Raw genomic sequence first — 144,179 nt, 5'->3', positions numbered from 1 at the left:
ACCTCCCCTGCTGGAAGTTACCATCTTCAGAACACAGTGAGGAGAGGGGAGAGTGGGCCTGCACCTCAGCTGCTCCCATTTATAATCCAATATGTTAAATCATGGAGTGTAGGATTCAATTACCATAGAAGGCATAACCAATCTGCCAGTAGTAAAAACAAACAAACAAACCTTCAGAAAACAAAACAAAACAAACAAAAACCACCCCCACACCCAAAAAGTATTCAAACTCAGCACTATGAAAGCAGCATTTTGCCAGATTTTATTAGAAACACATAGATTCCAGCCACCAGAAGTAGCAATAAGCCATTATATATTAGTTAAATTTTTCAAAATACTCCTAATTCTGTGTGTATACTGTGTGTATTTATAACCCAATTCCTCCCACAATGGTTAAAACACAGGTGGTTCTCTTCCTAAGTCATCCCACCTGGACTGTGAACTTACAAGGCTGCAGTCCTACAGCATTTATGTAGCAAATTTCCTAGGCAGTCCTCAGTGGGAGCAGGAACATTCACAGAGCTGTCAGAAGAGAAGCTGTGACCAGGAGGCTCTCAGGAAGGAGAGCCTTCTGAGAGCTCTCCTTTGGACAGTTTTGGCAAGTCTGAGGAGACCTTCAGCTCTGGTGGGTGTCATTCAGTAGTAAATAACTGGGTTCTGGCACACTAATACAATTTCTGTAAGGCAGGCAACAAAGCAGCATGGCCTGCTATGAGGAACCAAGGATTTCCCAGAGGTTATCAGGCTGAGATAATATTTAGCAGCAAATAGTTGGGACAAGTGTGTCCCAAAAGAGACTCTATTTTATACCAAAATATTTCTTTCTCTTTAATACCTTCCACAGAGAAGTAATGCAACAACAACTGTTTTGGTCCAGAATCATCTTTCATTAGAGAAAAGAAGCTTGCTACTGCATGTATGTGTAGAAGTCTTTCTAGAAGAGACTAAAGTTTATAATTTATTTTTACTGAAATACCACTAAAATAAAACACTAATAATGGGATTAAACTTGCAAAGACATTTTTCAGCTTACATATTGCCAATTCTCTCAGCATCCTAAGAATAAAATGCATGAAATCACTTGGAAACATAGAAACTTGGGACCTCAGATATGACTTCACAGGGGAAAAGAACAAACAAACAAACAAAAAAAAAGGAGTTGGGTTAAAAAAACTGGACTGTAGGCAGATTTAAAAATCAATATTGACAAATTTAATCCAAAGGTCAAACAAGGAAAGTCTGCCTCTTGCCATTAAAGACAACTAAACAGAAAAAGGAAGAGCTTTAGGCTGGTAGCTGATGTTTCAATAGTGCTGCAGTCATGTATAATTTAGTACTCTATGACTGGCTAATAATACTCTTCTTTGTGTTCCTATCACAAGTTTTGCAAGAATGGTCAAGATTTGTGGTTTCCAGCAGTCAGCCTGCAATATTGCGTTCCTGCTCGAGGCCTAACAGAGTAGTCCTAATTTTCCACTGGGATGTGCTATATAATTGCATCAGTCTGCTTTCTGAAACTACTGCAAGGGTGTGAATGGAAAAAAAAATAGGCAAGACAGAGGCTTTGTTTGGGAGCAGAATGCAGAACAGAAATAAAAATAACTAATTAATTTAATCCCATAGCTAACTTCACAAGATGGAAGAAAAAGCAACAGGTACTGGAGGGTAAGCACATGTCTGTATGAGGGAATAAAAAAGCAATTAATTCTTGTTCAGATATAATGACAATTTTAACTTACAGAAATAGCAAGCTGTGTGTTTTCTAGATTTACATGTTATAAGCACCTTTATTTTTAAATAAAATCCCATATACTGATAGATGTAAAAGTTGGAGAAGTTCTGTGGCACAACTACAGCTGGTGTTCCAAATAGTAGAGCTCTTTAGGTTGACTAGACTTAAAAAGAAACTCTGATGTCACAGAGTCCCAGACGATACTTCTTTGAGGTGGCTGCACTGAAGTGAAGCAAACAGACCCACTCACCTGCATGATTTTACTAATAAACCTTGGAAATGGCACCCAGAAAGAAAACAGAATGAACAATATCTGCAAATTGCTCGTGTCTCCTCAGATTCCAGGCCTCATCCTCAGCCAGAATAAAGTACAGTTATCAGACAAGAATCTGATTTCCCAATTCTAAAACCTTTTTCCAGAGTTTTTGGTATACATTGCAGACAGTTCTAGATGGTTTATTACATTCCTTGAGAAGCACAGAATCAAACTACATTTTAACTATATCTGGTAGCAGATATTAATACCAAGTCCTCTGACACCCAGATAATGTAGGCTGATGAAATACACGTTAAATGCATATGATAAAACTACAACAATGTTATGGCTGCAAACATTAAAAATGTACTAGTTTTTAGATTACATTTCAGTGAGTGACAGGTTTCTGGGGAAACTGCACAAAAAATATTTTTCTGTCATTTTTCCAAAAGCAAATTACGAACACCTAAAATCTGAATTGTGTTTCCACCTATACAAAGTAACTTGTTTAAAAGTTAAATGTTAATACATTCTTCTGAATTAGATAGTTGTCCTTATGTTAGAATTCTCTTGCATAATCCATCTGCTTACATTATCATCCTCTTATTAACACACAGAAAATTATTAATAATATGGCCAATGAATTCCAACCATGTTTGTCCTGAAGGCAGAAATGTAATCAGGTTATATATTGCCATAAATTATTCCATCATTCAGCACTTTCAAATCGTGCTTATTGCTCGTGACCTACAATATTTGGTAAACAAGCATGTATAGCCACTTCCCTGGTAAATATGACAGCATTACAGGCATTACAGGGCCTTTTTAAAACTAACAACACAATTTTCCATGGAATACATCAGCTCGTACACTTGAGGTCTCTGAATGTACAAATGAGTTACTACCAGCTGCAGTTTCCTCACCTTTGGCTATATTCTCTTAGCAGTTTCAATATATTTCTCTTAATTAAGAGATTTAATCAGCCATAATGAGTAGATTGGTTCTTGACATTTTCTGTAGCTTTATTCTACTTGCCCAGCATCTCCATTGGTATTGGTCAGTACAACCATTTTAAAGGTAAGGAGAAAGAATTTTAAGATTCTTGACAGAAACAATTATAATCCTTATGATATGGGTTCAAAGGATAACCCCTCATATTTTAGGGCTTTATATTTTGTATTTAGCAATACCTATTTCTAACTAAATACAAAATTTCTATGTCAGTGAAAAAAAAAAGAAAACTTGTAAGGAATTCATTATAAAGACTTGATTTTTAAAAAACAGATATGCCTTAATTCCAAGTTCCTAGTTCCTGCTGCAAATGCAAACATTAGCACATGTGGTAGTACCCTCTGGAATTTTACATTTATTTTGACAGCTTTTGAAAGGCATAACCTTATTCACATATGTTTCACTCTATATATAAAGAACTGTCCATATGTCTTTATATCACAGTAATCTAAAAATCTCAAGTAATTTTTATAAAAAGTATAATCTGTTTTTCAGCAGCAACAGACCAGAAAATAATTATATAAAAAAAATCAATTCAATGCATTTTGAAGCATCTGACTTGCAAGGGAGTGTGATACTTCAAAGTGAAGAACAATTTACAAACAGATAAAGCATACCATGTTATCAAAAAGCATGATCCCAGCAGCTTAGAGCATAGCATGGAGAGTAAGTACAGGGAAAGGATCATCTATGTAGCCTGCTTTGTTGTTGGTTTTTTTTTTTTTTTTATTCTGTCTGTGACAGATGTTGGCAAACTAGCTGTTAGGGTAGCCACAGTGTGTACCAGATAAACAGTTATAACCATGTTTGGCATAAATCACCGTCTGTAGAATGTGTGCAAATTCAATTTAGGAGAGGGAAAAGAAGGGAAAAAGAGAAGCGAGAGGTGCTGCTGCTCAGCAGTCAGAGGCAATGAGGGCCACACAAACGCAGTGCCAGATGTGGCGCTCGCGATTGGCTGAGCGCTGCCCATGTGCTGGAGCCGTGCGGAAATGGAAACCCCGCCCAGAGCCAGATCTGCATTGCAGTCCGGGGAAGAACAAGATTTATTTCCCTTGCTCACATACGGACACGAGCAGGAAATCTACCTGCAGTTTTCTCGCCTTAATAAAATGTACCAAATAATACTAAATGTTCAGTTAGTTGTACAATTACTTCTAAATACTGTTTTGCAAATCGTAGTAACAAAGAATGAACACTCAAGATCAAACATTAGTATATATTATTTTTTACAATTTTGATTTCAAGAATAGGAGATCTAACCTGCTACATCCTCCATTTTTCTTCTTTCGTCTGCATCTCAAGGGGTTTCTTCATTCCTGTGTAGACAAGCGAATCCCAATTAAAATCATTCTAAAAATCTTGCCATTTTTTCCCACCTTTTCCCCCGCTGTGATGATTTTATTGCACAAATTTTAGAACAGCTGACTCTTCGTGTCCTGGCATCTCAAATATAGCATATTAAACTCCATTTTACCTGGAGTTTTCAACTGTAAATCACATTCTTTTTTCCGCTAGCAATACATAAACTCCTTCCTACTTAATCTACATTTAAAGAAAATGTATGTTTGCTAACAAAAAAAATTCTAGCATAAAGAAAGAATATTGCTTTTAAGAAAGCCCTAAATTTACCCTAGAGCCTTTTGTAAATCAAGCAGCCCAGGCTGTTGGGCATATGATTCCTTATTTCAAGTAAGCTCCTTTAATACAATGGCATTTCAACATGTCACCTTACACTTTGTCCACGGCATAATTTTGCCAGTAACAGAATTCCTCCTATCCTAAGACCTGGACAATAAATGTGGAATTCTTGGGAACAAGTTACAGAGCCAGCTCTGTTATAATGGCATCTCAGCAAGCTATTTTCTCCTCACTGCTAGTGGTTTTATTGTTTGGTTGGTCCGAGTATCACCACTAATGCACACTTCTTTCTTTAATTTTTGTCAGAAGGGTTCAAGAAAATAAAATTTTGAAAATTCAGATAAAACACAGACATAGCAGGTTATGGAATAAAATAGAATGTAATAGGTTAAGATTTAATTAACATACAAAGAAGAGCAGAACAAAAAGAGAAAAGATGTGTGTAGGAAACTATTCCTATTTATAGCAATCCAAAATGCAGGATTATTTTCCATATTACATATCTGGTACAAATATAACACATTGTAAAAAATAAACATTTTAAATAGAGATACAATTTGTAGAAAGAAGCAATTGTGTCACCCTGAATGAACCCGAAATATACAAAGGGAAATATACAAAGTTTTCTAGTATTTCTAATTGAGCTAGCTGCTAAAAATGGTTTGATCTCTCTCATTTCCTGCATTGCAGCTCTCAGACATAGTTCCTGAGGAACAGCAGTCACGGAAAATTGATCTAAGTTTTCTGACAGATGGAGTGGAATGACACAGTCACAAGAGGTTGGTGCTATTTCCAAAATATTTGCTGGGGATTACTAAACCTGTGCCAGGCTGGTATAAACGTATGTATCTTTTAATTTCAAACTCACTTATGGACACACTGGTGTATTACTTCAAGCACTCCTTATCAATTATTAAAATACAGGAGAGCACATATTGAAGCAGCTGATGTGTCTGCATGCATTCTGTAACCTCCATGGGAAGGGGCAGACAGAAAGCTTTCTCAAACCCCTGCAACTGAGTCCTGCAGGGACTGCCAGAGTTCTGGGGCACAGGACACTTGGCTGGCAGAGCCTGAAGTGGAAAAGGATTTTCTGGAGTGTGTGTGTGTATACAAGTATACAGATGTATATGTCTGTGTATATCTATTAAGTATTATAACAATTACTGAAATAAAGCAAATGCCGTAGCATAATCATACTAAAAGTAATCAGTGTATTGGCTCTATGCATTTTTCAATTAATTAAGTAAAGTGTTTTCATGCACCCTGCACTGCATGCAAGAATTGCCAAAATGTTACCAGACCTTAGTATATTATCCTGTCTCTGTTCAGCAAAGCTCAGCAATTTAAATCAAATTCAGAGGTGAAAACAATTGCTTCCAAATGAAGAAGACAGCAGAAGCTGCAGTTGCTTGCACAACTGGCAAGTGTCTCCAGTAACACTTGTCCATGTTTAAATATATCCCATTTCTACCCTGAAGTTGACATGAATTATTTGCTGTGTAGCACTCTGGACTTCTTATCAAAATTGCAGTCTGCATCCTTTTTAAAGTATGGAATGCAAATATGGCCAAGACAACTCCATGTTCAAAACTAGGACAGTACTAACACATAATTAATAATGAGTCCATTTGTTTGTGCAATCTCAGAGTTTTATAGCAAATGTATTTAGTTCAGTGAATTGACTCCATTAACATTACTATTCTGGAGACTAGAGTTCAAGATCAATTTCATATTCACATCTTAAACTTTGTGTAATACTAAAAAATACTTTGGACAGTTTTACCAACAATATTTACCTACTTTAGGATTCACTTCACAAACAAATGCTGTATAAGAGTCAAACAATAAAACCTCCAACAAACCCACAACAACAACAACAAAAAAAGACAATGAAGTGAAACTGACATTTCAACCACATAAATATATAAAAGCTAAAAGCCTTTCCCACTGTTATTGTTTGTTTGTTTTTTTAAATAGGCACATACTGTTGTTCACTTGGCTTACAAAGAGGAGAGCACATGTTTGCAACATTGCTAGCAAAAAGAAAAGCATGTTAGCCATCTGCAGAGATGACCAATGCTGCATCTGCTGCATAATGTGAAAGTTCATCTGATGATGAAACTACATGAGCCAGGACAGATATGAGTGTTTCAAATGTTTTCACCTAAGGAAATGGGTGACCCAAACCAGGGAGCAATATTTTACTAGACAACCTGAAAGCACTTCACTACCAGAAAACTGTTTGCCTGAAATCAAAATTACAATTTCATCTAAGCCCTCAAACTTGTGTATCATTTTCATCTGCAACAGTGAATCTTTGTAAAATGTGCGTCTCCCTCATTTACTGGTTTGTCTTTTATTTCAGTGCAGTAAGCACAGTATTATAAGATTATTACGTTCTGTACAGTTGATTACACATAGGGGAGGCTGATCATGAACTGGAACTGTTGAATTCAAATGTGATCTGCCTGTGGCTGTGCAACCAAATGAACTGCAAGACAATCAGCCCCCATGAGTAACAGTTAGATGTGAAATGAATGACTATTAAACTAATAAAGGAATTCTTCAAATGCGGTGGGGCAGCTCCTGTGTAAACTACAAAACCTTTGAAACTAAGAGACATATTTAGCTAGTGCCATTGAGAGTCTCCCAGTACTGTCACTTGAGAGTAACAGAGGCATGAGGACAAATTACAGGAAGAATTTTATTTTAAATATAAAGTTAAATTGTGTGGTTTACTTTGTTGAGAAAAGGAAGATGAGAAATTCCTGGCTTTGGCCTCAGTGCAAAGAATAGCTGACGTTCTATGGGATTTTCAGGTTTTTTTCTGTGTAGACATCTACCTTCTCAAAGATACAGAAATGATGTAAAAACTTGTTTCAATCCTTGTACATGATAGCAGTGAGCATTTCTAAATCTGTTGGGAATTTCTCTATGCAGTAGGGAAATTAGTTAATCAAACAGGTTTTGAAACTTTTGTGTGGATGGTTATATATTTTTATTTAGAAACATCAGGCTAAAATAAAGAAATTAAAGTAACAGCTAATACTAAATTTCCAGTGATTTGGTAAAACCTCATCAACTATCTTACTCCTTTACATAGGATGAAGATATCTTTAAAGGAGTAAGTGCCAACTCCTGTTAAGGTTAGGTCATCATACTAAAATAGGTACTGGTACTTATGAGAGGATAACCAAGACTGAAGAAACTTTGATGTGGTGGGTTACTTTAATAGCAAATTTTTATAACACTGCTTTTTCTGATACCATTATTCCGGTAAGGAGACATTTTAAATATTTGTGCTTAACTATGCTGCGTCCTGTACGAAATTCTCGCAGAATTCCCTTTTCTCCTGATCTGTCTTTGCTAGTTTATAATGACAAGCGCCATTCAAAGCTACAGGCAATGCCTCTGAATGGGGAAGTGTGTGAAACTTACTGCTTGGATTTGTTTTGGCATTTATCCGGAAACTGACTAATCTACGCTCAGTTCTGAGGGTGAGCGCTGAACGAGCTCTGGAGAGCCGATCTTCAGCTGCGTCCTTGCAGCATCTCCAGCGTAAAACGATACACAGAGACAAATAACTTCTCTTAGAAGGTGCTGTGCACCTCAGGCACACCCTGATACTGCCGCAGCTGTGCCCTGTAGGCAGAGCATTTCCTCCGTTCCCTCTCTCTCTCCTGCCAAGCGCCTGATGCCGCCCTGGGCAGCCCGGCGCACAGCGCTCCCTCACAGGGCCCCTCGCGCTCGGGGGCGGGGCGGGGGCGTCCCCACTGAGGGGAGGCGGGGCCACCCCGCGCGCCCTCCGCGGCTGCGCCGGCGCTGCCACCCCCACAGCGGGCGGCGGTTTGTGCGCGGGGCCGGCGGTCGGCGTGGGACCGACGAGGGCGGGAAGGCGCTGTCGCTGAACGCCGGCACGGTGATATTTTCTCTTTCCTCCCCTCCCTACCCTTCCCCGCACATTCCCTCTCCCCACCTTCCCTCGCTCCCGACCCTTTTCTGTCCTTCTGGCGGGGAAGGCGCCGCGCGGACGAGGGGGAGAGGAGAAGGAGGGGGGGATGGGCGGCGGGCCCTGAGAAGAAAAGCGGTAACGGCCGCAGCGCGCGCGCCTCCCCGAGCCCGCCTTGCCGCCACGTGACCCCCCCGCGCCCCCCCCTCCTCTCCCGCCCGGCTCCATATTGGCGCTGGCCGAGCCCAGGCACAAAATGGAGGTAACTGCGCGCGGGGCGCGGGGCTCGCCGCCATCGGCCGAGGAGGCGGCTCCTGCCGCGCGGAGCTGGAACGGCTTTAATTCCGCCCGAGCCCGCTGGCGGGAAAGCGCGGCGGGAAGGGGGTGGTTGGCGGCAATATGTGATGGAGCCCCTTGCAGTTCCCGCAGCCGCCGCCTCGTCGTGGCGTTCCCGCCGCGGTCCAGACCCGCTTTCGCCTGCGACACGCCGCGTTTGTCCGCAATGGCGGCGCGGGCAGGAAGAGACAGGGAGCGGGAGAGGCGGCGCTTCCGCCGCGCGGCCCCGCGGGCTGCGGCCGCCATTTCGTAGCGCTCCGACGCGCGGGTGAGGGCTCGGCCCTCGGTCCGGGGCAGGGCTGGGGACGGCAGAGCCCTTCGCAGCAATCCAGGGGACACCGAAACACAGGCGCGCGTGTCCGGGCTGCAGTGGGGCGAGGCGAGCCCTACAAGTGCGTGCGTTATTGTTCTGCCCTCCCTGTGTTCCTTTCCCTCTTCCCTCCCCGGCCCACCCCCCTCCAGCGTAGGGTACTCGGAGTAGTGCGGCAGGGGTATTCTTTAACACACTTTCTACACATTCAGTTTTCTCTAAGCAGATTTTAGAGGCATTAAAATAGTTTGCTGCAGTACGCTGCATTTCGCAGAGGACTGCTGCAACACTTTGTAGCACCTCCCTAGTGTCTCGTACTCCTGCCCAGAGGGAGTTAAAACCTGCCAGGAACCTTTGCTGCCCGGGGAGGTGGGGGAACGAAAACTACAGAGTTCTCTTCCTTTTCTCCACTCCCCCAACTACACGTGCAGAAGACCCAGGACATTTCGGTGGCATTCTGCCATGATCCTGGTGGGCAGCATGAAGCAGTCTGCACAAACCTAGTGAAATCATCCTCGCCCTACTTTGAGGGAAATCGTAATGATATTCTGCCCTTGCTTTTCTTTCTTCAACTAAGGTTCTTTGCTCAAGTGTTTGAGAGTATGGCAAGCAAAAATAGTGGGGTTTTTTTTGTGTGTGTGGTAGTTTTTTTAATCTTTGCTCCTTTCACTGAACGCTGGAACCTTAGAAATTAAGATCTGAGAAACCAACAGCTCACACTAGTTTCTGTTCCTGTATTAAAAACAGAAGAAAGTGGATCCCTTAACCAAAGCAGCTAAAAACACCTTTTCATGTAAGCAATTGTTTTAGTTGCTTCGGGCTTTAATAACTGAGAGGGCTGATGTGTTCAAAGCATTGAAGTGGTTCACTAAAGCTTGGGAACCTATCACATCAGGTATAGAGGGTTCCTATTGGTGTTGGGGGTACACTACCAACACACTTAAAAATGGGAAACAGTTTTTCCTGCTTTAACTTTTAGGGTTGGTAAAACAGCCTTCTGTATGCACTTTAAATCCACCCTCAGCTGCTTGTAGAAAAGACCAGTGCATTTCCTAAGTATTCCCTGATTGGATGGTGAACTTCCATCTTCATAATGTCTGGTTTGTCTCTGTTAGCTTCTTGTCTGCTGTAAGAGACAGAGCAGCGTTGTGAATAATGAGACAAGTCCTGGTGACTTCTTTATCCTTATAATTTAAAGCTTTCTTCGGAGACTACTTTAAATTCTCTAGTTAAATTGCAGTATATGATTGTTCAATCCTAGTTTATTAACTAGCGTTTAATGGTAAAGGTATTCTGAGTAGTCAGAGTTGAATAGAGTATTTTGTTGGTGATAAGAGTTTAAAATTTGGTGCTGTCAGCCTTAACGTTCAGGACACCACCGTGAGAGCAGGGCTGTGTTCCACATGAGCTGATGGTGTGCATTTCAAGAACACAGCTCCTTTTTAACCCTTAAGGCCTTCAGAGGCCATTGGGGCAGAGACCATGCCCAGGAGCTTTATGCTGGCCAGTGTGGAGCCTCGCTGGGGATAGCAGCTTCAGAAAGGGATTCATACTTTCCATTACTTTGAAAAAGTATTTGAATAAGCTTATTCCTTTACTTCCTAATAATTCCTAAAGCTTTATTTTGCTGTATAGCTAGTTTGTGGAAATCCCTTAAAGTGTTAATGTTCTGTTTCATACCTCCCCAACATGACTTTAAAAACTGACGGCTCAGCTGAAGTACTTAATATCCTAATACCTCTTAAGTCAAACTGATGTTTGATTTAAAGGATTTCAAGAGCAGCCTTAACATTGTGAAGCAGGAACTGAAGATAATACAAACACTTTGACATTACTTAATGAAACTATTTAAATTGTTAATGCATTAAATTGTGATACTCCTGATTTCACAGTGGAGTTTAATTTGAAGCTGAATTTTAACATGAAGTTATGTTTAAGAATTTGCACTTAGAATAACAGCGTGTATTGCTCATTGGTAGAGACCTGCCTGCCTTTCCACATGCAGGAGCAAAATTTGCAGGAAGAAAACATTCAAAAAACCCCACAACCCAAACAAACCCATCACAGAAGTACACCTAATCTTGTAAATATCTATGCTTTTAAATGCAGCACATTTGTAATGTACTTAACATTATTGCATTTTGGCCACTGTAATAAAGCTTCAAGAAACATCCAAAGTAGTAATGAATATTGGCCAGAGATAAATGAATACATTAATACTAGAACCAACTGAAAGATCCTAGAAAGTTTTCTAGAAAAAAAGCCAAAGGTGCATGATTTTTTTGTTTAAATGTGTAGTGATGCGTTCATTCACTGAGCTTACAGTGTAAAAGATTTCTTATTTGTAATGGGACATAGATTACATAGTACAGGGCAGTAATCAAATATGTAATAGGGAAGGAAAAGTAATGCAGATAGTGAAGAGACTCCTGAGGAGAGCAGTTCTTGATGTTGCAAGTTAGCATCAGCAAGGGCTTCTTGCACTACTAGTTAAAAGTAGTTTTTAATACAGGAACTATATAAGACATCCTCTAGTGTTGCACACTGCTGGATAGCTGACTACAAGAGGTAGTCATCAGAAAGTTCTAATAAGCAGTGTTTACAAAATGTTACATGTTTTGGGGGGTTAAAACTCCAGAGAAGCAGAATTTACATAGTGGATTTGGATATTGAAGTGGAATTTGATTGCTGTATCAGTTGTACTCAAAATAGTTTAGTCAGACAGTAATAGACAAAGGTTTGCTACAGATTTTAGCATTAGTTTGTGTAGTGAGCTTGACTGGGATAGCAGATGTTTCTTTTATGTCTCTCTTCATTTGTTAGCTGAGTAGCCTGAGGCTTTTTATCCCACCCTTTTAAATACTTCAAGGATTTTTTTTCTACTTCAACCCATTTCTTCCTGCAAAGCTGCACCTGTGCACTGCAGCAGAGAGGGCCCTGTGTCACAGGAGCTGGGGTAAGTACTGACTTATCCAACCTGTTTTCTAGGTTTCCTAGATCTAAAAGAAAGGCCGAGTTAGAGAGTACCCTTCCAAAATGGCTGCTATTAAGGAAGAGAGAGAAGTGGAAGACTACAAGAGGAAAGGAAGACGATCCTCACAGGTGAGAGGATGAGTTTTTTTATTCAAAATAAAGTAGTTTTAAGGGGAAAAAATAAAAAAAACCCAAGTTAACTGTTTCTATCTTTTTTTTTTCTACCTTCTTCATCCCCGTATTAGTGGAGTAACTTTAAATTGCAGTTTATTACATACACTTCTAAGGGGTGGGGTGTTAAGCCTAATGGGGAAATTTTGCTTGCCTAGCTTTCTGTTGTAACAGACTTGATTAAATGTATGTTTCTGATTAAAGCAAGGTGGAATTATTTATGTATCCTCCAAGTATCAGCAGGAACTTGATTACTTCTACCTTCAAAAGTCCTGTTTTTAGTGGGAATGAAGACAGGTTCCTATTTGCTTTTTTTTTTTTCCTTTTTTTTTTTTTTAATGGTTGCCTGATAGTCACTGCAAATGAAAGCGAGCTGTACTAAGTAAAAATAACTGTTTTCTTTTGCTTCTAGCAGAAATACCGTAGACTGAATAAGGTGCGTAGTATAGAGAAGATGTTGGGGCTGTTTTTGGGAGGATGGGAGCTAGTTACTTTTGGGGCAGGGTGTGGAAGTGGGAGGGGGGAAGTTCTTAATACCCTTCAGAAAATAATTTTAAGGTCAGCAAAAAGGGTATTAAAAGTGCTTATATAGCATATAACGGCGGCATTTTATCTTCATTTATTTGGATTTGTTTGCTTTCTAACATTATTTTTTCAGGTTGCCTGAATATTTTAGCTAGTTCAAACCAGCTATTTTCTGGAATGATACACTACTGCAATGTGGGAGGGCCTGTACACTTGAATTCTGAACAAACCTTGTCCCAGTTGCATGTGTCTGGTAGTGTATGGTTATTTTGTATTGAAATACAGTGTTTAAAGTCCTTTTGGGAGGAATGTTGAAACTCTCGCCCTCATTTGGACTTTGAATTGAGTGTAACGGGGTCGGTCAGCTGCATACTAAATAACCTCTTGTAGTTCACAAAAGTAGCTTGCCCTGCAACGATCTTAAAAACTTGAGTTTCTAGAGAACAAGTTTCTCAGGGCACGTTGCTGAGGCCCCAGTGGCCTGTAAGCTTTCCCGTTTCAGAAGGCAGGCTGGGATTGTGCTGCCTGGGGACAGGCTGGTCTCGGTTCAGCCACAGCTGAGGGTGGCCTTGGTGACCGGCATTTTGTGGGCATTTGCTGCTGCTCACAGGCAGAATGCATGGGAAAGCTCCAGCCGAAATGTGCCTTCAGAGAGAAATACTGCAATCCAAAAGGTTGATCATCCAAAACCCCTGCCATAGGAAATTCCACTTGCTGGCAACCTCAGCATAGAAAGCAGTATGTACGTGCAGTAGCTTTGTCTCAAAAGGTGTCAGGATTTCCGCAAAGAGGAGGATTTTTGCAGGAATCCCAGGGGGTTCTAGCTGCCGTCTTTCCCCCCCGCCTTCGGCGAGAGGTACAGTTACAGTGCGCGGGGTGTCGGGGTTCCGGTAGGGCCTGGAGGCGCGGTGCGGTTCGGCGGGCGGCGAGCGGAGGGGCCCGCGGCCCCCGCAGCGCCGGCCCCGCCCTGGGCCCCGCAGGCCGGGCCCCGCCCATGGCGCCACTGCGGCGCCGGCCGCGCGCCCCGCCCTCGCCTCCATATTGGCGCGGCGGCCGCGGCTGAGCACAAAATGGAGGCGGCCGGGCCCGCGCTGCGCTTGGGCTTTGGGGGCGGGAAGGCCGCAGTCGGGGCAGACGGAAAGTTTTCCGCCTCCGCAGAGCGGTGTAATGTGTCTGGAAGCCCCTCTGACAGCTATGGGGGAGAAACAGTGTCTTGCTGACTAAAGGCAGGCTGGACCGTCTTGCAGCTGCTCTCCCCACTCCTGCCAGAGGAGTGCTGCGAAATGGCGTGCTCTCCTGGCGTGTCAGCTGAGCAGGAGGCAGCCTGGTTCTGATAGAGCAGGGTGGAGAGATGTGCTTTGCAGGATTTTCTGTGCAGGAAAGACTGCTGTTAGAAATAACTTTAAACAGAACAACTGAGAGAGTCTTGTCTGAAAACCCCAGTGACAACAAACTGCCTAAAAAACCGATTCCCTCATTCTTTAAAGAAAATACTGCCTTCTATTTTTTGCACATAATTCCTGTTACATGTATGTGTCCTAAGGATAATTTTTATCAAGTAGAACAGAGAAGTTGTAACAACAGGTGTTCTTCCTCTGTGTGAGAGCAGCAGTTCTCATGCACGTAATAATAATAAGTAAGAAAGAGCTTCACTACTCCTTACCTGAACAATTCTGTGGTTATTCTTTTAAGGTAAAAGCACTCTGAATTATTAGCTGGAAACTCTCATAGCCTTGAATAATATCAGAGAACTGTAAATAATCTGACAGTTTTTCCTTACATATGTTTCTGATTTTGAAGGAGTCTAATCTTCACAGCTTCACATAATAAATGTCTTTCAGTACCTGTTCAAGAGTTTTGAAATGCTTAGTGTCCCCAGCTTTAACATAACCCAACTAAAAATTGTCAGTAGATTTTAAAAACTGGAATTAGCAAGAGATGACACTTGACCTAAAGCAGTTTCTATATGCGGTAGGTGTGTAATCGTATAAAATTTAAAGTTTCAATGTAGTGAGAAGGGAGGTTTTTTTTTTTGATGCCTTTGTAGTCTGGACTACTTGGAAGGCACTAGAAGCTTTACTTTGTAGTTATGGGACCATTGACTGTTACTGATTTATATGGTGATCATGAGGTAACAAAGCTTTAAAGAGTAAGCTGTAATCAAAAATGCTGGGTTTCTGTCTAACAAAATTCAGCAGGTGTAAGGACAGAGATTTAACTCCCAGACAGCTTTTCATAATCTTAGTTACTGTTTGCTGTAGTACAACCTAAGTATTATAAGCCAGTGGTTTGCTGAAGCACTGTATAATACAAAAACACTCTCTAAGGGGTTTAAGCTTTCCTGGCCAGCCCCAGCGCTGTGACAGAGGTTAAAGCACTTCAGATTTGAAGCAGAATGTCTACAGATAGAAGTCTGTGGCTGTTTTTATGTAGTTCACATCAGGAGAATGCTGCATCTACTCTGGTTTAATGGACTGCAGCAGTGAAGTCTGTTAACTGATGCTGCAGAACTGAAGTCATACACAGCATAGCTGGCCAGCCCCTTGTGGAGTGTCTTACATGCACAGATAGTACCCACTTGCTAAATGAGATTTTAATCTGGTTGCTTTTAAACAGAGAAGTCCGGTAAGACTTCTCTGCCAATGGCAGTTGTGAAACAATTTTTTGTGAACTCCTCGTCAAATGTATGGGGGAATTCCCTGTCTAATAAAAAAGTGCAGCACTGAAACAGAGCAGAAACACAATTGTACTCTCAAACCCATTTCAGTCATTTAACAGAAGACTGGGATCTGCAAATTTGCACCTTTTAAAATATGGCTGGTTGTATATAGGCAGTGTTACCAGGAGCTGTTAAACTTGCTTGTTCTGTGATGCTTGCCAGGTTACCAGTCTTATCCTGGTACTTGTACCCACTGCTGATCATTAATGAGTTGTTAGGGCATTTTCTTGTCTGTAAGACATAGGTTGTCTCACATTTGAGAGGTATTTCCCATAACACTAAAATCCACATACATATTTACACTATCTTGCCTGCATGTGCTCCAGTAGTAGAATTATCAAAGTACAGAATTTATATTTAAAGGAACTGAGTATTGATATGTTCCATAAAAATGTATAAAGATAACCTTTCAAAATGGACATCCTCAAAGAGTAGACACTCAGCCCGAGCCTTTTTTCCTTGTGTACTGCATCCTTAAATTTTTTTTAGATCTGCATGTTTATGCTTCATAAAGTGTTAGAACTTGCCTTTATCCAGCAGTGCTTCATCCCCAGTCCCTGCAGTGTGAATTGCAGCTCAAAGATAGCCACAGAATGAATGCATTTTTGGGTGGTGGGGAGCAATTAAATTACCTAATATGTTGAAATTCCTTTACTGTTTGCATTTTAGTGCTCTTTAAGTTGTTAGTGTTTTAATTAAAATCACACCTCATTAAGTGTTTACTATTCTGCTGTCTAAACCCATTAGAAGTCATTGTTTTTATGTAAATGTATTTCACCTATTTGTAGTTATAATGTGCACAAATAATTTCTAGTAATTCGCTGAAATTTTAATTCTGTAATTTGTATTCAATATATGTTTTTTATTTTTTTTCATTTTGTAGGGCCATGAGCCAAAGGAGCCAGAGCAGTTGAGAAAGCTGTTCATTGGAGGTCTGAGCTTTGAAACAACAGATGATAGCTTGAGAGAGCACTTCGAGAAATGGGGCACACTCACCGACTGTGTGGTAAAGGCTCTGTTATTAGTTTGTGCCTTTGAAAGGGTTGGGTAGCTAAAGTGGCACAGAAATACAGAGTGCCTCCTTGTGTGTTTGCAGGTGATGAGAGACCCCCAAACAAAACGTTCCAGAGGCTTTGGCTTTGTGACTTACTCCTGTGTGGAGGAGGTGGATGCTGCCATGAGCGCTCGACCACATAAGGTTGATGGACGCGTGGTTGAACCAAAGAGAGCAGTTTCCAGGGAGGTGAGCTAGTGTTCCAGTTAACCACATGTTCTGATCTTTGCCTACTACTTTAAGCACTGAATTTCATTTTTGGCATTGCAGGATTCTGTAAAGCCTGGGGCACACCTCACCGTAAAGAAAATATTTGTTGGTGGAATTAAAGAAGATACAGAAGAATATAATTTGAGGGAGTACTTTGAAAAATATGGAAAGATTGAAACCATAGAGGTCATGGAAGACAGGCAGAGTGGAAAGAAGAGAGGCTTCGCTTTTGTTACTTTTGATGATCATGATACAGTTGATAAAATTGTTGGTATGTAAGCTCTTCAGTGACAAATGACTTGGCAGATAGTGTTAAGATTTCAGAAAAGCACTGTGTGGAATGAAATGGTTGCATAATCAGCTGCTTTACTATTGTGAAGGATGGGGTTGACTTTATGTTACTTTTCAGTGTGCATATGCCTTATAGTAACTTTCTGTGAGAGTTTTACAGCATATTGCAATGATGTGATTTCTAACTTTCATTTTTCGCTATTTTCTGTAGTTCAGAAATACCATACTATAAATGGACACAACTGTGAAGTGAAAAAAGCGCTCTCAAAACAGGAGATGCAGACTGCTAGCTCTCAGAGAGGTGAGTTGTAGTTGTGCATAGCTATTTTGTGTAACAGGTTTTCAATTAATGTAATTCAAGTGAAATATTTTGTAGGTCGTGGGGGTGGCTCAGGCAACTTCATGGGCCGTGGAAACTTCGGAGGCGGTGGAGGGAATTTTGGCCGAGGAGGAAACTTTGGTGGGAGAGGTAAATGGCTGGAATAGTATTATAAAATTACTTACATTTTGGTTTTGGTTTTATTTTCTCTGTCAGTTGGCTTAAACAGTTAACATGTTCAGGAAAACATTCTCATCTGTTTGTGTTCTAGGAGGCTATGGGGGTGGTGGTGGCGGTGGTGGGAGCAGAGGAAGCTTTGGGGGTGGTGACGGATACAATGGATTTGGTGATGGTAAGTGTATTGTTCACTTCTTTTCCCCCAATGTTAGAACCAGCTGTAAGTCTTGCCTTCACCTTGGAAGCAAAGTTTGTTTTGGTGATAATGTGATAATACCAGTAATGAAAATGAAATGTCTGCATTGTAGAGCTGTAAAGAGTTCATTTTCTTTTCTTCTCCCCACAAAATGATGGGTGGAAAAAATACTAGTCTGTATTTGCCCTTTAAAAATATATCATAAGGTTGTGAGCGAGCTGCTTATTATTGAGAGTTCAGTGAAGATTCTTAGTTGAGATGACTAAAACTGAATAAAGCAGTAAATAACTGTTTTCAGTAAGCTCTTAAGACTTCTTGTGGTTCAGTGGTATGTTTTTTGTGATGCAGTTAGGATGGGTATCCAAAATGCATCTGAAGAGAAATTCTGCAATTACCAAAAGGCTAAAAAATGCAATTATCAGAATGCAAAAAGGGATGAGGGAAGTAGCATGAAATGAATTACTTAGGTCCTGATTTTATAAGCATGGGTTTTTTCTCAATTAAGTAGTTTAGATAAATCATGCAGCCACAATGAATATAATAAAGGAAAAGTGCTGTGGGACATCTTCATTGTACAAGTGTGTTGGTTTGGGGTTTTTTTGTTAAATGCATCTTTCCTTACCAGTATTTAGCTTTGGTGTGCTAAGTTTGACATTTCTTTTATCCAAAGGTGGCAACTATGGCGGTGGTCCTGGCTATGGCAGCAGAGGAGGTTATGGTGGTGGTGGAGGACCAGGATATGGAAACCCAGGTGGTGGATACGGAGGAGGAGGAGGAGGATATGATGGCTACAATGAAGGAGGAAATTTTGGTGGTGGTAAGATTCCAGCTTTAATTTGACATCAGTTGTTCTTAGGTTTCGTTTCACAATGCCTGAAATACAGTAATTTACAAAATGAGTTGTATGTCTGGGTTTTAATGTAGAAGGCCATATTGCTTAAGGGAAGTTCTTTTCCATGGGGATCAGCTTTGATAAACTACAACATTGTTTTGCCAGGGATGTATTTTTCAAAAGGCTTTGGCTATAAATCTGTGTGTGGAGGCAGAATATAGGAACTTCAGTGGTTTTGAGCATTTCAAGTATGTTGTCCTTGGATACCAGTTCACAACACGTAGATCACATCCTCCTTTGTGAGAACTACAAACAGATTTTAAGCTTTTTTATTTTTTGCCCCAAATTTGAGGAGTTAAGCTGCAAAAACTGCTGTATATCTTACTGTACTTTCTGATTTTCTGTGCAGCATGTCCATTACAATTCTGTCTTTTTTTTGTGTGTGAACAAATTGTAATTTTCATTATTGTCATCCATCCCTGCAGAGTTGTACAGTAGAAGAACAATGGTGAAACTCACGGTTTTCTGATTTTGGGGGCCTTAATTTGGCCTATCAGATTCACATCAAATTGCCTACTCAAACCTGCTTATAATGGGATGTGTTTCATCTCCAATAAAATACCAATTTCTAATGGTAAAAATACTAAGGGTCTTCTGTTACCTGTGCATTTGCATAGAGGTAGCATCAAAATACATGAATTTAATTTTAAGTTGTTCTAAACTACTACAATTTATTTTTACATTGGGTATTGGAATTTGGTGAGTTTTGTGTCCTAGGTGTTAAACAAACAAGGCTTTATAAATTACTTATTTTAGGTAATTATGGTGGAAGTGGAAACTACAATGATTTTGGCAATTACAGTGGACAACAGCAGTCTAACTATGGTCCCATGAAAGGTGGTGGCAGCTTTGGTGGCAGAAGTTCAGGCAGTCCCTATGGTGGTAAGTATGATTTTGTACAGAAAATATTTTTGAGTTAAAATCCATTCTTGATCATGTACTTAAATATACACATTGGTTTTTTAGGTGGTTATGGATCTGGAAGTGGAAGTGGGGGCTATGGTGGTAGAAGATTCTAAAAATGCTACTAGAAAAAGGGTAGGTGTACTGTATATTTATAATGATGATTAATAATGTACAACTGTTCACTGAGAGTAATAATTTTCTTATCCTGTATTCAACAGGCTACAGTTCTTAGCAGGAGAGAGAGCGAGGAGTTGTCAGGAAAGCTGCAGGTTACTTTGAGACAGTCGTCCCAAATGAATTAGAGGAACTGTAAAATCTGCCACAGAAGGAACGATGATCCATAGTCAGAAAAGTTACTGCAGCTTAAACAGGAAACCCTTCTTGATCAGGACTGTCATAGCCACAGTTTGCAAAAAGTGCAGCTATTGATTCATGCAATGTAGTGTCGATTAGATGTACATTCCTGAGGTCTTTCTCTGTTGTAGCTTTGTCTTTCTTTTTTCTTTTTATTTTCCCATTACATCAGGTATATTGCCCTGTAAATTGTGGTAGTGGTACCAGGAATAAACAAATCAATGAATTTTTAACTTTTCAATATTTGTGTAGTTCAGTTTTTCCACATTTAGTACAGAGAACTCTATAACAGAACTGAAATGTAGTTTAGGGTGTTTCCTTGTTAGTTAATAGAGAAGATAAATGCATTTCTCAATTACTATTTTGTATTAATTTAAAGTTAACAATAGAAACACCTATTGATTTGCAGTCTTAAGGGTCTAGTCTCAGTGTATATACGTAACTGTCATTGACATGAGTTACATAGGCATACAGAGGGAAAACATCTGTATGTTGCATTATAGTTTGTTTAGATGTATAACTAGGATTTGAGTTACTCAAATTAGTGTTTGTGAATCATAGAACTAAGCTTTATCTTAATGAAAACTTCAAATTACTTTTTGGTTTGTGCATATTTTTTTAATTTGTAGTTCTGTATTAGTACTAGCGCTTCAAGAAAATAAGGCATGATAAATATTTTAACAAGACCAACTTTAGACACACGAAAGCTGTCTCCCGTCTCATTTGAGATGCATAAGGGATAACTGAAGTTGTTTAAGTCTTGGGTGGAGAGAAAAAAATTTGCTTTTTACCTTTATATTTATTGTAATTCCCGAGAAGTTAAGGTGGGGGGAATCAAGTGCCTGTTTCCTTGGGATATACAATGATTCTGTTTCAATAAAACTATACTTTGGGGAGGGTGGCTTGGAATTTTCATCCCCTTTGTCCCCATTTCCTTCTCCCTTGCACCAGACTGCACTGTTTCAATTAAATGAGGTATCATAGTGAGAGTAATAGGTATGTTCCTCAATAATTTAATGGCTATATACATTCTTGCATGCACCCAAGGCAATTTTCTGGACACATGCTTCTGACTGGGAGCCAAGGGTAGCACAGGTGTAATCACTGACAGTCCCAGGTAATGTGCTCCAAAAGCCCATTCCCCATGGGCTCTTTAATAGTAGAGTCCTTGACCTGTTTGCCAGCAGACATGTGTGCTCAGCTGAGAGCTCAAAGATGAAACACGATCTAGTTGTATTTTACCGACTAGAAGCACTCCCAGAACGTAGAGGGCTACAGTCCCCAGTTCCCACAGGTAGAATGGTAGTGTGCTACAACTGGATTTGGTGCAGTGGAGTAGAAAATCAGACCAGTACATGTGGCTAGAAATTGTACTTCATTCTCACTTCTGACCTCCAAATTAAGGCACTGCAGTCTGTGCTATCCTCATCTGATGTGAATTCTCTTGACTATTGCCAGGCCAGTGCTTGCTGTCAATTCAGACTCAGAAGAGTAGGGACCCAGTCAATAAAAGAAATACTCAGACACTTGGCAATATGTATTGGAATTACTCACACCTGTTTCACTTCTGGGTCAATGTGCAGTATAAGGTAAATGCAATTCCAGTGTAGGAATGAATCTGCAAAGATGTATGAAATGGCTTAAGGCATAATCAGTCATATTAATGAATTATAATTTTAAGAAGTGGTAGAAAAATAAGTGTGTTGTTTGAAAAAAATTAAACATGTTATTTAAACGCTGTTATTGGAGTGTATTTAGACTGCAGTACGCTAAAACAAGGAACCAGTGTCAAGATGGTAGCCTCAAAAATGGATTTCAAAGTCTGCTTATTCTTGTCTGTGGAGTTCTGAAAGATCTCAAAGCAAGAATTGGTGGTTTAGTGAATGCTTCTGTTGTTGTACCTGTTCATTTGGGCTTGGGGTGGGGGGGAGGCTGTACTTCAATAAAGGCATTTTTTAAACAACCCCTTTGGAGTTTGAAAACATGGGAAACTAAACCAAACCTCACTAGGGAGTGAGACACCTGACCTCTGACTTGCTTTGTACATCACTATGCTAGAAGATGCGTAGACTTGCACCTGGGGGCCTGCATCTGATTGCAGGGACAACTGGAGGATGGGGTTGATGTCCCTTCTGACAATTGATCTGGTATTTCTAAATTTTTTAGAATGTATTGACAGTGTTCTTTTTAACAGGGCCTCTTGTAGCTGTACTGTGACTACAATGTTAACTTTGAAAAATAGTGTCATAATAAACTTTATGAACAAGATCTGTATGCAACCTTTTAAGAGATGGATGTAAGTGACCGCTTTGTAGGTGGGTGGGGTAGCTTAGCTGTTGTTTGTGACGTGGAAAAGTGTAAGCCATGAGGACAGTGATCCGCCAGCTTTACAGAACCTAGGATGTACTTCTTTGATCCATACATTGCTAAGGAGACTCGTAAGACAGGACTTCAGCAGCCTATTGAGTATGGAGAAGTCAGCCTAATTAAAGAATGACAAGGCAGCAGGAGCAACAGCTTCAACTTCCAGAAAAGTGAAGGAATAAGATACTGTGCTGATAGTGAGCAGCTTTCCCAAGGCTAGTTAAATCTGCTTATCACAGCTGAAATATCGAAGAAAGTCTAGCAAGAGTTCTTCACCTTTTGGAGCCTCCTTGAGTGATAGCTACTTGAGTTGACTCAAAATCAATAGGTCTAGCATTTAGACCTGAAAGGAAGGGCAATGAGCATAGGTAAGGTTTGCCTTTAAAATTTTTCATGAATTATAAAGAGTGGTGGGAGGTTTTTTAACAAGGTAAGAGTAATTTCTTTAATTTTCAGGTTGAATGAGAAGCTGCTGCTTGACAAAATGGGGAATGTCTTGCACATGCTCTTCAAATGAAGGTTTCTGACTGGGTAAGATTTGTAGTGTATAGTAAAATGTCTTTAACCCCTATTTCCTTCTAGGCTTTCCTTTTGACAGTCTGTTAATATCAAGGGAAGCCATAAGTACTAAGCAGCAAATATTCCAGCACATGTCATCCAGTGTTTTCTGTTCTGGATGAATGCTGCTTGCTGGCACACTTCCTGTTCAAGAATCTTCTGTTCCTGGCAGATAAAAAATCTTCGTGTCTGAGGTCAACAAGACAAGTTGATGTTTTGAAATAATGTGTTATGGTTACTGGGGAGTGTGCTGGGGTGGGGGAAATTTGTCCGTGCCTTGTCATGGAAAGGGGTGCTGCAGAGAAGCCCAGGAAGGCAGTGACACTGAAGTGGTTCTACGGTTCTCAGCAGCTGTGACCTGCTGCTGCTTGCCACCTGTTCTGGGAGAGAGCTTGGTATTGGTGCAAGCTGGGATTTCCCTCCTAGCTAGTGGATCCTGGCTTACCAGGTGATGTTGTATTTACCTGTACAAATCCAAGAGCTCCCTTTCAGATTCTGGGGGCTTTCAGGCAGGGTAATTGAGGCTAATACTGTCATGATACCCAGCTGAAATCACAATGGCATTTGTACAGGCAAATGGAATGGCAATAAAAACTTCTCATGCTGTCCTGATTTTACACAGACTGGAACGTGTATTAAGTCTTGGAAATGTATTATTTCCTTTTCTGCATCTTTGATTGTTACAGGTTCTTTTATAAAGTGCTTCAGCATCTGTTTAAACTTCCCAATATATTTCTGAGCCTGTGCATTCTTAGGAAGACAATTTCTATTTTAGTGTTGGTTATACTTCAGTTGCTCTGAAAGTAGTCAAATGGAACCTGCCTTATCAGAGGCAGAGGCATGTTCACAAACTGCTTCAAGTACTTAGGCTTTCTACCTGCTGCCTGTACACTCCCAGAAAGTAATTCCTGACTGTAATACAGAGTTAACTAATTTGGAAGTAACATACAGAGACTTCAATAAAATCAGAAGCTACTTAATTGAAAATCTCACGATAACTGCATGTACTTGTAAAAAAACATAGAGACAAGTTTGTGCTTAGCTAAGCTTGAGCCTAAGTCTGAAACTGCTGTACAATCACGTTGCCTTAGTGTAATGTGCCAGCTTGTTGCTGAGGTGATGAACTTCCTTTCTTAAGCCTAAAAGTGGGAAAGGTGTGCTCTGCTTGGCAGAGCTCCCTCAGGCACCTGTGCAGCAACGTAATGGGGAACAGCACTGCCCCTCAGGTACAAATGCTCTTGCACCTGCAGTGCTCTTTGGATTTTTTTACTCCAAAGAGCACTGCAGGTGCCAAGAGTGTTTTGCAAATGTAACAAAATTAATTTTTAACAAAAACTTTGTAGTTTGCCTTGGTACTAGGCCTGTGTACAGAATAAAGCTCTACTTTTCTTTAATATGAGAGGATTTCGCATTGCTGCAGACTTGTGTGCTCTGGGTGGGTCTTTTTGCACCATGCACAGAAACAGATAATCACTGTTAGAATTGTTTAGTTTGATTTATAACACTCTTGTTAAGATAATTTGCTTAAATTCGGTTATTTATAGAAATCTGTTCAGAAATAACTTTTACCAAAATAAACACTCTCTTAAGGGAGTACTAGGTCAATTGTATCTCTGTCCAAGAGGCACTTTTAAGAGTTAAGAACTTTATTTCATGGCCATCTGGCTTCTGTTGAAAGTAGCACCTTTAAATGGAGATGGGGATGTAAAGATGCAAAACTAACAAAGCATTGGTCCCTTAGCTATAGTTGTACAGAAGTTTACTTGATAACATAAATGATATTTCCAGGTAGAGAAGGGAGTTCCCCCAAAACCCAGATTGATGGAGGTAACTATGCTATTACAAAACACCAAAATTAAACATGGCATCGTAATTTTTATATCTTTTCAATACTTAAGGTTCCTACTCTTTTCAAGCATGATTTGTGTGATGTTCTGATGTGCTGTCTTTATTTCCTTGTTTAAGACATTAACGTGGTTTTCGTGTATTGTCCACACTGAGGTGGAATATTCATAAATCAGTCTGTGGTCTCTGACAAGTGTGTGTATCTTAAAATTGTGTGGAGCATGTAAAATCTTGAGTATCACTGAAATTCACATATCTGACGGATGATTCTTTTTCTGCTGTGGGTGCTACAGGTTGACATCTCTCTCTATTAGCTTTTCCTGAACTAAAGTAATCCAAGTATCTCCACAGAAGAAAAAAATGGCCTTCATGTAGAAGATAATACGGCAAGATTGGAAACAGAATAAAATGGTATAACTGGCAAAGACTGCGAGAGCAATGGTGCTAGTGTGCTGACATCTTGAAACTTGTGGTTAAACAAGTTAAAATAGCATGGAAATTTAAAATTTCAGTATAGTCCATAATGGATTAAAATTTGTTAAAATAATTCAATTTTGTATCAGAATAAAGTGTGTATTGTCAAATGACTTACAATCTGAAATGCGTTGGCATCACCTTTTTTTAGTGCTGTGAAGAACACTTAAGTGGTCTAGAATTATTGCAACACATTTTCTTACAGGATCATCTTTCCAACTTGGGACTGCAAGCCAAAAACCCTTGGTTCAGGCCAGCTTTTCAGCTTTATTCCTAATAGTTTTAAAATGGGATGTTTTGATCAAGAAACAAATGGCCTCCATGTGGCAGCTTGTCAGTGTATGAGGTCAGCAGCGTGAGGCTTTTGACTTGGCAATGTCACTAGTCACTTAGATTTCGGAGCATGCTCTGTACCTCAGTAATAACAGTAACAAAATGAAGGTTATAATTTGCAATCTGATGTTTTCCTATGTATGAGTAATGCGTAATTTTTTTTTCCTCAGTGATAGTGGGGGGTTCAATGGGAGAGCAGCATGCACTGTGGTGATGATGTGAAGAACACTGGTTTAAACTGAATGCAAGTTGTCACAGACCCAAGTTACTTTAGACTGATTCTTCACCTGATGAAATTCAAACAAGGCTGCTGCATTAACTGCAGGTTTTTTGCTGTTGCACTTTTGTTTTGGTAATGGAAGAAATATCTTTGTATTGTTTTAGACAAACGGATGGTACAAACACAGCAGTGCCTGCAAAGGCTGTAAGGAATGCTGTTTGCCTTTGGCTTTCACATTAGTGAAATTAAGGAACAAATGGGAGTGCAGGGCAGAAGTTTACTGAAATGTCTGTTTTATAGCCAATTTGTAATTAAAGGTATTTATAGTGCAGCTGTGGAGAGAATTTTCTCTGACAGACATTTGATAGCGTAGTTAATGGCAAAGGGAACCCAGGAGTGTTTTAGGTGCTCTGTGCTTTGCCATCAGCCCCTGCCTGTGTTTAAGAGTTGCTGTGTATCCGTGTTGACTGTCTGTGGCCATGGCTGGGTGTGATTCCTGATGCCTATGCTCCAAAACTGCCATCTTCAAATAGAGATTAGTCCTCTTGCTTTAAGTGGCAGCAGCGTCTTGCATTCCCACAGTGCCCACCCATCAATGGCAAGAAAAAAATCAAGCATGCCTTTTAGAACTTGCACAAGGGATGAAGATAGTTTTTAATGTTCAGATCAACATGTCTTACAAATTATACATTTTATGTATTGAAAAAATCCAAAACAATCAAGTGCAATGAGTTTTTTTTGAATAGTAAACAAAACCATGCTATTTATTTGCCCATTTTTGACTCTTTTATAAATCATTATTTGAACTCCACAAAGCATTTCAATTCACTGAGCAGAGATTTCAAACAGGGCAGGTGGATGGCTGCTAGTATGCAGTTTTCCATAAGCACCAAAGTACCAGCAGGGAGAGGTGATGCTCATTGACTGAAGTCAGAGGCACAGTAGTGTATTTCTAGGATAATTGCTCAAAAGCCTGCAGAAATTTTAGCTCAAAAAAGGCATAATGATGGCAATGTTCTAACAGATTTGAAACACCTTTGGAAAAAAGATCTCATGAATTTACATAATGTTCAAGGAGGAAAACAAAACCTGTGAGCTTAGCATAGACTTGAAACTTTGTGTTACATGGTCTTTCCAAAGGTTATTAAAAAAAAGCTGAATGAAGCATTGGTAAATGCTGACACTGGTGTGTGATTGATAATTATGCTACAGGAAGACTTAGCCTTGGAAAACTAGCAAGGATTTCTCTCCTTTAAGGAAATAAATGTGTATGAGCTGATAAGGCAAAATCAAACACAGTGTCAACTTTTATACTAAATTAATATATTAAATATAAAGCAAATATAAATGTGTAAGAAAAATGGGGAACACTACTGCATATTTATAAAAAATATAAGAAGCCATCCTGGTTGTCTTGCAAGAAATTATATTCAGAAGGCTAAAATCATTTTTTAATATATATCAAATCTATGAATATAACAATAGATAGGAACAGTATATAAATATGGTATATTTAAATATTTACATATATATGGAAACTAGTCAAAAGTGGTGCTATAAGAAGGAAATGTCTGTTATTAAGTCATTAAAAATTTTGTATACGCCCATCTGCATTATCTGATTAATTTTCAACTTGCATTTTCCATAAACTAATCAACAACTTTAAAATTATCATTGCATAGACTTACTTAACAAATAGTACTTAATTCTGCATTCTACCTCACAGTAAAAACTACCATGATAATGATACAAAACTAGTAACTCAGAGAACAGGAACCAGCTGTACTGCCCTTCAAAGTTTAGTCCCTGACTGCCTGCTCTTAGGAACAAGAAAGACATTGCCATCTCTAGTTTGCTGCAGTGAATATTCACTGGGAGAGTAAGGCTTTCCGTCTTCATCACGTAGCATGCTGAAGACCTCGAGGTACAAGGTGGTGAATTGCTTTTTCATTTGATGAAGGCTCCTGTCATGCTCTCCTTTTTCCTTAAGCAATTTTTCTTTCTCATCTTTTAGGTTACTCAAATCATGCTCCAGTTCTACTATATTTTCCAGTTTTCTTTTACGGCAATTTTGAGCAGCCACTTTGTTCTTGCCTCTCCTGCGTATATCTCGAATAAGCGTAAGCTGGGCTTCGCTGAACTGCTCCTTAGACATCATTTCACTGAAGTCCGCAACAGGGAGATTGATGATTTTTTCAACAGGAAAAGGGATCTGCAGAGCTCTGGCTCTTTGCTCATCTCTTGTGAGATGAGCATCAAGGCGGCCTGGAGGTTTATCTTTTGTGAAGGGAACTCTGGGTTGGCCAGGAGCAGGAGGGGGTTCTTTCTTTGGTGTGGCTGTATGTGGCAAACTTGATGTTTGAGTGCTTGGCCCTAAGGAAGAAAACACCTGATCCTGGAGGTGCAAAGAGTACAGACCAGCACTGCTCTGCAGCATACTTCCAGAAGCACCATCTGTTTCTTCCATTTCAGAATCGCTGCAACCCAAAGTCTTATCTGCATAGGCAGATGATTCCACAGAGTCCTCTGGCGACGCCACGCTGGAGCTTGCATTCAGTGAAATACCAGAGTCAGAATCGTTACATTCTGCTCTGGTCCCTGAGTGGTTGCCATTAAAAGCTTTACACAGTGCAAAGTCAGAAAGATCAATAGGTTCACTTAGAATCTCTGCCAGGGACTGACTGATAGTGTTCGTTGCTGCTGCATCACCGTTCACCTTTGTATCAATAAACGTGGTGTAGAAATCCTCACAGAAATCAGAGTTTGAAGGGGATGTGTCATTTAAAGAGTTCACACTCAGCTGGCTGGTGTCTTCTGCTGGTAAAATGCCTGAGAAGGGGCCCTCCATACCATCCAGGAAATCTGGACTGCAGTTAGCATCCTTCTTCAGCATGGGTAATGAGCTGCAGTAACTGTAGCTGTTGTGCATCTCTGCTGGCTTGGTCTCAGGGCTTGTCACTGTGCTCACCTCAGCCAGGTTATCATTTTCAATGTTCAGGCACTGGATGAGTAATGCAAGGGAGAAGTTGAGAAACACGTCTGCAATTGATAAAATCCTTTTCTATAACCCAAAAGCATTAAATAGCAATCAACATGGACATAAGGGGTTTTTTAACACCATTGTTGTCTAGATGCAGCACCCTTGTGCTATGAAGAGGCAATCAAAGAAGATGACAGATACCAAAGCAAGAGCACAAACAACTTGTTCTGGACAAAGCATTTTAGAGTAAGAGAGCAGAGCCTCTCAGGCTCAGAGCAAGATGCTGAAGACACCCATTCCAATGTGATTTAGAAACTGCAATTGCTAGTTGCTGCCAGGTCTGAACTTCTCACAAGCACCACTGCTAGGAATGTATGAGTACAGAAATGTAAAATTCCTGAATGAAACTTAATGAGCATGTACAGTAAACAATGACTTCTAGAACTATTAGTTCACAATTCCTCAAAACCAAGATTCTTCTAGGATTTACTGAATGAAGGAGCTTTCAGCACAGAGCAATGTAATTCTTGGTGAAGTAAGAAGAGTGCTAACATGGAGCCAGGCAAACACATTAGTTCAGCTGGCTAACACCAGTGTGAGTGTCAGACTGCTCCACTGATGGGCTTTCACTGGCTACAAGAACAACGTTATAATGAGCTGGCAGTTGCCTAACTGAAGCTGAAATAAACAGGCCTGCTATCCCCCAGGAATTACTTAACTAGAGGTTGTTCAATGCTTAAGCTAAGAATTTCAATGTGAGAGCTCTATTTTTCCATTTCTCTAAACATAATTTGTACAAGGCAGTGCCCTTATTTTAATTATCTTTTTTTTCAAGAAAATTATTCAATTACTATTCAGAATTACTGCAATATATTACTTTGGTTTGTTTTCTTAATGTTTGGTTTCTTATTTTCACCATCACTGCTGCCTCTTCACAGCCAATTGCCCTTGTTACTTATGTGGGCTCTTTAAGTCTAACACAGTAATCAGGTTAGAAAACTAGAAGAACATAAAAAATATAAAAAGATGAATAGAGGAGGGAGAGTGGCAGGAAAAAGCTAAATCAGCTTTGCAAATTTTCGTTTTAGTTTTTTGAAATATATCTGAATATAATTCAGATTTATGGGCACTCCACCAAGCAATCACCTCTTGTATTAATAGCATAAAGTAGAGCAGCAGCATGCTGGAAAGCATGATGACATTCTACAGTAATATATTTGAAAATAAATTTATTCAATTTTATAATCAAATATAAGGAAAACAGAAATATAAAACATAGGCTAAAAATTCCTACATACTCTCTGTATTAGCGAAGTGACTCTTTTGTTCCTTTGAGATATCCAGTTCACATACATTACACAAGTTGTTCTTACTGAGTATGTATGAACAGCATTCATATAAATATACTTGACTCTTCTGTGTACCTAAATATATATTCTATTATCAGCTTTAAAAAACCTTTTCCTTAGACAAAACTTGAATGCAAAAGCGATCATATTCACACAACTGGACAGTTCCAAAAAGCCCCCAACATTTACAGTAACACTTGTGAAAACAATTCCTGTTGCAGATCCGTGACTCAGAACTGTCCATTTCTGAGCAGCTGCATTTTATTGATGGTCACGCTGTATCACACAGAGGCAAACAGTGACTTGCCAAACATGAGGAAGTTCTGACTGACAAGTGTTTTGTTAAGGTTTATCCATAAACAACTCATTTCATGCTTTCTACATGTTTTTCAATATATTCTTTTTGAAAAAAAATTAAAGCTTATATTGACGTATAAACATCCTACAGGTGTAGAAACCAAGTCACAGCCAGCATCTCTTCAGATGCTATTGTACTGCCTTCTCCAAAGTACTATAGTCCTCCAAAAAGAACATGCTTTGTTTTTCGGGTACTTGTTATACTAACCTGTAACTCTGAAAGGGACAGTAATTCTTCCCAAACTTGCTCTATGTTCTGCATATTCTCTGCATCAGTGGGTTGTACTAGATCAGGGGATTCAGGTGGCTGAGTTTGATCAGAAGAAACAAAGGCTGGGTTGCTATTGACCTGAGCAGGAACCAGTGACTGAAATGCAGCTGAAGAAGCCTGAAGGGTTTAAACAAATAATTAAAAACCTGAACAAAACAATGTTAACTAAAAAACACACTCAAAAAACCAGATGTACATTTTCCAAAGCAAAAACCGAGTTTTTGGAGTTCTGCATCATTTCTGCAGAACAAACAGGTGTTTCTTAAGGAAAGCATTTTTTTAATACAATGGAGTATTATAAAAATAGGCTCAAGCCTACTCAGTGCTTTATGTCAGCTGAAGCCAGCTTGAGGAGAAAACTCAGATCACAAATTAGTCTTATGATGAAGACAAATCTTAGTCAGAGAAGACATGAGACTGACCCTGTGGAAAAGCACCCATGAAACCACTGAACTGTGCATTTTTACCTCATGCTCATCTATAAACGGGAATGCTTCTGCCAAGAGCTGCATGCAGTCATCAAAGGACAAGGCCTCTGCTTCTGGTTTTGAAGGCTCTGTGGTCTAAATAGGAAAGTTATGAAAAAAGGTTACTGCATGTTTGAGTAACAGAAGATATTCCATTACAGCAACACATGCAAATTCACTTTAGGCAGCCACTAGCATTATGCCTTCCTGTGAATGGACAAAGGGTTAAACACACTCACACCACTGGAGTTTACCTGTGCGAAACCAACGGGTGGCTCAGTATTTTCTGACTGAATGCACTGAGCTGGCTGCACAGGAATGAATTCACCTGTCTCTTCGTCTAACTCCAGCTGAGCCAGCAAGGCTTCCTCCTGCTCTTTTTGGAGCTGCTCTTGTCTTTCCTTTTCAAGTTTCTTCTGCTTCTCGAGTTCATACTCCTTCTGCCGCTGCCTGGAATCAAACACTTCACGTCTCGCCCCAAGGTCTATATCTTGCCTCCAAAGGATGTCAATCAGGTTCATGTCCTGCAACAGAAATGCTTTTTTTAAGCAAGATCCTTCCAGGCAGAACTGGTTTAGAACAATAGCAAAGCTTTAAATCTCTGTGTCAAATGGGCAGACGCATGTAACTGAAGCTTATTCTCTTAATCCTACAAAATTAGCAGAATAAAACTTGGCTCTATATTACCTTTCTGAAGTGTGTGATCTGGTGGCTTGCCTTCTGTGGCCCACACAGAGGCTCACAGAAACCAAGAATTTACTACAACTGGTAAGGTAATACAGGAACTGGCCAGAGGATAAATATATTCTTCTTTTTTGACTTGTCTCATAGAAAACATGAAGATACAGAATGAATTTGTCACAAAGGAAGTAGGAGAAAAGAGAGAAATTGAGAAGTTTGACCATGTAAATTTTTTTTCACATGTTCTTGTAAAACTGCAAAAGCTGCCTAAAAACATGATGGAGGCTTCCTGAAGTAACTATAATAACCATGCAGAATGTATTTTGGATTAGTAATGTTCCATTCTGGTATTACTCTTAAAGATCAGCAGAACAGAGCTTCAGAGCTGCAGGAAAATCTGGTTTCAAAGACCCCAAGTGACATAACATCACTAGTACTAAAGACAATTATTAAGACTATTAGTAAGAAATTGTAATTGAAAGCTTAGTCTGTGCTGATGTTCTAAATGTGGCTGGTTTGGAGCAGCTGAGTATAAACAGTGCTTGCAGGGTCTCAAATACTGTTAATGAGTTGGCCCCTGGCTCATCACAGAGTCCAAATGGAATTCTGCTATTTAGGAAAGAGCAACTGCTTAATACATATTATGGCTACAATTACTTTTAATTTATTGCATCAAGGCTTTTTTTTTGGGGGGGGGCAAGGGGCTTAATAGATTCTTCTGTTTTAGTTTTTTACTGTTCAAATAGTCAATATTCTCAGGGCTGAAGTCTAAAGTATTTTCTTCTATGAAGAAAACACTCTAACAGTCTAAATGTATTAATTTGTATGCCTGCTGATACAGAATTTTAATATTTGCTAGCCACATTTCTCAGATGGGTAAATGCCAACCATTTAGCTGGTGCCTGGAAATTTTTGATTTTATTATGCTTAAAATTACCCTTCAGGGCAGCATGTGAAAATAATGTTCAGTGTTGGGCATCCTCATCAGATTAACACTGTACAAGTAATACACCAAACACTGCATTTCATTTAAACAGAACCTTCCTGATTCACTCAGCAGCTCTACACCCAAGACAGAATTTTTTGCCATCATATAAAATTAAAACATTCCCTTACCTCTAAAGGTTATTTTCAAATAGAGAAGCAAAGTAACCTGTATGCCAGCTCATGCTGCCATTCAAAATGATCACGTCATTACAACAGCTATGGCAAAAAGCTTCAGGCCAAGTCCATATCTGAACAAACCAATTCAGTGTCCTCAATTCCACATGGCATGAACGACTTCTACTAATAACTAAAAAAATGTATTTTTACTAAAATTGGGTAATTACGTAAAATATCTTTGTGTAACACAATGCAGACACTTCCAAATCTAAAACATATTTAATATACCTTGTTGGGAGAGACCAAACTCAGCTTTAATGGCCAGCAATGAAGAAGCTGAAATTATTACAGTGGCTGCCCAAGACAATGTTTGGTCTTTCCAGATTGGCAGGGTAAAATGAACTAATTAAGTTCTGCAGTAATTGCAGATACTGCAATATGGTATAGCTTCATTAAGGGCCAGTAGTTTACCAGCTGCTCAGTGTCTCCTCCTGCAGCAGATCCAAAAGTGTTTCCTAGTCTCTGAGCATTTGCAATATGTTCTGGATAAAACTGCAGGATCTGGATTTTAGAGCTCACTTCTGAATTATTCATTTACAAAGCACCATTAAAAATGTGACTCAGAAGATTTTTGTGTGTGTGTGTGTGTGTGTGTGTGTGTGTGTGTGTATAATGCACAAAAATATCATAACTGGTGCTCAGTTTCAGGTTAAATAATGAAAAACAAAGTTTTTCTTTCTGTAGCTACATAAGGCAAGAAAATCCATGTAGCCTTAGTACAAAAACTTAAGACCCAGCTATTACCTTTTTCAGCCATTCTAACGACAACAATCACTATCCAAGTAAGTAGCTTTGTGTGCTGCCTCCTTTGTGGGATGTCTCCAAAGACACCAGCTGACCAAAGAAAATGCCGTGCCTGTGCACCACTTTGTGTGTGCAGCAGCCAGTTCAGGATTCTTTTTTGAATTAATATGCTTGCATACTTACCAAGATTGTCAGGTTCTGAGCTGTTGTCTGACAAATATGACAGCACTGATTGGCTCCTGTCACTATTTTTCAAGTGACCACATTTAGGTCAGTGTCTTATCTTTAGCAGACAGCTGAGCTTGGCCAAACAGTGTCATGCTCAACCCTGGAGGGCACTGCTTGTCAGGAGCACTTTTAAATTTTATTTAGTTGTGCTACTGACACTTAAAACCAAAAGGATAGGTTGTTTTGTTTTTGCTACCACCATGTAACTGAAAAAGAGCCCTCCTATTTTCAGTCTGAAAAGTTGTATGTAAATACAGCAATATTAGTCTTAACTTTGAATAACAATTCAATTAATTACTCTTAACATAAATGGGCTATATGGAGGAGTGTTCTTCTGGTCAATATGCTGATATGTAGTATCTAACAGCACACTGATTTAAATATTAACCTGCCACTTAACACTTATCTATAATTTCAACCAATGCTTTTAGTAATACTTCCCTTTTCAAGGAAAAAAGTATTGTGGTCATTAGTCCAAAGCCTCAGGTTAAAGTTAAGGGAGTCAACACTGACAAGTGATTCACTGAGGAATGAATCACAACCACAAGCACGCGGTAGTAGCAAAGAACTCTTAAAAAAACCCTTGCAGTCTAAAGCAAACATTTTGCAATTTTGTTCCTTTAGCCTCCCCACAGTCTTCCTCTTTATTTCCCTGCCCTGTGTAACTCCAGCACATACACACACAGAGGTACCCACACAGGCAGGCATTCTACCTCAGGTTCACCACTGAAGCAATTTTCCCCTTCTGCTGTGAAAGCATCCCAGGAGTAACTGTGTACTCGATGCTTGGAGTGTAAAACTAAAGCTATTAAAACGTGCCCTCCTCTCCTGTGCAAGGGCAACCCACTGGTTTTTAGGTGCCTCAACATGATGTGCTGGTCTCAGAAAGACTCATTTGGAGATACAAGTGAGCACAGAGTGGCCTCTAAGCTGGAACACGTGCACCGAGAGTCCTGTGAAAGATTCATCTGACCCAGAGCTGGCTGCGGCCCTTCAGAGCCAGGCTGACCACTTCCCTGAATATCAGACACATTTACAGCAAAGGCACAGCCTCATGTGACAGCCTCCACAAGCACCCACTTGTTCTTTCCTCCGTTGTGCAACTTCTTGGATTGCATCAGAGGAAATGCCGGGCTTGGCAGAGCCAAGGGGCCGCAGGAAGAGCCCGGCCTGTGCCCAGGAGGGATTGCAGCCGGCGCTTCCCCCTCGCCTGCAGCTCAGCCCCTTCCCTCGGAGCACCAACACCTCAGCCAGGGCAAGTGCCTATGGGATTCAACCTGGGGATTACTGCCATCCAACATTCCTAACTTTGGAAAAAATGGTATGGGTTTAATACTTTTCTCAAGCAGACAAACAGTGATTTGATTTTGGTTGATTTTGGTTTGATTTTCTTCACAATTTTGAAGACAGAGAAACACTTCTCCCAACAGAGGACATGTTTGCTTTCCCATGATCCATGTAAGCAGGAGGTGCCTTGTACTGATGGTTTGATTTTTCTGTTCATTTTGTGATATGCTCTTCCAACCACATTGATAGCTTAGTTTGGACATATAAAGGCACTTTTAATAAGATAAACATAAATGTTAAACAATTCACATTAAGCCACCATCTGGCCCTCAATGGAAATTTTCATGTTTTAGATTTACATATCAGCATTTGCCATCTGGGCAGAGTCTGTTATACATTTTATGAGAAAATCTCTGACTACATTGTAAAGTTTGACAATTAACTCTTATTGCTCCTAAGCAAATGTTTGCAGAAGGGTAAACAAAGGAAAGAGACCCTGTTTTCGTGTTACTTTCATGGACTGACTTCCATGCTTTAAACAAAATGCTAATCTTTTGTTTCATCCCTGTCTGGTTTATCTGACTGGTTTTGGTGCTGTTTGGAATATGAGCCATTCACAGGTAGCCTTGCTAGAATGGAAACATCCAGCAGCTCAAGTGTAAGCAGATAAACAATCTCAGCACCTTCAACCCATTGTAAGCTATTCCCTGGATACAGAGCACATTGTGAGGTTTGTGCATTTACTTCTCCAGTCATGCCTTTTGCACCATAAATTGAGATAACACGAGCAGAATCTCCCACCAGACCAGGATTTGTTTTCCTTTCCCATGATGTGTTAGCACCTAACCCCACAAACACAGATGATTTCCCATGCCAGCTGGAGTCAGCAGAAGAGCAACAGAATCAGTGGCTACGGCATCCAGCAGGGAGCTCAGGCCAGCACTGCACGAGGAGCAGGGAAGCATTCCTACAGCTTACCCACAGAAACAGACACGGCAAAGTATCCCTCACTTCTGCTCTTATCACTTATGTTTTCCAGAAAGTGAAGCGAATGAAGAAAAAAGCACTTTACATTCCTGCTTTAACTAAAAAAAACCGTCTTGGAAGTGAGACAGGCTCAAGGACCTGAGACACTTCAAGGCAAGAATGAAAGGAGGCCATCAAGTAATACTGGCAGCATCTTATCACTTAAGAAAAGCTCAGTGGAAGCAACAGCTGAAGGTTTTCACCTCATTGTTCTCTAGAGGAACTGATTTTGTTCAAATCATTTTTAAGAATTATTTATAAATAATTTAATATTTTCAGATAATCTCTGGCATCTCCATAACTACTGTTTTGTTTTCTAAATATTTTTCAAGGTAAGTTTCTTAACTACAGCTTACAATTACAGAAGAAAATTCTGGACACATAAGCCTTATGTTTAAGGGAGCACAGAAAGCAGATAAAGTTAGCCCAAACCCCTAACTTTTTAAAAACAATCAAGAAGAATGGGGAAAAGGGAATGACAGAAGTTGCTTACACTGGTGGGCAGAGGGGTACAACAGCAATTTCAGATGTCTGAACTGAGAGTTTGGAGTGTGACAGAACAGACAGCTGTCAAACAAAGCCACATGACAGCAACCTGAGATTTGTGAATACACAAGGTCAAATCCCTGACTGCCCTGCTGTCTGCTGTCCCACCAAGACTTCTGAGGAATCTGGAAGGAAACAAGGTGCTTGGATGGATGGAAGGGGATGAGCTTTTTTGTTTTTCATACCTGTGCCAACTAACACTGGTGTGACTGTACTGACACTAAACCAGTATGCTTTGACACTACACCAGCCTGCTTCTCTTTCTTTATGCCCATTTCCTCTTCCTGGTCCTGAAGTCTTTGGATACCTGAGCCACTAAACACTCTTAAAGCCCTGGCAGGCCAACTTACCTATGAAAGGACTCAAAATGGGTTGAAAACCCCTAGCTTTAAAGAAGTGATATTGCAAGAGAATTTTCACTCCCTGTCTGTATAAATAAACCTGTTAAATGCCGTCCATGCACATTGTGAGGTTTGTGCATTTAGTTCTCCAGTCATGCCTTCTACACCATAAATTCATTCTTCAACATTCATCAACACACATTCTTCTGCCCCAACAGAGCCAAGTAAGATCAGTTCCTGAAATGTTAAGTCTATGTATGCAAATTTATATTTTCTCCTAACAAACATCTCATAGTCCAGACTGTACCTCCCACTGTATTACAGCAAGCTATCTTACTAAATGTCTAGTTGTCAGGCTCTATACTTATAAATTAGATTAGCTGAAAATTTCTTGGCTGGATTGTCCAGCACTCTTAAGCTTCACTTCAAGCCTCGTCTAAGGGCATTACTCTGACAAAGACTGGGAGAAGTTCTGCCTGGCTGGAAGTACAATTCTGGATATTACTCACCCATTCTCCCAACCCTCACTCCAGAAACAACTCCTCTGAGATGTGGATTATTTATGCATTTTACCTGAAATGTCATCTTCCAGGAATGGTATCAACAAAGGCTAAGTCTATAAGTTATATATACAGTTCTCAATATGATGGTTTTCTTGAAGGCATTCCATGGCAAGCAAGCTTTCCAAACTGCCAGGGAGAAAATACACCTTCTATATGCCTTGTAAAAAGCAAGGTGTATTTATACATATGTCTTTTCACCCTCTGTAGTGAAAAGATAAGTTTCTTTAAGCCTCAAGAATGTAAAATGAGCAAGAATGTAACTGCAATAAAAAACAGCTGTTGAAGGCTGTTTATGGTCATTAATGTACTAGCTTTATTTCAATTCCAAAACCTGCAAATCCTAAAGCTAACAGTAAAGCAAGACCAAAGCAGGCAAAGGAAAACACCTACATCAGAAACACAGCAAAGAAGAGGAAAGGGAAGGGCACACACAGCTTACTTCTTCACTCTGGCAAGTCTTCTCTCATTCCGCAAAACCAATCAGTCCCCACCTCCCTGACACTCCTTAAAACACTGGGCATGTGCAAGCGCCTCGCAGCACTGCCAGCCTGGGCACAGCAGCAGGAGCACCACTCTCCTCTCTGGCTCATTCTCATCACCAACAGGCAGAAACACAAATCTATGGCCTTCTCCCACCACTTCTGCTCTGCTCTGAGGTGACCATTTATGGTACAACAGATCAGGGGACTCTTCAGTGCTGCCAATCTTTCTGCAGAAGACTGTTTCATGATCTATTTCAGACACTCCAGAAGCAGCTGTGCTTTTCTAAATTGTTTGATCAATACATATTTGAGATGATGGGTTTAAAACAGTAGTTTAGTAGGAGTTTAATACAGTGTTGGTTTCCAGAGGCTGAATGGAATCTGGACTGATCTTACCTCAATGTACTTAAAAAAAAAAAAAAAAAAAATTGAAATCCCAAATCCACAGTCTCATTCGCATGGCTTACAGAAAGCAAAATCTTTAGTTTGACATTGGTACATATTTTCTTTGTCCAGTACCTGATTTTTCCAAAGTTATCCTCTAGTACTGAGGACCAGATCTATCATGCATTGTTATTTGCTCCAAATTCCCTTATTTCTGCCTTAGTCATAAAGAAAAGACAGAGTAAGGTCTAACATGGTGAACTGATTACAATTAATTTTTCTTGAATAAACTGAATTATGCCCATATTTACAAGTGCTACCATGGCTGCTCAGAACAAGCTAAAAATGGCCATGGTTGTCATCCTGCTTCTTCAAACTTAGTCCTAAAACTCTTGACATCCCAGAGTGCTTTCTGAAGGATGTGTATCTAAAGCAATGAGCCATACATGTTTTCAGAGCTTTGCTGTTTTTGTTAAATGGGTTCTGCTTTTCCCTTTTCAGTCTTGATTATATTGTATTAATCCAATTTTCCCTTTTCCACAGTTTATTTGGCTGGTAGTGTTGCAGTCCCTTACACTCCAATTCTGAATCCCTTTTTCAGCTTAACAGAGTTACCGACTTACTATTTATTTATCTTGCATCAGCAGCATTACAAAATTCAGTCAATAACCACAAAAAAGTTAATATGTATTCAAGTTACACAAGTTGCATCATGAACTTGGGAGGCCGGCAAAAATACGGGATTGTTTACCAAGAGTGGCTTAGTCTGTCTGTTTGATTTTCCTTGATACATCAACAGAATTCTGCTGTGCTGCCCCAACAAGTAGAGAGAGCAATCCTGCTGTGGCTGACTTTCTAGCTGCTGTCTAATCACCAAGTACTGCACCACATAAAACCATTTTAAATGTATTCAAACAGCAGCCATCTCAGACAGACCAGCTCTTCCTGAAACAAAATACGGCTTTAATGCCTTTATTTGTGTTTGGAGGGGTTTTTTTCCTTCCCAAGTTAAAACAGCATCATAATGAAACAGGCTTTTATTGAATTTTGTCATTTATACAACAACAACAACAAAATCTTATACGTAAACAAATAATATGAGAAAAATACTGCTGATATTTCAACCACAGGAATTCAAAAGCCTTTGCATCCCACTTTAATTTAACAGGTAACTGTTTTTCAAATACTGTAGGTTCAATATAGAATATATTATCTTTAAACTATTCTGCTATACCCAGCCAAACATGTACTCTGCAGACATTGCCACAGGATACTCACTAGTTTATACACAAGAGGATTTGTTTACAATAAAGGTTCAGTCATCTGGGAAACATGATCCAGTCAAATTACAGAACATTCTTTTGTCCAATCAAACAAATCAGGAAGCAAAATGAACATAAGAACAGAGAAAAGAATCTAAAAACTGCAAATAGCATTAGGTTGTATAAATCTTGTGTTATAACCTATTAGCCACTATTGTGATTTCACACCTTTTGGAAAAGCGAGTTTCAAACCAAACATGAATACTGTGTTTGAGGGTCCATATATTCTCCAGGATTATATCTTTCTTGTACTACACGTTTCCACAGCCTTGGCATCTCAGTTTAAAATCCCCATTTCCCCTGTCGTTTTGCTGATGGCTGGGCAGGTCACAGGGACAGCCCCAGCTGGGTCACTGCAGCTGCAGCACGGCTGGATGGGGACACCGCACACTCCAACACCACGGGAGGCACATCCTGTCAACCTCCACCCCACTCATCTCACAAGCAGCTTACTTTGTTCTTGCTGTTTGTGCACCCAACTACAGAGGCAAGCAACTGGAGTGCCTGGTGAGTTAGAAAGCAGTGAGGTTCACCCAGTGTCCTGGCAGCACACACCCAGCAGCCCTCCTTCAGAAACACAGACAGCTGCTGTGGCTGCATCAAGGAAATTCCACACAAACACCTCATCAGCCAGGAGTACTATCATAAGACTAAAAGCTTAAGAATAGGGTTAAACTGCAGGGAACAGTGTTTGCTCCAGATGTGCCTGCATCTGCCAGAGTACACGGGTACACAGTCCCCACTGAAGTCTGTGGGGCACAGGTGTTAATAGTGAGTCAGTCCTGCAATTAACATGCCCTTCTCACACACATAATCCATACAGACAGTGCTGGGAATTCAGTCAGTGCACAGTTCTCACTAAACCAGCAGGGTGGGAGTTTTCTGAGTGTTCAACCTCTAATACACTTATTATTTAGTTTCTGCAAGGGGAAAAGAAACCAAACCCAGAAAAGAGGCCAAAAATACATTGCTATTCAACTGCTTACCACTGGGCAGTAGAGAATTATAACAGATTTGAGAAAGGGATACCCAGAGGGGCACATTTTAGCTGTGCTGGCAATATTTTTCCAAAAGAGTAATTCATGGTTAAATGGCACTGTGAACAGCCTTTATTAGTGACATACTTCAGTCAAGAATAATACCATTCAACCCTGCACTATTGACCAAGAAGACTCTGCCTCAATTTACACAAAGCATCATAGAAATCATTATTTAATTTGCATGAAAAGAGTTCATATAGCTTTTCCCTTTTCTCTAGCCACACCAAGATACTTGAGTTATCCTTCTACCCATAGAATGAAGCCAGGGTAGATTTTACTTATTTTCTTAAGCACTTGTAATCCACACATTTATCTGCAAAAAGCAAGCCTCCAGAAATCATCAGCCCCCACAAAGGCTTCAGCAATCTCTTTCACATGAAGGTCCTGCAAAGTTAAACAACTGAATCAGAAAGCTCAGTAAGGGCCAACAAGTCAGGCATCTACATGTCAATTTATCATTTCTTTCCACAATGACAGCTTTTGCTTAAGAAGGTAAACCCACTGAGGAAGTGAACAATAACTGGGCAGAAAACAAAAGCTCTGTCTGTGTGCTGCATTCCAACCCTCACTTTTCAATTTATAAATCCTGAAAGCAAAAGGATCTAATTCATCTTCCAAGGCATAAACCAGAGCAGGTAAATGATTTTACAGCTCTTGCCAAAGTAATGCTCAATACCTTCAAAAGAGCAACAAAACTGCAAAACTCTGCCATAAGTAACTGTCCTTCTGTCCAAATCAAGAGCCTCCACCACCTACCATTTTCCTTGGGGCTTTTTCCATGTCTGTTCCCTTGGAGTATACAGGAGAACTCATAGCCCATTTTATCAAAAACTCTCATCCCAAGCTTCATTTTGAATTTAAGATAATTCTGTGGCTCTGACCTTAGTGACAGTTTCAGAATAATCCGAAGCACTCCATTAACAGTTTTATTATTTAAGTGGCTCCCATTCTTCACTTTGCTGACAAAAATACACTTTGAGAGATGAAAGATGTCCAGAGATGTATGCACTAGCTGTCAGCTGAGCAAAGTCTCCCAAGAGTGGTCAGCACAGACTACACTCCTGAAGTGATCGATGATAAAGGATTACAAATCAAGCCAGAAAAGATTCCATGGCACTACAACATTTCACTGAGTCACAACAATTCATACTAGTTGAAGAACTAACCTGGTAACATCCTAGTTCAAATACTAAAACCAAAATAGAAAGCACAGTATCAGAAGTCATTGTGCTGTAATTCTCTGTGACAACCTGTTACAGCTGTTACACAGCTATAAGGCACATTAATACAATGTACATTTCCACAGCCAAATAATTTAAATAATTTGGAAGACCAGCTGTCAGAAATCATAATTTAAATTCAAATATAAGTCCTGGTTTTCATATTATGCTATTTTACTAGCACCATTTTTGTTAGGGACTTACTTTTATTTTCATCCTTTGGCATCTTAAATCGTACTTGTTTCAAAAGTTTACTCAGGTTTGTTTGATTTCTTCTACAAATATCAGTGGGACAATCTTCCAGAAATTCCTCGGATGACACAGATCTCAAGACCCATCTACAGCAGAAACACAGCCAAGTGTGAATATAATACTGTGTCATAAACCAGAAAACATGTCCATGCATCTCATGTCAAGTAATTCACAGTAGAATGCACCAGGGTCTACAGTACACTTGTACCAAGAACGTGACTACATTATCTGCACTGGTACAGACACATCAGTGACTCCTCCAGTGACAGTGGTAAAGTCAAGCATTAGTGTCACAAAATGGGGTGGAATGCCCTACTGACAGGTCTTGGATGACCTCTGCTGCTACAGTGCCCATGTTCTCCTTCCAGCCATGAAGCATCCAAAATTCTTACCCTTCTGAGCTGAGCTGCACCAGCCTTCAGAGCCACCCACTCATCCCTGTCATCCTCTCTTGTCCATTGTTCTGCTACCCAGCTGACTGTGGAACACGTCATCTGGTCACATAACTGCACGCAATCCAACTGGAAATACCCTGATTTAGAACAAAATTCAGTCTTCTTACCCAAGAGCATGTAACTCAAGCAAGCAGCTCCTGGAGGCAGCAGGAAGAAATGATGAGGTGTCCCCACCCTGGCTGGCTGCAGAGCAGACATTAAACTGGCCCTGTCTCACAGGGGGAGCTGCAGCATTCCCAGGGGCACACCTGCACCAACCACATGCTGCCTGGGAATTCTGAATGGGCATCTCCCAGTGGGGAGCCCACCCAGCACAGGAAGCTTTCCACTCTAATGACAGAAATAAGTAGCAAGACACTCATTTTACCACAAGGTTTCAAACAAACAAAAACCCCCATAATCTTATTATCATAGTTCTTTACAGCAAAACGGTGGTGATGACCTGAGCAGGAAGCAAACCAAAGTCACAGCAACTTTTCACATAACTCAGCTGTTGAAAAGTCACTGCTTTAACAATTTGTAGGTATTAATTCTCAAACACAGCAAATAGACACACCCTTAATCATAAAACACACCTCCTCTCACAGGCACACTATCAACCAAGCTCCTTCTGAGTCAATTTCCCAAGTATGCAAACTTTGTTTCGCAAGCTGTCTCGGGGAGTGGAATTTTTGTTATACTTACAAGAGACAGCATGTAAAATCAATACAGCAAACAGCAATAAAACTTTGAAACTGCAAGACAGAAGTGGGGGCATGGAGGGAAAAGGTGATATCTTTACATTTCATAGCAATACAGAGGACACTTCCTTAAAAGGTTTTAAAGAGATGGTTTCAAACTGATCTTACATAACTTTGTTGCTTCAACTTCAATCTTAAAGGAACTTTCTTTCCCTTTCTCTTCTCTTTTTTAACTAGATTGCTAATAATAATACTGCAGAAGTCAGGCTAAAAGTCTAACTGTAAGACATGTACAACGTTGAGTGGTTTCAACTCCCTCCATACTGCAACAGCATCCACAACTAAGACATACCTTATGAAATGGTTTAGGTTTAGTTTACATTTAAAGATAGAAAACATTAATAATCATTTACATAATTTACAGTACCTTCTAAATAACTCTGATAAACAAACACTGTTTCATATTCCTTCTTCTCAGTATAAAAACTGCAGCTGATCAGGCCAAAATTACAAATCTGAACTGACATAATAAAAAACTGCAGCTGTACCTGTAGTGCATGAATTGCAGCCACATAAGTATTATTTCTAAGCTATACCCATTCTACTAGAGCTGTGCCAATTAGTACTTGTGCTAGGGTTTAGTAATATATTACTGAACAGCAATTATACTCTGCTGGTAGGACAATGCTAACTTAACTTTCAGTTATTAACACTCTGATTCTTTCCTAATAGTTTTCCAAGATCTCCAGAACAATATGTCAAAAATCTAAGTATTTCAAAGTGAATATTAAAGTGAATATTAACATATAAATTAAGAGGCAAACACAAAACCAATGTATTGACATGTAATATTAAAAAATCAATGTGTCACTGAAAGAAAACAGAAAATATTTCACCAAGAATTCAAACCAGCAAAAGACAGAAAACAGAAGATCCTTCATAAGATAAATCACAGAATCACAGAATTTCTACGTCGGAAGAGACCTTTAAGATCATCGAGTCCAACCGATGTTCTAACACCTCAACTAGATCATGGCAAATGCTCCTCTTCAAAGTAGTCAAATAATTAAACACTTCTGTCTGTGCTAGATGTTGCTACAGATTGCTTGGTTACCCAAATTAATATTTAATTTAAATGTATGCTGCCAAATTAAATGTATGGTTCTGAGAGACTTTGCTTCCATTTGAAATGGCCACTGTTGGCATACCCATGTCAAAGTAAAACTAAAGGAATATTAAAACAAGATAACAGAATGGGAAATATATTTTTTAATTTCCTTATTTTAAATAGTAAAGAAAAATTAAGAAATATGTATCTAGAAATAACAGATACATAAAAATAGGTGTTGCTCTGATTGTTTCACTACTGGGCTGCACAGAGCATTATCATTAAACTTTCCTAAAGTGAACGAGTAAAGTACTATAAGATAATTAAATTCTTGCTACTGCCAATTAATACATGACTGTCACTAGCTTTGCTTTTCCCATAGAGAAAGCAGTTACTGGGTAGGAAAGCTGAAAGTACACAAAGCCTATCTTGAATTGAAGGCATTTTCCAATATCTGTTCCAGATAAGCCTTCCACTGTTTTCAGCAGTTTTATACACCACAGACAGCACTGCTGCCTTCAGTTCTTACTGCTGGTTTAATTGTTTACCTTAATGAAACAAATATGCCATAAAAGAATTGCAGTTGAGCAACCCTGAGCGGCACTGTGGTTCACTGTATATCAGTCATCCTTGGATAACACAAATTCAAAGTCATGACTTCCAGCTCCTCCTTCCTCCATGATTTCTCATTGGTCATACTGAAATACTTGCAGAGGTAGCAAATGAAGTGTTTTCAAAACCAATTAAATCAGTTTACTGCTGAGAAAGGACTAAGCCGACCAAGGTGTCATATTCTTTCCCCTTCACCTAAAGCGGCATTCTGTTGCACAAAGTCCAACTTTGGTATAATAAACTGGATCAGAAAACTGAACAGACTTCAAACCCTTTCAAGTTTTCTAGGAATGTGCTACATTAAAATAATAGGTTACTTAGAGTTGGAATGAGATGGAGGCCAAAGCAAACTTTAACCAGGTGATTAACCCAGAGACTTTGCAGGACTTCTTGCTGGCTGCAACTCAATCAGCAGGGGATTAATATTTAATTCATGCCAGTGGGTTACTGCCTGAACTTGTACTGCATCGGCTTCAGCCAAGACAATCATTGGAAATACACCACACTTGCACAAATTGGCCTAAATTCAGTAAATGCTTTAGTAATTTTAAAGCTTATCTTTACAATTGCAAAGAGAAAAAAAAAGAAAGAAGGAGTGCTCAAGATACAAAAATCAAACTAATTTCTTTTTCACAGTGAGTCACACACCCAGTGCTACAGGTTGGGCACATGTGGCATCATTTGCTGGCATCTTCATCTGGACTTTCCATATTTTCTCCTTCTCCGTCAAGTTCACCCTTTTCTGAGGCTGCAATTGACTCTCATCATTCTCCTTATAAAGTCTGCTGCATTCCAAAAACTTTCAGTGACAAACTCCAACAGCTTTCAGCATTTTGAATTTTCTTAATTCTACTGAAGGAGCAAATACAATAAAATTTTACAACGATGTTTGAAAAACTCTAGAAAGGAATAGCATTAATTGATTTTACTCAGAACAAATACTTAACTTGGGTCCTTCCACTTCTAGTGGTCCTCAACATCACCTCACAAAGCCCAGCATACTCCACAAAGGTATCTGACATTTTTTTAACAAAATTAATTCAAGATGCTATTGCTACATTCATTTCAGTCAGGATCACGGAAGTAGCAGTACCAATCAAACAGGTATTTTTCTGCTTTGCAAACTTAAGAGGTAAAGAAAGCAAAAGAAATCAATCCAGTATTCAAGTGCACAATAGATACAATAATAATTTTCAACCATTTCCTTGTCTTTCAAGGTTATACATAACCTACAGCATTCTTATCCAGGATGAGTAACGTCTTTATTTTTTCAATTAAAAAAGAAAAATAATAAAGTAAGAGAAAGAAAGCCAAAAATTATTCTTGCCCATGAACATTAGCGGGAAGTGAACACAAACCTTCCTAACCACCCACACATTCCTACAAAAACATCTCAGCTTCTTTAAAGCACACAAGAACAGCCAGCTGCCTTCTGCTTACAATGGATGTTCTTTTTTATTCCAGTTTGGTCTCTTTCAGACATTTCCCAAAAAACTTTTATAGCCAATCTCTTCTCTAACTTTGAGTGCTAAATATTAATTTCTTCGAGTCAGACAGTCAGGTTTTCTGAGACAATGCACTTGCATTTCCCCCAGTTTCCAATACAACTCTAATTTCTTGGCACATTTTAAAGACATGCTACAGAACAGGATTCATATGATGGATATTTACTACACTCATAACAATATCCATTAGCTGGTCTCCTGAATGGATCGACAAGATCAGCTCCTGCTAGGCTACATTCATTTCAGCCAAATATGCTACACTGCATTACAACTAACACTGGCTTCACTGAAAGATATTCTTTCCTGAGTTTTGAAGGAAAGAAAGCTCTACCAATTCAGCTAAATAGCAAAGTGAGCACAGAACTAGTGGAAATGTCAAAATAAATGCATTTTTACTTAAGGAACTGCTTGTGATACTCTCTCATGTACTTCCTCCAAACTTGTCCTACATTTTAGTAGATAACAATATATTTAGAAATATGGGCATTTCTGATTTTCATCCATTAATAGGTGTACATTAATAGGTGTTTGTACAGATACATTGAGTAGATATTCCTATTCAATAATGTCATTAAATCTCATTATCAAGAAACTAAAAAAAAAACCAAAAACAAAAAACAGCAACAAGCCAAAAAGCAAAGACTTGCTGCCAGCCCTGAGCGGGGTACCTGTTCAGTTTTCCCACAAAATGTACCCTCGTGGAAATAAGAGGCTTTCAGAGAATAAAAACAAACCCACTCACTTGACAATTTAATGCAGCAGGTCAAGAAAAAGAAAAGTATGTGTAACTCCTCATTAAAGGCCTCTGTACTGAAGAGATCATACTGATTGAGCTGGAGACTCTTCAGGACAGCTCTCTAGGTAGGAAAACCCTAACAGATACATTTGCACGCACACTCAATTATTTGTCCACTTGGCTTTGCCAGTTGTTGCAATTAGTCTTACTTCCAATCTAGTGCAACCCATAGTTTCATTGTGTTGGAAATGGAATTCTTTTTGCCCTCTTGTCGTGAGGCTCAAAATTTAATAACTAAGTGGCTTGTTTTGACAAGGTTACAGAAAACCTTTTCAAAAACTTCACATTTACTGAAAAGTTACTAAGTCCTGCCTTCTCAAGTGTTATTTGAAACATCCAGACCACTTGTTCCACTGCAATCTTATTTCTTGGATGGTTTGAGGTCCATGTAGGCAACATTCCATTTCACCTCTGTGCACAGAAGTGCATCCTTCTTCCAGGCAGAAAGGTACAACAAGGGAATACTTTTTACAGGAATATTGCAGGCAATAGTTCTGCTAACTCCCTCAGAAGTGAATAGCTGAAAGAGGAGGTTTTGTATTCTGGTTAAGGAGTTTGATCAATCCCTACACACTTACCTTCACTGCTAGGTACACAGACACTAAGAACACCCTTCCCATCTGCTGGCTTGCAAAATCTGAGCGGATAAATGCAGATTGCATCTCCCCTTGTTTATTTTGAGTCAACATTTTATGGTACTGGGAATGTGAATTTTCCATTCAATGTATACATTTAGGACTATACATGTCAAAGATGATGATAAGTTGCTATCTAAAAAACACACTGCCTTTTCAGGCCAGGTCTGCAGGAGAAGCAATCAGCAGCTGCCGAGCTCAGATAGGAAAAGTGCAAGAGGTGGCATAGTGAAGAGGGTTTGACAAAAGCAAATGAGTAACAAAAGCGAGGTTTCTTGAGAAGTCACAGTGGATTGGGGAAGAAGGTACAGAATCATATACTCAGGAATTGGTCTGTTAAGAGTACCTCAGGAATGAGGCAGAAAGTGCCTGGATAATAGAAGCAAAACCAAATTCACACGGTGCTTACGTAGCACCGGCCAAGACAGTGATTTCTACTGTAGTATTTGCCAACAAACAGAGGAGGCGAGGTGGAGGTCATGGCTGTGCTACCCAGGGCTAGAGAAACAGATGGCCAAGCAGTGTTACAAGCAGCCCAATAATCTAAAGGAACTATCCAATGAACAGAAAAAGGTACATCCAATACTGCTGAAGTCATATTACCTGTAGGAAGCACCCACTTACATGTATGGACAACGTTAGAAGAAACTACTGCATAGCATATGCATAGCAACACACACTAGAAGAGCATCACAACACTTGAGACCTAATTTTGCGATATGAAAAGAATTAAAGCAGCTCCAGAACGATTTTTAATTATTACTTCTTTAAACCTAGCATTTTGTTGATAAGGATATGCTTCTATTTCAAACGCCCAAGAAAAGCACAATTATATAAATTTATAATGTCGTTCAATTATGTTTTCAGCTATTCACACCGCTCTTGTGTAAGTAGTTTGTAACGCAACAGTACTGAATTCCCCCAGGCTTCCAGAGAAGAGGCTCCACAGCACACGAGTACGAACCACAAACACCTCCGAGCCCCAGGACACTCGCCCTGGCAGAGGCCGCTCCGGCTGCGCCTGCCCCGTGCCCAAAGCCCCGCCGGGGCTTTCCGCAGGCGGAGGTGCCGGGGCTCCCCCGGGCCGGGCTCCGCGGGCTGCGTGTGCCAGGCTGACCCGGAGCCCAAGGCGAAGCCGGGACAGCCCGCGGTTGTGCGACAGCCCGGGAGCGGGCCCGGGCCGCAGCAGCGTGAAGCGGCGGTAACTCACCCGAGTGCGAAGCCGGAGCGCTCGGGCCCGCCGGGGGCAGCGACTCGAGGCTGTACCCGGCTCGGGCAGCCCCTGCGGCGCCGGCGCCTCCCTAGCCGCTCCCTCGGGGGCGGCCCCGGCCCCTGGCCCTGCCCGCGCTGCCGAGGCTGCGGGCGGCGGCTGCGGGCGGCCCTCGCTGACCCCGGCCCGGCCCGGCCCCCGCGGACAGCGCGGCCCCGCCCCTACCGTGACTCAGCACGTTCCGGGGGGCGGGCCCGCGCCACGTGCTCCGCGGGCTCGTGACGGCCGCCCCGCCCCTCGCCCTCACCGGCCGGACCCGCCGGGGCCGCGGCGCCGCTCTCACCTGCGCGGCGGCGGCCGCCTCAATCTCCATGGCGCGGGGCCGGCTCAGCGAGGGCCCGCACGGCGCGGCGGCTGCTGCTGGCCCGGCACCTCCCGCCGCTCCCCTCAGCGCTGTTTGGGGACGGGGCTGCGCCGGGACGGCGGCCGCCCCCCCGCTCCGCCCCGGCCCGGCCGCGCAGCCACTCAGCGGCCGCGGGACCCGCGGAGGCGGCGGCTTTCCCGGCAGCGGCAGCGGCCGTGCCGGGCATCTCATCCGTGCTCTCCGCTCCCGCGGCCCAGTGGCCGAGCCCTGCGGCCCCGCGCCCCCCGGGCAGCCCCTGCTCCGGGTGTCCTCGGCGAGGGAAGGAGCGGCCCTGCTCCGGGCCGGGCCGGGGAGTTCGGCAATGGAGCACTGCCGGCAACCCGGCGGGCAGCCCCGGAAACAGCCCCGTGTGCGCCGGCTGCCGCTGCCGGGCAGGGGATCCCGAAGGAGCCATCGAACCAGCCGAAACAGAGATAGGGAGACTCGGGGTTGGCGCGCACCAAGTATTTGGAATTGGTAGCTCCAGGCGAGGTTCCCCTCGGAGCGGCAATGGTACTCGTCCTGATACCATTTTATCAACCTCTTCCGGCTATTTAATATGCAGCACACATTAAAACAACACATCACAGCCCCCAACACATCTACTTCTCAGGGGTAACAAAGCACGTACCAGAGCGTGCCTAAAAGTAAGGGGGGATGCTTAGAGCAGACAGGCCACGGGCTGCCATCCTTACACGTGTCAGAGTTACCAAATTATTGCAGTGTCTTCGCTTAAAGCACCTGTCGTTATATGGTAAATTACATTACTCAGAGAGCAAACCGAACTCCCCTTGAAAGTCAAACAGTTCATCAATTCAGCGCCCTGAGCACCACTTTGAAAAGGGTCTGCTGCCATTGTGTGTGTAGCCTGGCTGATGGTATATGACAGTATGTACCTTTCACATGATCCTTTGATCTCTCCTTGAGCCCATTTCCGAGGCTACTTGCAATGACTAATTGAACCAAATAGTGTGGAATTAGGACACTCTTACTAACCCTGATAAATCTCCCTATTCCCTTGAGGGTGTTTAGTTTCTGTGCTTTGCAGCCAGAGTGCTGTGCTGAGTTTCTCTCAGACCCTGCTTTGGGTATGCACAGCTGCTGGGTTGTTGGTGCCACTTAAACAAAGCTAGGGTGAAGACCTCATTTTCAGGTTTGCCCTTCAAGGTACAAGACTGTGACTTTACAACTTAAAAAACAGCTCAAGTGTATAAATTCAATACATCTGTAGTAATTTGAAAGTTCTTTGCACCTTCATGTTGCAGCTGTGTGTCTACCCAAAGATACTGCTTGCTGTAATTGTATGAAATTTACATATCCCTTGGAAGGAAGAACCTGCAACTTAAGTAGATTTCTTAGATGTATATTTGAAAACTGTACAAGATGTAGTGGAAGCACTTCCCTTACAATGGAAGTTTAGTTAAAGCACGTCCATGGAGCCACTGAACACATTGTGGAGGTTAAGCAGGAGATGAATGAATTAGGTACATTGAAGCAGCTCTTATGATGCTATGGCTTTGATTCCATGGAGGTAGAATGCAAGGTGACAATGAATCACTTGTAATGGAAAACAAAAAGCTAAATTTAAAGTATATTTCTGCATATGATTTTTGTAGTGCCACTTTATTCTGAGGTCTGAAAGTGAACCCAAGTGAATCCAACAAGAAGGGCTCTTGTTGAAGATTCTGGAGAAACTGAAGCAGGCTGTTGTAAGTTAAAAAATCTTTTGAATGCAGCTGCTGCCAGATCCTTGCAAATTATATTTTATTAAGTACCAGCTTTTGGCTTTTTCAGTATTATAAAAGAAACAGTAAGCAAACCAAAAGGAGTAATACACAATGTCAGTTCATGAAAAAAATGCTATGAGGCTATAAAAGTGTCTCTTCTGCATGCTTTATTTAATAGAAAACAAAATAAAATAAAGTGTGACTCTTAGGCATTGGCATAGGTTGTATCATACTGCAGAAATAGTATGCAGAGCCAAGCAGCTTGCTTGGAGTCTGGGGTGAAAAATAAAATGGCAAGGACACTTTCTGGTCAGGCAGATAAAAGAGCATTGACTATATATTTCATTTGTGTTCCTTACTTAATTTCTTTTCTCCTTTCCTTATCTTCACACCTTGTGCTCAGGCAGACCAGCACTTCATTTCTAATGAGAAGGCAGTCATCCAAAACCCAGCTTAATGAAAATGCTGCATTGCACTGGATTATTCCTGCTGTACACTGCTGAGGAATGAGGTGTATGGCTTTGGGAGCTTCTGAAACAAAGTACCTGCAGTGCTTTTGTGATACTGCTAATTTGTGTCATCAGACAATCTGGAATACCTGGAAACACAGATTTGTTTGTGAGTTGCCCTTTACTGATTTTTATATAGTAAGGTTTTGAAGAAAATGTTTTCAATTAACATTTCATCTTTTTAATCCTGGAGTTTATTTGGGATATAGTAATAAGCCCTTACAGTATACATGGAGGAATCTGGCCCTACATGTACTGCTCTAGTCTCTGCTTGCTAATTGTAAACTTTTCACCACAAAAGAAAAATCCAAATGCTTTTTGCATTTGCCATATTCCTGTTTGTATACATTAATTTACCTTATTAAAAGTACATAGCTTATTCTAGATGTATTGACACTCACTATTGCAGTATTACATTTTATATGCAAGTGAGATACATATAATTTCTGGGAAATTCAAAGTAGCTGAAGTAGTATATTCAAGATCAACTCAAGGTGGTACTTTACAAAGAGGATAGAGAACTTTCTATGACACATTTTAAAAGTTACATGTTGCCTGTTTTGATATTAGACATTCTCATTCCTATTCTTGCATTAGATTTTTTCTCAATTGTAATATTTAGAAAAATATTTATTTTATTATCAGAATTTATTCTGTGATATTTTCATGTTCTTTTTAAAATAATTTATGTGCATAGAATTTTATATCAATTTATATTACAATATTTGGGAAACTTGATAGTGCCACCTACTGCTGAAAAACAAACTTTTTAAAAACTTGCTTGCTAGTTTGGGTACCTTCAGATTAAAGGGCAATGTAAGAAAATATCTGTTAAAATAGCAACTTTTAAACTTCTGAAAAATGTTGGAAACAAGTCCTGACTTGCCAAGTCAGCTTCAGTCACTGAATTTCTGACCTTTCAACCAGTTAGTATTTTGACCGAAACTGTAATGAGAAGTGATCTGAGGATCTGAGATTTTGAGGTTTTTTTATGTTACATTTTTAATAAAGAATTTTAGTTTAAAATCAGTCCCTGTGATATCCCTAAAAAAACACTGATTAAAGGAATCAGTGAAGCAACATCTATTTTTCATTCAGTGGTAGGAAGACATCCTCTGTTTTACGAGGTCTCTGTGTGAAATGTAAACCAAAGAGCCTGGAATTAGCATCACGTGTGACACAAGTTCTGTTCCCTTCTTACATCACAGAGTCATGAGGTGGACCATAGATCCCTGCTTGCTAATTGGCAAAAGATGGCTGGAATTCATCCTCCCTAATCCCTACCTTTTAAAAGCTAGATGAAGTTAACATACAGTCTGAAGTGCAGTACTGGTTCTTTCGTGTCCTCATGGAGAAGACCCTGTCTCTAGGACTAGTGAAATAGTTACTATATGCCCACAACCTTTGCCCACATTAAGTACTGGTTATGATTTTGTTCCCAGGAACTGTGGAAATACAGGAAGTGGTAAGACTTTGTACATGAATATGAGTAAGTAGAATATACACCCTTAATCTTCCTGAGGAAAGTTCAGCTTTAAATTTGACTCAGAGGAGTCAGGAGCAGTTGATCTTCTGCTGGTACTTGTCTCATCCTGTAGAATAAGCTGGCATTGATATGGTTTGAATGCGTGATTGTCAGAGTTGCTGTCTTGTTACAGCTTGATGAATTAACCTTAGAAATCAACTTCCTTTCAATTTGAAAAATTCGTGACAACAACGTATTAAAAGAGATAAAAGATAACACAGGGATGTTTTAGCAGTTGCTGAGCAGTGCTTGCACAGTGGCAGGGCCTTCTCTGTTTGTTGGCTGCCCCAACAGGAGTGACTGGGGGTGCCCAAGGAGCTGGCAGGGGACACAGCTGAGACACTGACCCCAGCTGCCCACAGGGATATTCCAGACCGTATGATGTTGTGCTCAGCATGTAAAGCTGGGAGAAAAAGGAAAGAAAGGGTGATGGGACTGGGGGTGTTTCTCTTCCCATGTCACCAATACCCATAGTTAAGCCCTGCTTTCCTGGTGATGGCTGAATGCCTGCCTGTTGATAGGAAGTGAATAAATTCCTTCTTCTGCTTTGTTTGTGTGCATGACTTTTGCTTTCCCTATTAAACTGTCTTTATCTCAGCCCAAAAATTTTCCCACTTTTACCATTCTAATTATCTCCCCCATCCCACTGGGGTAAGCAAGCATGTGGCTGTGTGGGGCTGAGCTGCCCACTGGGGTTAAACCATGACAGTCCTGTTTTGGTGACCAACTTGAGGCTCAAATGCTTCGAGGTAATGACATGTTTGGTCAGAGTTTCCTAGACTGAATTTATAGCTTTTAGTGCTATTTAGCTATTAATTGGCAGGTGCTGTGCTTGCCATAGGTCTTACTTGCCCTGCTGCACATTAGTCTAAGCTTGTTAGTGGCTTCTCTTCACTCTGGCAGTTTGCTGTAGGGCTTATCATCCTACCCAGCTGTGCCTGGGAGCATTTTGATAACAGCCCTGGCAGTGTGCCTGGGCTGGCCCATGGCCTGGGTGTCGCTGCTGGCCCAGACAGGCTGCAGCTCCAGATTCAGCTTGAATTGAAGGGACCTGACCTGTGGATAAGTCCCCACAGGAGAGGACAACCTGAAGTGTCTGTGCCTGTGGATAAGACTTTGTTGGAGCAGCAGCATCTGTGGCCATGGATATGTCCATAGCACAGCAGGTACACCCCTGGAGGGACTGTGGCCCTTGGATAAGGCTGTGCTGGAGGAGGTGCCCCTCAAAGTGACTGTGGCTGTGCCTAAGGCCAGGCCACATCATCTGTACCCTGCAGGGACTGTGGCCTATGAGTACACACACTGGAGCAGGTCCACCCCTAAGGGACTGGAGTCTCTGGATAAGTCCACACTGCAGCAGAGGCAGGGGTAGGAGTCCAAAGAGAGAAACTGTAATGGATGCACCTTTAAATTGTTGTAAACTATGATCTGAGTTGCATGTTATAGGATTGCTGTAGCAGGAACCACTGCCAGGGGAGAACACGTAGGGCAAGAAGTGGGGCACGTGCAGCAGTGACCCAGCCTGAGCTGGCTCCAATAACTGCACAAAACACAGCAGCTCTCTGGTCCTGAGTGACCACCAGGACAGACAGAGCCTAATGTCCTGGACTAAATGAATTCAATGGACATTCACAGGTGTTTTATGGACACTTCACAGGGAATGATACCTGTGAAGATAGGTAGGGATGGGAAAGAGGAAGGTGGCTAATGAGGATCAGTTGGATAATATGGGACCTGAGCATGATGTAAATAGTAGGGAATAAGGTGTGGTGATTGTACTGGCGATGACTGGGATAGAGTTAATTTTCTTCATAGTGCCTTGTATGGTGCTATGCTTTGGATTTGTGATGAAAACAGTGTTGATAAAACACTAATGTTTGTGCTTCTCATGTGACACAGGGAACACCTGCACTGTGACCAGGGAGGAAGGATGAGCACTCTCACCCTTGGAGAGGTATTTTCCTTATATGCAAAGTGCACGAGTTACATGTTAATGAATTGCATGTTATGAATTAGAGAACTTGTTAGTTAGAAACCTCATGACTGACGTGATGAATTAGTGAATTCATGAGCTAGACTAGTTTGTACAAAGGGGATTGAGCCCTTCTTCATCATGTTTGCTTTCTTTCCTAATGAGCTTATAAAATAAAGTTTAATTTGCAAAGTACATTATCCTGTTAATTTGAGAGATCCAAACAGACCATGACAGATTGAGTAGTCTGTGGCCTTTCTCCCTATTGCCAGTCCAAATATTTTAAAACAGAGGCAAACAGGCAATGACTAGGGATCCTCCTCTGAAAGGAGTAGGGGAAATCCTTCATAAGACTTAAGTTCTGTGTGCCTTGTCTATCCCACATTTTGTTTTCCTTTAAGGGCTTTGGCAGAGACTTCTGGTGGCTGCTTTTATTTTTCAGGGAAGTTATAGTCCACCCAGTCCTTCCCTCTTGTTTCACTCACTATGGACTATGGACTTTTAGTGTTAATGTGTGTCAGCCAAAACAATTAAAAGCAATGCACACTGTAGCCCAGAAAACTAGAAAGGTTTGCAGATGTGCTTCTTCTGTCACAGAGAAATATGCAAACTCAGATCACAGTCAGCAGGAAAATGAATAAGCTATTTGATAATACCATCTGCAACAAAACAGCATCATAAAAATGAAATTATTTAAAGTAACATTCAAATCACACAGTCATCATTGATTTAGTTTCCAATTATACAAAGGTAATTGTATTAACAAACTCCCTTATTCAGTTTGGTGGGAAAACAATTGAAAGTTAGTGTCCTGGCATATGCAAATAATAAATGATATGATCTGTGCACCCAGTCCAACTAGAATCCTAATGCTTTTTTTACCCAGGGCATACTACAGTATCAATAGGCCTGAGCAGCAGCACAGGACAGAAGGAGGCAGGAGACATGACAGAACTGCAGATGTGACTGGCAGAAGACTGGTGTCAAATGGTGCCAACACAACCCACCCCAAATTATTATATTCCTCATTTTTGATTCAGCGGCAGGGCTGGTAACGCTGGCACGGTTAGGAGCTAATTGTGCTCACAGGAGTTGCCCTGTTTGTTCCTGGAAAGCCCTGGAGCAGTGGCACTGCTTCTGCAGCCCCTGCATTACACGAGGGCAGCTGTAAGGAGCCTGCAATGCACCTGCACTGCAGCACCAGCACTGAGCTGGACAGTCAGCTCCTGTGCTCAGGGCACGGCTGTCCTTGGCAACTCACAGCTGGCACAGCAAAGCCAGCTGGAATTCATCTTTCAACTCAGATCTTTACAAAATATTAATTGATACCTTTTTTTAAAATCTGCTACATTGCATATGCTGCCTTCTCTTCAGCCATTCCTTTTATAAATCTGTCTGAACAAAGTTTACACAGAGTTTACACTCAAGTTTATGCAGGACAAATTTTTTATAAGACCATAGTATTTTTAGACTGTGGCACTAGAACTTTCCAGATGTTGAGCAATCACACTGCAATTTTTCTAGTAATACTCACTAGGAACAGAAATTATGCCTAGGAGAGACTGATGCCAAGTACCACTCCTTTTCTTTGTGAAAACTGATGAGATGTTTTGTTAATAGATGTTTCTCAGCTTTCCACATCTATTGTGGTGATAATTTATGTTGTAATTGCAATAAGTGTATCATGTGCTCCAGAAACTATAGCAGAATGCAGCTGCTATCCCAATGCAGCAAACATAAAGGATTGCCTGTATTCATTTGCAGTTTCTTAATCAATTGATTAAGAATCTGATTTTCCATCAAGCTCTCTGTTGCAAGGTCACAAAGGCTGCTTTTCTTAGCGTGCAGTGTGTGTTACGTTAGCTCACAGACTGTTTTCATGTGCAACAAGAGCTGGAGGTGTGTTGCTTGATGAAAACAAGTCCACTGACTGTGTATGTTTTTCTTAGGTGAGCTGATAATACCAAGCAAAAAAAGTAGGCCTGGAGTAGCCCTCATGATATAACTCAATATATTCAGGACCTCTGTAAGTCTTATTAGGTTGCCATGCAAACAATGAAAATGAGAACTTCTTGGAATGAGATTTTGCTGCAGTTCACACAGGTAACTTTTTCTCTGCTAATTTAGACACTAAGTTGGCTGTATTAGTTGGCTAGTTTTGATCAACTAAATTGCTGTGACTCTGCCTGATTTCCTTGCAAAATATGAAGCTGTTTTAAAAGAGATTTGGTGAGAAAACACAGCACAGTGAATTTCACTAACTTCAGCTGGCTTGTAATGGAAAGGCCTGCCCTTAGGCATGAACTTGATTACATGAAGAATAAAAAATACAAAATAAATCACATGCTTTAATTCTAAATTACATTATTTGATGTAATAAGAACTTCCATACCAGATAAAATCTAAATTAGTTGTCTGCCAATAGTAATTCCCAGATGTCTCTGAGGAAATTGGCCTATTCTTCAACCTCCTTTCCCCCTCTGCAAGTATAATTGATAATTATGTAACAGCCTGACTCTAGGGGAAGTTATTTTCTAACCTCAGGCTGGTGGCTGATTTATGCCCTGAACTGTGAACATTTATATCCATTATGAATTTTTATCAGGTCCAATCTAATTCCCCGCACAAATGTATGAATATGTATGTATAACCTTTTACTGAATCCTGCTAAGCACTTGGCCTCAATGATATCATTTGCCACCATGTTTCACAGGCATATTACTTTGGACTTTAAATATAATGCCTTTTACTTACATTATCACATCAACATTTGCTTGGGGAATGTATCAGGGTAGTGATAACCCCCAATACCCTTTTCCCCCAGTAAGTGCCTGCTCTGAACAGCTTTCAAGCTTCAGCTGGATCCTGTGTGCCTGTGCTGGACCAGAAGGTAACAATCTCCAGCCTGCCAACATTTCCTGCTCCATCCCTCTTAGTCCACACTTCACCTTTTACATTATGGGTTGACGACAGGGAGAAGGATGATGCTTGCAGTAAATGAAAAGGTTAAAGTGTCTTTAGGACTACAATCACTCTGCTGCACCATGACTTCCTGAATTTGCAGGGGTCATTTCCTTTTAATGTCAAGAGGAGAGTTTATTTTGGGGAGAAGAAGTTGTTTTGGACCATGGGAAAGACATTAGTTTTGATTTGTGTTGGGTCAGGTCAAAGAGGTGCTTTTGTAAAATACTGGGGAGGGAGGACTTAATCTTGGGGTGGGCTATTACAGCTACATCTTATCACAGGAAAAGGGTTGATTATGTTTGATTTGGTGGAAATTGGTTATACCTAGCAAAAGAGGGTTTGATTAGGAATGATTCTGAATAGAAAAGTAAGAACTGTTTTACCTAAAGACCTAATTTCACTGAATGTCTGCATGGGCTGACCACTGCCATGATAAGAATAGTCGGGTTTTGACTAGAGGCAAAAGAAGGTGAGACAGACTGTAGGGAAGATCATGCAGAAGCAGCATGAAAAAACAGTGTTTTCCTTTTTCCTCTCAGTCCTGAGACATTATTGGTGGCACCTGCAATGAAAAAAAGACAATGAGGCCAAGTTCAATGGTTCATGCATGAAAAAATATGAGTTTGTGAATCCTCATAACACACTCTCAATGAGGAACTATTATTGAGCTGGAAAAGTTCATTTATGAAGAACAGGGATATATGCAAAGCCAAAAGGGACATGTGGGGTGGTTACAACAGACAGTTGGCAGTAACTCCATACAGTGATCACAGTCAGTATTAAGCATCTGTGGACTTAACCACAAAACTTCAATATTGGTGTAAATTCTTTAGCTTGGGAGTGAGTGCTGAGATATGGTCTCTTGTTGGTTCACTTAATTATATAATCAACAGCTCTGAAGTTTTTATTTGGATTAAAATTTCCCTGGAACTCAAGTAATTTAGATCTGAAGTTTTGGCTCTAGTCCCTTCCCAGCTTGTACTCAATATAAATTACTCTCCTAGAACCATGACATGTTCAATTTATCCTCCATTTTAGATGGTTGAAAAGTGCATGCATAATTCTGTGCATGCCACACTTTCTGTAATCTACTGTGACGAATAGACCAAATGACTGAAACTGCTAGGTAATACACTTTATTTTAGTCATGAATCCACACCCAGCCGTAGTTAAAATACCAGGCATTTGAATTATTTGATTTGAATCAATGCCAAATTCAATCTTATGCAAACCAGAAAGGGAGAGGGAGAAGAAATCCTGGTATTAACCCAGTGATTTATGCGTGGGAACATAAGGCCATAACAAGCAGCAATCGGCCAATTGTAACAAAAGGAGTGGACCACCATGAAAAATCTGACAACTTTTCATTGGAGCTGCTGTGATTGAGGGGTTGGGAACATTTAGGGGTCATTATCTAGGGGTTTTACATCTAGATAATGACCACAAGAAAAGTAGACTCAGGGACCAAAATTCCCTCAATTCCACTTTCTGTCAAAAACACTGGTCAAGCTCAGTACTCAGTACCATCTCCACTCACACTGGGAGGATTTCCATGGTGCAGTACAACAGAGGATAACAAATATTCCCATTCTGGAGAGAAAACCAGAAAATAGTTATATCACACTTGTCTGAGAGAAGTATATATTTTTTCATTATCTAATTCCAGATAACTATGTCAAATTAGGAGCTGTATCCAGAAATAATGAACCTTGGTGTTGAGTTTGCATCTCCTGGGTCATTCTGACTTGCCCATTAGGGCCACAAGTTTAGGTACAGGGAGGCAAAGTCACCTGAGCATTCCCCAGGAGAAAGGAGGAGTGCCTAGAATTCTGTCAGCATAAGAAATCCCACAGGGATTTCTTTGAGGATGACTTTGAGGATTATTTTATACTCTGAAATATTACTGTTTTCCAAGAGCTCTTTTTACTTTGTAGCAAGGCCATGTTTGCATAACTAAATGATAGGAAAGGCGGCCAAAACAATTTTTTAGCTACACCTACTAATTCCAGTATTCTCACCCCAACCAAAGAGGTTTCTGGGTAGTGGCCTTGAAAGCTCATTACTGCAGTTCTCTTTACCCACTGGTGCCCAGAGAGGCTCTGAATGAACTTCCTCTGAAGTTACACATGGAAAGGTCTAACTCCTTGTAGCTCTTTAAGCAATTTTCTCCTCAGCCAGAGACCTATCCCCTAATTTGATGCCTCTCAGCGAAAATGTTTTTTCTCTCAATTGTCATGCCAAACAGTTGTCTGCTTTGTTCGTTTTTTCACAGAAAGGCACCTGTTCAATTTTAGATACTGTTCAGCGTGTTCCACTTCAGTGGTCTGCACTACTCCTCCGAGAGCCCTGAGCTCTGCATGCATTTCAGGCTGCCAGCTCTCTTATGTGCTTTTCCCTAGCAGCCAATTTTGCTCAGAAGCTCTTATGACTGAGCCAGCTTCCATTCCTTCATAAAGGGATACCCTCTTGTTATTGCAATTGAGGAGTTCCATAAGAGGCTTTTAACGTCTCCAGAGTGTTGTTGTGTACAATAACATCCTGAATTAAGCTTTACCTAACACTTGTTCATGCAATACTGATTTATTGGCAAATTGCATTTGTTTCTGCTGTTGACAAATACTTTTAGGTTTATTTCTAATACCACAATTCCATTATCAGATTAATATAGGCTTAAATAAAATGTTATATGCTTCATTTGAATAGCAGGACCATTTCCAAGCCTGAATCACTAATAAGTACACTGCCATCTTGTGTCCTGAAATTCTAGGTAATATAAAATGCACAACATACATAGAGCTTTTCACAAAATAGGAGATAGCTATATGAGTGGAATCAGCAAGGTTATCAAAGGATCTTTACTGCAATTTCCTTCTCTTTCTTGTAAAATGTAAAATCGTCATTAAAATAGCAAGTCTGATTGATAACTCTAAATCCATCTGTTCTAAGGATCTATTCCTTTTAATCAGTGATTTGTGGGTAACCCAATGGGGAAAAAAAAAGGCTACAGAGAAAATTCTGCTACAGCCAAGCCACTCTCTTTTCCAGCAATAAAGTCCAGTATAGACTCCAAGGTGTGGCTCTGTTGTAAGGCAACCTCTGAGCTGGTGTGGGGTTCCCAGAGCAGTTCTATGCCAAATGCTTCTCTTCTGCCAAAGGGGGTATGATAGAAAAGAGTGAAGACATGGATTTTTAGCTGGAACCTCTCCCTTTGGAGCAACCATGGTCCGAACACAACTGGATCATCACTGAGTCTGCTCCAGTGCTCACCACAGGACTGGGCACCTGGTTGCAAGAGGACCTAAAGTGACATGTACTTACAAAATGAAGAAAGTGAATTTCTGCCCCACAGTGTTTATTCAAAACTAGATTCAAAACACAAAACCAATGACATTTTAGTGGATGAAATAAGTAGTGCATGCTCTTTCTCTAAAAATAATCACTCCTTCATAACATGCTAATCAAAAAAGCCTTTTCATACAATCATACTTCCAATTGCTTTCACTGTATATAACATTTAGCTCTGCCTTTTTGTTATGTTTTTATTAATTTTAGCTTCTGTCTTCTGTTGTTTATTGTTGCAGATGCGTAGGAACAGTCTCAAACAGTTTTCCACAAAGGCTCTATAAAACCCCAAAGATTGACTCCGTGCAGTTATTGTTGCCTGAAACAAGCATAGGGAGCAAGATAGGAAAAAAGGTGCAAAATCAAATACTAAACTTAGAAACACCTGGGGCAGGGCAGAAAATAGTGAAAGCCTATCAAGGTAATAGATGCCAAGGTAAAAGGGCAGAGAACATTAGCAGGGGACAGAAGCACTCTCGGCCTTACCTGCTCGGACATTTGCCTCAGTTAATGGCTTTCCATGCCAAATTTTTTTCTTTCCACCTGTTGGGAATTTCTTGGCCAAGTGTGTACACACATTTGTGTACGTGAACTTAGAGTATTTGCCACCTGTGAAAGGCAAACACTTTGAGGCACCCATTGTTGTCTGAAGCAAGCAGGGCTTCTGTCTCCCAAGGTCATTTTTTTATGCCTTACATGCATAATATACAATGACACAGAGTTTAAAGAGCCTCCCTTTCTTGTGACATGAGCAGTTACAATGACTTGAAAGAGCTTTTGCTTCTGTAACAATACTTTTATAATACCTTACTGCTTTATGAACTTGTCTTCAAAAAGCAACGTGTGTCTTGCAGCCTGGTTGCATAACCTCCTGCTCAGTAACAGGAGAACATTAAAACTGTTTGCACAACACAGTGTTTAAGTAACATAAAAGCTTATTGAAAAGGGCTTTGCAATTTCAAAATCTGGAATGCTTTGCTAAGATTGTTAATGCTATTTTATTTACTTTATCTGCCCATAAGATTCCTGCCAGTTTTCTTCATTTTCCAGTGGAGAGTCATACTTCCTTACTTTATATCCTTTGCTGTGTTATTATCCAAGAGATTTTCAGATAGAAAAAGCTAATTGGCTACATATGAGGAATGATAAAACAGTAACTCCAATACTGCTAGAAGTTACATAAAATTAAGAAGGAAACTGTTTTATTCTACTGTAACCTTTGATGTGGCATGAATTTATCTCCCTGGTGACTGAATAGCACTGGCTGTAATAGTTACGGGAAAAGCAGAAGAGGGAAAACTACTGCAAACAGAGCAGGTCTGGGAGGAGAACTGATGTCTTTTGTGTCCTCAGTTCCTGGAGATGTTGGCTGACACAGCCTGTGACTGGTCAGTCTAAGCCTCTCAAGCATGCCATGCTCCAGCTTTTGAGCATCTGCCAGCAGCTGCCATACTGGGTTAGACTGCATAATGTCCTAGCAATGGATGCAAGTTTGTTGTTTCCATTTCCAGTTTGCTTTCCATTAGCTGGTTCATTTTGTCACTGTCAGACTTTCACTGATTGTAGAACATGCCTGTCCATCAGCTGGCCTATTTTGGTACTACCTACCAGCAGAAGTGGATGGTGGGAGACAAAATATTAGGGATAATTCTAAATATGTGAATTGAACCTACCCCCCTCTGGATGAGTTATTGCATGCTGCAGTACCATGAGTAAGCTGCTAGTGGAATCCTAAATGTGAACTTTGGAGAAAATACTAGCTCAAGTTGAGATTTTCACATTCCCATCTCAGTGCCCTCTGACCACCCAAAGTCACAAGCACTAGGGAAAATTGCAAACACTGTGTGCAGCTGGGTCCAGCTAAACCAACAGTGTCCTTTAAAGATCAGAGAACACTCAGAGAAAGAACAGCATCAGGGAAAGGCAGATAGAGCTGCACTGAACAAAACTTCAAAGCATTTACTTATATTTTATCCTGTAATTAAGCTTAATATTTCTAAGCTTTTCCAGGGGTACAAAGCCTACCATGTCTGTAATTGCAGTCTTGGCTCTCCTGATAAAAGTAAACTACCCCACATCCCTAGAGCACACACTACATTTCCCAGAGGCTGTGCATGTACTTTATTACTCAAGCATACTTGTCTGAAGAAAAAGGAGCTCTACCACTGAGCACAAAATAACAGGTCTTGAATTTAAAGTTTCATAGGTTTTTGTTTTATGTTTTAACAAAGCTGCCTTTCCTTTAGTGTCCATCTGCAGGGCTATAAACATTAGTGAGGAAGCCTGTGCCTAGGTTTATTTCTGTTAGCAAGAGCAGCTGGCCATCTGCCGGGCAAAAGGAAGGCTGGGCTTTGGTGGATTTGGAAGCAAAGGTCACAAACAGCACATCCCTTTGCCAATGACACATTTAGGCTGTGACAGATCAGAAAATGCTTTGTTAATACACCCTGCTCAACTTTCCACATCTCCTTAGATCAGAACTCTGTATCATGGAATCTCAAATGGCTTTCACACAGAGATGTCTGTGTAAGACAATTGTTGTCCCTAAATGTGGTAGGTCAAATGAAAAGATGTCACCAGGTCCCAGGGTCCAGCTTCAGCCTCTGTGTTTCAGGTTGTGAGATGGGGATGTCTGTGGATGCTGGGGACTCCAGGACCCACTGCTGGGACCTGCTGCAGAGATTTGCAGGGCTGAGGATGTAACTCACCACAGAGGCACTGATTAAAATCAGCTCATTACAGGTCAGCACTCCAGAAGTCTGAGGGATGCTTGTGCAGCTGGCTCTGGAGTCTCATTCCAACACTTGGTACATTCTGAAGAGTCCTGGAAGCAACGTACAAGGTAAGATAGAGTGAGAAATCAAGAGTTGACTGGGGGAAAAAACCCCAAACTTGCAAGTATTTTCTTTAAACCCACTCAAAACATAAGTGACTCAAATCTCAAGTAAGATTGACAAGGCATAAGGATCAAGTTTGCCTGTTTCAACACAGCCAACAATGCCATACAAGTCAAATAAGAGCTATGGAAGGCAGGAACACTTGGCAGTCCTGGAATACACAGGATCACCTGGAAAATAAATCTGAGGCAAATAATTCTTCCTTTTTAATTTTTAATGGCTTTTAGAAACTGCTTAGAAGCTACAGTAAAATGTATTTAGATACTATATCAAAAGTGTTAAGAAGATACTTTGCTGATATATAAACACACAATTCAGTTGATTACAAACTAATTGCTAAAAAGCTTTCTGTAAAAGCCCCTGAAGATTCAAAAGCAGTGCTTTCTGCTCTGAGAGTTGGAGAATTTGAATGATGTACTGAGCACTGAATGAGGAATTTAAACATCTTACTGGAGGCATAAGACAGAAATTATTTCTAGCCATTTAAGGAGAAATTCAAACAGAAGAAAAGCTCAAATTAGGGACTCAAGAACAGTCACTTTAGCTCTGTCTTGCTTTCCTGTGTACCAGGAGTCACACTCTCAATTCCAGATGAAACTTGCTATTTTAATTGGAGTAAGGCAGTTTTAATGCTCTTGGCCCAAGAGTATTTGCTTTTTACCAAGATGTCCAAGCAAGTGCTACCATTGTCACAGCAAGATAATTGTTCTGATAAATGTCTTCATTTTCTAACTCTCCCTCTGTTGAATTTATTATCATGGTTTTATTCTCCCTTCAGTCACAAGGTTGTACTATTTTCCTTAACTGCCCTCTTAAAACTAGTGCATCCATAGGCCAGGAGGGAGTGCTCTAGCTTGGGAGCCAACACTATTATTCCAGAGTCCTGATGTTCCAGCAAGCTTGGGAATGATTGCCCTGAGGTTTCTCACCAAGCTCCTTTCAGCCCACAAGGGCATGAGGAATCACTTAGTACCTCTTTTTATGCCTAGTCATTAGGTATATTTACAGTAGTACTTTCTCCCTCAAAGTCTGGCACTGCTTTCTTTGCCCCTACTTTCTGTTTTACAACTGTTCCTTTGCCCCTAAACTTCCAGTCCTGCAGCGCTGAGGAGCCATGAACACAAGGACAGCTTGTTTTTTCACTTCTCAACACACAAAGAATGTTGTGTTAAAGAGAAAATAAATTCTGTTTTTCTCTCATTTGAAAATGCCTATCTTCTTCAGCGACATCACTGCATGTAATGGAGCAGTAAGCTGGTCTCCTATCAAACAAAGCAAGCAGCAGAGATTAATTATCTCACAAATATTTTGGAGAATCAAGCAGTTCACCCATTTGTGCTGCTCCATTTCCCGTGTTTTCAGCTGAAAGAGCAGGCTGCTGTCTAAATTGATGGCATCCTTTTCAGCTGAGACCAGCTTAATCTATTTTGTGTTCTTCAAAAAAGGAGCTGCCTTTGTTGTCCCTTGTATGTGCCACATTTCTCTGTTGAAACAAAGCACTGGAGAACAGCACTGGCTTGACAGTGCCTGAGACTGGAGTCCTCAGGTCTGGCAAGGCTGCAGCAGCAGGAGCATTTAAGGTGTCCTGCTGCTGCCAATTCCACAGGATAAGCTGATGCCAGTCATTAATTGTATATACTTAATTAACCTTCTACAAGACACAAATCAAATATGCAGGTTAGTTCAAATCACATCATCATCAGGAAGGAACAACATTTTAAAAAAGTTAAAATCAACAAATAACCAATATTTCTAAAAGGAAAGGGAGACAGATGGCCAGGCTGCCTGTTGGTGACTCTCACTGTTCTGTCTGCTCTAGCAATGCTTGCTTACTTATTGGTAATGATGCTTTTTAGTGGTTCCTACCCATGAGTGTCCACTTTTCTCCATGAGGGTCTCTCTCTCATCACAAAGACAGTTTAGCTGCCTGTGGAGCAGCTGCTGAACTGCTCCAGTTTATGGCCTTGCATATTCAGATAAATTGCCACTCATTTCTCTTAATATACTGTGCTGTAATTTGAAAAAACCTGAAAATCAACCCTTTTCATCAGTATTCTGATGTTAAAACTGTATTTTCAAAACAGCAACAGATTTGCATCTGAGCAGAAATGTTGCTTTTACTCATTCAGATATTCTGTTCAGCTGCTTTGGACTGCCCCAGCCTAAACTAGAGTTGAATCAACATTTGTTTTGTTTCACATAATGGCAGAATTAGCTACATTTGTTCAAACTCCCTTGATTTACTACCTGATCTTATTATTCAGAATTCAGTCTGTCTCTTCCTTTTGTGTTTTTTTGAGGTCTGAAGGGGCAGAACTGAACAACTTAGATCCAGTTCCAGGAAAAAGGAGAGTAAGCTATGGAAGCTGCGTGCTTCTGCCCCAAACAAAATGCAAATGGTCTAGTACTGGCATAATGACAATTTAGCTGTAAACCATTAAATCACTACTTTTCTGCTGTGGTTGACCACCAGTGCAACACCACATGGTGGATGGTGCTCACTAGCCTGTGTTTAGATTCCCTGTTCACAGCTCTGTCACTCTGGTTCCTCTTTCACTGACTGCAATTCCTCCTTCCCATTTCTCCATTCCTTGAGTGACAGGAGAGGTACAAAAGAAACATGGTACAAGGAAACAGAATATCCCATGTTCATGACATTGGCAGTCTCCTGCCAAAGCTTTCTGTGGCAAGCTCAAAAAAAGCCATTTCTAGATGTTCAGTTTGCCTCCATTATCTTGCCATGTAATTGCTTAGGGTGCTCAATTCCCTCTTGGCACAGCACCTGAAGGGCCCATTAAATGCCTAATAGCACCAGGTATGCTTGTCCACACTCTGCATGACTCTCATCTAATCTGTTCTCATTAGCTTTGCATGTATTCCTGAATGTCTTCATTCTGAGGCATGTCTCTCAAAATGGATTGTATTACTCTCCTACATTTCTTCAGTACATACAGGGAGAGCACCTCTGTTTTGGGAGTCCACAGGGAATTTGAGCCAAATTAGAAGGAATCACAGGAAACTTTGGGGGAACGGACTAAGAAGGAAATGAATAGCACTCAAGGCTGAAAAAGGATACAAGTTCAGGGGACAGGAGAAAGTGGCTATTTGGATAAGCATATCTAAAAGTAGTTTAGTGCATAAACTGCGAATCTGCAGAACATCAGGAGTCAGCCTAACCCATTTCCCCATCAGATCTTAAATAGTCTCTACTCTTAGTTGTTTGTTAAAAGACTGTGCATCTGATTTATAAAAAGGATATGGGTGCCTGCACATATCAGAACAAATACAGATGCTTCCATTGTAAACTGCCTTCCATTTTCACAATGCATCTGGAAATTCAGATGTTTTATAAAATTTCCTCTTTTTAGCTATATAATCTTAACTTTCCATTAGTAGCTACCTTTACAGGACAATTTTACTATTGTGGGGGAGATAACTATCAAATTATATGATATGATATGATATGATATGATATGAGAATTATTGAGAAAGGCTTAATCTAAGATGTAGATATTTTATTATTTTCTGACATCTAGTTCCCTCAAGATCATGAAAACCTATTGTTTTAAGCAAGGGAAAAGACACTGTTCCACATGAAAAGTGACCAAACCAATGGCACTATGTGAAGGGAGCCCTAGAACTAGAATCAAACACGTAAGGTGGGTTTTGTTCATTATAAAGAGTCACTTAATTATTTGTCAGCTTTCTTTTGGGAACAGTTTTTGCACAGTCTGTTCAAACACTCTGCCGTCCCAAACATTGTGTTTACACAATTACATTGCTCAATTGTGTGTCTGATGTTGCATACCTTGGTTTTCCCCAGACCATACATAGGGAATTGTCTTAAAATGTAATAATCACTAGAAGAAAATGTTCCTTCTCTTTAAACTCCAAGAATTTGCAATAGCTGATTTGTTTCTTAAGTTGCCTGGCTATCTGATCCAGGAAAGGTTTTTTTGTGAGTCAGCTACAACAGTCAAGTGTTAGAGTTTTAACTGAAATATGTCAAACATTTCTGCCAAGTCATCTGATAAATGTCCCTGTTCAGCTGGAAAGAACTCTGTAAAAGATTCAGTCAAGAACGGTACAAATATACTAGGCTTTTTATTAACACCTTTTTCTTATTTTAATTAAGTGAGTAAAAATTCAACTGACTTAAACTGCATTCAAGCACAATTAGCCCTCTACATACCCTTGTATTTAGCCTCCTCCTGAGAAGCTGTTCTCACCCAGAAATTGTAGAGCTCTTGTCACACTTAAAATCTTCTCAAAAGTATATAAAAGGATTGAGCTTCTAAGTAAAACACAAGCAACAGTCTCTTTCACAATACAGTTTATATGTTATACACCCTTAGGAGTAACAACAGTTATTAGAACCAATACTTCTAGGGACATGAACAAGGAAAGCGCAGAATTAAGCAAACGTCATTATTATGTAATTTCTTCTTTCTCCTCTAAATTCTGAGAAATTGCAAGAGATTGGGAGAATTTTAATGTAACATATGTAGTGCATCAAACTACATTATTAGATTGGATATTAATTAATGTAGTCTAATAACTATATTATTAGACTGGATATTTCAGCAGAGTGCTGTAATATAATCTATTTTACAGTATGGAGGACTGAGAATAGTCATGAGATAATGTCATCAAGACAAAATGCAGGTGAACTGGAATTGCAACAGGCAGGAGAGTATAGATGCAAATAGTTTCTACAGAAGCTCCCTTGTCATGCTGGGCAGTTACATTTCACTTTAACTGACAGCTCTCTTAAAAAAGGGGAAGTGGGAAAAGTCTTGGGGCAGTAAAAAAGGAGTGTGCACTTGAGCTCCTTTGGGATATGCACCTTGTATGCTAACTGTCTGTAAATGTCAAATTATGCTTAACTTCACTGACCAAGCCATGAGATGACATCTATGGTAACTATGTTTGGTTTTACAGAATTGCCTCAAAAAGTAAATATGAAAGATTTTTCTCTTGACAAGCTTTTGACATACACTGTGGAAGAGTTGAAACTGGCAGGGTTATATATCTCTATGCAGTTTTCTCTGAAGCTTCTCTCTCTTCCCTTAGTTTTTTAGATGCAGCAGGACTGTCATTCCAGTAGAATGAAGAAGGTGAAATGAGTTCACTGTGCACCTGCAAAGTATGTATATTGATAAACACACCTGCCACTATTGCTACCAGTGACAGAGCACAACTGGTTTGACTACCAGAAGTAATCAGAAGAAACAGAGCATCTCATTCTGTTTGCTGAGGAAAAAAGCTTTGTCAGCTTTGAACAGAGGGATGCACAAACTTATCTGTGCATATAACTACCAGTTTAGAAAGTATTTTTCTTCCATGCAAAATTGGTATACAGAAAATTCAGGTCTGGACTTACTAAGTACAACAATAGTAAAAGTATATCACTGATAACTCTGCTTTGGAGCACCAGTGGAAGGCTTAGTGGAGTTACAGCAATTTCACTGAGGAGTCTAGATACACTTTTAAATATACCATGGACAAGAACTGGAATAAAACAAGTTTGATTCTCAGTGAACATCTCTTTTTCAGATACATATTTACTTTTAAGTTCTGGCATTTCTAAGATTTCAGATCATCTTGTTGACTGAAAGCTGAAATAGTTAAGCTCCTTTTACACTTTCTCTCTTTATTAGGAGAGAGTTGACCACCATGTACAAAAACATCTGCATTTCTTGTATGTTTAAAGACAGAACATACTGCCCACTAACCTTTTCTGTATAAAAAAGGTCAGCTTCTTTTTGGAGATACCAAAATTAGAGGTTTCATTCATGGCCAATGCTCTCTCTTATATTTTTTTCCCTATTATCACTCCTATCCTTGTGTAATCTTTCAAATCCAGCCTGATCCTTGCCAATGGCTTGAGGTCCTGCAGGCTGCTTTGTATCTCTGAGCTCTGAGACCTGGGCCTTTCTTCTGTGGCACCGAGGCTGCCAAGCTGAGCTCATAGTGCTGTAAGCTGGGAGTGCATGGATGGACTGAGGGATGAATGCAGCGCCTTTTCCCAGGGATTCTGCTGACATTGTAAAAGTGACACAATGTCTAAGTAGGTGTTAGAGAAATTGGCTACTTTAGGGAAACTTCTTGGGCCATTCCATATCAACAAACTCCTCCCAGAGCGTGAATTACTTGGTGTTGAATGACATGTTCATGAATGTGTGTGTAGGCTTGTTTTGTTGTTTTTTCCCCCTCTGGTGAAAAAAGGACTAATCCAAAGGTTATCTCAAGGGCTTATGCCTTTTCCCCCCTTTTATTGCCTCAACAGCTTCTTCTGAGTCCATGATTCAGCTGTGGATGTCCCACACCCATCCTAAACCTAGGGCAGGCAAAACCCCACCTCTTCTGTAGGCGGTGTCATTTTGTACAGGGGTACAGAACAAAAAGGTGTTCTAATACATTTGTGTCAATCACATCTTAATAGTGGCTGAACTGGAGAGAGCAAGAACACCTGGAACACGCCTTATTCAATAGGTGTTTCCTTCTGTTTAAACCTTTCAAGCAGCACCATGAAATGAAGTGTCTTGAAAAAATTAGTTTCTACTTTTTCATTTATCTAGAAAGCAAAAGCTTCTTTATGTCTATTTTCTCAAAGTCTAGTATTATGATAATGTTCTTCTGTTGCCTTCAGAAGCAGTGAGGTGAATTAAGAATTGTAGCTCAAAGCTGTGTCATTTTAAAAGGAAAAATAAACAAAAAGAATCCCACAACTTTTTCTGCTATTTAGTCAGTAAAGGAATAGCATGGACATGTACCACAGCACTGCACTTCCTGCCAGGACTGGGAACTTTCTCATGCTTCTATAAAACTTCTTTGAAATGTTTCAAAATTCTTACCACAGTTTAGGTTGAACACTGTACCTTCTCTCAGGTGTTTGTATAGTTGCTACTTGCTATCAATTAATTTTCTGCATCTGAAACCTGCATCTCAGGGGCTCTCATGCTACATTCGGTGATTCTCTAGACCCTGTTGCAGGACTCCACTCTAGGCAAGAAGATTTATCAGAAGAGTCTTTTCTTTGCACAGCCTGTGTGCAGGTTGCCTAGGAGTGCAGTGTTTGTCCTGAGAACATGCTCCCTCTGTGGTCTCCCATGGGACCACTCTGTAATGGAACTCTGAGACACCTTGTTTTGAAGACCTCTCTGAAAGTTTACAGTACTTTGGCAACTTTATTTTGTATTACACTGTAAACTGGCTTTAAAATTGTGTTTCCTGAAAATGCCCATGTGCAGAATTCTGGAAATGCAGGCCTTTGTTGACATGAGGTGTCACACTGAGCTGGCATCTCACTTATGCTTACAGATGCACTCGGTTTTGTGGGCAGGACAGCTCATGGAATGGCAAAGGCTGCTGCTTTGGCTCAACAACAATTAGAATACTTCCAACTAGTGCACTGTAGATCTGCTGGTATTTTTACTGAATAAGTTTTCTTCCGTGTCACAACATATTACTTTCAAAATCCTGTTCCCTAAGTTTTCTTCTCAGCAGTACTACTTACCAGAATGAATTATATGGTTAAATTAGATATAGTTTTTGAAAGCATGCCAGTGGTTCACTTCAGCAAATGAGAAGCAGTGACCTCACAATCTGATAGCACATTATGTGACTGCTGCTTTTTATGAAGATTGCCATCCTTCCAAGGGAAGCAGAGATTGCATGCAGAGCACGGGTAGGAGCTTAGCGTTCTTACTGTAAGAAAAGACTCCTGTTGCCCAAAAATGAGGTGTGACTTAGCTATTCCTCTGCTTTGCAAAAGACAAGGCTCTCAACAGTTTCCAAATCACACCCCTATGTCTCTAGCATCCCCAGTTAAATCTTCACTCACACACATACTTTAAAACTAATTTGGAACTTTTTTGAGAAATAAGTTGTGAGGTGATGACAAATATTATTTATCAGATTCTAGTTGAGGTCAATTTTTTACTGTGAAGCTCAACAATCAGGATGAAATAAATGACCAATGGGCTCACTATTGTTCCTTACAAGTGACTGGGATACAAGGAAACACTCTAGGAAAATATGAAGCCTACTACAGGGGATTTAGTATCCGTTTGGCAGCATTCAGCAGTGTGGAAAGTTTTAGGTAACTGTGACTGAAATTCCCCCCAGCTATATCCAGAACTTCAGTAAACAATGTGAGTGGAAGTTCAGTCAAGAACTGCGTTTGTTCCCTACAGACTGCCTCCACAGCAGCAGACAGCTAAATGTGGGTATGCATGAGTTAATCCAGAAACCTGTACACAAATTATTCACTGGGGGGAAATTTAACTCCATAACCAAACTACTGAACTGCCACAACAGCTGTTTATGTTGCACTAATACCAGAAACCTAACTTAAGGCTGAGATCCCATTGCAACTAGTGCAATCACTGCCCCAGGAAAATTGCAAGCTATTTCCTAGACAAAGTACACAAAGGGCATAAAATCAATTAACAATGGTAAGAATAAAAGCAAAACAAACAGTAATAACATCTGGGTGGCTTTTGTGAACTGCTTCTCATCAGTAGGCATTACTGGGTTCTATGTTGTCACACAGTCCACAGTGTGTTTATCTTCAGACCAGTCTCTTTAGGGAGATACTGTTACTGCTGGTTTATATGTGGGGAGCTAAGAGTCAAAGAAGCACCAATATTGCATGTGAGGTAAGGAACTGAGCCCAAGTCCCACTGCTTGTGCAGTGCAGCCTGCTCCCTGGAGAACTTGCTGCAAATTGCTTACTTAATGGAAAGATACCATGTTCAAGTATCATGAGGTCCCTAGAAGAGGTTTGAGAGAGGGTAAGAGCGTTATCAATTTTCATGGGATTTTATTTTACATAGGTAACAGACATCTGAGGAAGAAATGAACAAATAAATCAACATTGATAGTTGATTAGTATCAGTCACATAGATCCCAGCAATCCACTACAGGACTTCCAAAGAGCTGGTCAGTGCCAGTCAGTGGCAAAAGCTGATCATGAAAGTAGGTCCTGTGTGACAACCGAGTAGGCTTCAACAGTGTGAGATACTTCATGTCACAGAGGAAAAGTTGGAATTAATCTGAGCAGGTCATCTAGCCCATCACCTTGCCCTGAGCAGAACTGCTTATAATGGTATGTCTGATAGATGTACATTGTCCGTTCTTAACGCTGTCTAATGAAGGTGACTTCGTTCTCTACTTAGCAGACTACAACAGTTTTTCATTTTCACTGCCATTAGAAAGTACTCTAATGCTAATACTGAACTTATATCTTGCAGTTTGAGCTCATTACTTCTCACCAACCTAGCTGGGACATGAAGGGCAGATTGATTGCTTCCTTTCACTCTGTATCAGTCTTTTACATATTTGAAGACTGATAACCTATCTTCCTTAGTCTTTTGTATGGGACTCGGTTTGTTGAGTGGTTTTGCATTCCCTGATGGAAAAAATCATCTCATCTGTTCTACTTAAACATGTTTCCAGTTTTCACATCCTTTCCTGAGTGGAAATCCAAAGCATTCTGGTGCATCAAGGTAAATTCATAGCAGAAAGCATCAAATCTGTATCTCCTCTTAAATCACAATTCCTCTCAGTCTTCAAAGTGATGCTACAAAGTGAATCCCAGATGTTCCTAGAGGTCCCAAATATGGTCAGGATTGTCAGTTTTTGCAAGGATTGGCCCAATGCTGGGTATCCCAGCTAGAGAAGGGGATGCATTGCCAGCAGTCGGTCAGGCTCAGCACTCATTTTGTGGCGCGGGCTGAGCGGGGAGCAGATCCCGGGGACCAGGACCGTCCCTGCCAGGACAGCCGGGCGGCACAGGCAGAGAGGGACCCGGCTCGGCAGCCCGCTCTCCCCGGGGCCTTGTGGCCCTATCAACAGCCATGATAAAATCTGCAACACCTGTAGATTATCTGCCACCTCACCGACCTATTTCTTAAGTAACCCGCCTATGCTATTGTCATTAATTAGCATTTCATCATTAACTTGGGCAATCCTCATCTCTAAAGGACACCTTTGTGTTCTCTCAAGTTTGTTCAGCGATCCAGAGGGGCTGTAATTACAGCACCGGAGGCGGGAAATCTTTAATAAACGCTTTCTCTCTCTCTGTCTGCGGTTTGCCCCCCCGAGCCCAGCGCTGCCGCGGCAGGAGCTCCGGCAGGGCGCGCGGGCCGGGCCGTGCCCGGGCACGGGGAGCGAGCGGCGCGGGGCTCGGTGCGGCCGGGGGGGCGGGCGGTGCGGCCGGGGGGGCGGGCGGTGCGGCGGGGCCCGCGCGGGGAGCGCCGGGCGGCGCCTTCCGCCCGCGCGCCCTCTCACCCGGCGGCGGTCGCGGCACAACACGGAAGCGATGGCGGCCGCGGCCGGGGAGGCAGCGGGAGGCGGCGGCGGCTCCCCGTCCTCCGCCCGGCGGCGGCTGCGCATCATCTCCGGGCACCTGCGGGGCTCGCCGCGGGCGCCGGGGCGGGGAGCGCTCTCTCCGAGCCCCTGCAAGGCGCAGGGCGGCTCCGCCGGGCCGGCCTCCGGCTCCATCCCGAAGAAGCGGTGGGTGCGGGCGGGGGTCCCCGCGGGCCGCGCCGGGGGCCGGGCCGGGCGGTCTCCCGGAGCGCGGGGCTGCGGGCCGGGGCCGGGCTCTGGCAGCGCTCTGCTCCCGGCGGGCACGGGCGCGGGCCGGCGGCGCCCGGGGAGGCCCCGCGTGGGCTCTGCGGGAGCAGCGGGGCTCCGGCGGGCGGGAAGGAGCGGCGGGAGGAGGGTGAGGCAGGTGCCGCTCGCGGGTGATGTAAATGGCTGAAGCCATTCGCCGCTGCGGGCACTGGAGCAGAGCGAAAGAAGGTGGTCTTCAGCCTCTTACCTGTTTCTGTAGTAAGTGGGATGGTGGTAAAATGGGAAGTCGTTCATTGTCATCTGATTCACATCTGTAGATGTGATGGAGAAGTTTTGCTTTTGTAAAATACTTGAGGCTGCTCTAATGAGGATTGCAGCACGTGTGAAGACCAAGGTCTGTGTCTGGTCTCTCAGTCCTCCCCTGTTCACAGAAACCTTCAGCTGATGTGAATACTGGCAGAGTGTGCTCATGCATTAGGTTCTAACAAAAGTTTCTTAGAAATGAATAATTATAGAGCTATGAAATACTTTTTCTGGTTCTTGCTGTCTGTAGTAGTAAGGAGTCAGTTCACATGACACCAAGGGAGGACAGTCAAATTCTCTAGGTCAGAGTTATTTCACTGGCTCTTGGATTTGTTTTTCTGCTAGAATTTTTAAAAATGCTGTGGTTATAATACCATTATGTAGTTCCATATATCATTATTATGAGGCCCCCTTTCTGCTGGGGTGGACTTGTGTTAGTTTTGTGACTTTCTTTTACTGCTCCCCCTTTCTCAGATGTGGATTCCCTATGTGTGTGTTGGCTTGCTATCTTACAAGAGCATTTTAAGGCTTAGGTTTCAGACAGCCTCCTGTTCTCTCTTGAGCTGTGGGCAGGAACTAGTGTGTTAGTGCATGGGGGTAGTCCAGAGGCAGACTGGGCAAGCAGTGAATAGAGGAGCTGTTCCTCGTTTGAGGAAAATCCATTCAGCCCATGCTTTGCTCTCAGCCTTTTCAAAAAGAGAGCAAGGAACAGCCTGGATTCTCCTGACAGGCAGTTTGTGACCTACGGTCACAAGCTGAGCTTGCCTGCTTTGGGAGGACTGGGCTGTCATGCACATGCAGTCAGATGTGAACAGCTTTGAAAGCATTTAGTTATCATTGAGGGGAATTTGATGCTTGTGCTGCTCACTGGGACAAATGGGTTGTTCTGAAGTTGCCTTCCATACTGATTTTTTGTTTGGTTTGAATCCAGGAAGAAATCACTATTTCCAGAAAAATACCAGCTTAGTTATTTTTCAGGGATTTATTTTAAATGGATTGCTGTATAATTTCTGCAGCCAGTTATTGCATCTGTAAAGAGCAGGAGAAACAAACTTCTGTGAAAATGCCTATGACTTGGCTTCTTGGAAAGTTGGCTTCTTTCTCTGTGGAAACACAGGCTTGGGGAACTTAACATCTCTACTATTAAAAGTTACTGACATTGCTCTCCCCTATTAGGACTTGCTATAGGATCATAATGGAATAGTGGTTTTACTCTAGGTAACTTGATCTGGAGTCAGAATAAAAATTTGCTGTGGGGGTGTAAGGGAAAGCTTAGCTTGTTCTTCACCAGAGGTACAACCTTCTTGCTGTACTTAGAGCCCAGCCCATTTGTATGTGTAGAAACACAAAAACTTAAAGGGAGCTTTATCTTAGTCCTAAGTTTCTGTCTGAACATCTGAGATATGGTTGAAACACACCGAAGATGCTGCATGTGAAAATTGAGACTTCAGTGTGGCTAGGATATGAGGATCTTGGTTGAGCTCATGTTTGAGGAGAATACCCAGGTTTTGGAGTGGTGGAGGAGAAAGTTCTGTTGCCTACACTGGTTTGTGGGGGGGCAAGTCATGAATGCCTGAGTCTTGTTCCAGCTAATCTGGAGCTGATTTTTATTTGTGAGGCCAAGAAGGTTGCTAGAAGAACCTAGTAAAAATAGCTGACCTAGAGAAAGTGCATGCCTCTTTTTGGTAATATTAGGACAATGCAAAGCTGGATGGTGTTTTCTTGTAGTCTGTTGAATGCTGATTCGGCTCTGCTGCCTCTTTTGAACTGTTACATTAATTTTTCCTAGCAAAGCTGTAGCCGAAATATCTTAAACAAAATTTTTGTTCTTTACACCTGTTGCATCTTTCTTGTAGTGTCTGAAGTAGTAGCAAAGCTGTAGACACTACTTTAGCGGACTCAGGTGCACTTTTCTCATGTTCCATTTCTTCTGCAAGTAAATGGCTTTATTTGATGGAAAAAAAAAAAAAAAACAAACCCTTTGTAGTACTTTAGGTCTGTGATGACAGAATTTTTTTCTGGCTGTTTTTCTAATAGTAGACAGTGGCCTTTGAAAACATGACTTTCTTGTTGGTAGTTCAATGACCAAACTGCTAAAGATCTTATCCAGACATTATTTCTCACCAGCCGGGGAGGATGGAGGGTACATGGTATTGGCTGAAAGTCTGTGAGTCTCATCCAATTCTTCTTGCTTCCAAATAAAAATGCCTTGGAAGACTGAGCAATGCATTTGCATATTGATGTGTTTAAGGATTGTAATACACTTTCTACTTCTTCAAGTTTTAGTTATTGAGATGGGAAAATTCCTCAAAAGACAAGTAACTATGTATTTGTCTGAGTACCCTCTTGAGGGAAATCTTAGGCACTGTAAGAGTAGAGAGATGTTATTTCTCAGTGGTGTTCCTGGCTTAAATGTAATATTTTAATTGAGTGTTGCATTGAAAGCTGGAATCATAGTTACACAATGTGTGTTGAAGCCTGAAGAGGATTATAGGCATGCTGAAAAAGTTGGTAAGACAATTGAGCTGGAAAATAGCTCTTCCTTGAAATTTTCCTGTCCTTTTATGTTATGCTGTTGACTTTTGTTGACTGGTAAGCTCACTTTGCTGGTGAGACTTGAATTGGAAACTTACTTAATCTTCAGAATAAGTGTGTATACATGAAGTGTTCAACTTGTACTGCTTTGGAAGCAGTCAGGTGCTACAAATTCCTAGAACAGAGTTGTACCAGGGTAACTGCTGGGTGTGCTCAAAAGTAAAAGTTCCTTATAGATGGAATATGCACTGATGCTGAGCTCATCAAAACTTGTATAGTATAACTTACATAAGCTTTCAATGATTTGGCCTTTGTTAAAAGGGCTAATTGATGAAGTTCAACTAAATGTTGACTCGGTAGCTTGTAGGCTTAAAATTGATTCTGTACTAGAGCAACAGAAAGCCGGAGAGGATCTCCTGATTATCCTCTCTCTGTGGAGAAGCTGCTTTCCTAGGGGATGAAGAGAGGCTTGTGAATATCTTTTAATTATTATGGGCATAGTGTTACACAGGGTAAACTAAGGGATGAGTGTGTAGTGAGCTGTGTGTCGAGTTCACAGGCAGGTTGTTCAGGGCAATGTGTTAATGTTGCTGAACCTTCTTCATACAGACCCTTGCAATTCTTGCTGATAATGATTATGATCTTGTTATGCAGCAACATGAATTAACTCCTAAAGAATTGGTACTACTTGAATATAACAGTGTCTTCAGAGAGGCTTTGTATCTTACCCCCAATACTCAGAGCAATCTTTATAATACAGATTTCAGCCTTTAGAGAGTGGTGTTTAAGCAACACGTGGTGGTAAGCTGTATCCTGGTGTAGCTGATTTCTGAGTTTAAGGTGATGAAAAAGGATGGGTAAGGAAAGGGCTGGTGGCACTTCACCAGTCTTAAGAAATCAGAAGAGTAAGAACCTGTTGCATTGAGGAAGGTGTGGCAGTTCACAGGGGGTTCTGTGATTGCATCAAAGCAATTAATTGTTAGTCAAAGTTAATACTTGAGGAACAGATAAAGAAGATTTTCTCATAGAAACATTAACATGAAAAAGTGTCATAATCTGATGGTAAAAGTGACTTCATATGTTACAGCAATTCCTGTCTAACACATAGCTCCAAGTAGTTGTGTGTCAGGAAGATGAAATATAGGAAGTCTATAAAAATTTAAGTAACCCAGTATGTATTGTTAGATCATTTGATACCAAGTAAGCCAAACTGGATATAGTCATTAGCTAAATTTTGTTAGAAAAACCTAGATGAAAGTGTGAAGTGTTTAATAAGTGGAGCTCAATATAGATTATTGTATGAAAGCAAGTAGCAGTTTACAGCACAAACTGAAAGACTTTGTAGATCAGCTGTTTGATATCTACTGAGATCTGAACTGTTATGTACAAGAAAATGAATATGTATATAGCTGTTTATTTAAACTTGATGTATTTATTTAAACTGAATAGAATTAGAATAATCTGATAATGCAATAGATTAAAGTAATTACTTGGACTAGAAGCTACTTTGAGCTGAAGCAAAGTAAGGAGATCAGTAGTGTAGTAGACTGCAGTCAACTAGACTTTCCTGAAGTGTTAGTGTATCTCTGTAGAAAATAAATAATGTGGAATATAAAAACCAATTGTAGGTTGAATGTGATGGACAAGCTAATGCCTCTATAGTGTTGTTATATCCAAAACTGGGCCATTTGTGCAACACCATTGGGGTTGATGGTGTAGGCCAGAAAGTTTTCTTGAGCCGTGATGTGTTTGCCACAAAGCCTGCTAAAAGGTTCTCTATGGGGTGGGTAAAAAGGTGTCCAGGAACTGAATTTACTTGCACAGAAAAATGGCAGACAGTTGATTCTTTCATTAAGTTATTTCTTTTAAGACAGCAAAGCAGAACTCCTGATTTTGCAAGCTTTCAGAAAATACTTCTCAAAGGACTGATCTCTTTGTGCTGTTTCATTTACTGCCTGGAAGTAGCCATGTGTGTGCATTTTGTAGTGGAGCAGTCTCTTCAAAGATAAAAGTGAAACTGGGGTCAGCTGAAGTAGTAGGTGGAATAGAGAGAGCTTCTAGTAAAGTATTCTGTTGGATAAGAATCATAATTTGGCCAAGTGTTTACTGAGAAGAATGATTATAATGTCTTGGCTTTGCTTGATCTTTAATTCACCCTAATTGACTTTATTTATTGTGGAAGAACACTAGAGAAACATTAATTTCCTTATTCCTTGGGGCTTTTTTAATTACACTGTGATGAAATGAAGAGTAATGAAATAGTCAAGGCTAAGAACATGAGTAAGGAAAGTGAACACTTGTTTTGTCAGAACAGTTTAAAAAAGCACTCTGCTTTTGGGTACCTAAACCCTTGATGTTATGCTTAAAATCTGGTTGTCTGCATTTGCTGCTTCCTGTAGGTTTAAACTGTAATTAGGAGCCCAGGTTTGTATTGTTGTATTAGGTATTCAGCAAACAGAAGAGCAACTGAATTTGTGTATGTGCAGCTGCAGGGGCTTAGCTGGAAGTGTGGACTACAGACCCTAAAGTCTAAAGAGCTTTGACTGATTTTTATAGATATGTTTCCCGGAATCAGTTTGAAAGGCAGCAGTAAATACACAAACTTAGAATGTGTCTAAGGTTATAAAACAGGTGTTACTGGACTTCAGCCTTGAGAACAATTATATTTGGTTTGCCGCAGGGAAGGTCTTCCAAGAGGGAAAAAGCATAAGAATGACAAACACAGCAGATACTCTCTGCCTGGAGCATGGCATTCCTCTCCAGATAAACAATGCTTTCACAAAGCAGTTCTTGAAACAATTCCTTGGGCTGCATGTTCTTTGTTTGTTTCAGGCACCTGATGCTGATTTACTACTGGCTTCAGAAGCACTCTGAGTGTTGCTTGGTTTAGAAGTGTGACTATAATCTGAACAGAGACGCTGCTCCAGGGGAGAGGAAGAGGGATCTTCTGGTACCACCCATGGAAAGGGTTCTGAATTTCCAGCTAGGGGGTGGATGGGTAACCCAAAGTCCATCTGGGGTAGGCTCTGAGGAATTGTTCCTTGGGTAATGTCTTCTTGTAACACCTTACCACCATAATACTGCCTCAGTATTACTGCACCCACACACTGAGTTTTGCAAGAACTCTACAACTTGCAAGACTGTGTTAAATTAGGCAAATACTGGTGCTTAAGCCCATGTGGTAGCCCTTAAAATTGCCACTTTAAACTGATTTCCAGGAATCTGCTGGCTCTTCCATTGTGCAACAGAAGTGCTTGTGAATATTTTATGTGCATGGGATTTTCATGCTGAGTGTCCACTGGTGATTGAAATGACAGTGTCAGTGGTTATTGTGAGGAAACTGATGGGAGCATCTGGGCTTTGCTCCACCTGAGTCACATTTCTCCAGCTGGACTGAACTGCACATTCATCTTGCTTCTCCAAAGAAGCCTTGGCTATCTGTGGGAGACTCTGTGCTTATCCTTCAGCTTCCTGTGGGAGAGATGAGAACTTTCTCATCCAGTCACTGTGCCAGTCTCTAAAACCTAAGATTTGAACAGTGCTGGCAGGTACAGTTTGTTGAAGTAGTTGAAATAGTGTAGTCCCAAGGGCTCTGCCTGCCCAGCTGAGTGACTGCATTCTTCAGGAGCACTAGTTCACCTGGTGGGCTGGGGGCCACCCTCCTGCCCCTCAACTGTAAAAATCCTTATCTAGTGAGTCAAACTAGTATTTTAGTGTTGGGCATTGTAATGAAAGTGGAATATTTAAATTCACTTAAACTAGTCACACTGTGTTAATCTATTGTCACTGCTTCCATGGTGACTTGTTTTATTTCAGGCAATACAATTTCATGTATATATACAAACATACGCATTAAAAACCTTAAACAAGGTTTGATTTGTACTACTTTGTATATTTCAGTAGTGAATTTCTATTATTTAAGTTAGAAGGCAAGAAAGTACTGGTCTGTTTCTACTATTTCTGACTAAAGCATTTCACATTTCTGTCAAAAATGAGATAGTTAATGAGCTTGATATTTTGTTGAAGCTAATGTACTGAATAGGAAAGGTGTTGTCTTTAAATAAGACAGTTTGGGTACAATACTACAATAACAGTTTAAAGTGAGAATAGTGTCAGATGTTGGTAAGAGTCTTGGCTATATATATATATATATATATTCTTGGAAAGGAGTCTTGTGAAGAAAACCAGAAGGGTGCATAAATTATATCTTGCTACATGTGCAACATCTATGTGCAGCATACTCATTCCAAAAACAGCCCTTCCTGTCTCCAAATAGAAACCTCTTGCTCAGTAGAGTTTTGAATATAAAATTGGATGCTTAAGTTTCTTGTTCTGGTGTTTACCTGCCACAAGATCTAGTACTGCACATTGTGTGTGGTGGTGTGAAATCCCCTGCCTTTGTGTTACAAGGTAGCCAAGATGTTTGGGTCAACTATTCTTCTACAAACATGCAAACTGTTATCTTAGATTTTAATTTAACTATTATCATCACACCAATGATGGGAGTTATGTTGTCTGGCAGAGTAAAGCTTTGTGTACTTAATTTTACTCAGGAATAGTTCAACCAGAAAATAAACTCTTAGGAGTTAAAACTCTTAAACTCTGTTCTGTATTTTAGAGCCTGAACAGTGCCAGGTGGTTAACACCAGCCTAGGAAATTAGGCCTTTAGAACAGACAAGCAGATGGGAATGTGGTCAGCAGAAAAACCTCTCATCTGAGTCTGTCTTCGTGTCCTTAATTAATAATACCTCCCCATGATTTTGTGGGAAGTATCTGTACTGATATCAGGACTAATGATAGTTTCAAGCCTGGTCATTATCAGTTTATCTCATGTCACCAGTTTCTTTAGGGCCTGGCCTTTTGTGTCTTGCTCTGTTTGTCTCCAGATTTGCAGGTAGTTTCTCTAGCCTGTTTCATGCATCATTGTTGGCATATTTATGTGGCACTGCCTTGCAAGAGGGGAAGTTTAAGCCTTCCTCAGTTTTGCTTAGTAATATCAAGTCTGTTCTGACTTCACAGGATTCAACAAACTACAGAAGTCAGGTATATAGAAATACTGCATTTAGTCAGCAGAGGGAGAAATCTTCCCTTGAGGAGGACTGTAGTGGGGATTTGAATGGAACATTTAGTTAAAAAAACAAAGTCTTGAGCTGGCCAATTCTATGTCACCTTCTTCTCAGCTGGGAGCAGCTCCACTGTGTGTGACTTGGATTCTTTGTGGACCATCATACAAATATATGCAGCATTTATAAGTATACATACATAGAAATAAGGGTAAAAATGGGCAAGTCTGCATAACATGCTGTAAGAACCCTTTTTGATAATCTGGCACAACAGCACAATGGCACAGGGCATTCCCATGCCATGGAACATGAGTGCATCCTTGTCCTTTCCTGAGTGAACCCTACATGTGTAAAGATCTGAGAGAGCAGGCAGCAGAAGAGGCTTCTCTATCTGGACAGCTCTGCTTAGTTTAATTTTGGCTGAAATTTTAGAATTTATTCTTCAGTATGGAAGAACAATATAGACTGGCTATTTCACAATACTGTATTGAGTAATTTCAGAACTCAGTGACTGATAAGTTTGCTTTTAGTGCCAGATTTCTCAAAGGCTGGTTGAAATGTCTGAATCAAACAATTGTAATGAAATACATGACCATGGCTTTTTTCCATTTGTTTAATTAAAATCTTGCATACAGGCAGTTTGAAGGAAATAGATTTAGTTTGAGCCAAGTCTATTGAATTGCACTGATAGTATGTCAGCAGCCTGTGTTAATAATACATTTATAATGAAAACCTTTGGTAATCAATCATCACATGGTTATCTTGCATGTAATGCTGGAGCTGGAAGTGATTGAGGCAGTGCTTTCTCTGAATCACAAGGTCTTTTTGAAATGGTCACTCCTGATCATCTCACTCTTAGGCAGTCAGAGTAAGAGCTACATTTACTGTATATAGGCCAGGGAGGTGAATGATCTTTTGATAGAATTTTTAAGATACAGTTCTTTTAACTAAAATTCAGTTTCTAGGTTAGTAATTTCATTTGTAATGTAAATAAATGGCAAGCTTTTAAAGCAAAGCTTGATGAATGTGTAATTACTAGTAGTGTATTTCTTAAGTCTTAAATACACTTCTAGAATTAAATACACTGATACACTTAAATACACTGATACAGTTTTGATGACTTTATCATAACGAAGAGATTCTCTGATATGGTTGTGCTTAAGATTTTTCGATTTTCTGCTTTCATTTTGGCAGTTGTTAGTTTGGTTTTGATATGGTTTTGCTGTCACATTCTGGTTGTATTTGTTATTCTTGCACTTCTTGAGATTTTGTTGTTTATGACTTTCAGTCCAAACGTGTCTCAAAGGTCCTCATCAACTGAATGTTAAGAATGCTGTGGGATTGCAGTAGTGATGGCAAGCAACTGAAATCATTATTCTCTGTCAAGAAAATAAATTTAAATACTAAATGTCTTTTTTTATTCTGAAAATATTTAGATCTTACCTATTTGTATGTTGATTTTTATGTATAGAGTGAAAACCAAGCATTTTTCACACCTTACCTTTGCCAACTGGAAAATATCACTGTGTCTCTAGTGATCTAATCCTCTTTCTCTACACGGGAAAAAAGCAAACAGACAAATCCCTTCAGTCCCCACAACCCCATGTACTGCTACAGGCTGGGGGCAGAGTGGCCCAGCAGAAAAGGACCTTCAGGTGCTGGTCAGCAGCCAGCTGGAGTGAGCCGGGGTGCGCCCAGGTGGCCAAGAAGGCCAGTGGCATCCTGGATCACCAGTGGTGTGGCCAGCAGAGCTAGGGCTGTGATCATCCCCTGTTCTCAGCACTGGTGAGGTCACACCTCCAATTCTGGGCCCCTCACAACAACAGAGACATGGAGGGGCTGGAGTTATCCAGAGAAGGGCAGTGGAGCAGGTGAAGGCTCTGGAGCACAGATCTGATAAGGAGTGGCTGAGGGAGCTGGGGGTGTTTGGCCTGGAGAAGAGGAGGCTCAGGGGTGACCTTGTCACTCTTCTCAGCTCCCTGTTGGCAAGCTGTAGCCAGGTGGGAGTCAGCCTCTTCTCCCAGGTAACAGGAGAGACAGGATGGGGGGAAATGGCCTCAAGCTGCACCTGGAGAGGTCCAGGTTGGACATCAGAGGAATTTCTTGGCTGAAAGGGCTGTCAGACATTGAAACAGGCTGCCCAGGGCAGTGGTGGAGTCACCATCCCTGAAAGTGTTCAGGAAATGACTGGATGAGGCACTTACTGCTGTGGTTTAGTTGGCATGGTGGTTGGTGAAAGGTTGGAAATAATGATCTTAAAGGTCTTTCCCAACCTTAATGATTCTGTGATTCAATACAGTGTGCAATGACTTAAGCTGGTGGTTCCTTTTATAGAGCATCTGGTCTTTCAAGTCGTAGGGTGCAATCTGAAGGAGTAATGGTTGTGGTTTCAGAATTTCTTTTGGCTCTAAGCTATACGCTTTTGATGTGTACTTGATTTCTTGAATTGCTGTCTGGTAACACTTTTTCCCAAAACCATATAACAGAAAAGCATTTTGGATCTGCAGTATGCTAATATTGTCACTCTTTTTTTTTTCCCTTAAGGCAAGAACTTTTGAAGTGGAATGGATGGGGATATAATGATTCCAAATTCATCTTCAATAAGAAGGGTCAAGCAGAATTCACAGGAAAAAGGTAAGTTGAAAATTTATGTAAATGAAGTATCTTATTTAGTGGTTTATTTGAAAAGAGTTTAAAAGCTGTACAGTACAGTTAATTCAAAGAAGGAAAAGAAGTTGCTTCATTTCATAGGATAGGTTATTCTGCATTTAACAGGTTTATGGAAGTCTATACACAGGAGTCTGACATAGTAAAACAGACTGTGGGGCTTATTGAAATGTTTATTAAAAATGTTATAAAGACAAATTAATGTGAGTCTTCTCTGTAACTTGATATAATCTGTGGGTTAATGAAATCACACTGGGAATCTGCACCATGTTATAAAGCTTTTAGATAACATGCAGCATGGTAGTGCAGTTCTGAGAATCTCTTGAGCATCAACTAGTTGCTTTATTAAATTTCTACTTTGTTTTGGGTTTCTTAACCACTGTACATGGAGCTACTTTATCCTCTGAACTTAAAAATAAAAACTGCTCTTCAGCTGTATGTTGTGTAGTGGCACCACTTCTGATTTATTACCCTCTAACCCTTTATGCAGCAAGCTTGCTTTTCTGAGAAATACATTTTTGCAGAACGACATTAAAATTAAGTCTACTTGGGGATCTCTCAATTTTGTTCCAGTGGAATTTAAACCTATTGCCATCTTTGTGGTTTGGGTTTTTTTCCTTCCTGAGGGGAAAGTAACCTTACAGTCTCTTCCCTGTTTTAAAAAATACACTTTCCATAAGAGTTAAAAGAATGCAGAAGAGAAATAAATTCTGTCTTTCCTAAAAATTCCTTCCTAGTCTTTGAGTCTGTGAATTTGCATGAATTAGTTGAGTCAAAACTGCAAAAACCTAACTGGGACCTTCAGCACTTCAGTTGTTAATTTTTTTATTTCAGGCCCAAATTAAAATGCAAAGCCTTGTATATGCCAGTTCACTGTATAATATTAGGGAGATTGTGTTCAGAAAATCAAAGCACACCAAACAAGAAAGAAGGTCAGGAATTCTGTTTTTTTCAGGAGGAACCATCAAGGCTTCTTGAGTGCTGTGTGACTGATATGTACATGTTCTAGAATGGTGGGTTTTTTTCCCCATCCACACTGTCTCTAGCTGAGACATAAAATTAATAATACTTTGTTGGGCCAGTATAATTTCTTTGAAACAGTTTGCCACAGTGGCAAAAGGAGTGTTTGAAGTGAAAACAGGGAGAATGAGCATCTGCACAGGTGGTGTAGATGCCTCATCCTTTCAGTACCCACTAACAGGTCTGTTGTCCCTAAGTCTGTCTAGTAACCTCAAGTCTGCTCATACTGCCTGCCTATGCAGCAGCCAGTGGCAGCAAGCTTGAGTTCTGGTTGTGTGCTGTACCTGTGTTTTGCAACAAGCATCCCTTACTGTTTTGCAGGACTAGGTGGATGATAGTTCTTTAGCCTACCTACTGTGTTATTGATTATAAGACTCAGTTATATCCTCTCTTGCATTTTCTCTCCATGCTTGTGGTGTCTGGGGCCCTTCAGTATCTGCTTGTAAGGCCCTTTGGTCTGTACAGTTGTTCTCTGCACCCTCTCCAGCTCCACTAGATCTTTCTGGAGACAGGGACAAAAACTGTTTGTAGCACTCAAGGTGTGGATACAGCAGTTTTCTACAGAGCAGGAGAAAGAGATTAACTCTCTTCTTTCTTACCCCTGCCCAGACGATGCATAGCACTGTGGTCAGTGAAGGTGCCATGATAATGACTGCCAGTGGGGTTCTCCCAAACATGCAATAGTGCTTTTCTTTCAGCTATTGCAATTACCTTAACTTCCATGGTTTTTTGTCTGCTTAGTTTTTTTATTAAGGTCCTGAGTTCCAATCAGTGTGATCAATAAACCCTGCCCTTTGCTTCCTTACTTAAACTTATGTTATCCTTCAGCCTGTAGAAGAACCTTTTCTTCAGTACTGTAGCAGTGTCTTTTCTTAAATAACTTTTGGGATGAGCACCTGTGAAAATGTAAAGGAGTGTGGGATTTCATGTTCATTGTATCCCTTTTATTCACTTTCTGGTTTTACACCCTGATAAAACTCCAAGGATTAGTGAAACAGGATTCACCTTTATGAAAGTTGTGTTGACTTTCCCTACAGACCATGTGTCAAATGATCTGATCTTTTTTGTTATGGACTCTGCCATCTCCACAGGGATAGATGGTACTTGCTAGTCTGAGCAACTGAAGCTGTTTTTTGGAGTGTGTCTTTGGCAGGTGTTTTTTGGGGGGCTTCTTGCACCCTCAGTGTGTGCATACAAAGCTTGCCTACTGATCAATCATGTATTGCAGTAAACTAACTTCTTCTATGCTGTGACTTCTGTCTGTGTCTTGACTTAAAAGTTTTGGGGTTTCTGATAGTTTTAGTTGTCCTTTGAGTAAGTGATTAAGGTTACCCTCGCAATCCAGCTGTAATGATAGTTTGGCAATAATAAGAAGTAGGTCTGGAGAAGAAAACACACCAAGCTGACCTGGGTGTCTGCCTTCATTGCCAACTCTTGATGCAAATGCACTATATTTTCATTGCTCATTGCACTTTCCTCTTCAAAAACTTCACTTAATTTTTGTATGAGTTTGATGAAAGAATAACAGCTGTCATAGGAGGAATCACTGAATACTCTCTTCCATGCTGAAGAGTCTGGCTTCAGTTAAAGGTTGTTGCCTTTTAATTCTAGGAGTAGAGCAGGAGGTTTGTCAGTAGAAGAGCTGGAGGGGTAGTTGAGATGAGGAAACAAAAAGAATTGATCATTTTGTGTAACAGGTGACTCAGTTGTAGAGTTGGTTGCACCAGCTGTGAAGGACAGGGTCATAACTGGATTTACACTGACTGAGTGATCTTAGAAGGAAGACCCAGTTAGGTCTAATGCAGTGACCCAGGTGATGACTATGGTAAGGATTCTCAGCTGCTAAAAGCTCTTAATGTCAAAGGAAGATCTTATTTCTTCTCTCTTCTGGGAATACTTTTGAACACACAAACATAAACATGCTGAAGTTGTGTATATGTATACAATTAGTAGCAGTAGTTTCTTGCTGTTTTCAGTCCCCAGCCTTCTGTGTTTTCACATGTGGTGCACATGGTCTAAACTGGCTCCTCTGTCCCTTGTCTGTAAGTCTGCATTTGTCACATGCTTAGACTCTTGCCAGACAGTTTGTGCTGGAAATAATTTTACAGTGCTTGATGGATTCTGATTCATTTTGATGATGAAGGGGGAACCTCTAATACTGTTTGTTTCCTTGGAAGTGTAAGGTGTACTGAAATGGGTTTGTGTGTCTGAGACTGCTGTTTCCATTGCAGTGTGTCCTCTGTCTGTAAGCAGCATGTGAACTTGGGTGCTGCTTTCTACACTGCTGCAAGGGAGAGACCTTTCTAAAGAGTGGTGGGGTGGGATAACTGAAAAGCCTTATGGCCAAAGCAAATTATATCATGCTGACAAATGATTTGATTCTGTGTGAAGTGAAGAACAGCTAAATACAATGAAATACGCAGTTGCATGAAAAATGAATGTGCAGAGGCCTTGCAGGCTTGTAGGTAAAGAGTTTCATTTAAAACTTCTGTTTGTGCATACATAAAATTCAAAGAAGTGTATCTGACATACATTCTTTTAATTTAAAATGACCCTATGTAATATTGACTTTTCAGGTACAGATTAGGTGGTATGGTATTACCAACTTTTAAGGAATGGATAGAAAAAACCTTTGGAGCAAGTCTGGAGCACAAAACTACCTCTAGAGTAAGTAAATAGCTGAACCAGTTCCTTTGAACATTAGTCTTGGTGATAATCAAGACCACACTGTTAAAGATGATTCAGCTGTCACACATAATTGATTTAAATATAATATATTAATACTTCAACGTTTTTGGAAAAAAAAAGTTGGTGTAGAACTTTTATATGAAACCTTACATGTCTTAGCATGACTTGTGGTTTCAGGATAACTGGTAGTACATTTATTGAAACGAAAGTTTCCAACACAGGATGGTTTTTTGTCCTCCTGTAGTTTGCATTTCAAGACTGTAGAAAGTGTTGGTCCAGAGGGAATTGCTTATACAACATCAATGTTATTCATGATAACAGAGATAGAAAATACAGGGAAGTTAAACTGTGATGTGTTTCTGGTGTATTGAAAGATGTCAAAGTTGTTATTTGACAGTAATTTTTATTACATGTCTGGGTGCTGAAAACTGACTACCAGGATACTCAAGATTGAGATGAATGTTTTCAGAAAAAGAACACATTGGGAATGTTCTGGGTTTTGGAAGTCATACATACTTTGCTTTTTAGAAAAAGTAACTTAACTTAGAGTCAGGAGACCTGGCTCCCTAATTAGAATCCCTTTGAAGCTGCAGGTTCCTGGCTTGGTAGCTGCTAAGGCAGTATTGGAAGCAGGCTGTGCTTGTACTGTGACTGTAGCAACCCAGCTGTGGGTAATGGTTCTTCCCATCTCTTGAATGAGTTCAAGTTTGAAGCACCTGATCTCATAGAGCCTGAAAACCTAAGTATTTCTTCAGTCTTCTGTTAATCAATACATTATTTCATCTGCTGTGGATTACAGGATCTCTACCTGTCAATATGTTTTGAAAAATTCATCTGGATGTGTTTTTGTTGACCAGGGTTGGTCTTAACTGACAGCCACTTTAACTTGCTGTGAACAGAGGTCTAGAGAACTGTTATTCCCTTTTTACATGCAGAGAAAGGATAGAGCAAAGCAGAATTGCAGGACAAGCACATATTTTTTAATAATACCCTGATTCTACAGTAATCTTGCAGACCAACTCCCCAGGATATCTGCCAGCAGTGTTGAGTGCTTTCCTGTTATGTTGTGCCCTTCTGGTTTTAATGGTCTTGTAATGTGAAACAGGCTGCCTACTTTGATATGGGATGGGACTCTTTGGAATGTCCAATATACACCTGGACCTCTCATAGCTAGTCTCAAATACTGCTGCAGGTCCCTCATTTTCATGGCTGTCATCACTCCAAGGTGTATTTCAGGTTGTCATGCTATGCTGGGTTTTCAACTTCTCCTATCCCCTAAGCATGAAGAAACTCAGATACAGGAAGAGCAGTAGGGAAGCCATCTCTTGGTTCATTTGTCTTCCTGTGCCATCTCCTCCTGCCTCTGTCATGTAAGATTGGAGGGTTCCCTGTTGCATGTGACTTTTGTGTTTTAATTAATAAATATACCTGCTTCTGTAATCTTCAAGATCTGTTAATGCTCTTTATTTTTTCAGACCAAACTTAACATAGAGAGCAGTTTAGACCTATTTCACATAGGTTTCCTGACTAGCTTTTCAGGGTGCAAATTTTAAGATATTTCAGTCTTATGAAAATAAATAAAGATATATTTTTGTTTGTCACTGTGCATAAGATTTTTATAGATAGATATTAACTTTTTAATCTTGGAGATTAAAACTAAAAGATTAAAAAACTTGTGGAAAAGTTATAAAAATCAAGATGCTCAAAACCATCTGCAAAGAATTGTTATAGCTGTTAAGTAGTTCATGCTCTTGACAACAAAGATCTTCAGGCACTTAGTGTTCAACTTGATATGCAATAATTCTGTCTGTGGAAATTCATGAAGAAAAAAATGTTTGACATCTAAAATGTAATTACAGATTGTGAGGGTTTTTCTTAAAACAAATGATTTGAAGATCTTTATTTGGTACCTATTTGTTTCTTATGTTTCCTGTGTTGCTGTCAGAGTTCTTTGGGCTAGCAAGCAGCACTGTGTCAATGTGCATTAAGAACAGAATAGGAAGAGCAGCAGTTCAGCACCAGATTTACATCATGTTTACTGTGACTGGCTCCTAAAATCCAGGTGTCTCAGTAGTGGAGTGCCTCTTACTTAACAACACTTAATTTCAGCTTCTGTGTTTGTAGATGACAAGATGAATATTTTTTAGCTGTCTGTCACCTCATTTCAATAATTACAGCATTATCCTTAAAGCAAGTCAAGATGGCACATAGGCTCTTCTAGAATTCAGATCACTGTTAAAACTGCATTTTCTTTATGTCCTATGTTCCACATGAAAATTCTAGCCCAAACTTTTGGCTATCCCCTTGAACCTGTGAAAGATGCCAGCTATTGCTAATGAACATCTCATGCAGCAATATCTTTCTGAATTATTCCTGTCAGTACTCCTAATTTCTCAATAACCTTACATAGTTTTTGTAAGGTGAACACTCCATCACAATGATACAACTTTGCTGATAACTTTAAATCTTACCTTCATCAACTCTCACAACTTTTACACTCAACCTGTTCAGAATAGACTGCTGCTGGTTTTGCCATATATTGGCAAAAAGTATCAGCTGCTCTGAAGGTTGTGTAGAGCAAAGATAGGAAAAACTCTGTTCTAGGAAAGAAAACTTTATTGGGAGTATACATTTTGTAGAAGACCAACTTCAGAAGAGGAAAGCACAGTGAATTCCATTTTGTTATTCTGTGTTTGCATTTGTCATGAAGCATAGGTAGGACTTGTGGAAGAGATGTCTTAAATTTCTTTGACTAGGTGGGACATTACTGCACAATACTTTTTGATGGTAGGGCTGTAAATGAGTTCTTTCTGCCATCTTTCCTGACAGCTTTATAGCAAAAGTATAGCACATTCTTTATAGCACATTCTTCTCTTTGGATTGGTGTCAGTTCATTTTCCAGCAAGGCTTGCATGGAAAAAGTGTGAAAGCAGTACCCTCTTCTAACTAATTTTTGTTCAAGCCCTGATTTTTAAAAGTGTATTTAAAATAAAAGACATGGTGGTAAAAAAACTTTCAGTTCTGCTCTCAGACTTGATGGATTCAGTTAACAGGAAATAAGACTCTTGACCAACATTTTCTTTTGCAATAAGACTTGAAGTCAAGAAGTTACATTTTAGTCATCGGACAAGCTTTTTATCTAATTAAAGAACTCTTTAATTAGAGGCCATTTGTGATAGAAGACATATTCCTTTAGGGAGATTACTCATATTTGCTCCATTTTTAAGGAGAAAAAAAGGCATGATTTTTTGGAATCTTCAAAGCACATAAGAATCTTATACTTAATGTCTGCAAAATATTTTTTTTAATCTGGATCATGTAAAGAATTCTTGTTCTCTGAGTGGGTTTTAAAAGTTGACACATGAACTACATTCTTAGTGCCCAGTAATTGGAAGTGGAGCTCAGAAAAGAGATTAAGTGGTTGTGTCTACACTTTGAGAAGCTTTAAGAGTACTAGACAAGACATCTGTTGGAAGAACCTGGAAGAATGGGCTGTTAGAAAATCTTAAGCAGAGGTTTTCCCTCTGGTTTACAGAATCTTGATTTAAGGTCTGTTGGTAATCAGAATGTCCTGTGTAGATTCTTGGGAAGAACACCTTTCCCAGGTGTTGTTCTTGGGGACTTTAGATGGAGACACCTCTATGTATGTGACTCAGACATAGGTTTTATGAGATCTTTCTTATAGGTGAGGTCTGCTTAATGCATGCCAGTTATGTTATATCAGTCAATCTTAGTTTTGCCTACCTCTGGACTTCTGATGAGGCTTTGGTCCAATTTGCATTTAAATCTTGGGACATAGAGGGGAGGTGTGTTAGTGAAAACAGAACTGTAAGTAGAAGAATTTGCAGTGTGTAGTGGCTTTAGTATGTGTTCTGGTACCTTGGGAAGTCTTAAAAAGAGAATTTGTTCAGTATGTATTCATAAGCTCATGTATTTCTCCATATTTATCAGGAGAAAGAAAGGTAAGAATGTGCTACTGAAATAAAACTTCTTGTGTGCAGAGTAGGATAAGCTGGATTGGTGGTTTGAAGATGTGAAGGAGAACTGATGTCGTTCTGATATGGAATAGATGTGTTTGGGTATCAGTCAGTGTCAGCCTGTTTTTATTATTTCTGTTGTACAGAAATACTGTGAGAGTGAAATTACCTTAAATTTATTTATTTCCTTGTATTGTAGGCATCCTTAAATGTTAATGATGTACCTCCATCCATTGTAAATGAAGAATTTCTTCAGGATCTTAGAGCCACTAAAATCTCATATTCCCAGGATGCAGAAGATAGGGTATTCAGAGCTCATGGTAAGAGAACTTCATTTGTATAACTGTGCTGCTTTCAACACTTTCTTGTCTGACCATGGTAACTTATTGTTTGTGTTCCAGGCCACTGCCTACACGAGATATTTGTACTCAGGGAAGGAATGTTTAAGCGAATTCCTGATATAGTTGTATGGCCTGGTAAGTTTTTATTATCTTCATCTCCCTTCTGAGCTGGGCCATTGTTTGCTGAACTCTTGTGCTTTCTGGTCAGGGGCAAACTGCCTCTTGGTTCACTGACTTCACTCATCTTTACAGAAACTGAAGGAATTTTCTCATGAATGGTAATCATGATTGTTTAGCATCTGGACTGCAGGTTGTGTCTGTGAAATCCCATCATTTTGTAGTGAAGTCAATTTATTATTAAATATAGCTGAAGTTTGTTGGCTGATGAATTCACCACTTAAATAACCACTGTGTAATGTGAATGTGTACGTTCAGCAAGAGCAGTTGTCAAAAATGACAGTCTCAATTTTGGGTTCTAAAGGTGTACATGATGCTAGAGAGGTAGTGAAATGTTTGCACTGAAGAACTTTTGGTTTTTTACATGCTGTACTTTAGTAAAAAAAAAGTGTAACACCTGTAAATCCTATTAGAACACTTTACAAAAGATCAGTGACTGGAAGAAAGAGCAGTGCAGTCTGAGTATAGGCTAGGCCTGCTTGTTTCTGTCTAGTAAAAGGATACAAATGCTTTTTTTTTACTTGAGTCATGTGCCCTCTGGTCACTAGGAACTACTCCATGTGTGAATCAAACTTCACTTCAGTAGTGAACTAAAAGGTCATTTGATCTAAGTAAATCTCAATTTCTGTTCAGTTGTATGATTCCAACTGTTTTGTTACTTTTATAACTTTGGTAGCTGCACTGCATTAAAAACTCAAAATTTCTTGTAAGAATTTAGTCCTACTCAGTTTTCCCTCCTTTATTTAGAGGAAAAAATCACATATGGGAAGCATGAAAAGAGGCACTGTAAGATGAAATTCATCACTTGAGGCCAGGTGCTTGGGAGCACTGGTGACTGTGAACAGTACTTGCCACAACTTCTATTTTGTGTAGCTCCAAAAGCTGAAACAAAATGATTGACTACCTTAATTTAAAACATCTCTGTATGACAAGAGCGAAGCAGCCAGAGTTTGGAAACTATTTATTTAGTCCTGCTCATTCTTTGCTGTTTGTACAAACTCATGTATGCAATGTATTTGATCCCTTTTTTGATCCTTTTACTTGGCTGTGCACAAGCATTTCCACCTTCCTCTTTGACCAGGTACAGAATGCATCCTGAAAAACTAAATTTCATCAACAACTCCTCTTCTGAAACTGAATGTCATTCAGGAAGAAAGAAATGTGCTGTTTATCTCTCAGAAGAGGCTTAGTTCTCACTTAAAATAAATTGGACAGCCAGTTTTCAATAAAAGCTTTACATGTGATTTGTTCTCCCAGATACCTAGATGAATTGTTAACTGTTTGGTGGTCCATTTTGCCCTGAAAATTTGCAAGAGGTTTCAATCCATGAGTAGAGCAAGAGACTAAGACTGTAGTTAGTTCTTCAAATGTAGAATTCTTTGAGTCTAAACTTTACTCTATAACTGATACTTCTGAGCCCAGCTCTTATTTATTGCCTAACTTTGAAATGTCTTCCTTGCTGGTGTTGGAAAAGGGGCTGCTGCTTAATGAGACTGCAGTATTTAGTAATAAGCACAAATAACAAGCACAAAGTCTGGTTTTTAACTGTTTGTTCTTTTTTAGTTTGCCATGAAGATGTAGTTAAAATTGTGGAATTAGCCTGCAAACACAATCTCTGCATAATACCATTTGGTGGTAAGTGAAATTATGAAATCTGCTAACTGTTCAAGGTTAGTTGTGAAAATGTCTTCAATTTAAATACGTGTTCTTCATTACTTGTGCTGTGTTCCACAACTTATATAAATTACGGGGTTTTGTTGCACTGTTGAAATTCAAAGTTTCAGAGGGGATTGTGATCAAAACACTACCTCAGAATTATGCTATTTTCCTTTTAGATGTTGTTCAGTAGAAACTCCTGTTTCAAGGGGTTTTCAGGAAGTATTCGAGATACAGAGTACAGCTAAAGGCCTGTACAATCTGTGTCCTCCACAGCCTAAAGAATCCATAAAGGACTTCCAGTTTTCACTGTGGATGTCTTCTCCTCTAAGCCTGCTGAAGTAGAGTTGTGAGCTACCTTGTTTTAACATAGAGCTTAGGAAACATGGGGTTTTGGCTTTCATGAGCTCATTCTGTGATAAAGTTTTTGTCATGAAACTATAGGTCTCTGTTTCTTGAATGGCTTTCTTTGTAATTTCTTATCCTTCTCTGTTTTAAAGCTGTGTGCAGGGCTTAAGAGAAGCAGCTGAGATGGTCGTAGAATGTCATGTTTGTTATGGAGTGCTGCTACAGCATTGTTCAGCTCCACAGCTGCCTTGATTTTGTGAAACCAGAAGGGGCAGCCTTAAGAGGCTAATCACTAGCCTCAAACAGTTAACTTCAGTGATCTTGCTTTATTCAGTTCTTTATCAGAAAGGAGGGAGAGAGGCATTCTATTGGAAGAAAAGCTACCTGACAATTTTATGATCACAAAATATCATTCCCATATTTGCAGGAGGGACCAGTGTCTCTAGTGCTCTTGAATGTCCTGAAGAAGAAAAAAGAACAATTGTCTCCCTGGATACATCACAAATGGTATGATCTCTTAAATAAGTTTTATTTTAGTTTTTTTAAATCATCCTACAGTTACTTTGGTGATCATTACAGAATGACATTTCTTTCTTTTCCACAATAAAGTAGGGATGGAAGCATTAATTATCACCATGATTATTAAACTGGTACTCCTTCAGTTTGTTTTTCTGATATTAGTCCTGTACTACTTCATATGACCTGTATATATTCAATAAGAAAAAAAAAATCACTGTTAAGCCTTATAGCAGCTTCAAGTGATCAAACTCAGAGAAAGCTCCTCTTCTTCTATATTGGAATTTGTATCTGAGGATAAATGAAAGTCTAGGAGGAAGTTGTTATTGCAGATTTCACTAGGTCTTGCACTAGACTTCAAATTACTTAAAGCAAAGATTGATAAGGTGACCTAATATATATAAATCAACTTGAAGGATAAACTTTCAAGAAATAACTGGGGTTTTTGTCTAGATAGCATCTTGAGAATGTGAAGTTCATAGCTTTATGGCAGTCTAGAAATGAAGTTCTGTAAAATTTATTGCTAGGTTTCATCTTTTCATTATGAAGGAGCTTTGTACTTTTAAAATAGATTTATGGCTACTTGGTAATGAGATGCTTCAGAAACAGCTCTGTATCTTTGATGTAAGGCTCTACTGCCTTCAGGTACTTGCTGAGCTTATTAACTCCTTTAGCCTTGAAGGTAAGACCTGGGGTTTGGCTCAGTTTTCTGCACTCAGTGGTTCTTCAGTTAAACAAAGTAATTTTTTTCTGCAGAGGTGGTACTTGTATGTTGAAGGAAGCTCTTCAGGTGTCTGTGCAGAATGAAGTCCAACAAGTGACTTGTGACTCAGGCCTTCATTTGAACTCCTTGATTTATAACCCACAGCTTTGACTTCTGTCAGGTTTAGGTGTGGCAGGGAAATGTGGTTAATTCTTACAATCTTGGTTTTTTGTCAGCTAGATGGGTAAATAAGCATTGAGTCAGAAAAATAAAACAGTTTCAGGTGTCTTGAATGACTGCCAGCCAGTTCTTGTAATCATTAATGAAGAGAGAAAATAAGAAAATTAAGGTGAAAGGAAGCATTGTCAAAGTTAAAACATATGTGTCTGAGAGCAGTTAATTGCTGAAGCTTTACTATTTTAATAAACACTTAATGGTTATCTTTATGTTATATAGGGTCCCTATTGCATAAAAACTGATTTATATAGGCATCTGACATCAGTTAAGCCATTTATGTTGAAACTGAAGCAGCTGAAATAGTTGACTTTGAATAATTATTTAGCCCATACCTTGTGAGAGGGAGACTCCTGCAAGAGTTTTGATTTAATTCTTTCTGGCTTTTTTTGCTTTTTATTCTGTAAACATCCTGGTATAACTTGACAGATAAATGTGTTAGTTTCTTGTAGTGGTGACTGTAAATTGAAACCTGTTGTGTAGCAGTTTGAGGGAGTGAAGAGCCTCAGCTTCCACTGGTGTAGTAACTGGAGTGGTATTAATAGTAAATTGTATGACTAAGTATGTTGATCCTATAGCATTAGGGAAGGAAGTAAACAGAAATCTTAAACACTCACTCTTAGTTTTAATTGGCTTTTCAACAGAATCGGATTCTCTGGATAGATGAAAAAAACTTAACAGCTTGTGTAGAAGCTGGCATTGTTGGACAAGATCTGGAAAAACAGGTATTTTTATCTGGTTACGTTTCTAGTATTTTTTTTTTATATTGTTCTTGGGTATTGTTCATATCTTGTCCAAATAATTGAATTCTAGCTTAATTCTTGTGTGTTTTCATGCAACTGTTAAGAATTACATGCAGTGGTTATGAACTCACCCTTCCTAACACATGACCAGTAAACATACAAAGCCACAAGTTCCTGTGATATAGAGAAAACCATGAGCTAAATGAATTGCTGTAAACAGGATGTAGAAGTCACTTTCAGCCTTTAAGTTAGAACTACTGTGTACAACAGAACATAGTTAATGATCCATGTTACATGGTATACTTAAATACAGCTGTTCAACATGATTGTTATCAGTTGGTCAGTGCATATTGATTATCTCAAATGCACTAATGCAGTTATCACTTAATGTGAGATTGCTTGGCCTTTCATTCTTGCTGTTTGACAGCTGTGGTGTTGTGATTCTGAGGGCATCCTGTCAACCTCAGGTGCTGTGCAGATGGCAAGGCCAAGTTAATGCAGAAAAATGAGAAGCAAGTGACTACTTAATGTACAGGAATGCATGATCTGCATCACAAGCAGTTGACAGTGTTGCATACAGGAAGCCCAACCAGATGGCTGTATATTAAAACACATCTCTCCTTGAGAGAATTAAGTACAGGCAATTTGCTCAAATTTTCTGCAGACCTGCTGCATATCACATTAGGATAGAAGAAACAAGAGATTAAGTGCCTTATTTATTGGCAGCATTTGTGCAAAGTTGGCAGTTGTTTAAGTTATAACTTCTTTTTGCAGATGAATTTTCACCTTGTTTTGAGCAATAGAGTTGTCAGTTTTAAAATACAGGAGAAGGAGTATCACAGGGTGGGTGATATGTAGCACAGGTATGCACAGTAGAAGCAGAATCAATTTGCATGTCATGTACATATCCAAGATAAAAGTTTCATAAATGGGTGTGTGATAAGGATAGTTATTTAAAAAAAAATAAACAACCCAAACAAGTATAGCATATTGAATTTGGAGTACTAAGTTAAGGCAGGACCTGTAGGATGTATTTTTTCTTTTCTTTCTTTAGCTTGCTGAAAGTGGCTTCTGTACAGGCCATGAACCAGACTCCATGGAATTCAGTTCACTAGGAGGCTGGGTAGCAACACGAGCATCAGGCATGAAAAAAAACATCTATGGAAACATTGAAGATCTGGTAAGTATCTTGTTTTAATACTTGTTATAATTTTTCTTTTTTTATTTAACTTTTATAATGACTCACAGTGGAAGGGTAAATAGTGTTTTCTTGTGTAATACAGTTTTGGCATCAAATCTTGACTGACATGCTTGTTTCCTTGGTTTTGGTATTAGTACTAGTAATCCTTATCTCTGACATAAAAGTAATTCTCATTTGAGCACTCACTGACCAGCTTAAGGAATTGTTACTCTGTCTTGACTCTGGTGATGTCTTCTACTCTTTTGGACTCTCTATTCATCCAGTGTAATAATCCTGTCAAACTTCCAGTAGTCCCATGTTCTCTCCTACCTGTCGTGTGTACCTGAATGAAAGTGTCTAGCTGAGCTGACAGCAAGCAAGCTCCCCACTTCCCACATGCCCGTGGTTAGCAGTATGGTTTAAATCAGTAGGCTGATCTAATTGAGCATGTGGGTGCACAGTGGTGAGATCTAGTGCCACCACATGGTCTGTAGGAACCCAGAGGAAAGAAGCAGTGGACTGGGAATGGCAGTGTTCTACTCTTGACTTTGTTTTAGTCATTAAAATGGTTCAACTTTTTATTAACTCAGATATTTTTTTGACTTTTAAGCATACTTTCTGATTTTAAAGTCTATATTTTCTGTTACGTTGAATGTATTGAAGATAAATCATCACTGCTCAGACTTTGCCTGCCTTTTTGCTTCAAACTTCCAGCTTTCTCTGATAATTTATTTAATCCTTCCATGTGTGAATGTTTTCCTTCTTTCCCGCAGCACTCTCTAGGTAATGTATCCTTGTTACCTCAGGCTTTGTCATCAGCTCATAGCTTAGACATATTTGTTCTGTGCACAGATGTCACTGTCAGTGACTGAGGCTGGCAGGAACTACTCATTTTTATTCAGTAGACCTGGCTGAAGTAAAACTCATAGCACTTACAAAGTGTCATCGTTCCCCTGCTGCCTGAATGGTACAGTTTTGCTTGTTCTGGGAGTTGGAAGAAGGCTTCTCTATTATGGAAGGATAACTTCAGGCTAAAACTGCTTCTGAAATTTTCATTAGGAGGAAATAGGATTGAAAATTGATTCAGAACAGTTCATGAGTTTCAAAATAGCACAGTGAGAATGCTTCAAGGAGTGTTTACCTTTTGAGGAGCTTTATATCTTGAAACAGTGTGTTATATAAGCTGCCTAAAATCCACTTACTGCAGAATCAATGGTTCATAAATTGCACAGAGTGAAAATTACTTAACTACCTGTGCATGAAAGTTGTAAAGCCATTAGCTGAAATTCAGTAATTTTGCTTAATTTAAAGGCATCACTAAAGCAAAGCTGAAACTGTGCCCTTCTTTGGTATAAAACAGAGGATTGAATTGAGTAGAGGATTAAGAAAATCCACATGTGGGCTCTATTGCATTGGCCTGAATGAAGCTGGAAACAATAACATTGAAAAATATATTTTAAAAAACAACCGCCTAGCCCTGCACGTGTCAGTCTTATGGCAGCTTTTATATTGATAATCTATTTCACAAAGTATTTCACCTGTCTTTCCTCCTAATTGAAATATTTCTGTAGCAATCAATGACTGAATTATAGTAGCTTCATCAAACAGCAGTTCTAAAGCAAAACTTAAGCAAAGTTTAAACCTTCACTTTTTCCCTCTGTAGTACAATGTATATTCTGATTAAAATACTGGTGTATATAAAGTTCTATCTGTGAAGTTCTACACTGAGGAGCAAAACAGTTTTAGCTGGTATTGCCTGGATGTAGCCACCAGTTGATATGATCTGTCATAGAATGGAAATTATCTGCTGTGTGGGGAAACCATGCTGTGTCAAAAATCATGGTTGGTAACAGTTCTCAGGTTCTTGGGGTTGCCTACAGAATGTCTAAAACCTATAAAGCCAAACTGTATCAAACTTAATATGTTTTGTGGAAAAGAAATATAATAAAAAATCTGTGCTTAATGCTAGTACTGGTAGTCATTGCACTTTGTTTAAACAGGTGATCCATATAAAAATGGTAACTCCTAGAGGAATAGTAGAAAAAAACTGTCAAGTACCTCGCATGTCAACAGGACCTGATATCCATCACTTCATTATGGGATCTGAAGGTATAAACAGAGTAATTTCTAATGCTGCATCTTAATTCAGCTTCAATAATGCTTGATTATTTGAGCATTTTTAATGCTGTGGCTTCCAGTGTGTCAATGGGTGGCATTGTGCAGGCATTAATTTATTGTGTTAGAATAAAACATTGAGACCTTAATCAGGACTGTGCAGTTGCAGCTTTTAGCACTGCTTTAAATGGACCTGTGGAGTCAGCCTACAAGGCTAGTAACAAAAAGCACAATTTAGAGAATATTTTGTGAGCATTCACCATGTAAAAAGTAAGGAATAAATCACCTGTTACTGCAAACTGAATTTTGGGGATTTCTGATTTATGTTAACTTACAACATTCTGGTGCATGTTAAGTTGGGTAGCTTGCAAGCAGTTCATCTTGGAACACTTTGCTCAGTTTTTCTCCTCTCCTGAAGGAACGCTTGGAGTGGTTACTGAAGTTACGATAAAGATTCGCCCGGTCCCCGAGTACCAGAAGTATGGCTCTGTGGTCTTCCCCAACTTTGAGCGAGGGGTGGCCTGCTTGAGGGAAGTGGCAAAGCAGGTAAAGAAAAGCTGGCTCTTGACTTCACTCAAGGACTCATGGATTCTAGCAGTAGGGGTGTATTTGTGCTTCAGTATTTCTGCACTTGATAACCAGGAATTTGAGGTAGGAATCCCGTAAGCATGTATGGTCCATGAAATGCAGGATATGGTCCATGAGGATTTTGGAAATTACTCAGTTGAGGACTGAGCATGTTATGACTTTGCTTGGTATTCTGAGCCAAAGCATGGACAAGCCTTTTAATGGCTTGTTTCAGTGGGAGTTATTTTCATATTGCAGCCTGAAATATTCAGCTTTGTATCTCCTTCAGCTGAGAACTTTACCCTCAGGTTAATTAGGACTATGTAAAAGGGACCAGTGTTTAAAGGAATTGACTTGCAGCATACATATAGAAGGCAGTTGAATTAATGGCTTTGAAGTGGTAAAGGAGCAAAAGGAATGCAATGGAAGGATGTGGCCTGTATTTAGAAATCGCTGCCTGGAGCACAGTGAGGCTTGGGCAGGTGAGATGGATATTACCAAGTGGAATTGTGCTTACACTGTGGTATTTAAATAGAGAATAGTGCAGGCAGATGGTTTCAGGTAGTGAAGTACTTAGATATCAAAGTTCTGCAGTACTTTTCCTCAAAGCTATGCATCCAAACAAATCTTAGTCTGGTTAGCCTCTTTCTCCACTGACTAACTTTGCTCTGCTCTGTGCAAAACATACCAAATTATATATATGAATGGTAGAATGCACCCTGAATTGGGGAAATAATTTCAGAAATGTTTTAATTAATGCCAAACTAAACACAGCTTTACATTTTTTCCAGTGATTGGTCTAAATTAATGGCTTAATGTTCCAAGCCAGATGTTCAGACTGGTATGTGAATGACATGTATATGCTAGTCAGCAGCACTTGCCAGTTTTTCTGTCGTGTTCTACTGCTAGTGCTTGTCCTTCCTTTTAAAGGTACCTAAGCAGACTTTTTGGGAATGCTTAATCATATGGCTGATCAACATTTAAAACCAGTTAAGGAACTCATGTGTTTTCCCTGTCTGTGGGCTTAGTTAGAGGGAAAAAAAGAGGCACTATTTGTCACTTAATGTTGCTCCATTTCTAAGCTTCTGTTGCTGCTGCTGCTGTTTCTGTGCTTACTTGAGCCTGAACTACTTATTCTCTTCTGTTGCCCCTCGCATCAAACTGAGTAGTAATTAAAATGACTGCTGTCTGGAAAGCTCTTTTATGTATCAGTCCACTTTAACGTAAGGATAATCAGCCTGTAGGGTGTGAGTGGGTTGGTCTCATTTAAAACCACTCCCACAGCCTTCTGTCCACCTGCCTGGTGAGCTTCCTTAGCTCTTCATGGTCTTTCTTCCTCTTGTGTGACCAAATACATATTAATGATATTGTGAGGAGTGAACATGTCAAATGAAGTGAAAGAGCAGTACTTCCATATCCACGTGATTAGATGATGACTAGCCTAAAATTCAGACTTTTGTCATATTCCTCTGGCCATACATTTCAGTATGACTGGATGTGGCCATCGGTGAGTATAGGATGTAGGCATATATATGACCAGAAACTTACCTAAGTGAAGGCAGCTGTTCTTACAGATTTTCAGATTCCTGTACAGAATCTAGATTAGACCCAAGTACAGATTTTGGTTGCAGTCTGACAGCAGAGCGTGAGTGTACCAGGTCTAGCCAGGATGAAGTCAGCTCTTTTCATAATAGCATGTGTGGTGGTAGCTTTTGTACTTGTAACCAAAAGTGTTAGATATTGCTAAACAGTGTTTTAGTTATTGATAAACAATGTGTACAGTGTCAGGCTTTTTCTGTTTCTCCCTCTCTTCCCACCACCAAGTGTGTTGGAGCAGATAAGAGGCTGGGACAACTGACCCAGACTGACTAAAATCAGATACCATATTGCATCATGATCATAAATAAAATAGAGGGAGATGTTTCATAGGGGTTGCCATTGCTTGAAGACTGGCTGCATATTGGTCAGCTGATGGTAATTGATTGCTTTTTGCATTGTGCTTTTGTGGGGATTTTCCCCATTTTGTTTACCAAGCTGTCTTCATCTCAACCCATGAGTTTTTCAGCTTTTGCCCTTCTGATTTTTCTTCCCCATCCCACTAGGGAGGAGACTGAGTGAGCAGCTGAGTAGTGCTCAAGTGCATGCCAAGATGACCTTCAACAATTAAACTTTTTCAATGGATTTTTATTATGTGTGTGTCTCTGATTACACAGAAACATAAGCTTGATGTAATAAAGTGTATTATCTTTAGTGCATATGCCATTTTAGAAAAACACTCAAAATGTGAAGATCAATGTTTTTGGACTATTACTGGGTTGGCTTCAGTTTAAGCTGAAGATTCTCAGTGCATTATATCTAGACCATCTACTATACCTGGTAAATGTTGCTTTTCCAGCGAAAAAAACCTGATAGTCACCCTGTTTCAATGATGGTGATGGCCAGAGGTCTGGTATCAAAGTATGCTTTCTTATATGCTATTTTGTAATGAAAATTTAATAGTAATGAATTTCAAAGCCAACTGTATATGTAATCTTTTTATTCTTCCTTCCTCTTACTCCCCTGACTGTGCCTCCAAGAGATGTGCTCCTGCATCAATTCGCCTTGTCGACAATGCACAGTTTCAGTTTGGTAAGTATGTGGATCATCATGGAGTGTCATGTTTCCAAGGCCTTTTTAGTAGCTTATGCCTCTTTTGGGTAGTAATTCTTCTGCTCAAATCTAGACAGAGGGCAGTGAACGCAGAGTTCAACTTCAGATAGTGCCATAATGTGAGTTTGGGAAACAGAAGCCAGTCTTTGTCTCTGAGGAAACACTATGCACTACTTGAGTCAGTGAAGAGCCATGCTCTGCCTGTAAATGAGATGGGTTTTCTGCTATGTTTCCTTTCTTCACATTTAGTCTATTGGTAAGATTGAAATTCTGGAATCACTTCCTCTATTTTGCTGTAAAGGAGTAGAGATACTAGCTTTAAAATACAGTACTTGAAACATTTTCTTCCTAAGAGTATTAATGAGAAGTTGGATATGAAAAAAAATCAGAATGCCAGCACCTTATCTTCAAGGTAAGTGGATTGGTTCCTTTAAATTTCATGAAAGCATCTCACAGATTCCTTAGAATTAGTATTCTGATACCATAATGTTTGATTGGGAGAGAGGTAATGACATATTTGTCCAAAGTGATCTGTCTGTTTTCAAAAAAAGATCAGATGTTTTAAGTGCTGTAACTGTGTGCAAGTACATCTAAGCTGTTAGGCTTTAGGTATTGAAAGTCAGTGAAGCTACCAGAAGATTCTTGGAGACAAAAGATTTAGTAAAATTTCAGCTGGTTCAAACACCTAAATAGGACAATGTCAAATAGGCAGAACAATCATTTCTCAGCAATTCTAAGGGAAAGCTGTCATTTTAAACTCTAGCAAATTTGGTAGAAGATATGTTCTAGCTCAAGACACTCTCATGGAGACTCTAAAGTTCCATGACCCAAAAGCTAATAGCTTGCAGAACTTGCTGAGACCATGCTATTTTGATTGTACGCAGAAGATGAAAATGGAAAGTGTGACTGACCTTGAAAACCTCCACTATGATACTGCAACAAGACGGAATTTCTGAAATTCTCAGTGATGAATCTCAGCTTCAAATGGCATTAATGTAGTGGTGTTTAAAAAGCTGAACTTCATTTTTCAAATCAAGGAAATTGTGATTTGGAAGAGCTGAGAGGCCCAGCAAGCCTTGCTGCTTGCTTTGCTCATTTTGTGTTACACTGTTCTGCTCAGACATGTCCAACAGAAACAGGTGCATTTCTTTTTCTTTTTTATTTGGGAAGCACAATTTGACCAATTGCAAGCTGTAAACATAGTTTCAGGTGTGTCAATATTGATTTTTCTTGTAATCATTAAGTAATTTTTTAGACTGTGGTTTAATAAATTTATGATTTCTCTGTGCTTACTGAAGTGTGCTTGTAGATGTCCTCCTTGGGGTTTGTATCTGCAGAGAAACTCCCTCTTTACTTAAGAGGAAAAAAGAGCACATAGTTGTTGAAGTTCATGTGTTATTGAGGAGGAAATGCTTTGTGAAGTATTTTAGAAGGAAGTATCATGTAAATGGTGCATAACTTTTTATGAATTGGGCTCACAGCATGTAGGCCAGATGCCAGGCTGCTAAAGTGAAGCAGTAATGAGAGTTCAGAAGTTGTTTGTGACTGAAAACAATGAACAAACAGTAAAAGACTTTCATCTCAATTAAACCCAGTCCTGAGGCAGAAATGTTAATTTAACAGGCTCCAAGACACCATTTATATATCCTGGTAATTTTAGTTCCCCGTTTGTCATTAAGGAAGCAATAACTAGCTTTATGTAGAAAACTTCACACAAGTGATATAACTGTTAAAGAAAAAAATGCTTAACTCCTAACTTTCACCATTTTTGGCTGTTTGTTTCAGTGGTTTTGGTGTAACTTAAAAAAAAAGTCACTGATTTTTGCTTAGTTTTGTGGTGTAAAAACTAATGAAGTGCTCTCTTAAAAAGTTTCCACATGCCATAGGCTTGTGAGATCTAAACTAGGGCAGCCTTAATTAAAGTGTCAAATATTTGTGCACAGGTTTACATGTCTTCAAAAAAATATTGAAACCTTTTCCTAAATCATGTTCTAAATTAGTAGAGAGAATTGTCTTTAATTTTGATAATCAAAATGCTCTAAGCAATTCTAGTAATTTTGACTACCAAGCTATTTATTCTTTGCCCCTTGAAGTAAGAATCTTAAGAGCACTGGTTCCCTTAATGTGCCTTTTTCTGCTTTTTGCCAAAGGTCATGCTCTTAAACCACAAGTTGCTTCCATTTTTACATCGTTTTTGGATGGACTGAAAAAGTTCTACATCACAAAGGTAATTTTGGGTTTTTTTAATAATAGTTTGAATTTTGCATGCTATTCATAAAATTCAAGTTTGTTTGGTAAACTGCTTCTAATGCAGCTGAGTTTGGGTGTAACTGATAATGCAGTGTAAGAGCTTGAGGTTCTAAAGGTGGTTGAATTCAAATGAGATTGTGTTTGAGGAGTTACTCCAAGGGAGCTGTTGTCACTGGTCATACCTGTATAAGAGATTAATGTGCCTTGTTTAACAGTAACTTGGTGACAGGGGAAGACTGGAACCAGTTTACGCAGCTGGCAGACCAGTGAATACTGATGGATCAGTGAATACTGATACTATATTTTCATCTTCCTAGATTTTTTCCAAGGCATGATCTACCTTGTTATTAGAGTGAGCTAGAATTTTGCAAGATCATCAAGATATTAGGCAGATTTTCCCACACAAATTGGTTTTTTGTTTTTCTGGAATTCATTCATTTTTAACCTACAATGATTTGGTGCTAAAATGATGTCACTGAGGCTTTTGTATTAAATATGTTATCTTATTATTGATTTTTTTTCCCTCCAAATTACCTAACTAGAGAGTTACTGGAAATATGGGTATTCAAATGTAGAAAAATTTCATTATCTTCCAAGAGTGGATGTACTTCTGGAAGACAGTGACCAGTGTTGATTCTGCTGTTTTTTCTTAGATTATTGAAGTGGGAAATAATATATGTCTTGGGACTTCTTTTGTTAGGGAATGCATATTCTGTTTAGAGATAGCCCAGAAGTTTTTCCTTCCCTTGACATTCATGATGGTCATAGTTTTCTTCTTGCTTTTTTAGCTGTTTAACATAGGAATAGTTGATTGAATATAAATGTCTCTATTGCTCAAAGCATTTAAGACCTTTTTTTTTTTTCTACAGCATAGGTAGACAGCTGTTATGCCTATCCTGCTTTTTAGCAGGAGGAAAGAGGTGACAGATAATTTCTGTTATTTCCATTGACCTGTCCTGTCAAGGAAAAACTTCAGTGTTTTGGGACTAAATTTTGAGACTTTTTTCCCCATCATTCCTCTTAATTACAGTAACACTTCTGACCAGGGCACATGCCATGTATTTGAAAAGTAAGAACTTGTTCCTTGTATTCTGCCATGTAGACTGTGACTAATGGCAAGTTTGTTTCTCTTTGCAGTTTAAAGGATTTGATCCCAACATACTGTGTGTAGCTACCTTGCTCTTTGAGGGTGACAGAGAGAAGGTTCTTCAGCATGAGAAGCAAGTCTATGATATTGCCACCAAGTTTGGGTATGCTTTTCAATGTGAAATTGGGAATGAACTGTCCAGGAAAAAATTGGACTACCATATTTTTGTAATGGTTACTGTATGGATAGGTTCTTGATTTACTAGTTTGAAGTGGCAGCAGTCAATTAGCTACTGAATGCTCCCTTTGATACATGTGGCTTGTACTAATTAATAGGTAACTTTACTGAAAAACTTCAGCTCTCTGTGTATTGAAGAAAAATATTTACTAAATATAAAATTAATATTATTAAAATGGAAACCAGCCCTTTTAATTGCTTACAGGCATGGAAGCAGCTTGTTTTGCAATCCTAGACTCTATATTTTCACTACAGAAAGGGAGACAAAATCATTGGGGTGATATTAAACTTTTGCAAAGTTCATGTGAGTATATGAATACAAGAAATTTGTTTAGTTGAAAGAGTGCAATGATTTTCTGTCCCAAAAAGGGACAGAAAACACCCATTGAAGTGGTAGGCTGAGTAATGATCAAGCAGTTTCTTTCCTCCTTCCTTTCCTCCTTGATTAAAACTATCATTAAAACTGTGATTTGTCAAGAATGTACTGTTATTGCTAATACTAGTCTCAGCTATTCAAATATACATATAAGTGCTGTTTTATCCATTTCAAGGCTATAACTTCTGAATTTTGTGCTTTTATCGTGCTTTCATTCTGTTACCTCAACTGTGAATGCTTTTGTATTCTGGTTTTTCAAGATGGTAGTGTATTGGTAAGGGGGGAAACTTGTCTGTGTTAGAGGCATTAGAAGATGGTGCTGTCTGTGCTGCTTTATTAAGCTATTAATGAAGTCTTAAATAGGTTAACCTGTTTTAAACTGCTAAACTATTTAATGGCTTTATAGTATAAAATCCTTCAATTCTATGCTTCTTCAGGGTGCCTGATTTCACAGCCATGCCTCTCTCTCAGATTTATGGGAGCTTGTAGGAAGAGTGATTCCAGAGGCATAGCACTTTCATATTCTTAGAAACCAATAGTTAAAAACAAATGCTTTCAATAATCCTTGCTAGACTACTGAAAGCAAGGCTTCTTTTTTCTTTAGTGCTATGACCTTTGTGTCTTTTTTTAATTCATTCAGATCTCTTATGCTTTGGGGATCTTAAGTCTTGGGGTCTCATGAGTTGTACACATAAAAGTACACAAATTCAACCTGCTTAGAAATGTAATTACCCATGTTCCTGTAATGAATATTCGGGATATATTGTGTCTACTTGTGTTTCTCCACTCTTTTGTGAGTTTTGAAGACTGTTTTCTAAGATTACGTCAAATATTTTGTCAAGTTCTTCTCCAGGTTATGGAATGAAAAGAGGAACGAATAAAGATGTGGTCTGAAGTAACTTCTGATTTCTAGTGATGAGACCTTGCTATTAACAACTATTTTAACACAGCTTAGGCAGCTAAACTTGCACATATGTTTAATAATCAAAGTTATTTTATAAATATTTTAGAAACTGGTCACTAATTTGGTGGAAAATTAATTAAATTCTTGTATATTGCAGTGGCTTGGCAGCAGGAGAAGATAATGGACAGAGAGGATACATGTTGACATTTGTCATCGCTTACCTTCGGGTAGGTCAGCTTTTGTCTGCCTGCTGCAACTTCTGCTAATTCATGTAACAAAACATAGACATGTTTCTTTGAAGATGCTTGCTCTGAAATCTGAGTGCAGGCTGCCTTGGATGATGTCTCAGAGATTTTATCAACCCAGGATCAACCTAGAGGTTGTATCTCTTCCATTTCTGAGCAGTGATTATTCATGGAGTTCCATCTGCAAAACACCACATAGACATTAATTTATATTCTTTTTAAGAATAACAATAATATTCATTTATTTTCTTGTTAAGAAAATAGCTTCTTATAAAGGGTATGGAGATTAGATTGAAGAATCCACAGGGTGAATGAAATCAGAGGCATGGAGTGTACTTGAAATACTCATGTCCTCACTTGTCTTTTTACTCTTCTTTGGCAATCTGCTTATGACTGGTTTAAATCAGAATTCCAACATAAAGGACTTTTAGTCTAAACTGCTGCAGCTGTTCTTACACATTTTAGTCTTACTGTTCGAGATTTTTTTTATTTTTCAGAACAATGTGCACATCCTGAGTGTTTGATTTGTTGGGGACAAATCACTGAATCTCCCTTTATTTCAGCAGGCTGTGTGTAAGATGGGAAGATGTTTGTCTTTTTTCTATCTAGACAGTGACTACACTGCACAAAAATATTTTCACTAGGTATTATACTGATGAGCACAAAAACTCTTGGCTTGGTACTATAGTGATAAAAATATTTGATTAGTGTAGACATACTAACAGTCTGACAAGTTATCTCAGTGTAGCCATGACATCAAAATGTTTGTCATCTTTAAGAGCTTCCCTATTTCCTTATTAATAATAAACTTACGTCAGTGGGACATATGGGTGTTTTTGCTAAATTAGAATTTCTGTTCTTCTACTGCAAACTAAAAAGTTGTTCACCTGATAACTGTGTAGCATATACTGGAATCCCAGATGATTGTTATGATGCTGAATGTTACTGATAATTTCCTTACTCTTTTTATTAGGACCTAGGCCTGGATTATTACGTAATAGGAGAATCATTTGAGACATCTGTTCCTTGGGATAGGTAAACTCTGATTACTCTTCAGAATTTCTTAAAACTTGATTTCATTCAAATTACATTAGTAATTTATTAGTATTATTAGTATTTCATCTTAGGTTACCTTACTGTAACAAATATAGGATTTGAAATTGCCCTGTTGAGGAGGCAGGACATTGGTGGCAGTAATTGCAGTGGGGGATGAGCAGCCACCTGTGTGGGATCAGCAGTGTATTTCAAAGGGATTAGTCTGTAGTGAAGGTGAAAAACATCAAGTATATTTAAGTAAGTTTCTTTCTTTTTCCAGCAATGTAGGGAAATACTGAAACTTTTGCCCAAGATTGAGATCTTTTACCTAAGGGTATTTTACCTATTAGCTATGGTTGAGAAACATTTGACCACAACAGAATTTAATATACAAAATAATTTTGGATGCTCCAGTCCATTTGGTAAGGCTGAAATCTCTTAAATAGGATCCAAAGTGATTTGAATCAAAGCTTTACAGCATTCAATGCAAAGTCTGATGACTTAAGCTGGCAACCCTATACCCTTGCTATTGAATTCAGTGGCAATTGTAAATTCCAGCCCCGGTTTGGAAATTGGCACAGTGTCCTAAGAGTGTAGAAGAAATTTGAGGACAATTTTAAGTTAAAGTGCTCTTCCTTTTACTTTAGCTTTATAGATTTTTAAGCATGCTAACTTCTGAGTCACCAGTGTTTTTTGCCTCTCCCTTGTTTTAGAAGACAATGAATTTTTACTTAAGAAAGTATTTAAAATTGTCCTCACCAAAGCAAATGCTTTGAAAACCTTTTACTACTTTGATTCATAAGGACCATGTAACTTTCTATAAACCGATTAACTTGTTCTTGACAGGTAGCAGATACTTGAAAAAATATTTAGCTGACTTTCTTATTCACTAAATGCTTAAATCCTCTTGTGTTCTGTGAATCTTTAATGTAGTTCTAAATCTGTGTAAAACACCAAAATCTGAATTATAGCTCTGCAGACCTTTGTGGGAGAACATGTAACTGAAGAAATGGTAATTTGAAAAACAGTGATTTCTCTTGGTTGCTCTAGCAATTTGTTTGCACCTGGGTCTGTCCTAGAGGCAGTTAAAAAGGCAGAACAAGTATGGCTTCCAGCAAGGTCTAATAGCTCATTGCCATATTAGAATTACAGCATTTCAGGTTGGCAGAGTAGTGCCCAGCTGAAGGATCTGCAAGTTTGGCCTTGCAGCAACACAAAGGTATGGTGGTAGTACAGTTTGCCAGACCTTTGAGTTCTCAGGATTTCTTCTGTATTTGTTAACTACTTTGCCAAAACTTTGAGGCTGTTTTGCTGAAAAAATAAAGACATACAGAAGTAGGTGACCTCCTTATTTTTTTAAACACTGTTGACACCTCTTCCTTATAAAAAAATGCTTTTAGGTTCTCTGTTTCAGAGTAAACTTGCTATTCAGAAGTGCAGAAAAAGCAGTGGAGTCTTGATGAGGACTATTCTTAAACAAAGGCTAAGCTAGTTAGCAGTGATTTTAGAAGGTACTCATGTTGTATTAGACTATGCTTTTTAAAAAGTTTGTGAAGTTTTTTTTTTTTTAGAAGCTATACAAAATCAAATACTGAAATTTTATATATTAATGTGCTTCCTGTTACAGGGTTTTGGACCTTTGTAGAAATGTAAAGGAAAGGATAGTACGAGAATGCAAAGAAAAGGGTGTTCAGTTTGCTCCTCTTTCCACCTGTAGGTAAGTCATGCAATAATAGAAATAATTTTTCTTGAATCTTTGTTCAGTAAGAGATCTGGTGATGATATTACAAATACCAGTAGCCTTGACCTTCCTCTTGAACCTGCAAGTGGATTACATGGAAGAGTTGGGAGTTCAAGCCTAAGCACTTGCTTAGGTTTTAAACTCTTGCTTATATGGACAAGAGTCAATTGTAATGACTTAAGAGCTTCAACTTTCAAAGTCATAGCATTGAGCTCCTGGATTAGGAGCAAAAAGGATGAAGAAATTGAAAAGAGGCTGTCCATTTGAATAAGATAGGAAGTAATCTTAGGAATTTTATGCTGTCAAATAGTGGTTGGCTTAATATCATAAAGCTTTGTTTGTAATGCAGTTCTCTTCAACAGGGTGACACAGACTTACGATGCAGGTGCATGTGTCTACTTCTACTTTGCCTTTAACTACAGAGGAATTAGTGATCCTATTCATGTCTATGAGCAAATTGAGGTAATGTATAAAGAAACAATAGTTACAGGGGGGAAAGCTGATGGACCTGTATTTTGTTCTGAACCTATTGGCCAAGCTTACTGAATTTTGCAGGAAAGATCTCAAGAGTTTCTAAAGCTCTGTTCATTATCAGTAATAAGAGGTACATGTTAATAGTTCATCAAGTAGAGAAAAGGCTACCAGGTGACAGTTTTAGATATCAGTACATGAATAGTTCTGACTGAAGTATAGAAGAGCTTGACCTGGAATTTCTTGGATGGCAGAAGCTTCAAACCTCAAAAAAAACTTTAAACCTCAAATCCATGGAAAACTAGTCTTCCTTAGTTCTATTACTTACAAAACTACTTCTTCTGCTTAATACTCAGTCTCTAAAATGCATGGTAAAACTGTCAAGATCATACCTTATGAACAGTGCTGCATGTAGAGAATAAGGAATTCTCATTCTTCTCTGTCTCATGCCTTTTCTGTTAGGCTGAGATAAGCATTGCTCTAAGTCCAGTCTGTTAGACCAGTTGTAAGCTGCTTCAGCATTAGCCAACTGACCATACCTAGTTAGGTGAGACAAATGTCCTTGTTACCTTCAAGATGCAATTCTTAGAAGGACTATGGCCCAACTGCTTTCTGTCCTACCTTCTGGTTCCTAGCTCAAACTTCAGCACCAGAAAATTCCCAATAGGACTGTAGAGAAATAGTATTGATAACTGGGATATCATTCTTCTCATGCTTATTCTTCAGAAATTTCTCTTGAATTTAGCAAGTGGATGCAAAGTTTTATCTACAAATTCAGAGGCTTCCATGCTGTTGCATATAGGGCACTGAAGAATGTAATACTTGAGTATTTATTTAATGAAACTTTCCTATATCTAGATATTTCTTTTATTGGAATTAGTTTGTGTGATGACCTGAATGCGCATTTTCCATTGGAGTAACTAAATTTAATCTAATAAAGTGAGTTTGCTGACCAAGTGTATGTACTCTATGGCAGACTGAAAAATAAATCTCTTAACTGCACAGCTGCAGTTATATATGTTATTCTTAAAAGAGTACACTCTTTAGAAAAACAAACATTTAGTGCTTGGGCTTAGAAAAGCTTTCGTTGTTTACACCTTCTAAGCTCTCTAATTATTCAGAAATTAATGGCAAAGAAGATTCTACAAATTGAACATTCTTAACATAAAAAGCTAAATTCTGTTTTCTGCCACAAACTACACCCATGAAAGGATTGTCTGTTGTAAAGTACCTCACTGCTTCAACCAGGATCTTGGAAATCTGGGTTGAGCTCTGATCTGAATAAGGCTCTTCACTTGCTCTGACAAGCCTGTTTTTTGAGATATAATCGTCTTCCAAATGTGCATCCCAGCCACTGGATATTTAAGTTTTGGCAATGGGAAAGTGATCCAGAATACTCGGTTCTTGAGTAGTACATTTGTTACAAGAGATGCCATTTGAAATGTTATGGCTTTGATGTTTATTTAGAAGACTCTTACTTGCCTTTATCTGCAGGCTTGAGCTATAATGTTTACCTATATAATGTACCCTGATTACTTCAGAAACTTTTCATACACCTGTGTGTATGAGTGCAATAGCAAGCATTTCATGAAATCCAAAAGTCTTGTGCAATTGCTGTTGAATGAATACCATCTCTTTCAAATTTAGAGGGCTGCTAGAGAAGAAATACTTGCCAATGGAGGAAGTCTTTCACATCACCATGGAGGTAATGTTCTCAGTCTAATGTTAATCTCTTTGATACTGCTAAATACTCATGAGTACATAAAATAGTTTGTAGTAGAATTCTGAAAAATATTTAATGGCATTAACTGAAATTACTGGGGGAGGGCTGAGGGGGGAAGGAGATCTCCTGGCATTTTGTCTAGAAACTTCTCACTCTTTTTCCAGTTTGATCAGGTTGTCTTAAACAACTTTTACTGATCCTTGTGTAGATATATATTCAGTTACTAAAACTTCAAATGTGATTTTCAAAGTTTTAACAGTTTTGTGTCCCTTGTGGCTTTGTGAATACTATTTGCCCAAATTCCAGAGCACTTAGGCCAAGTGTCTGAATAAAAGAGCCAGTGACTTTGAACTGGACTATGTTGCAATCTACCATTTGTTGCACAATTGATGTTATGTAAGTGTTGGCTTTACTGGCCTGCTATCTGATAAGTTCTAGTTCCCTAGTTTCCTCTCTTGGAGTTTGGGGATTGCTTGCCCTGTGTTACTACCATCTCCACAAGATATTTTATGCTTTAAGAACCAATGTCATGTATAAGCAATACTTCCTATACCTGATGCTTTATATATGCTTTTCCCACATACATGGGTAGTCCAATTTGATTGCATGAATTCTATATAATGTTATAACCTTGGATGTCAGGAAGACTTGTTGTGATGTCAGTGCAGCTACCTTCTTGAAAGTGATTATTTTCATATATTTCTTCTCTCTACTCTCTTGGGGCATTGCCTGGTCACAGATACAAGAGCAAAGTAGTGGTTTAAAGCTAGAGAAAAAATTTGTAATTCTAAACACTCTGTGTGAGGCAAAAAATTAAAGGGCAGAAGCTGTGCTTTAAAAGCTGTCACTTACTTCCTAATCTTGAAGAGAACTTAAACTTTTAACTAGGGCTGTTTTCAGGCATCTTGTTTTGTGATGGAATCTGAAATGGACTCTGCTTTAGCAGTATGAGGATATTGAAGGATATGTAGGTAATAACATGAGTGAAGAGGTTTCTGTATGATATGCTCTTATGGCCCCCTGATTAAATCTTGAACGTGGTGGTGTAGTGGACCTGTCAGTTCTCACACACTGGATGTGGGATTACCCCCTTGATGTACTCTCATGCCCTCCCTGCTGTGCCACTGTTTTACTGTGACTAGCATTTCATCCAACTCACTACAGCTGGAGCTTGGCACACATTTGGATGTAATTGCCCTTACCATGTAAAACCTTGCTTACCACAGGTGTTAAACAAGAAAAAAAATTATAGAGCATTTTCAAACCCTTGCATGCTTGAACTTTGTGACTCCACAGCTATGAAAACTGGATTTCTGTTTGACTTTGTATGCTCCTGTTGTATGCATGACTGCCTCTGATACTGATATATATTTTCCACTTTGAGTGGTTTTGTGTGGCAGTTCATTGTGTTTAATATTCAAGATTAATTTTTTTCCAGTGCTTAGTAGATGTGGTGCTGAAAATTAGCCTAATTTTGTCAGTTTTATTTACTGACCTTCAAGCCTTGTAACTCTTAGCACTGAGTGGTCTATTGTGTAGGGTAAAAGAAAATACTGGTGCAATTTCCTTTGGTGTTTGTCTTGTAATTGTGATTAATAACAGTTGTTTTCACTATCTGGAAACAGACAGGCTGATTTGTCTGCCTACAATCACACTGTGATAAATGGAGCTATTTTAACTCTGGGTTTGTGTATCAAAGAAAACAGATGTAGTCTGGGACTTGAGGCTATAGGAAATACAAAGCCTGCTTAAGTCAATGTTCATATACTCCTTGAGTGAAGAAATGGTCATATATGACAGTTTGAGTTGTGTAAATGTATAAATTACTTTACATCTGGGGAGGTACCAGCTGCAGGTAGGTGCACACTGAGAACTGAAATGGTACTTTTAACTTCCTCAAGAGTGGCTTCAGAAGGACTTCACTGTGGATAAATATTCCTTTCCCCACCCCCCACTGTAGTAGTCACCCTGTCTTGACTGTGTCCTACACTCAGAAAGGGACCTTGCACATCTCCAAGCACAGCTTTGATCCTTCTTTCTGGGCACTGGGATTTAGATTTAGATTTGAGAGTCATGTAAGGTTGCTAGAGAGCCATAGATAGTGTTTAGAAACATAGCATTTAAAAAGCAGCATTAGGAATGACAATTTCTTGTAGATACAAGTTTAAGTTCAAATAAATAATTATTCTAATCATTTTTGGCAAGCCCTTAAAACATCCATATGATGTGTCACACTTGAGTTCTTTTATCAAACATGGCTTTTTTTGTACACTTGAAATAATGTGCTGAGGAGGCACCAGTAAGTATGACTGGTGTATAAATACAGCCATAGCCCCTTTGGGGTACACAATCAGAAAGGGAGAAGGTTGGATTTGTACCTGATCCCTTTCATATTACCAAGCTAAGGACCCATGTAAAACTAAGCAGTGTAAAATGTAATGATACATTGCTTCCCTTTGAGGCACTGTTTTAACTACAATTGGTTGCTTAAGGAAACAATTATCAGATTGTGGGGTTGAGGAAAATAGCCCCATTTAGCCACTTAACATAATAGAACTAATTTTCTTCTACTTCCTAGACAGCTGATTAGAGTAAAGGTTAATCAGGTAGCCTGTGCTGCTTAGGTTTAGCTATAGTACCAATGGCAGTTTATGTAGGAAAACAAAAAATAAGAAAAAAATCCCACAACAATAAAAACAAAAGCAAAACCCCTAAAACAAAACAAAGGGAAAAACAAACCTTACACCTTGTTTGCATTCAGTTACATATTTGACATTGCAGTTCTTTGGCATTAGGAGGCTATGGCTTATACACTGCACTAATTAACTCAGACAAACTACAGAATCTGAAATTACAAAGTTCTTTTATGAGGGGGAGTTGAACACATTCTTTTCTACACAGGAAAAAAATTCTTCCCCTAGATTAAGCATATTAGAGCTTGTTCTACTCATTAGAATGAGTTGAAACTGATACATTTGTTAGACATGGAGTAACCTCATGTGAAATAATACAATAACACAGTTGTATTTTCCTCCTTGGTCTGTTGGAAGTCTTAGTAGAATAGTCATCTTCAGTGCCTTTTCAAAAGAAAAAGAAAAAAGGAAAGGACCTCCTGATTCATCACCACCAAACTTGAAAGTATTATTTCAGCTGTTAAGATACCAAGTGAAAATAGGCAAAGTGTTTTGGTGGTGAGGTGTTAATTATGCAGTAGACTTGGTGTACACTAGTCCAATATCCTCCAGTGCTACTATGTTTTACATTAATGCACTGACCCTTCTCAGTATTGCAGAGTTCTCCCTGGAAGAGTAATAGCATGTTAAGCAGACTGAAAGGGCAGAGAGCTGCTTTCTGGAGGGACAGCTAGCTTCAGGAAGAGCAACAGCTGCATGAGCCTCATCCTTCTTAGGAGCTGTCACTGCTGCTCCTGTTGCAAAGCTGTTGTTATGCAGGAACTGAAAGGGCTGGAGCAGAGGAAGTCCAGAGCCATGTGCAGTGCCATCAGAACCTATTTCCACTGGGATCACACAGTGCTATAAATCTGTTCTGCATGGCTGTAGAGTAATTCCTGAAATCAATCAGCTACATGAAAACTTTTCTTACAGAACTATTCATGTGTTCCCTGGTACTTCATATTCCAAAAGGGAGAAAACCAATTGCTGCCTGCTGTTTGCTCACTCCATTTGTAGCCGTCCAGATGCATTTTCAGAGATGTGCAAGTGAAAAAGGACAATGGAAAGATGAACTTTTCCAATGATACCAACATGGAGCAGCATGTATCAGAGCTGGGGAAAAGTTACTTAGCCAGTTCACATAATTCTCTTTCATATGTGGACTAGAATGATAGATAAAAACCTAAAATTAAGTTGGTGTTGGACTGTCTTTGGAGTTGCTACTGAACAAGCTCCTTGGCTTTCTGATCTGAAGTATCTTGTGAGAAGTAGGCTCCCTGCCATGCTGTGGGGCTTGTGCTCAGTGTAATAGGCTGGGGTTCAGAATGGAGGTTTCTGGCTTCCTAGCAGTGAATGTTTTAAGGCTGTTCAGCTCAGCTCAGGAACAGGCCACTTGCCACCTGTAGAACTTGAAGACTGATTGTCTTGTACCTCATCTTGGATACATAAGATCACTGAATCACAGAATGGGTAAGGTTGCAAGGGGCCACAATGGGTCATTTCATCCAATTTCCCTGCTCAGACAGGGCCATCCTAGAGCACCATTGCACAGGGTGGCATCCAGAAGGTTCTTGAATACCTCCACTCCCTCTCTGGGCAATCTGTTCCAGTGCTTGGGTACCTGAACAGTAAATAAATTATTCCTTATGCTTAGATGGGATTTCTTCTGCCTGTTGCCTCTTGGACTTCTGCTTGGCACCACCAAGCAGAGCCTGGCTCCATCCTCTTTACAGATGCAAGATTAAGTGTCTTCAGAGGGAGAAGATACAAGAAGGAAGGGCTGTGTGTGTTTCCAGTTGGGGCACAAGGATTGTGCATGTGGTGATGTGTATGGCTGAGTGGACAAGTAGTAACTTGCTGTGCTAAGCTACTACAAACACATTGTTAATAATGTTGTTATGTAGCATATAGAATCAGGTGACTTTGATCTCATTTTTTAATTGTGAAATTACCTACTCTAAGTGGTAGATGCTTGTATCTGTTCTGGTTTTGTGCATGGTCTCCTGTCAGTTCTAGATAAATGCCATCATGTAGGGCTAAAACTGTAAAATCTACTTCCTCTAGGCTGGAAATGAGAAGTTGGTTTTCTGTAGTCTGTGATAAGATCAGGCCTAACTGAGATCTTGTTGGTGGGAAGTTAAGGCTTCCTTGAGCACAAAGCTGTTCTTTAGCTAGGCTTAGAGTGGAGGTAGGCAACTTTGTCACTTAGAATTATTTTTATGTTCACACTAACATCTTTAACTATTATGGCATTTTGTTCCTCTTTTCCTTTTCTCATCCTTGAAGCCATTTGGGTTGTGCTGTGGAGAAGCACCAGAAAATGCACTAACCTGAAGTGAAACTGTATATAAATGACCTTTCTAAGTGCTGCTCTTATTTTCACAGAACCTTTCCTTCACTTGGTCTGTTTTCCATTTTGTCTTTAGAATTATGAGAGAGTGATTTAAGGCTTTTTAACTCTAATGTGAAAACTTGAGTAGTTGAAAATTCCATGTATGTTTTATTGACATAAACAGTAGGAGCAGGGAATCAACATTGCTGTTACCAAGGGGTTAAAATCTTTTTGTTGAACATGTTTGTGAAGGACTGCTGGTGACTGTAGTACAGCTTTTTTTGTTTCCAGTTCACTAATCAGATGTATGTTAGATTTATTATTGCAAAAGTATAAACCATAGAAAATTTGACAAGATAGATGTGTAAATTATCACTTTGACAGAACTAATGATGCACTCCAAGCACCTTCTGTTTTCCAGCACTTGGTGAGCGACTTCATTAAATATGCAACGACTGTTTGGTGCTGCTCAGACAGTAGTTCAGTTCCTTGTGGAATTGCATTATTACTGGAGGTGTAAAAGAGGCAGGCATGCTAGCTGTTGGGCATCCTGCTGTGATTCTAATGTGCTCCATCTTGTTGGAGCAGTTGTTTGCAGTCTTTTCAGGACAATTACATCCATAACCACAGAACACATTCACTGAAACTATATTACAGATAACAGTTGAGAATAGTAATGACTGTTCTTCAGCTGCTTGTGTAAGAGCCAGTGTGAGTGACTTGAGGGGATGGTCAAGCCACATCCGCAGTTCAGGTGTTTTGTAGCAGTATTGAAGTTTTAACAGATGGAATTTGGCCACGTCAGTGTACTCAGACAGTCACATTGTAGTGACAGTATATTCACAGATGGAGATTCTTCCTTGAGCTGGGGCTGCAAAATACAGCCAGGGCTCGTACCACATGACAAATTCTTTTTGTCCTTCAGTTGTGATCTTTGATCTTGACACAAATGCTGCTAATAGTCATTTCCTAGCAAACTGCAGATTTCATTCTGTCTCACATTATTTGCTTTTTCTGTTGGCATTGTGACTGGCTCATATTCCTTAAGGTATAAACAAATATACTCTGTTCTCCAGAGGTGTCCCTGTAATTTATTATTCTGATGACAGTTTGATGGTTACCCTGAAACAGGGCACAAAAGATAGCTTGAATTCAGATTCAGATACTCTTAAAGCTTCCGTCTCTCAAACCTTTACTATGTCTTTTCATACTAACAAATGGATTGTGTTTCAGGATGGAAAGTTTAATGCTAAAGTGTGTTTAATGAAAAAAATGTCCTCAGTTTTGAATGATCTGTTAATCAGAGTTGATGATTTGGTTAATTAGCATGTGAACATTTGGCCATTTAACAGGACTATTGTGAGAATTTATTGAAATGAGTTCTTAAAAGATTGTTTCAGCTTTGTTTGTATTTGGTGTGTGTTGTGAATAGCCATTTTTACATGGGAAACAAAGCTCTTGTGTAATGCCACTGAGCAATTACCAGCCAGCATAGAAGTTTTTAAATTCAATATTAAGCCTTCTTCATATAAAGATTTTTATTGCTGTTTAAACCAGTGCTGGTTTAAGCTTGATTATAGAGTTATGTTTTCACTTTAAGTAATCAAAAAATGTGGGGTTCTGCTTTTTAGTAATCTCCTCTACAGTTTACAACTTAAAATTAGTTTGTGGCTTTTTAAAACTTACTACTGATTCCTTGTCTTATTAGAACATGTGATTTCAGCCTAAGCTTCATCTAAATTTCATAGTTTCTAAAGAAAGTAGACAGTGTGGAACACAGTCTTCCTCTGGGAGTATGCTGAGCTTAATGAGCTTGATAGTCTGGTGGGCTCAATAAATCAAATAAAGCAAAACATTTCTCATTTTTGAATAAAAGCATTTATCACACAGTGTTTATTCATTCATGGTCACAAGATTGATTGGCTCCTAGAATCCTGCCATATATTGAAACACTTTGTTTTTGTTTTTCCAGTAGGCAAATTGCGGAAGCGCTGGATGAAGGAGAGCATCTCTGATGTTGGCTTGGGAATGCTGAGATCTGTTAAAGAATATGTGGACCCCAATAACATCTTTGGAAACAAAAATCTTTTATAAAGCCCTGCACAAATGATGTACTAAAAATTAAAAATTACTGTTGAAATTCCTTCACTTTCATTGTATTGATATCCCAGTAATCAAATATAACATAGACTAAACTTTCAAAACTAGTAACTTACATTGATTTTTGCTACTCCCTTCCCCCTTCCCCCAATAAAGTATAAACATCACTGTTAATGTTTATGGACTTTTACTTAACAATGTTCCAACCTACTGGGCACAAAGTACTAACCAGGAAATGCAAATTTGGGTTTCCAAGTTGGGCTAGGCAGCACAGCTGACAGTATTTTCAGTGCTGGATACTGCCAGATGTTTCTTACTTAAAGCATCCCCCACCAGGAGGACAAAGACTGACAACAGTGTTTTCTACAGATGCAGCTGCACAGCCCAGCCTCTTGCTAAAGGAAAGCTGCTGAGACAGATGAGAGAACACCAAGGAGTACCTCCCTGTACTGCATTAAGTATGTAACAGACTTGTAACCAGCAAATACTTAGAGTATAAATATAGGCTTTCATCAAAAGAGACAGTGTAAGTCAAACTACTAAAAATTCAGTAGTCTCTCACTGTAATACTACTGGAAAATCTTACACAATTGAGCTGTTCTGAGTTGTATTTGCATTGCTGGGATAATCTTAAATTAATTGTAGGTCAGTCACTAAGTTTTGTACAATGGACATTTCTCACTGTATGTTGAAAACAGGTTTGTAACAAAATTTTGTGTTCATCTGTACTTCAGTCCTAGTGTGTATGGGTTTTGTTCCCGTTGTTTGTTTTGCACAGATGCAAAATATCTTTTTCAGTTACTCAGATGAAACTGCCCAGCACTGTCTTTTGAAACAGTCACAACAGTTTAATAAAACACTTAAATGGACAACCTACTGTCATCCTGGAAGTGAGATTTCCCATTTAAGTTTTGTACAGTTTCCTATGGCCTTTATGAATCATTTATTTACTTCACAAGTAGCCACTATTTTAATTGTCCATTGAACTTTATGAAAATGAAATATTTTCTTGATCAGTATCATGTGAGAGTAAGCATTTTTACATTGAAACTTGAATCGTAATCAGTAAAATAAAAAAAAATTTGTCAATACTCATGATCCATTTTTAAGGTGGGTTCTTTCTTAAAGCAAATTATCCAACTTTTTGATAATTAATGTATATGCATAAGATAGAAAAAATACAGACTATCCTTTGAGGACACTGTCTCTAGTCAACTGCTTCACAGCTCTGTAGTGTCAGTTTGGACACCTTTTGTATTGGTAGTGCCCTTAATGAGGAGAAAATTATAAACTGCATTTCTGTTTTTAAACTATTTTAGAATACTCTCTAATTAACTTCCAGTTTTGGAAATATACCAAAAAGGATATAAAATGCCTGAAAAGATACTGCACATCAGACAACTGAACTTGTTCTAAGATTAATTTCAATGCTACAGTTCAAATGATTGAAAAACATGGACACTCAGACCATAACTTTAAACTGCATGCTGTCAAGGTAACTAAAGAAAACTTCTTATGATCTGCTGGTCAGAAGACAGAATGTTCATGTGATATTGTTAATGCAGCTGGAATTATTTTGAATGGTCTTTATTTCACAACATTTCAGTATAAAAATCTATTATTTTTCCTTGTCCCCGGAGTTGGTATTTCAGCAGTAGCCAAAACAGTAGGGGTAGTCTGTTGTGGGAAACTGAGCCTTTGCACTGTGGTTAAGTGTTCCTTATGTGCACAGAGGTGTCTGGGGGAGTGGCTCTGTGCATGGCCGTGCAGGGACTGCCTCACCTCCGCTGCTCTGCCCGTGGGCACTCCCTGGCCACGGCTCCTGGCCTCTGCTCCTGACTTGTGCCACTCCCCAGTGGAGACTTCTCTAGGAGCTGGTGAATATGAAGGGTGTTTATGTGCCTCAATGAAAGTTTGTGTAACTATGAAGAATTAATTTTGAAGGAAAGCATGTGAAGCTTTTTTGCAGAATGACAGCACAGAGTAGAACAAGTAGTTATAGCTTAGTAATACTGATCTCTTAAGATTTTGTCTACAGTACAACACAGCTCTGCAACATCCTTCCCATTTTTAAATTTTCTGACTATGGTTTCCTCATCCTTTTTTGTATTGTAAGTACACAGGTAAAAAACTCCTTACACTCTCTAACCTTTACGTAGCCACTGACTTCTGAAGTGATTTAAAATGCAGTAAAGATTTTTACTGTATGTCAATTGTCCTATGGGAAGGTGAAATAACAGGCTACAAGGGTCCCAAATCACTGTCACTGGATATCACTGAGGAAGAAATTAACACCAAATGTAATGAGTATTGCTGTCTTCCTAAATATCTTATAAACTGGTCAGAGCTTAGTTGAAACTGCAGTTGAAACATATGTATTACTGTCTTTAATTTCACATTGCTAATGAAAATAGAAAAAAATGTAATGCAAGTTCAGAAGACCTAGATAGAGATCATTCACCATTTAAAGGAAATCTTACTGTCTCTAATACTGTAGTCTTCCACCACTCTTCCTTCTGTATGCTCTACTTTCTTTCTACAGACTTCACTTCTTGTAGCTGCAGCCTGTTCAGAGATGGAGTTTGATCCATGCAGATTAGAAGTGCTGGTGCATAACACAACTGCATTTGCTTGAGTATTCTGGCCATACATAAGTTACAAGCAGTTTTAATTAAGCTTGTAATGACTTCCAATTACACAGTTTCTGTTCCCTTTGAAGGAGGAAAGGTACAGAGAGTGACTGTGGCTTGCCTGTAAAATATGTTTACATTAGAGAGACCTTTATAAAAGTTTGGAGGGAAAAGAAGCAAATCTGTTAAAAGCTGATCCAGGATCTAAATCTTACAGTCAAAGAAAAACATGTCTTGATTTGACTTACATTACAGTGGTTAAGTTAGAGATGTCATCTTTGCCTTACAGCTGTGGACAGAGGCCAGACCAAATAGTTCTTCCGTAGCAATGTTAATTAACTGAAACCAATTTCAAAGGCAGGGATACATTAGCACTGAACTCCAGAAAACACAAATTGCTTCTTGTCTTGGAAATGTATGTTTATCAAGGTTGTAATTTAATTTTCTGAAAATAAAGCCAAACAGTGTTTGTCATTTTAGTGTGAGATTAACTGTAAAGCTTCAGTTGTAATGTTAAGAGATTACAGAACCTTATATTATTAATAAAAAGAAAATCAGCCTAAACCAGTATGTGTTTTTTGTGATGAAACTAAACAAATATATTCTACTAACTTGTCATATTACTTCATTTTAATTTGGTGATGAACTCTTACCTAAGGAAAACTATTAGGAAAGCTTTGGCATGTGCTGGGAGAGAAGAGACTGAATTTATAAATCTATGCTAATAGGAGCTGTGTTTTTGTGTAACAGGAAAGACAGAATTTCAGGGAAGGAAGGGCAAAACAGCACCAGGCTATTTGGTTCAGAATTTCACCTCTTTGGTGAGGGCAGGATGGGGACCATGTTCAGCTGCTATTTGAAAGCTCTTTCAATATAATACAGAAGAATATAGCTTCCCCATATTTCAAAGCCCTGTTGTATTGAGCTGTTGCAATAGGTAAATCATTTCCTGCTGCTGTGCCCATCTCTCATGTAACCTCCTTGTTACAGGTCCTGAATATGTTAAAGTTCTGCATGCAGCAATGCATCACATGTGGGCAGAAGCAATATTTCTCAGTTTCCTGCATCATTGCTATAAAGACTTTGTGCCTTTTAAACCAAACTTGCTGAAATCACACATTGCTTTTAAGAAATGTTGGGTTGTCTTGTGTTAGCAGCGTTATTCAGTCTTAACACATTGCACAAAACCTGCAAAAGTCAAAGTGTGCAGGGGACAGAAGAACTAAGGACATGGTTCACCATGTTGAACTATGACAATTGCTCAATATGATCCAATTTTTTGTGTATGCTTGCTCACAGGAAGGAGACTGCCTTGTCATCAAGCATTTGTGTTTTTCTTTATTAACAGCATTAAAATGCAGTATTTTTACTTGGATCCAGTGAGTCTCAATCTGAAGGAGATTTTAGATGATGATATACTTGTCTCAGGATGACAGCCAGACCCTATCAGTGTTCTCTTTGTTTGAAATACATAAATTTTATAAGAAGTTGGATCCAAACTCACAGCTGTGTAAATACTACAGGCTCACTGTTTATGGTTTTATAGTCCCAACACTGACTTTGAATTCCACATTACCTTTAACATAAATTGATGTCTTTCCTCAGTCTCTCTATGGAGACCAGAATTGGCAGATGGCTGCTTTTTTCAGTGTCAGCTTTAAGGTCTGCTTTGCTCAAAGGGCAGAGGTGGTCAAAAATACTGTTCAAAGATGTTTGCTGTGCTGTCTCTGAAAATTACTAGTGCTGTTAGTTTGAAATTAAGGATTCCATTTCAAAAATGGGGCTACAATATTTTAAATTGTACTGTTATTTGCACTATTTAACAATACAAATTGCAATAATATGTACCTTTACTGAAATGCTGTGAAAGGTTTCATTTATGAATTTGTCTTTGCACTTTGGAAAAACAAAACATTGATTTTTTTAAAGGGAAACTTTATGAATCTTTCATTTTGATTCAGAATAAATCTAAATTTCAATTGACTGTTCATAATTTCCAGTATAACATTGATATCTGAGTAGCACTCTGCCTGTTCCCAACTTCATGGTAGTAGTAATGTAGTAGTATTTTCTCCCCCCAAAATGGGGACCATAGCAGCTTCTAAATAATGTATTTGTTGTAGTACTGCAAAGTATCATAGCAGCCTTCTAAAGGATAAAACAGAAGTGTTGACCACAGCAGTGGATTTGTGTGTGTGCTAAAAGATGATGGACTAAATTCAATTATGTGATTCTAATCATGTAAAGTTTAAGCTGATGCTTCTAAAACTTCAGATCAAATTAGGAAATAAATGAAAAAATGTTTTTGTTTAAAATTATACTTAAAAACTCTATTTTTAAATTATGAAGAATGTAAAATGATTGTCCCAGCTCTGCTGTTCAATATCATCTGGCTTGTCTGAGCGTGGCTGACTTCCCACAAAGCTTCTGTACAGCAAAATATAAAATGGATGGTGTCCAGACGGGGTCATGATACAACTGCTCCCACTTCAGGCTGCTGGAAGGGCTTGGCTCTGTTCCCATGAGTGACACTGAGCGTGTGGCATCACCCGGCACTGCCACTGCATCAGTCAGTGCTGGCTCACCCACACGACACCCAAAGAATTTCAAAGGCAGGGAATATCACTGATGTTATGTACTCAGATTAAGTAGAAAGCACTTTATGCTTTCAGTTCAGCATAAAAGGGCAACTTAGTAAGTTCAGTTCTTGACTGGACTCAGTGCTGAGGCTGTGGTGGTAATGAGAAGGTGCAAACCCAGGCTGACCTCCCTCGCTCACAGCCCGTGGCAGCAGCACTGTTTCCTGTCTCGCTGTGTTCCTGCCGCCGCAGAGCAGGAAATCCTGACTGCCCAGAGGCACGGCTTAAAAACCCTTCTGAAACATGAAGTGACACACATGCTCACCTAGCAAATACATAGCAGCTGGGTAAATACATCTAGAGATGAGGCCATAAAAGCTGGCTATTAAGGAAAGTAAATCTGGCTAATGTTAGAAAGCAAGATGTGGGTGAGCTGAATGCAATACTTTGGTAAGTGCGTAAGCCACAAGGCAAATTTACCTTCTTAGTACTGTTGCTTCTAGAAGTACAGGGAAACACTGTTCTTTCAGTCAAGCTTTTTTTTTTTTTTTAATTTAAGATTTTCATTAAAAAATGAAGATTTTGTCTTTCTCTGTTCAGGCTTGTTATGCCTAAATTGTCTGTTCAGGTGTGTTATGCCTAAATTCTCCATTGTGCTCAGTTTTACAGGTCAGCACATTCTAGTACAGGAAGATGAAGAATAGAAGCCAATGGCCTCCTTGAAATTGTGCTCATTGGAGCTCAGTTAATTCATGCAGAGGTATCTCAAAGTTAGGGACTGTGACTGGTAGCCTTCTCCTAAAGAGGTGAGATCCCTTTAAAGCATTAAAAACAGTCTGCAGAGAACAAAAAGAAGCTGTGAAAAGGGACTCGGGAGAGACAAAACCAAAGAGAAAAGATGTTGGAGGATGTTGCTGGAGCTTTACAAGGATGGAGTAGTCCTTGTTACCCAGCTTGTGGCTGATGGTGCTGGGTTTCCTGTTCCACACGGAGGAGATGAGTGACAGCTGCCCAAGGGGCAGTGGAGAAAGGCTCTCAAGGAGGTCCTTACTCCTGTGCAGTGCAGAGGTTTAGCATCACACCCTGGAACACAGAGGCTGGCTGTCCTCTGCAAAGCTTCAGCAAGGCAGCACAGCCCCCCAGCACGCTTCATAAAAACTTCTTTGTACAACTTCACCTGGCTGTTGCATGACTTACTGCTAATGAAATCACGACCTGGAAGCAAAGAGAATTGCTAATGAGGAAAACAGAGCAAGGGCAGTGCAAGCCAGTGTCTTGTGGGTATGGCTAAATTACAGTGAAATGAACATCTGGCAGCAAGAGCCAGGCAGAAGGGACCTGTTTGCTATAGAGAAATGATAAATTTCAGATGGTAGCAAATCTGCTGCCTTGGTTACAATTTAGTACTTTTTTTAAGGCTGATGAGAGGGAATCACTATCTCTTCATTTGTAGACCTGTGTGCTGCTCTGCACACACAAATAAAACATAATTTTATTTCCTGTTCTTTTCAGTAGTTCATGGAAGACTCCCATGCATATCAGGGCTCTAGTAGGTGTTTACAGCTGAGTCTTTGTGGGCTGCCTGCTCAGCCATGCTTCAGTGCTTTGGGTCCTTCCTCCTCACCTCTGTCACTGCATGATTTACACTACTAAAACCAAAATTATCCTTGTTGCTCTTGCAGAAAACATAAGCTGATTTTCCCTTCCAAAAACAAATGAAGAAAGAAGAGCAATAGGATCGTTTTAGTTTTCTTTTGTTTAAAACCATGTGCTGGTATGCTACAGCTGCAGACCAGTCAGAGCAAAGTTAAAACCATCTGTGAGTAGTTGGGTAGGGAACCTGGTGAATGCCACATTAGTGACGAGTTAAAGACCATCAGCAGCCAGAGCACAAGTACCCATCACTGGAGTTAAATGCAGATTCCTTGAGAAGGAGCTGAGCAGGTTTAGGAACACAGGGGCTAGTGTTCAGATGCAGTTGTGTTTGCATCTCTTTCTTGCTGTGTGCAGAGCTGCATGTTCCTGTTGAATCTTGGCATCTCACATCGTAAGTGTGATGTTGTGCCTCTACTGTGGGTCTGAAGGATGGGATTTGCTCATGGCTTGCACATAAACTCTTCAGAAACAGGATGTTTGTGTGTGCCGACTTCCCAGGAAGGTGGGGAGTCGTGTGCCGAGACAGCAGAGGTTTGCTGATCTCCTGCCAGGCTGGGCTGTGCGGGTGTCTGACACACAGAAAATTTAGTTGTCTCACAAGGGCTGTTTTCGTTTTTTGCATCTGCAAACTCCTGCCATTTTATTCCAAATACACTTCTCTTGCTCTGGCTGTGTGTACTCTATCCTGAGAGAGGCAGCTTTGTCCTCAGGTGATTTCCAGCCCTGCCCGAGCCAGTCTCACCCGCCTGGGCCATGGCACGCTCACCACCCGTGCCCGGCCTGGCAGCCAGCGGGGCACACTCAGCTCCTTCCTCCGCCAGGGCTGGTTAAACAGACGAGGAGGAGGAGGAGGTCAGAAATCGCTGCGGTTTGAAAGGCGGTTTGGCCCTTTCCCACCGATGCATGCCTATCCCTAATGACAGTAACAGGTCTCAGCTGTGCGCTGGTGCCGGCCCGGGGCTGGTGGCGGTTCGGGCCCCACTCGGGCCGTGTGAGGGGCGGCCCCGGCCCGGAGCCGCGGCTCGCCAGAGCAGCGCTGCCGATCTCAGCGAGCAGGGCCCGGCCGGCACTCCTTCCACAGGTAAGAGAACACGCTTATGAGGATGCTGGTGATGGTTTTGCCTCCATGGCCGCGTATTGGCAGTAACACGTGGGCTTGAGGCCGATGGCAGGTGCGGGCCGGGGATGGAGGTTGGTGGCGCGGCCGCTCGTGGCTGGACAGGGTGCCTTGAGGATGCCCCGCGGTCCAGGAGGCTCGGAGGCGATGGCAGAGCAGCGAGGGCTCCCCTCCCCGGGCCAAGATGAAGCTGCATGAGGCAGCGCCTCGGAAAGGGACCGTGGGGGCTCCTTGTTCCAGGCTGGCAGAGCGGGCAGCCCTGAGCGTGGCTGTGTGCAGTCCGGCCTCCCACAGGTGCGGCCCCGGGCATCTCTCGGCTTTGCTTGTGTTTCATTGAGGCAGCATTTAAATGTGAGAGTGACCTGTGAGTCTCCAATGGCTTAAAGAGGAAATTTCACTTGTGTGCAGTTGTGTTAGTTACTTCTGATATCATTCAGCAAGTCATGTTGTGCCCTTGCTTGCAAGCAGCCAGCCCGTATGTATCCAACTCAGCTTTGTTAATATGTGGTGTTGAATGAGCTTGAGGTCAGCAGCTGTGGAGCAAGGTGGGTAATTGATACTTGCTTTTGTGCTCTGAAATCACTTGTCAATTTTCAGTTAAAAGAAGGATAATTCAAATTTTGCTCGGTATGCTGAGGCTTCTGAAAGCAAGAGGCTTCCCTGGTGCTGGTGGGGGTCACTTGTGTGTTATGAGCTCTGGGTCTGGCCTGTCGTCTGCCACTGCTGTTGACTTTGAAATGTGACTGTGAAATGTTGATGCATTTGTTTAAGAGTTTCAGGTGTGAAAAATGGCTCCATTTCCATTTGCTACTACTTCAAAACAATACATATGAAAAAATGAAAGACAAAAACATTCCTCTACAGAGGAAGCTGCAATTGAGTTTTCTTTTAACCACTGTGTTACAGTGACTCGAGTATAACCTGTCTGTAAAACTCCCCAGCTGCTCTAGCTCTTTTCCTGTCAGAGGGCTGGCCGTAGAATAAATTAAGAGTACAGAACTGAAACCAAGATGTGAAATTAAACTTTTATTAAAGTAAATCAGGTCTTGGATTTATTTTAAAGAGTGAGGCCATAAAAGTGAACATATAAAAACTGCAATTTAAAATAATGTACATTCTTTTAATGTCATTTCTCTGTTTTCAATTTTATTGGTACAACCGAGTTATATTTACTGAAGTTACATACCAGTGTTTTTCCAACTGTGATGGTGGCTTGTGTGTTTGATGACTTTCACTTCTGGGATGCCATGGAGAAAGGAGGGGAGATTTAGTGGAAAAGGGAAACCACAGAGAGCTCATTACAGCTCCTTGGTCTGCCACCACCTGGCACCGGTGCCATGCAGGGTAGCCCAGCAGTCTCCTTATTTCACCCCAGGGAAGCCAAGTGGGCCGAGTGTCCCACACCTCCCTGGCCTCCCCAGCCCTCAAGAGGAGGCAGCTGCCTCAGCTGTGCAATCTCCACCTCTGTCCTGCAGATCAGTGGGGGCTCAGCCCCCTCCAGGTGTTCTGCACATGGCACAGGGGCAAGAGGAGAAAAGGGACAGCTGCATGGGCAAGGATGCTGTCTGCTGGCCCTGGGGCTGTTTAACTATTGGATAATCAAATCTCCTTAGTTAAATAATGATAGTGTCCAGAGCACAGTTTCTCTGTACTTCAATTGTAGCAGGAGTGATTTGGGTTCTGTTGGCCTGCTTTACCTGTGGATGTCATCAGTGCATCTTGCTGAACTTCTCTGAAGGGGAAGTCTCCCCTTTTGCTTCAGGACCTGCTGGGGGAAGGAGGGAGAATCCTCATTTCCTTTCTGGGTTCTTCTGAACCTATTATCTTTGCACTGAAGAAACTGTAATTCCTGTAAAAGGGCATTTCCCAGTGTGTTCTGTGAGGAAAGCTGGAGGACAGGGAGAAGCAGGTGTGGGAGTGGGCAGGATGCACCTTGTACCCAAAAAGGATGTTGTGTTTGCCAGGATGCAATAGGAGGAATCATCTGGGTGGAACAGAAAAATTACTTCAGAAGAAGTGTTTAGCTCTGTTTGTTTCATTTGCTTACTCTCTGTCTCCACCCCATTTATTTGTAGGACTGTGGGCTCAGTCCTGCAATTACCAAGCCCCTACAATTACCCTTGTTTTTGACGACACAGTAATTGTAATGGATCAATCACAACCAGCCCGCACATCACAACCAGTCCAAAAGGTGACTCTGCATCTCGAGTGGTGCCATCTGCAGGTGGCTAGCAAGGTTAGTCACCTCCTTCGTAGGTACAAGAGTTGTTTTCAAGAACAAAAATAAAATTTTCACTTCTTTGCAACTGAATATTGCCCCAAAGTCCGAGCAATGCATTTTGAAGTCTCAGATCAGGTTTGCTCCATGTGGATGTAGCACTGCACTCTTCTGAGTTTGCTGTGCAGGTTATGCCATTCTCCTTTGGATGACAGGGACATTGGCCGGGTGTACAAGGGCAAGGTCATGCAGATGTTCCCATGCAGAACAACATCTTCCTTTGTTATTGGTTCTTTTGGCATTTAATAAACTCAAAGAAAGCAATTTATCTGTTTTGACCAGTTTATAAAGCTGCAGAGACATAGTTTAGGTTATTTCAACTGGACAAATTGAGGTATATAATAAAGTGTCCTGAGTAAGAACTGTCTACTCTGGAGCACTCAGGATTCATCAGCTGAAAAACAAACCCATGTAGGCTCTTCTCCCCTCAGATCTGGGATAAACTGTGTACTTTGTGGTGTTCTTAATTCACATCAAGGTAGTTTACACACAGATATTAACTCTGTATAAGTAAATTAGAGAATGAATTACAACATAATTGATGCATTACTGAAGATAATCTGTATTAATTCCCTGTGTGGATAAAATACTAAATCATCTATTCTGGAGCTATTGTTTCTCAAAAATTGTAAAGTCCAGCACCAGCCTATAAAGTTTACATTCCCCTCTGACATTTAAGAATGGGCAAGGTTATTATTTTGATGACTGGATCCCATTTTTACTTGCCCCATTGCCACTGTCCTCTGGCCCTTGTGCTTTGGAATGGGAGAGATAAAAAGGATTTGTGGGCTGCAACACTGGGGCAGAAGAAAGGGGGCTAACGCTCTTGTGGTTTCTCTGCTCTTACCAGTGTATTGCCATCTGGAAATCACCGAGGGAGCCTGGTAATTCAATTTTATTACTGTATATTTTAAAGACTGTCAAAAAAGCTCAGGGCTTTGGCACAGGTCTTCATTTTAGTTTAGTCTAAATCAAAATAAATAATAAAATCCTCATGAAGATGTACAGGCACTGTGAGATACTTATCCAACCTGACATGATAAAAAAATAAACTAATAATGTTTTATAGGCTCATGAAAAAAATATTTACTTACCTCATATGACTATGCCAATAAAGTTTTAAACAGATTAAAAGCTAAGACAGATGCCAATGGTCATACCATATTGAAAAAAAAAAGAAGGAAAGGCAATTATGTCAAATTTAAGCTCACTAAATCTGATTTAAATATATTGATCTCTAAGTGTGACATATCCTTGATTCTCTTATAAGAGCAAGAAATTTTGGTATATGTTTGGCAAATCTCTTGAGACAGCTGAAGAAAACCGGTGCAAATGTACACTGGGTAAGATTTTGAACTGGAATATGTGGTTTGGGAACCTAACTGTGCTTGAAATTGGGCTGGTTTGGACTGTGCATTCCCCTTGCTAAAGGCATGTGAGATGGCAGTGGCTGTGAGGGTGAGGTGTGCAGGGACATGGGGCACTCACACAGCACATGAGCCCAGCTGCAGGGGCTGAGTGCCATGGCGAGCACAGCAACACCAAGGTGTTCAGGTATTCAAAGTGTTTGCCCTGGGAGTGTAAATGTCCAGGAGAATTGGGGGACACCAGCAAACTCTCTGCCTGGCACAGTATTACAGAATTACAGAATCAATGAGGTTGGAAAAGACCTCTGAGATTGAGTCCAGCCTGTGACCAAACACCATTCTGTCAGCTACACCATGGCACTGAGTGCCACATCCAGTCTTTCTTAAACACCTCCAGTGATGGTGACTTGGCCACCTTCCCAGACAGCCCATTCCACTATCTAACCACCTTTTCTGTGAAGAATTTCCTCCTAATGTCCAGCCTAAACCTCCCGCAGCTGAAGCCCATGTCCTGTCGCTGTTTGCCTGGGAGAAGAGCCTGACTCCACCTGACCACAACCTCCTTCCAGGGAGTTGTAGAGAGGGGTAAGGTCATCCCTGAGCCTCTTCCAGGCTAAGGAACCCCAGCTCCCTCAGCTGCTCCTCACAGGACTTGTGCTCCACATCTTTCGTCAGCTTTGTTGTCTTTCTCTGGACAAAGTCACTAAGTCCACGCTGCCAGAAACAGCCAGTTTGGGTTGTGGATGTGTTTCTTAGATGGGAAGTTCTTTTGGCACAGAGCTGCACCTCTGCTGTGATTTGTACCCCCTGCTAAAAAACAGACTGGTAGCTCTGAGACTAGGAAACTTTGGAATCAAAATGTACCTCATGGATAGCTCCATAATGGAAACACATTTCTGAGGTGGAAAATTCCCCCCCCTCCTTTTTTTTCCCATTTTGATTTAGACCAGCAAACCAGCTTGTAAAACAATGTGTCAAAATTGCCTAACATATTTCTACACATAGGACATCTGTAGCTGGATTTTATTATTTTTTAAATCAGATTTGAAACTATCTAATCAGCCATGAGTGTGATTGAGATTAACTGCTATGCAAAATGACTGCTTTCAGAAAAGAGTGCTGACCAAAGCTCAGCAAGAATAAAGGGTGTGAGCTCTGTTACGTGATATATCTCTATTGTAAAGTGCTGCTGTTTATTTTTTAACTTCTTTCCTTAAAGAAACAAATTATATACAGCAGAATCACAACATATACCAACATACTTCAAACCAATGCATTGAGCAGTGTCTGGAGTAAAGTCCTGCTTGGTGGGCTCTGGGCCACTCCTATGGGTCTGTACAGGGGGTTTGAGGGTGGCATGTGAGCCTCTCAGTCTTCCCCTTCCTTCACATGCATATATCTATTTTTCCAATGCCCCACCCTGGACTAAAATGGGTATTTCTGGTCCCTTTCTCAGGCATGTCCTTTTGTACAAGTGCTACATGACTTTGTAGTTTGGCCTGTTTGCTTCCTGAGCTGCTTTTAGACAATCTCCAACTTTTTTATCAATTGGAGCTACCAGAAAAGGTGTCTCAAGGCTCAGTGGCAGAGCAAGCCCCTTCCCTAGCACTGGAACTCAGCACTCCCCGACTGCTAAAGCTGCAGCTGTCTCCCACCAGACAGGAATAACGATGAGCGAGTCTCTCTCCTCTGTCTTCTCCAGTGCTGGCCAAAAGCAGTCTGAAAATACAGTAAATCTTTATTTAACTGTAGCTCAAGATCATATTATGATTTCAGAGAAAGTTTAGTGCCTCTTAAAGCCAGGTTTGATTGCTGAGAGGAAAGATGTTGAACAACAACTGCATAATGGAGTATTTACTCAGAATTGATGGACTTCTCTGATCTCAAAAAGCATTTCCTATTGCCACCATGCAGCAGGCAAAGATTAGTCCAAATATTTCAGTTTTCTGAAATGGGTTTAAGGTGCTTCACATTAACACAAAAGTTTTAAAGACAATTAGCAAGCTGCTTTATTTGATTTTGGTTTGGTTTTTAAATAAATGCATTTCAATATCCTTATCTTTTTTCCCATAACTTGCCTACTATATAGCAATCATAACATTTCATGGGAAAAACTGATGACTCCTGATGCCAGTGTACCCTAGAAAAGTGCCAGCTGTGGCTGGCAAGCTTCAGTCAGCTCTGTTACAGAGGCTGTTGTGGTCAGGAGGAACTCTAGTCAGACAGGAAGGTTCCCAGTTCATTTAACCTTTGGGCTTTCTGGAGGCATAACAACAGTATTTATTACTGCTTTTTGTTTTTAATGGCCTTACTAAAGGCCAGCAGCTCCTCAGATGTTTGGTGGGCCCCTAGCCCATTTGTGAGTAATGAACTGTCCCTGACAAACTGTGATGTGAATTGAGCCCACACAGGGCAGTTTGCTATAAACAGAAATTCACTGGCTCCCCTTTTGACAGGTATCTTTATCTCTCTCACAGACTTAGCCAAAGGATCTGCTCCAAAGATCTCAAACTCCAAAACATTCAAATCCAAGACATTCAAGTGTTTGTCTTCGTACAAACATTGCAGTTCAGGACCATCTTTTAATCACTGGCTGAGGGAAGCATTAGAGGTGCAACCACAAGATGCAAGGCTGCCACACTGAAGGGATGATGACAGAAAAAACCTGGGGAAAGGCTTCATTTGGAAAGAAGAACTGGCTTGTGTTCCCCCATCCCTAGTGACAGAGGATGTCACCTCTGAGAGGAGTCCTTCAGTTTCACCGTAGTTGCTTCTGGGTTTGTTCTCCTGGTCTCTCCCACACTGGTCTCTCTGCCAACAAGGCACACAGTCCCCAGGAGGAGATTTCCTCTTGTGGGATATTTCCCTTCCCATACAAAAGCACAGGTCCAGTGTGCAGCTATACTAATAATAAGTGGCTCTGTATCAAGGACTATCCATGAGATTTTCCAGACTGACCACTCCAAAATTTTGGGATACTTTCCTTTCTTCATATTACCTCCCCTTTTTTGAAATAATTGAGTTCTATTAGCTACTCTGATTTACCTTTTGGTGCTTTACTGAGCTTAGATGGGTTTTCATGTTGCTTTATAGAAAACCATAATTTTTTATGTAGGTGCTGGGTTACAATTACATGGCATTAATGGGTCCTGGCAGAGCAGTCCTGTGTCCTGGAGCACCTTAGGGTTTGCTTTGGGGCTTTGCTTCATTCTCTCTCCAATACAGCTTGAATACACACAAGGAACTGGCAAGGAAGTGCCTGAAATTTTGGTGTGGCTGCAGATACTGTTTTAGAGCCCCATCCCTCTATTAATCTGCATTATAGACAAAAGGCCAGATCAGTGCAATTTTCCTGAGCTTAGATTCAGTGACCCAAAATATCTGCCAGCTGAGAATCTGGCCTAATGTCTTATTTATAACTGAGATAAAATTTTCAGAGAGAGATAATACCTTTGATTAGATCCCTTGATTTATTTGGGGATGGAGTGCAGGAAAGGTGGGAAACAGAATTTTTTTGGCATGCAAGACTCTTTTCAGGGGGAAATACCTTTAGTATCCTCATCTTCTGAAGATGCTACAGAAATTATTATTACAATCAATTCACAGCAAAGAGGTGCATGGAAAAAGTGTGAATAATGATGAAGCACTGAACTTTCTCTCCTGGGTCCTGCACTCCTCCCTGCACTGAGCCCTCCCCTTTTGTCACAGCTGTCTGACCTGGGGAAAAGAAGATTTATGGTCATCTCTCCCCAGATGTGACACTGTCCCGTGCACTGCCCTATTTCTTCCTTGAGCTGGTGTGTTTTTTAGGGTTGGTGTGGTAACTGGCTGTGCCTCCCTGGGAGTGCTGCTTCTCCCTTCCCTTGAAAGAAGGGAGCACACAAAACCATCTTGTTGGGTTTACACACATAGGCTGGGCCTTGTGACTTCACCAGGTCCCAAGACAAGTCTTGGTTTGTTGTACTATCACGTGTCCAGCGCTGCTGTTTGTACCTCACAGCTAATCAGATGCCATTAGGAAATATGAATTTGGATGTATTCTTGGAGCTATTAACCCAAGACCTCTACAAAGGGGGCTTGAAAACAAGACAGACAAGACTGAACGAGTGGGCAGTGCCAGGTGCCCTGCTGAGGTGTGGCTTCAGCAGTGGTGGCACCACAGAGGGCTTTCCCTGAGGACACAGTGAGGTGAGGGCTGCTGTCTGTTTCTCCAGGCAGCCAGAGCTGCCAGGTCAGTGTGTGTGAACACCAGGGTTGGTGTGTGATTTTGGCTGCCAGTACACCGGCATGACAGAGCCCCATGAAGCAGAGATGGCAACAATGCCTTTCAGTGGTTGTGTGCACCAAGTGCTCAGTCCCATGTGTAAAGCAGGAATTTCATAAACAAGGAAGGAAACCACTTCCTCAGTGTCCCTAGGAGAGAGTGAAATAATGCCTTTCTGGGAATCCTCATCAGCCACTGCCAGCAGGTGTCCCAGCTGTGCTTCTCTAGTGAAGATTTACCACTTGGTCTGTCAGCATGAACATATCCCACCTTCTCCATGTTTTCTGATACTTGGTGGGGTTTGCTGCAGAGGCCATGCCTAGATTTCTTTGCTGAACTAGACGAGAATGTAATAAGTGAAATGATGGAGGGAGCTCAGACTTAAATGCAGGGGGTACAGGGTATAGCAGGAGAATAAATCTTTGTTCCCCCCTTCCTGGCCAGATGCACTGTAAGCCTGACAGACTTATGATTTTATATGGAGAGCAACATATGCTACAGCTTTTATTTCTCTAACCATTAATCAAAAGGTATTTTGTATAAACAAGGTAATTGCCAGCCCTGGCCAGCGTGGGTGGGCTGACAGAAAGGCTTTGCAGTTACAGACAATCCTGGCCAGACACTGGCCCTGGTAGCCAGCAGCAGCTGCACGGACCATACGCCAGCCTGGGTGGGTGTGCGGGGCTGGACACAGGGCTCCAGGCTGAGCTGCCTTCCCAGCTAGCCCAGAGAAACGCTGCCCAACATTGAGAACAGTGGTGTTTCAGCAGAGACAAACCCGCTTGCATATGGCTGTGCTCTTTGTCTTCATGGACTTCAGCCTGGGTTATGTCTGTTCATTTCCCTATGACACCAAACCTGTGGGTTTTGTTTTCTCAGTTGTGCCATAGAATGTCAAACTGCAGACAAGACAGCCCAGCACACATGAGCAAGCAGCTTCTTGCCCACAGCCCAAAATAGGATAGGGAACTGCAGAGGTTAAGAGGACTTTCCCTTGGTGCAGAGGATGGGGGGGTTATGTGAGCCAAGTGCTGGGTGTGGAGGCGAGCATCATGTCCCAGCAGTGAAGTGCCTACTGGCAGTGAGCTGGAAGGGAAATGCTAGACTGGAAGATCCTTTCCATGGATCCTCTGAAAATCAAGCCACAGGTACTTTCTACCTCATGTAAGTCTGTGAGAGAGGAAGAGCCTCATGGGGCCGTGCTGCTGCAGTAATGCTTGAGCACCTTTCTTTGGAGGGCAGTTGTGTTTTCAGGCTCTGCAAGGGTGCCTGCCATGAGTAGACTGTGCATGGACAACTTCTGGGGAGTTGGCAGGAGAGGACAGCAAAGCCTCACAGCATCAGAGTTATTTATTGAAAGGAAAACATTTTACTGTCCAGTTTTATGCCACTATTTGGTGCCATAGTAATTTATCTCAAAGGACTGTTTTCAGCCTATTGATGCCAGGTGATGTGAAGCTACAGCTAGGCCAGAACTCTGGTGCCAAGGTGGTTTTGAACAGCAGCCAGTGGGAGCAAGAAGTGACAGGATGATAATAAAACACTGCTTCTGAAGGCACTTCCAGGAATTAACAGTCTATTTTAAATTTAAGAAATCTGATGGTTTTGTAAAGGTAATTCCTAGAATTCTGGGGTAGATTTATCAAAGAGCAAACGCTTTGGTTCTGTTCTAGAAATACTCATTGATAAATTTAAAATACCTGATTTACAATAGGATTAATAACATCTGTATCACAGCAACAAAATCATGCATCTTTGTTACTGATATCATCATCTGTTGGGAAGGATCCCATCAGCTACAGATTTTCTGTTGACTCCTGTAGTTATCTAAAGCTCATCAGTGGCAAACAAGGCTAATGTGAAGTGTGAAGGAATACACCATTGCGTCAGCAATCCTCTCCCTGCCTACTTCCAGCTGTTATATGGTGTTAGTCCAGTATGGGAGTGACAGTTCTACATTTCATTTCCCTAGGAATAATCAGAAAAACGGGACAAAGGGAAATTAATTCAGCCACAGAGATTGTCACAAAAAGTTGATAGTATACTGAGAGAGATTGGCACCAAGGAGCAAATTTCAGAGCCAAATCTTGATGCCTGAAAACTCAAGAAGATTCTTAAACCTGAAAATTTGATTTAGCGAGTTCTAGAAGTACTTTAAAACTCGTATAGAAGATAGCCTTGCATTCCTCACCATCTCAGCATTTAGGGCTGCTTACTTTGTAGTGAAAGCAGATTTATATTTTGCTGGTCTTGGAGTGACTGATTTGCTGAACATCGGAAGACAGAATTTCCTATAACAAATTGTTGGATTGATGATCTAACACGTGAGTATGCTGTTACTGACAACATGTGATGTTTCAAAGGCAAACACATCTTGCTGTGCCATCTCTTAGGAAATAATTTCTTCCTGACACTTGTAGTGATCATCTTACACCATGAAGCATGAGATTTGATTACTGATACTTTAGCATGCATAACTCCAAAGGTTGTTAGTTTTAATGGAGTGGACAGCGTGTCTCATGAGAGGTATAAACACAGCCTGTGCCTTTGAAATACGATTGTAATGATTTGGCTTATTCTGATACAGGAGACTTTGCTCAATTTGATTAGCTGATGAAAACACAGCATTGCTCAACAAATCAGCAGGAGTCATAGTTAACAGTTTTCATGAAGTCTTACTGTAAGGTAGGTAGTTTTCCTCTCAGTAATACATCTGCCTTGAGTAGCAGCAATTGCTGCTGAGAATGTCAGGCTCAGGAACAGCGCTGTGGAGCTGGATGTACCAGAAATGGCAGTTTTGTATATCTTCAGGGGAGAATTGGAATGACGGAGCTCTGTGATTTGGAGTGATCCATTGTTAAGTAATGAATCCTCCATCACCCCATTTGGCCCTTCCTTCCATGATGGCATTTTTGGCCAACTAGCTTGCATACCAGAAGGACTGGTCTTCCTCAGTAATTTTCTTGTGCTATTTATAACTGCTTCTTCAAAAGGCTGTGCCAGTTGAATTCACTCTTGGATGGTTAGGTGTTTCAGAACTAGCAGCATGCTAGGATTTCACATGCTGCCTCAGGAATTTTCTAGCTTGCATTTGTGTATTGTGCAACTGCTCTATTTCAGTTTAAACAACAGTGAGCAGAGATTCACTAATGAACAGTTTCCTTCAGCTTGCTGCATCCTGGCATCAAGTTTTAAACTGTGGTTGACTTCAGTTACCAGCTGTAAGGGCAGTCAGTCAGGCAGGAATTAAGGGATCTTGTTGACATCTCCTTAATGCAACTCTCTAATGTAAATAGGCTTGCAACAGTTGATCTTCAAGCCAATTTTGTTGTGACAGTGCCCTTTGGCAGATGTCTTCTCCTCAGGAGATAAAACCAACCTGGAGGCAACTTCTTCTGAGCTCAAAGGCTGCAAATGTGTAACCTAACTCTGGTTCGTTCTTTCTATTTAATTCTGAATTTTTATATGAAATAAAAGTGCTAGAATAACTCCAGAATGGACTACAAGTGCAAACTAAACCTCTTTTCTGATACTGTTCATTAAATATTTCATAGTGCAGACTCTGTGGGATTTACTGTTGAGCTGTACTCTCTACACAGAGTGACATTAAAGGTGAGGACTCCTGTAAACTTTGGTCCCAAACTACACCTGGCTCTGTAGTTTGATTTCCCAGAGTGATCAATTTGAGGCAATTTACAGCCTGAGTGCTGGATTTTCACCCTATCTGGTGTGGCCTACACATAAAGCATCCTACTGCTAAAGATAATATTCTCACTGATCTTCAACATGAGGGAAAATCCTTTAACATTTGGGTTAATTCCAAGTCCAGAGGGATTTATTTCTCTTTTGGCTCTTCTCAGACAAATGAACCAAATGGCAAAATCCTACAGAGTCCTCTCCTGAGGACAGGACTGCTGTGATTTCAGCCATGACTTTAAAGCCAGCTATGGTATTTGCAATTCATGGGACCCTTTTCAAGCCCCCTCTTCTGCCTGGAATATCTTCAAAATCTTGGAGAACTCAAATAGATCAAGTTATTTTAAAACAAAACAAAGACTCTGCTTGGTTTTGCTTGCTTTTATTACTGGGTCAGGTAGCAAGGCAGGAAGCTGATGGCCCACAGCTGAACCCTCCTTCTCAGAGCTGAATGTGTGTGGGTCCAGTTGTGCTCTCCACCACCAAGGTTTTCGGACCTTCAATTTCAGTGAAACTGAGCAGAAGTTACAAGCTTCCTACTCGTAAATATTTATGTCATTTTAAGGGATATTTTTTTCTCTCTCTTCCCACCCCCTCACTTTTTGGTGGCTTTCTTGTTTAGTACTTTTTGAATCCAGTCCCCACATTTCTAGATCCCAGGGGAATGTTTTACACACCTCTGCCTACCCACGTCAGCCTTTGATTTTTACAGAGTGCCTGCGTAGCAGTGCCTGCATTTACAGTACAGCAAACAGAATTAAAAACCAAATTGAATCACACCTTGTGGCCACCTCAGTCCAAATGCTGCAAGTATGAGGACCTTAAGTTATTATGCAGAAACCCTTATTTTCTTCAGCTATGCAGACCAAATGTTCTGTGTCTGTTTCACCTTTTCTTCATTTCAGCTAATTTGAAATCAGAGTGACAATGGATACTGAGCATGCCTGGCTGCCTGTGTCTGGCAGGATTTCAGTCTGTGAATTCATATTGCTTTTTTAGTACTGCTGCTAAGTGATCACTTTTATTTCTAGACCATCTAGGAGATACAGAAGATGCATTAAATAGTGTGATCAATGCACTGACATGACATGAATTTACCAATAAACTACTGTTACCAGATCTATACAGAGAATTAGGAAAAGCAAAAATGTAAGATGTCTTGTAACCAGCTTTCTTTTCCAGACTGGGTGTTGAGATCAGGTTATCTAAATTCGGTGAGGAGTGAGTGGTGTTATGATTCACTACTTACAATGCCATTCTGGAGACTTTTCTTAGTTGACTTTTAGTGTTCAGAGGATTGCCCATTGATGGGCCCTGTTCTTTATTCTTGAAAAGAGACTTGTGTGCTTCTGGACACCAAAGCAATACTGGGTAGCAATTATTCTCTCCTGGAAAGAAGTGCTGTTGAGAGGGTGCTAATATGAATCATCTTGCCCTAGTATGAATCATCACCACTCAAACCTTTCCAGTTCACACCAGTAAACATGCTCATACTTACTACAGCAGCACTAACAACCACAGGGGAAAGACCCCGGGCTTTTGTGCCAGAGCAGAGTTTTATAAACCCTGCCTCTCTGCCTGCACCCATGTGGTTTAGTGCTTCAGTTTTATTAACCACCCTTTTGACAGCTCCTCAGCCTAGCCATGGGTAAGGCTGCAGCTGCAGGAGGTGTTTCTGAAATTCTCCCCAATGCAGAGAAATTGTGTAGCAAATCTGCTGCCTCCTTACTACAAATGCTGCTTCTAATCCCTAGTAAACTGGCTGATTTGCTAAAAGAATTTCTAGTTATTTAATTTTATGTCTTTCATTTGTTATAGCTTATATTCCCTTTCTATTGGCTTCAGTCAGTCTTCGGGTTTTCTCTTTTTTTTTTTTTTTTTTTTTTGAAAGGCACCTGTTTGGCTTCAACAATATCTTACAATTTAACCATTTATTGCTTTCTCCCATTACTTTCCTGCCTCCTCTCTCTAAAGAACACCTCTTTTTTGGTACTCTCCATGATCACAACCAAGTTTCTTAAATAACTTCCATGCTGAGTCTAAAGATTTTAATTTCCTTGCTTTAAAGTTTTTTTTTAGTATCTACTGCACTTAAGCGTTAATTTTCTCTTCTGTGGTGCTTGTTGATGTGACTCCTCCCTGTGATGCTGAGTTACAGCATGGCCCTAGACACAAAGGGCAGGTCCTCCCTGACCCTCCTGATCACCTCTTCCTCAGCTCCTGGCCCAGTGCTTGGATTAATGAATCTGATGGGAACCTCCTGCAGGGGTGAAGGAGAAAAAGAAAAAAAAAAAGAAGGAAAAAAAATAGTTACCCTCATCCCCAGCACCTGGTGTTGGACTCAAAGTAGTTCAGTGTTCCTTGCCAGACTCCTCAGACAGAGCTGGGTTTGGTTTCAGGTCCTGCCTGTACCTGGATGCTGCTACAAGATGGACGAAAATGTGCAGGTTCTGCTGTATTTGTATTTGGGAGCAGAACAACACCTGATTAGC

The 144,179-nt window shown here is 40.2% G+C and overlaps 3 protein-coding genes across 8 annotated transcripts; 2 read left to right on the top strand and 1 right to left on the bottom strand.

Moving 5' to 3' along the window:
* Positions 1-8,486: 8,486 nt before the first annotated feature.
* HNRNPA3 (heterogeneous nuclear ribonucleoprotein A3) lies at positions 8,487-22,293 on the top strand. Of its 4 annotated transcripts, none has more exons than XM_058809159.1 (13): positions 8,490-8,562; positions 12,227-12,340; positions 12,795-12,818; positions 16,510-16,632; positions 16,723-16,869; positions 16,951-17,161; positions 17,393-17,482; positions 17,543-17,650; positions 17,772-17,852; positions 18,544-18,690; positions 19,522-19,647; positions 19,732-19,803; positions 19,890-22,293. In XM_058809159.1, the coding sequence occupies exons 2-12, from the start codon at positions 12,275-12,277 to the stop codon at positions 19,782-19,784; spliced, it is 1,176 nt and encodes a 391-aa protein (XP_058665142.1). In that variant the 5' UTR covers positions 8,490-8,562; positions 12,227-12,274; the 3' UTR covers positions 19,785-19,803; positions 19,890-22,293. The 4 variants fall into 4 exon arrangements, with proteins under 4 accessions (XP_058665146.1, XP_058665142.1, XP_058665145.1 ...); XM_058809160.1 differs by having other exon boundaries at positions 8,492-8,562; positions 17,558-17,650; XM_058809163.1 differs by lacking the exon at positions 17,772-17,852 and having other exon boundaries at positions 8,487-8,562; positions 17,558-17,650.
* Positions 22,294-26,444: 4,151 nt separating this feature from the next.
* On the bottom strand, positions 26,445-49,711 carry NFE2L2 (NFE2 like bZIP transcription factor 2). 2 transcript variants are annotated; one of them, XM_058809157.1, is made up of 6 exons: positions 49,525-49,624; positions 42,476-42,609; positions 31,498-31,767; positions 31,244-31,339; positions 30,714-30,893; positions 26,445-28,820 (listed from the first exon to the last, which is right to left on the bottom strand). In XM_058809157.1, exons 2-6 carry the CDS (start codon positions 42,485-42,487, stop codon positions 27,612-27,614), a joined length of 1,767 nt encoding a protein of 588 aa, XP_058665140.1. In that variant the 5' UTR covers positions 42,488-42,609; positions 49,525-49,624; the 3' UTR covers positions 26,445-27,611. The 2 variants fall into 2 exon arrangements, with proteins under 2 accessions (XP_058665140.1, XP_058665141.1); XM_058809158.1 differs by lacking the exon at positions 42,476-42,609 and having other exon boundaries at positions 49,525-49,711.
* A 25,460-nt stretch (positions 49,712-75,171) lies between these two features.
* Positions 75,172-125,284, top strand: AGPS (alkylglycerone phosphate synthase). Of its 2 annotated transcripts, none has more exons than XM_058809330.1 (20): positions 75,172-75,384; positions 85,891-85,980; positions 89,610-89,700; positions 93,898-94,018; positions 94,100-94,174; positions 95,780-95,851; positions 96,648-96,727; positions 98,318-98,398; positions 99,471-99,596; positions 101,597-101,705; positions 102,130-102,257; positions 104,855-104,906; positions 107,078-107,154; positions 108,315-108,427; positions 109,939-110,008; positions 111,000-111,061; positions 112,689-112,778; positions 113,165-113,264; positions 114,921-114,978; positions 121,976-125,284. In XM_058809330.1, exons 1-20 carry the CDS (start codon positions 75,191-75,193, stop codon positions 122,092-122,094), a joined length of 1,908 nt encoding a protein of 635 aa, XP_058665313.1. In that variant the 5' UTR covers positions 75,172-75,190; the 3' UTR covers positions 122,095-125,284. The 2 variants fall into 2 exon arrangements, with proteins under 2 accessions (XP_058665313.1, XP_058665312.1); XM_058809329.1 differs by having other exon boundaries at positions 121,973-125,284.
* Positions 125,285-144,179: the final 18,895 nt, after the last annotated feature.

The sequence above is a fragment of the Ammospiza caudacuta genome, chromosome 8 (assembly GCF_027887145.1).
Source record: "Ammospiza caudacuta isolate bAmmCau1 chromosome 8, bAmmCau1.pri, whole genome shotgun sequence".
Lineage (NCBI taxonomy): Eukaryota > Metazoa > Chordata > Aves > Passeriformes > Passerellidae > Ammospiza > Ammospiza caudacuta.
This window is presented reverse-complemented; position numbering and strand designations above follow the sequence as displayed.

Coding starts and splice junctions, on each gene's coding strand:
- HNRNPA3 (XM_058809159.1), top strand. CDS start 12,275: ATGGCTGCTATTAAGGAAGAGAGAGAAGTGGAAGACTACAAGAGGAAA. Junction 17,483..17,542: donor GACTGCTAGCTCTCAGAGAG/GTGAGTTGTAGT, acceptor ATGTAATTCAAG/TGAAATATTTTGTAGGTCGT. Junction 19,648..19,731: donor TTCAGGCAGTCCCTATGGTG/GTAAGTATGATT, acceptor TTGGTTTTTTAG/GTGGTTATGGATCTGGAAGT.
- AGPS (XM_058809329.1), top strand. CDS start 75,191: ATGGCGGCCGCGGCCGGGGAGGCAGCGGGAGGCGGCGGCGGCTCCCCG. Junction 75,385..85,890: donor GGCTCCATCCCGAAGAAGCG/GTGGGTGCGGGC, acceptor TTTTCCCTTAAG/GCAAGAACTTTTGAAGTGGA. Junction 101,706..102,129: donor CTTCATTATGGGATCTGAAG/GTATAAACAGAG, acceptor CCTCTCCTGAAG/GAACGCTTGGAGTGGTTACT.
- NFE2L2 (XM_058809157.1), bottom strand. Junction 31,340..31,497: donor CACCCGTTGGTTTCGCACAG/GTAAACTCCAGT, acceptor TTTCCTATTTAG/ACCACAGAGCCTTCAAAACC. Junction 28,821..30,713: donor TGTCCCTTTCAGAGTTACAG/GTTAGTATAACA, acceptor TTACTCATCCAG/TGCCTGAACATTGAAAATGA.